The following is a 144,179-nucleotide window of genomic DNA, read 5'->3' as shown; positions in this document are numbered from 1 at the left end:
TTTAGAATCGCCAATCCACCTAACCTGCATGTCTTTGGATTGTGGGAGGAAACCGGAGCGCCCGGAGGAAACCCACGCAGACACGGGGAGAACATGCAAACTCCACGCAGGGAGGACCCGGGAAGCGAACCCGGGTCCCCAGGTCTCCCAACTGCGAGGCAGCAGCGCTATCCACTGCGCCACCGTGCCGCCCTTGAGATGGGTCATGATTTAAGTTATTAAATTATGAAAGAAATTAGTGCAGTGGATCCCAGATGTTAGTTTAAAATAAACTCTGAAACAAAAACATGAGGACATGATTGGATACTTGATAAGTGCAGATGTCACACTTCATGCAATGTACTACAGAGGCAAGAGATATATTTTACCAAGTAGTGTGGTGGAGGGCAGGACTTTAGGGACTTTTGAATATCAACTTGATGTTCTTTTTAGATAATCTAGGTGAATTTAATGGACAAGCCTGTTGGGCTGAACGATCTGTTCTTGTCAAAATGTTCTAATGAAATCAAAGTCAAAAGCAAAACAAACAGTAAAAAGCAGTAAATCAAAACTATTGTGCAGCAAGGCCTAACTAATATTTCAGACTTATTAAGCCAAAGCCAGGATGTCTCTTTCTGCAGCCTAAGTGCAAACAGTGATTAGTGCCTGAACACTTCAGTCTAATCTGGTGTGTTGTTAGGTTAGTAGGAAACTCAAGGATTTGTGCCTAGTGTGATGGTAGGAATTGTCTGTGAGTATGCCTTACACTGAACTACAATCCCCTCCAGTGTTCATGTCTGTCTTACACTTGATACAGTTTAGGACAGTCTGGCATTACCAATTATGCTTCGCTTTGGCACACAAGTTATTTGCTTAAGAAGCATCTAGACACTCTTAATTTCAGCTCAAGTGTCAGTTCTTTCCCCACAAGGCCTCTTTGAAATGCACCATCTAGGTCCCATCTGATAAGACTGATCAATCACAAACAAATTTACATCCAGCGATGTTTCCACAATGCACCATTTAAACACTTCGTTAGTGAACAAAGAGCCACAGCTCAATGATTGGCAACCAAGAAACCAAAGTCAAAACAAAAATTCATTCCTTTATAACTCATTACAAGCATTAGATCCCTCTGCTCTATGTGCTTAGTGCTCTCAACCTGGCAAGAATGCAACTCAAATGGCAGGACCCTTGTTGTGTAGGGTGTAAACATAACAGAGACTGGAGTGATCCCTTTAACTCCAAAGGACAACCTGAAACTGGACTGGAAGAGTGGATGGCGTCTATATCGAAGTTAGACAAAGGTGCCTCTAGTCCAGTCCTTGCTAAAGTAAAGCAAGGTGCAATAGCAAGTAACAGTAACAGTAAATAAACTCATGCACCCATCTTACTAAAGACGGGAGTCAATTGATCACTGACTATCCAGCAGGACCAACTGTTTTGCTGTCAATCAAGGAACACAGTATGTGAAATCTTGGAGGAAATTGCTTGCAGTACTGCCCTCAACTACAAGGTGCAGCCAAAGAGCTTTTGAACAAAGATCTAAAAAGTGTTAAAGAATGAAACAGCTTTCCTGGTATGAAGGAGAAAGTCGTCCAAGAAGGATTGGAACAAAGCATCAGCTGCACTGGGAGTCAAGAGCAAACAAACCATAAGTATATATACTTTGAACCCACAAACTATTAACTGCAACTTAATAGAAATAGGATAAAGCCAGCTAATGTATTCTGGTTATTGGTATCACTGTAACTGAGAGTAAGAAGGAAATTTCAGAGTAGCTTCTCAGACACAGAGGAGAGTTGGTGGTTTAGGGTAAATGAATGCAGTCTAGCTGTGAGAAAATCAATACCATCGTCATGGTGCAGACCCAAGAAACTTAATAATTAGCTAAAGAACTTATCCATCTTGACAATATTAACTGAAAGATCAGAATTCATAAGTTATGTGCCTTTTCTATAAATGCAATCAAACTGAGCTAGCATAAATCTATGCTTTGTGTTGTTTGTTATTGTCATCTATCTATACTAATTAATAAAAGGCAAAGCCCTCACTGACTCACTGACTGACTGACTGACTGACTGACTGACTGACTGACTGACTCATCACTAATTCTGCAACGTCCCGTGTAGGTGGAAGGCTGATATTTGGCAGGCTGATTCCTTACAGCTTACTTACAAAAGCTAGGCAGGTTTCATTTTGAAATTCAACGCGTAATGGTCATAACTGGAACCTCTTTTTTCACAATATACTGTAATGGACGGCAGCTCGATGGCCGTGGGAGGAGGAGTTGAGTGTCACGTCATCACGCCTCCCACGTAATCACGTGAAAAGACTGTGAACGCAGTAGGGAGAAATGAAGGAGGAGCCGCAAACAGCGAAGAACAAAAAATTCATTAAACAATTGAGAAGGGAGCGAAACAATAAGAAGCGAGCGAGTAAAGCATACTAGCATCTTCATAAGGGAAACAAAGCACGGTGTAAAACGTAAGTTTAAATTAAGTTTATAGAAACGCTCCCGCTGCGGATTGCAATAACATATTCGCGAGATAAAAGAACGCAGTAGGGAGAAATGAAGGATGAGCCGCAAACAGCGAAGAACAAAAAATTCATTAAACAATTGAGAAGGGAGCGAAACAATAAGAAGCGAGCGAGTGAAGCATACAAGCATCTTCATAAGGGAAAAAAGCACGGTGTAAAACGTAAGTTTAAATTAAGTTTATAGAAACGCTCCCGCTGCGGATTGCAATAACATATTCGCGAGATAAAAGTTTAATGAGAAGACACGAGGTATAAACGAACCACACGCCGTAGCGCAACGTTAGGGGCTTCACCTCTGGCGCTGATGTTCGAGATTCGATTCCCAAGAGCAGATGCAGTGAGTGTGTACGCCTGATGAGTCCAGAATTAGGGAGAAACACGTGTCGCATACTCTTTGCATTATTTGAAAGTAAACTATTAAAACCATTCTATGATTTGCTTCTCGCAACTGAAAGACGGCACATGGCGGATGTTAGCCGACTTGCTGACCGCAACGTTAGGGGCTTCAACTCTGGCGCCGCAAACAGCGAAGAACAAAAAATTCATTAAACAATTGAGAAGGTAGCGAAACAATAAGAAGCGAGCGAGTGAAGGATACAAGCATCTTCATAAGGGAAAAAAGCACGGTGTAAAACGTAAGTTTAAATTAAGTTTATAGAAACGCTCCCGCTGCGGATTGCAATAACATATTCGTGAGATAAAAGTTTAATGAGAAGACACGAGGTTTAAACGAACCACACGCCGTAGCGCAACGTTAGGGGCTTCACCTCTGGCGCTGTCGGTAGAGATTCGATTCCGGACAGGGGATGCAGTGAGTGTGTACGCCTGATGAGCCCAGAATTAGGGAGAAACACATGTCGCATACTCTTTGCATTATTTGAAAGTAAACTATTAAAACCATTCTATGATCTGCTTCTGGGAACAGAAAGAGGGCACGTGGCGGACGTAAGGCAGGTAACCACCCATACAATCAGATTGTGATTCAGAAAACGAATGCCATGAATGTAATTACCACGATCTACATACTGTCAAATAAACGAAACACACGCCGTAGCGCGACAGCTGTGAAAAGGGAGCTTCACAAAAAACAGATCCTTAACAAATTGTTATTGGTATATTTTCGATCCGTTTAAAAAGGTTTTCTTTTCTTCTTAATAAAAAATTAAAAGCAGTACTTCGCCGCAACGAAGCGCGAGAATTTGGCTATATATATCTGCTTCTCGCAATTAAAAGAGGGCATGTAGCGGATGTTAGACAACTTGATGACCATGCATAAGCGTTACCTGCCAGGTAACCACCCATACAATCAGATTGTGATTCAGACTAGGAATGCAATGAATGTAATTACCCCGATCTACATACAAGGCGAAAGTCTTGCAACATTCAGAGATGATGGTTTGGGATAAGTACACCATGGAACATAAAAGAGCTTATGAAGCCTTGAACCGAAAAAAGCAAGATCTCAGAGATCGTAAAAAAAAAAAAAAGGAGGTAATGTCGTTTTACTCGCTGTAGATTTTAGTCAAACATTACCAGTTATTCCACGAGGGAGACCAGCAGATGAACTCAACGCGTGTTTAAAATCCATGCTTCTCCCACGGTCGGTTATATGTCGCGTGTTCTTGGGTAGGTACACCAAAAAATGTATACATTTAAGCATGTAATGGGCAAAGAAAAAATGAGGTATACCCGAAGGCACTGCAGTAGTACTCAATGTAACTTTACTTCTTAAATGTTAATGTTTTACTGTTTAATAATTTATACGCTTCTTATATGTTGTTCAAATTCTTTTATCAAAATACCAGTGACAGCGCAATGCACGATAACATAGAGTGAATACACCATACGCATCCGCCCACGGCCACCCTGGTGTGCGCAGATAGGAGTTGATTCTACAATAAAATAAAATAAAGATAAAAAGAGTAATACAATCATCACCCATAAAGCGGATAGCAGACGTGACGTACTATATGTGTACCAGATTTCAAGTCAATAGGTGAAACGGTTTGCGAGCTACAGGTGATTTAAAATCCTGGACAGACAAACAAATAGCCATGGTAGCAAATTATAGAAGAAGATGTGCTTCTTATATATTACTTCATATTCTCATATGATAATGATGTTAATGTTGTTTATATTGATTTCTATGTTATTGTAAGTGCATGTATGTGTGTATATGTATGTTTGTATGTACATATATATATATAAAATATATGTGTATATGTACCCTAAGTTCTTGTCTATAAGCCGGACTCATGTATTAGCCGGAGACCAAAAATCATACGAATTTTGAAAATAAAATCGTATCATAGATAAGCCGGACTCATGGATAAGCCGAACGTACTATAACCTATAACTAATAGAAGGGAGGGAGGTCAGTGGTCTCACTCGCGCCCATTTAATTTCTTTAAGGGGGGAGAGAGTGTGAGATATTGCCGTCTCTCTCACTCCCCGCATGGCGCGGTTGGAGCGGCCGGAGCGCGTTCTTTCTGCTCTGGGCGTCGCCGAGTCAACACGAGCGCGTAGCGGTCATTTAAATTGTGATTTTATATGTAAGCATATTTAAATATATATCGCGGATTTCTGCGGACAATGGGTCTTTTAATTTCTGGTACATGCTTCCTCAGTTGGTTTGCCCAGTTGATTTCATACAAGGGACGCTATTGGCAGATGGCTGAGAAGCTAGATTGCTTACTTTTCTGTCAATCTTGCGCTATCTGTGATCCTGACGTATGGGGATTGAGCAGGGGGGCTGTTTGCACACCTAGACGATACGGACGCTCGTCTAAAAATTCTGAAAGATTATCTTCACGTTGCTATCTTTTGTAAAGCTGATTCCTGAAAAGACATGCTGCACAGTGCTTCGCATACTTAAAAGCTCGAAGGGCACGTATTGATTTTTGACTGAAAAACAAACTCTCCCTCTCTCTCTCTTTGTCTGCTCCTGACGGAGGGGGTGTGAGCTGCCGCCTTCAACAGCTTTGTGCCGCGGTGCTTCGCATACTTAAAAGCCAAACAGACATATTGATTTGTTTGCTTCACTCCTTTGAAGAGGAAGATATGTTTGCATTCTTTTAATTGTGAGACGGAACTGTCATCTCTGTCTTGTCATGGAGCACAGTTTAAACTTTTGAAAAAGAGACAAATGTTTGTTTGCAGTGTTTGAATAACGTTCCTGTCTCTCTACAACCTCCTGTGTTTCTGCGCAAATCTGTGACCCAAGCATGACATATAAAAATAACCATATAAACATATGGTTTCTACTTCGCGGATATTCTTATTTCGCGGGTGGCTCTGGAACGCAACCCCCGCGATGGATGTATAAGCCGGACTTATGTATAAGCCGATATTCTATTTTTTCATTTTCACAACTTTTTTCCTTAGATAAGCCGCGGCTTATTGACAAGAACTTAGGGTATATATAATATATGTATATATATATATGATATATCTGTATATGTGTGTGTATATATATATATATATATATAATATGTGTATATGTGTGTGTGTGTATATATATATATATATATATATATATATATATATATATATATATATATATATATATATATATATATATATATATATAATATGTGTGTGTGTATATATATGTGTATATGTGTATATATATATATGACAGCAACACTCATAACAATGACAACACAATTACATTGACAATCATGTTACGTTATTTTTAAAATGTTTCCTTTACTTTTTCATAACCTCTTTAACACACTACTTCTCCGCTGCGAAGCGCGGGTATTTTGCTAGTAATCTATATACAGTATCTATATACACATATACTTGCATATTTCAATCTTCTGTTATACTTATGTTATGAATAAATTGCATTATTTGGTTTATTGCAGAAAGCGTGTATGGGTTATTTGTTGAAAAATTGTTTATCATCCATGTCTGAACTGCAAACAGAGAAAGTGAAAGTTTTTTAATGTGGACTTTTACCCATTTATGAAGTTTGTTCATAAATTGTATAGATCTTTTTGTAGTTCTGGCATCTCAGCTGGAAAGTGAAATAGAGATCCTTCGCACGCACCCTACAACAGATCCCACTGTAGTGCAACTGCATAATAGAAAAGATTGGTTTGGAAAATACTGGAAAGAAGGCTACAGAGGTATTAAAAATAGAACTCTAGGTTGAAAATGCAGACAGTTCCTAATTGTTCCTTTCTGAATCCAAAATTTGTATATGTTGCAAAACATTCATATGTATGCACTGTGTAAGTGTCAGAGAGGAATTACAGGTATCTTGGCCAGACGAAAGGAAGGATTCTTATGGCTGCTGACTCTGGTTTATTTACTATTCTCATCCTCCTTGATCTGAGTGTGGCCTTTGATACTATTTATCATACCACTCTCCTTAATAGATTATCTTTGATTGGAATTACCCACACTCCACTTGATTGGTTCAGATCCTACCTCTCAGACCGCACTCAGTTCATTCAGTTTACCTGTTACCTCAGGTGTGCCCTGGGGCCCCTTCTTTTTATTATTTACCTTCTTCCCCTTGGCAATATCTTTTGTAAATATAACATTAACTAGCCATGTGCGCCCAACTACGTTGTGCGTGTTAAAGTTGTCTGTGAAGGGCTCCCTGTTTAAACGCGGCTGCCAGTCGTGAACTGGGCCCTTTGTCGCACAGCATTATGATTTTTTATAACCACAGTCTCGACAACGAAGCAGGTGTCGACGCCAGATCTAAACACAAAGCACGGTGTCGACGCCAGATCTAAACACAAAGAGTGTTATCGACAGTGTTTGTAAACAAAAGTAACAACCAAGGTGTTGTGTATTCAGCCAGTACAAACAGCACGTAATCTCCTTTAGTTCAATCCTCTTTAATCACCACACTCCAACCACTTCCAACGATCCTCCCCCTCACTTCCTATCCTCCTCCATCACTACTGCCCTCTACTGAACACAGCAGGATCACCACACAAGGCAGTGAATTCGTGGACAAACAAAGATCAAGATCCAAATGAAGATTATATATAAAGATTTTCACTTTTATGCTGATGACACCCAGCTCTACCTTGCTTGTAATCCCACCTCTTCTTTTCCACCATCTTCGTTTATTGACTGCATTGCTGAAATTAAATCCTGTTTTTTTATCAAATTTTCTTAAATTAAACAGTGACAAAACTGAGGCTCTCCTCATTGGTACAAGATCATCATTATCCAAAGCCGATAATCTTTCACTTGCTATTGATAACTCCTTTGTTTACCCATCACCTCAGGTCAAGGGTCTGGGTGTCATCCTTGACAGTACTCTATCTCTCCAATCTCACATTAATAACATCACCCGGTCTGCTTACTTCCACCTACGTAATATTAATCGCATCAACCCCTCCCTCACTCCCCATTCCACTGCCATTCTTATTCACAGTCTCATTACTTCTCATGTGGACTATTGCAATTCACTCCTCTTTGGTCTCTCTAATAAATCTCTCCATAAGCTTCAGCTAGTCCAGAATTCTGCTGCTCGCATCATTACACGAACCCCATCTATTCACCATACAGTTATATGGAAAAGTTTGGGAACCCCTCTTAATTCTTTGGATTTTTGTTTTTCATTGGCTGAGCTTTCAAAGTAGCAACTTCCTTTTAATATATGACATGCCTTATGGAAACAGTAGTATTTCAGCAGTGACATTAAGTTTATTGGATTAACAGAAAATATGCAATAGGCATCATAACAAAATTAGACAGGTGCATAAATTTGGGCACCCCAACAGAGATATTACATCAATACTTAGTTGAGCCTCCTTTTGCAAATAAAACAGCCTCTTGACGCCTCCTATAGCCTTTGATGAGTGTATGGATTCTAGATTGAGGTATTTTTGAACATTCTTCCATACAAAATCTCTCCAGTTCACTTAAATTTGATGGCTGCTGAGCATGGACAGCCTGCTTCAAATCATCCCATAGATTTTCGATGATATTCAAAGGCACTGTGACGGCCATTCCAGAACATTGTACTTCTCCCTATGCCTTTGTAGATTTTGAACTGTGTTTTGGGTCATTGTCTTGTTGGAATATCCAACTCCTGCGTAACTTCAACTTTGTGACTGATGCTTGAACATTATCCTGAACAATTTGTTAATATCGGGTTAAATTCTTCCAACCCTCGACTTTAATAAGGGCCCCAGTCCCTGAACTAGCCACACAGCCCCACAACATGATGGAACCTCCACCAAATTTGACAGTAGGTAGCAGGTGTTTTCTTAGAATGCAGTGTTCTTCTTCCGCCATGCAAAGTGCTTTTTGTTATGACCAGATAACTCAATTTTTGTCTCATCAGTCCAAAGCACTTTGTTCCAAAATGAATCTGGCTTGTCTAAATGAGCACTTTCATACAACAAGCGACTCTGTTTATGGCGTGAGTGCAGAAAGGGCTTCTTTCTCATCACCCTGCTATACAGATGTTCTTTGTGCAAATTGCGTTGAATTGTAGAACGATGTAGAGATACACCATTTGCAGCAAGATGTTCTTGCAGGTCTTTGGAGGTGATCTGTGGGTTGTCTGTAACCATTCCCACAATCCTGCGCATATGCTGCTCCTGTATTTTTCTTGGCCTGCCACACCTGGGTTTAACAGCAACTGTGCCTGTGGCCTTCCATTTCCTGATTACATTCCTTACAGTTGAAACTTACAGTTTAAACCTCTGAGATAGCTTTTTGTGGCCTTCCCCTAAACCATGATACCGAACAATCTTTGTTTTCAGATCTTTTGAGAGTTCCTTTGAGGATCCCATGCTGTCACTCTTCAGAGGAGAGTCAAAGGGAAGCACAACCATCAATTGACCACCTTAAAAACCTTTTCTCGTGATTGGACACACCTGTCTATGAAGTTCAAGGCTTAACGAGCTAATCCAATCAATTTGGTGTTGCAAGTAATCATCATTGAGCAGTTACATGCATTCAAATCAGCAAAATTACAAGGGTTCCCAAATTTTTGCACAGCCAGTTTCTCACATTTGATTTAATTATACAACTAAATACTGCTTCACTAAACACCTTTGTTCGGAAAACACCCCAGTACTCAGATGTTCCTAGGAAGTGAAAAACATACCACTGTTATCTTTTTTGTTGAAAGTAGAGTAAATTATTATGCAGACTGAGAGGGGTTCCCAAACTTTTTCATATAACCGTATTACCCCGGTCTTGCAGCAGCTTCATTGGCCCCTGATTAAGTTTCGAATTGATTTTAAAATTCTGCTGTTAACATTTAAGGTCATTCATAACCTCGCCCCTCCATATCTGTCCAACCTTCTTCATGTTGCCATTCCCTCCCGTAACCTTAGATCCTCTTCCTCCATCCATCTGACCATTCCTCTCGCCCGTCTAAGCACCATGGGGAGCAGAGCATTCATCCGTTCTGCTCCCATGCTCTAGAACTCACTGCCTATTGAGTTTAGATATATCGAATCATTTTCAACCTTCAAATGTAAACTTATAACCCATCTGTTTAAAATGGCTTTTTCACTATGATTACCGTGGCTTTGTTTGGTTTTAATTTTTATATTTTCTGTATTTTCTGATGTTTTAATTTGTTTATAATGTGTTTTTTAATTTATTTATTGTTTGTTCGGTGTCCTTGAGTTCTTAGAAAGGCGCTCTGTATAAATAAAATGTATTATTATCATTATTATTATTATTATTATTATTATTATTATTATTTATGCCAAGCCAGGAGACCATAATGGAAGGAGCAGGTGACGGGCTCACCAGAAGCAGATCATTCCCCCACATGACAGGTCCCTCGGAGCTGAATCCAATCAGGGCACCCACAGGGTGGCATGGAAATGCAGCTCTGTTGGGGTCTTTGTGGACCACCAAAGGATGCTGGTGCTGGTTTCTGTATAACTTGGAAATGCTCTAAAGAACCTTTGCCTGGAGACCGGAAGCAGTTCCTGGCTCTAGTTTAAATGAAGTGCGTTGCCTCACTTAAATTGAGTTAGAGTCGGGAGGCAGTGGGCAACACTCTTTTGGAGGAGGAAGGAGGAATCATAATTGTTTTATTTTGCTAGAGTTTATCTGAAAAGGCGTCTTACCAAATAAAGAATCATTTATTTGAACCTGGAATTGTGTTGGGTATTGCCATGTATGTGGTTTGGGGCTCAATGGCAGCCCTGGTGGTTACAACTGTAACAAAAAACATGCAAAACCAATAAAGATTTTCCATGAAATACTTAAAGAGCAACGTTCTTAGTGTCTGAATCTAAATCATACTCACTCAGCAATGTGAATTTTTTTAAACTCTTTGACCATCCATCCATATTTGCACAGTATTAATTACACCTTCTGGGGGCTACTTAAACCAAAAGAAGAAAGTGGATATTGGCTGCAACTAGCAGATCCAGAGTTACACAAACAGTAAAGGCTGAAGTCTGCTACACTCTGGATTAGTTTGTTAGCACAGTCCTGGAATTTGGCCATGAAGTAGATGTTGTTAGGGGATGTAATATGTTGCAAAAGATGACTCTGTGTAAGCTGTTTCCTGATGGGAAATTGTCATTATGCGTGGTATGATGTATGTTCTGAATAAGAGAATTATTGCTAGCAAGGGACGACTGTAAAAGCCATTGAAAGGGCTCAGCAATTTCTCAGGGAAGGTAAAGTGACTAAAACTGACAGGACCACCTCATGTTATGCTTTGCAGCAGAAAGGCGGGCACCAGAGGCCCATATATCGGAGTTGAGATAAGAATGTATGGTGACAAACTATCCTGGGGAATCAGAGATATGCTATAAAGGGGGGTTTATCCCTGGCACAAGTGTCTTTCCAATTTAAGTATTTATGGTATTGTTCTTTCTGTTTATGTTTTTAAAGATATTTTTGTCTTTCCCATTTTTATATTTTATTATTTTATAATAAGTATTTTGTGCATTTTTGTTATTTATTTAGTATGTATTTCCATTTAGTTAATATGTGTTGTATTTCTTGTTCTTTGTGTATTGAACCTAGGAGGTTGGCCCTCCTGATATTATAGCTGTGGGACAACCTCAAACCTGTATAAACCAGTAGAATACTCAGTACTAGTGCAGTTGTTGTGGCTGGGGTTCAGTTTCATATTTTTATGTTGTCTTTGTTAATTTTTGGCTTTTTTGTATGTATTAAGTTTATGTGTATTCATTTGCCATTGCTTGTATTATGTTTCAATGCCTCGGCTTTGTTCCATATGTTTTGTAGGTGATCTTCCAGAGAGCAGAGCTACCTGCCAATGACTGCCAGGAACTGCCCCCTGCCCTATAAATTGGAGGGACTCCCATAGTTCCTGGCAGTTTATTTCAAACATGCTTAGAAGTGATGAGTGTTGTAGTGATTTTTCTGTTCCTTGTGCTTGTTGTGATCTACTGGATTTTTTGACCTTTCGCTCTATATTTCAGCTGTTCTTGGTATTTCGTTTTGGGACTTGTTCGCTTTGACTGCTTTGTGATTCAGTCAAATCCTTTATGTCTTTTGTACTCTATGGAGCTTCAGTGTGAAAAATGAATCTTTTTTAAAAGATTTGGCGTTTACCCTTTCATCTAGCTGGGGTACAGCCCTCTAGTGTGCATTTTGGAAGTGTTTTTTGGGACTTACATGCATTGGGACTCCTAGACATAACAGTAATGACATTAATTTAAATTTTCATTCTTCACCTTTCTCTCTTATTTTTGGATTTCTGGATTTTAGGAATTTTTATTGGATTCTCTGGTTTTTAGACTTTTTGCTTTCATTTAAGGTACTGTTCTTTGAATCGTGGTCTTGGCTTTGGTTATTTTTATAGATGTCTCTTTTAGGCAACATTTTGCTCATGCTATTTTCTGTTTTTAAATTTCTTTTGTTTACATTTTGATTTATTATTGTTATTATAAGGTCCATTTTGTTGTTTGATACAGACGTTTACGGTTCATTCATTTCCATTGTTGTATTTTTCCAGTCTGGTCCATTTTGTTACTAGGCCTCATCTGAAATCTGGCAGCCTAGTTCTTGAAGTTAAGCAAATTTTGATTTTTTCTGAACTAACAAATGTTAACACAAAATAACGGAATAGCAAGTGTTGAGCAATATTCATCCATTTTCCAACCCGCTGAATCCGAACATAGGGTCACGGGGGTCTGCTGGAGCCAATCCCAGCCAACACAGGGCACAAGGCACGAACCAATCCTGGGCAGGGTGCCTACCCACAGCAGGACACACACAAACACACCCACACACCAAGCACACACTACGGCCAATTTAGAATCGCCAATCCACCTAACCTGCATGTCTTTGGACTGTGGGAGGAAACCGGAGCGCCCAGAGGAAACCCACACAGACACGGGGAGAACATGCAAACTCCACGCTGGGAGGACCCAGAAAATGAACCCGGGTCTCCTAACTGCGAGGCAGCAGCGCTACCACTGCGCCACCGTGCCGCCCCGAGTTGAGCAATAAGCTAATGTAAATGCCATCTTGGGGCAGTAAACTTTTATTTGAAACATTATGCAATGTTAGAATACATATGAATAAACCTCAATACAATTAAAAATAACGAGAATGTCTTATTTTTGCAAAATCTTGCAGTTATCTGGAGAACTGGATAGAACAACAAAGGTTTGGTTTCCAGACCTCTCCTCAACTGCACACCTGATTCAACTTAGTAAAGAAGTGATTAGCTAAACCAAATGTGCTACTGGTAAATTTTAACAGATCAATTGGTGAGTTAGTAACCACACATACTGGTGTCCATCGAAAACAGGTATGGCAAAGGCTAAGCTAACACATTTTGACAGAAATGAAATCAGAATCAGTGAGCAATGGCACACCGAATAGAATTTTCAAGATATGGTGGTGAAACTCTCGTAAGGAAATTTGAAGAAATTGGATATTAACATGTCCCATTCAAATGGATTTGTCAAGTTATCTACTCCAGTATATATATATATATATATATATATATATATATATATATATATATATATATATATATATATATTGAGGCCATAAACATGTCTGAATATTAAGGCACAAAAACATGCATTGCTAATGATAACTGGCTGACATGACATCAATGTGAGTTTTGACTATGACATCCACTTGGGGAGGAGTGGTGGCTCTGAGGCTAAGGATCTGTGCTGGTATCCCGAAGGTTGCCAGTTCAAATCCCTGTCACTGCCAAAAAAGATCCTACTCTGCTGGGCCCTTAACCTGTAATTGCTCCAGGGGCACTGTACAATGGCTTACCCTGCGCTCTGACCCCAAAGGGTATGCGAAAACTAACAAATTCCTAATACAAGAAATTGTATAAGGTGAAATAAAGATACATATCGAGACTCAGAGTATACTTGCAATTTGGGTACGTTTCTAGAAAAAGCCCTGCTAATTTCCTCATGACACCACATCACATTTCATGCTGTCATGAATTATGAATTGCACTTTTTAAATAGAGTATATCATTATATTTTGAAGGGCAGCATGGCGGCACAGTGGTAGCGCTGCTGCCTCACAGTAAGGAGACCTGGGTTCGCCTCCCTGTGTGGAGTTTGCATTTTCTCCCCGTGTCTGCATGGGTTTCCTCCATGTACTCCGGTTTCCTCCCACAGTCCAAAGACATGCAGGTAAGGTGCTTTGGCGATCCTTAATTGTGCTTGGTGTGTGTGTGTGTGTGTGTGTGCCCTGTGGTGGGCTGGCACCCTGCCCAGGGTTTGTTTCCTGCCTTGCGCCCTGTGTTGGCTAGAATTGGCTCCAGCAGAACCCTGTGACCCTGTGTTTGGATTCAGCGGGTTGGATAATGAATGGATGGAATATATTTTAATAAAGTCCATGTGTTATCTTACAAAAATGTAGCTGAATACTGTAATGAGAAAATCCGGTGTATGTTAACATTATTTCTATTAAATTTACACGCAAGTTTATACGTACACACATACCGGTAACAGCATTTGACGTAACCGATCCTGTGTGGGGTTGGTCAGCCCTAGGCCCCGCACACCCCTAAGGCCGCCTCTGCTGCTAAGTAACTTCATTTAATTGATTTGCTATTTAAGATTCAGAGCTTTAAATCAGGGTCAAGCAATGTTGGTTATTGGTCATAGTGGCAGCAATTTTTGTTCCAACCCAATTACTTTGTGAGAAGTAATTTATCGCTGATAAAGCACTTATTGCTGAAGTGACATTTTTCTGCTTCATTTTAATTGTCTTGCTGTTAAGAGTTTTAATTGTTTATTGTTTGTCTTAAACAGCTACTTTCACTGCTTTTACTTGCTCCTTTTTAGCAAGAAGATTTAAATGACAAAGGAATTAGCAGTTCTCCATCTAGCTTGTTTCCACTTACATCTGTGTGTATTCATTGTGCACTATTTGTTTTAATAAAGTACTAAGAAGGAAAGTGAAGAGAAAGTGAAGAACTGAAAATTACTTATCCGTTTTAGGCTTCAAATCATTTTGACATAATTAGAAAGGGAAAAAAAATGATTTAAGAAAGACCAGAAATTGAAGAGTTAAAATACTAACAAGTTGTAATATTAAATGAGACCTGTTATAGACAAAGATTATTTTCTGTTATCTTCCAATGTCTGACCTTACTGTTCGACTTGTACGTTCATCTCCTGGTCACTTTAAGACTCACAATAGCTTTTGTGCATCTAAGTGTAAACATAACACTAGAAAAACAAAGAGAAAATAGAATAAACGACTCAAAAAGGTGTCTGCATCTAAAGTAAAGAAATTAAAGGTTAATTTCTTAATAGACATAATGAAATCTAATAGAGTCATCTGGCATAAACAAACATGCTTTGACCATATGAAGAAGTCTTCAAAGAAATGGTCTTGTAGAGTGCTGCGCAGTTAAGAAACCATTACTGTGGAAAGGCAAGAAAGAAGCTGAAGATACTGCAGTAAGCAGGGGCCTTTAAACATGGCCTACCAACCAGTTTTAGTGAGTCGTATGGAGCAATGAGCCCAGATATGAAATATGGCTCATAAACATGCCAATACATCAAATGAAGTGTTGGTGAGAAATAAACTGATGTCTCTCTGCAAAACACAGGTCAGCTCTATCATTGTCTGAGAGTGCATTTTAGCTAATACTGTAGGGAAGCTGTACAAATTCCATGAACTGATGACTGCTGAGAAATATAAACAGTTTTTGATTCATGATTTTGTTCCTTTGGCGATGGCTCATTAGCAAAAATTCTACCCTACACTACAAACTCAATTAAGACCTGGAGCAGAAATCTGCAAATGAAGCACTAACAGTATTAGACTGGACACTACAGATCCCAAGCTCAGAATACTTGCAGCTGTGTAGGGTCACCGTGACAGAATAAAGAACAAAAACAGCCAAATGCGATAGTAGAGTTTTGGTATTCCTGCAGTAAGCCTTGAAGAAATGATCAAAAGACATACTCCAGAAGATTAAACATTATTCACTCAGTTTTGAATTCTAAAGGAGGACATCAAATATATTGGATTGTTTCATAAACACAAGACATTTTTGCTGTTTTTATTGCATCAATGTTTATCTGTGTTTGATGTAACCCTCTGTAGTGTTCTCACAAGCAAGCAAACAAATACTGCTGTGACGATGCAGGTCCGCTCCACGCTTCCATCGTCCTTACGGGAGCCCTGAACCCGACACCGTCGGTAATGTCACCGAGATGAACTGACATATGTGGACAATTCTCAAATTAAGCCAGGGGATATTTCCAAAAGTGCCAATGTGCTTTTATTAAAACAAACTGTTGTGTCAAAACAGAAAGGCAATGTTCCACAGTTTCAATAAATATTCCATAAAAACAGTACAAAGTGGGGATAAAAACATCAATAAATAAATCCTTTAAAATCAGAGGTTAAAAATGCAGTCTCCCTCTTCATGATCTCAGCACACCTCCTTCTCTCATTCTCCCCGGCTCACCCGTAACTCGCATAGCTGACGGAGACCCAACAGCAACAAGCTCCTTTCGGCCAACCTCCGTCTTGGCTGCCTTAAGGACATCACAGCCAGACCGTCCAAGGTTGGCTCTCCTCCCTTCTTCTTTTGAACTCATGTAGTCACTCCTTAGATCCCTCAGGAGGACACCTGCCTTGCTCACCCCACTCACCCGAACATTCAGTGGGGTGGACTAGCCCCTAGAGCACCACAGACAAACGCTCCTTTGCGGGGCCCCAGCTTGTGCTGTCTCCTCCTTACAGGTGGTTAAATCCTCCTGCTAAAACTGCCTTTTACTTTCTTTAACCTCTTTTTAACCTCTTTTTTCGTTCTCCTTTTCCTGGTGCCGACCCGTATATATACACATCCACCCACGCCTCCTTGGGCGCAGCACCTTAATCACATGCTGCAGGAAGCCAATGAAGCAATCGAGAACGATCGCACCCACATGTGCAGGTGCGACTCGCTCCAATTACCTCATTAACTCCCCGCAGTTTTGCAATCGTGGCCACGGAGAACGACACGGCTATACGAATTTAAAACCTGGCTATTTTTTTTGAAGCAGAGGACCCGCTATACCACAACTGCCTAGACAAGTAGAACAAAAAATCAATTTCTTGTGCGGCTGACATTTGTACAGTACTATATAGGGGATCAGCTATATATGGAGATAGAGCCAGATACTGGACAGGATACTGTACTTGTTTAGATTAAAGACTCTGAGATATAAGCCAGTGAGGAGTAACAGAGTGTCATTCATAACACTAATAATTCAAAATTCCCATTGTTCATCTGTGTAGCTCACTTTGCTCTTCTGTATGGCAGAATTGGAACAAATCTATCATGTTCAGCCATTACATCAAAGCCATATCCTTCTCTAAAGTCAAAACCTCTATTGTGCATACAGACACAGAAACAGACACTTTCATATACTTACTGTATATAGTCTCCTAAGAACTGTTACTGTAATTCTGACGTCTTCTGTGCCAAAAATTCAGGAGTTAGTAAAAAATGACCCATAAATCTAAAGTGAACAAGGAGCTGTGCCAGTGGTTATGAGACCTCATATTCTCTTCTAAAACAGGGGAGTTTATTTTAGTCGTCTCAGTTTGTCCAATCTGCCCCATATTCTGTCTAGTTTTGTCTTCTGCCACTTTTCTCACTTTAATGCTGACTGATTTTAAACAGGAATGGCGCCATTAGTTCCAGTTCCCTGTTCTGGGTTCTGCTTTATATCCATTTAAGCAGACTGTTTCAACATTGTCCACTTCTGAGTTACAAATGAAAAGTTCATGGGACTCTGATTGCTTGCAGACCTTGGCTCTCAGTCACTTCTGTTTTTGCACACTGCAGGAATAGCAAAGTGGTTTTTGTCATTCCAAAAAAATGGATATCTTTACAAAATCAGTTTGTTGGGAGTTTTTAGAGATAACATAAAAATCCAGCCAGTTAATGCAATTCAGGCTCTCAAGATGATAAAAATCTACCTTTGTAGTATCAGGTGCAAGGCAGGAAACAGGATGCAGCGATAGGCCATTACAGTGCCTTATCATACATACCCCCAAGATGTACAGTCCCTAATTTAACTAACCTGTTTAAGACGTTGGTGGAAAACACACACAGGCAGAAGCACAATGTGAACATTTCACACAGATAACACTTGGCCTGGGATTTGAACCTAGCGCACTGTGGCTGTGAGGTAGCAGCAGTAAGCATTGGACCACCACATCAGTTTTAGAGCATTTCCTCAATATTTGCTTATCAAAGTTCCTGATTGTAAGTGGCTATTGTTTACACTTATATAAAACATGCTAAAATCATAAATGGGAGCCAAATAAGAAAAAGGCAAAACCATCATTGCATCAAGCTGTATTTATTTATTGTGTTCAGAGAAGTTACAGTCAACTGAATCCTTGATAAAAACACATTTTATCCTGATGAAGCACCATGATGGCACACTGCTGCCTAAAAACTCGAAAGATCTGGGTTTAATTCCTGGATCAGTCACTGACTGTGTGTTTGAAAGATTTCTCTCTGTTTCTGCATATTTCTGTTTAAAACTGTGCATGTTAGGGTAATTTCCATCCATCAAGACATTTTCTGTGTCCACTTTTCCAAATTCAGGGAAACTGAGAATGCAGTCACAATGAAAAGTTTTCGCCTCTTTGGACGTTTTCACATTTGTTTGTTATATAGCATTGATTCACAGTAGACATAATTTGGCTTATTTGACATTGATTAAGGGAAAAAGACTCAAAGTGAAAAACAGATCTCTGGAAAGTTGTCTAAATTAATTATAAATATAAAACAAAAAATAATTGACTGCTCAAGATCTGTCAAGTTGCATGAGAATTCTGAGTGAACAGCCTTTCTCAAGTCCAGCTACAGGTTCTTAGTTGGACTGAGATCTGAACTCCTACATGGTCACTCCAGGACATTAACAATTTTTAAGGTATTCTTGTGTAGCTTTTGGTTATACTTGATGTTGTTGTCTTGCTGGAAAACAAATGTTTTCCCAGAATGTAAATTTCTTGTAGACTGCATCAGGTTTTGTTCCAGGATTTCGATATATGTTGCTGCATTCATTTTACCCTTACAGACCCTCCAGGGTCTGCAGCAGAGAAACAAAACAGCATGATGCTGTCAGCACCAGGCTTCACAGTGAGGATGGTGTGTTTTTGATAATGTGTGATATTTGGCTTATGCCAAACGTGGCATGTAGTCTGTGGTCTCATCAAACCATAGCGCCTTCTTCCATTTGAGTACAGAGTCTCCCATGTGCTTTCTGAAAACCCCTAGCTGAGATGCCATGTGTTTTATTTTTTAACAGTGTCTTTCTCTTTACTACTCTCCCATAAAACTGTCAGTGAAGCAACTGGACAGTAGTTTTTGTCCAATCTATTCATTGTAGTTTGTAACTCCTTCAGAGGTCTCTTGGTGGCCTCCATTACAAGTCCTCTTCCTGCATGATCCCACAGTGTTTGTGAATTTGCACTTGTGCCATATTCTTTCAATTTCTGAATTCCAAAGGATATTCAATCACATGAATATTTTTTGTGTCCATCCCCTGACTTGTCCTTTTCACTGAGTTGCTTGGAGTGTTGTTTGTTTTCATTGAGTAGGTTGTGCAGGTAAACCACACCACAAATTGGGCCTTTCCTTAAACTACAATCAACGGAAACTGTTTTGTATAAAGGTCAGTGTCACAGACTATCTAAAGATTCTGGATTACTATAGAAGTTATCTTATGTGTTTAGTAGTGCCATATGGTTGTTCTTAAATGGTAGCTTTATATTCTCAGCTCTTCTTTTCGGCTAGTATACTGGGCTTTGTTCTGTTTGGTAAAATTAACTTTGGCAATGACTCCTGCTTGTATTTAGACTGTGATTTTTGAATCACCCATGTCATGGGCCATGGTTCTTTTCTGTCACTTCTGCCTTGTTTGATCCCTGGCAGGACTTATTGCAACTCTGACCTTCCATCCATCAATCTTCAAATCTCTTCACCTAATTTCAGACAGACACGTTGAACGACTGAAACATTGTGAAAGACAGAGCCTACTGGCCAGTATCTTTTGCAGGGAAGTTTTAATGGCCAATGGTAAAAAGCTAAGCATTCATTTTTATTTTTTGATTATGACTTCTCTTTGTCTGTACTCAGTTTTCAATTCCACAATCACAGTTCTTTATTAACTATTTTATCTGAATTAACTTAGTCGCATAACAAGAGAGTTTCTTGTTCTGAAAAATGTGTTCAGGCTGTAAATTTCTGTTAATGATCTTCTCCATACTTCACTAAAATGAAATTAAGAACAGTAGAGAACTTTAAAATCTCACTCTGCAATGCTAATGGGCACCATTCCATGCAGCATTTTAGGCCTATGGGCACATTATAGTCAGTCTTCAAGCAAAAAGTAATTTGAAGTGTCACTGTGTATAGAAGCATGACAGGGAAAAGAGAATAAACAGAAAACTGAAAAATAAAGCATGAATTAAAATGAAACACATTAAATGTGTCTGAGGCCATGACACAGATAAGCTCCCCAAGGATGCAGTTTGGTCTATGAGGAAATTTAAAATAAGAAAAGATAAGGGACGGGTTCAGTTACTGGTCATGTAGATGAGTAAAATGTCTGGCTAAACTGACTCCATCTGCCATGTGAATATTATAAGAAAGAATTTGGTCTTAAACGTGAGAACAATAATAGCCCAGGACACTCCGTTCCACAGTTGCATGCACATAATTCACGTGAGGAAAGCCGAGCAGAAGGCAGTTCCTTCCAGTCATTCCAATAAGCATCTGAAATTCCCAGAATTACTCTTACAATGTAAAGATAATTACAAAGTGAATGAAATTGCATAAAATGTTACTATTCTTTATTTAATAGATGGCTTTATCCAAGGCAACTTATAAACAAAACTATGAGACAAATAACTTGACTGATTACAAAGTATAAAGTTGAAGATAATAAAGAACATTAACATTAACATTAACAAAAGGTTTTAAATCTCATATCTCATATATTACTTTAGAACATTAGAATCACTTTGACAAGAACAGGCCTCATTTACTCCCTATGGTACATGAAAGATTACAGTTCAAACTAACAAAAGTGGTTTCTTTATTATTTGACAAAGTGCAACTAGAGACTGTCAGAAGGAGAGCAGACAGAAATAAAGTCTGACATGTCCCAAGATGCACTGTAAAGAGATTTGTCTTTAAAAAAAATCCCTGACCATCAGTAGATTGCGAGCAGTTGACATGGTTGTGGGAAACCAGGTCTGATGTATTCTGGGTTAGGGATTGTCCCTGAAAATAAATTTTAAAAACATGCTGTGTGTTATAAATCACTTGGTGCCCACTACTGGGTTTTCCAGGAAATTTGCTTAAACTACTGTCTATCTTCCAATCCCACTTATCCTCAGCAGGGTTTTGGCAAAGCTGGAGCCTATCTAGCAAGCATTTGGCACAAACCCTGGACAAGGAAAAAGTCCATTGCAGGGTGAACACACACTCACACACAAACACACACTAGGGTCAATTTAGCAATGGCAATTCACCTGACATTGTGAGAGAATAATTTGGAGGTAACAGTCCCTAAGTATTTTGATTTGTGGTGCATCTGTTTTAGAAATGTCTAAAGGAGGCTAAGACATGACTTTGGATAAGTTATTTGGGTACAAACCAACAAACCAATCAAAGTAAATGTATGCATTAATCAGTACTGTTAAGTAAATTCAGTTCTTTATAAAATAGATCTCTGCCCTTATTCCTTTGATCATTCTGTAATAGACTACTGTGATGAATGCTCCCTCTTCAGCATTTGCTGAAGTGATAATTAAGGATACAATGAACAGGATTCATCCAACTTGGTTTCTGACTCAAAGAGGTTTTATCAAACCCTGTCCTAGCAGCAGATAAGTTTCTTTATTTAATTCATATATCGATTTCTTCCACAACCTGCATGTCTTTGGGACAACACCAGACCAAACCAACAAAGATTCAAGGGGAACATGCAGTATAAACTCTATTCAGGGAGCACCCATGGACATGAACCCCAGTCTCCTTGTTGTGAGCCAAGAGTGCTGGCACTATGCTACCATGCCACCCACACACAAACAGGAATTTTGAAAAATATCATTGTTATGTTTGTTTTAACTCTAAAAATGTGCTTCTGCCTTCTGTACTTTTAATCAGTGTTGGGGAACGTTCCTTTTAAAAGTAACTTAGTTACATTACTTACAAAAAAAGTAACCAAATTATTTTATAGAGTTATTGGGCCTTGCAAAGGACCAGTGTACCATCCAGCACATTTGTGTCTTAACCGTAATCACTGGCTACCTGTGATCATAAATTGGGATCATTAAACTCTCCCCTCAGCACTTGCAGAATTAAATGCATGTTGAAAACTTTTATTTGGTTGTTTTCACTTGATTGCACACTACGTATGTGCTTAACCTCTCCGTCAGCTGTCACCAGATGGCTGAAGTGCATGCATGCACGATGTTACACCAACAGATACAGACATCTTTGCAAAAATAGGCAGGCAAAATAACACAATTTTTTTTTGTTTGCCACTGCAGTAATAAACTTCTACAGTAATGTACATCTGTTTTTTACTTCAATAGAATAAGTATTGCATAAAGCTACTCATTATTTTAAAATATGATCTTACTACATAATGTAAAAATCAACCCCAACACTGCTCTTAACTAACTAGAACTGTTATGCATTGCTTACTAATTAAACGTTTTTCTTATACTTCATGGATGTTTCTTGTTGCTTTAGACCAGGGGTGTCGAACTCCGGTCCTGGAGGGCCGCAGTGGCTGCAGGTTTTCATTCTAACCATTAGTTAGTTAGTTAGTGATCAGTTCTTGCTGCTAATTAACTTCTTTTCCCTTTGTTTTAATTGACAGGAATCAGACCCCTTAGTTGTTTCTTTTTCCTTAATTAGCAGCCAAACAATAATATGACACGAAACAAGCCACCACATGGCCAGCTAACCTGTGCCCATCACACAATAGCTGAAAATAAAGAAAGGTGAAAGTCTCAATAAAACAGAAAATCAACAGTTTTGGAAATGTCTGCTGTGGCAGAATGAAAGCAGCAACAAGCTATGGAATTAAATGATGGGTTAAATTAACAGCAAGAATCAGCATCTCATTAAGAAACTGGTTGGAGTGAAATTGGTTGGAGTTTGAATCCCCAGTTTAACTGGTCATCTGTTGGCTCGTTTCATGTCTTATACCTGTTTGGCTGTCATTTAATGAAGAAAGGAATCAATGCAGGGGACTGAAGCTTTAAAAACAGGGCTAAAGAAAAGAAGTTAATTAGCAGTGAAAACTGGTCAATTATTACGAAAAGGGTTAGAATGAAAACCTGTTGCCACTGCGGCCCTCCAGGGCTGGAGATCGACACCCCTGCTTTAGACCTATTATAGTTTTTCACATTTACTTTTTCATTGAAATTAAATTATGCATTTTCCGATGCCATTTTATTTTCCCATGCATGCTATTATTTTGAGTCTATTATGGTTTGTTCTTGTTTAAACTTTACACAATTTTGGCATCAGCTTTTTTGATTAAAGTCATTTTTTTTGGTTGTATGTTTTTTGTGAATTTTCTGATGCCATTTCTGACTTCCCAGGTGCCACCATTTTGAGAATTAGTTGCTAAGGTGTTGCTATGCAACAACCTTCTGAAGTGCATGGTGCTCATGTCATCACCACAATGGGATAAAAGGTCCGCACCATGCACTTCCTTGACATCTCAGTTGCAAATAAAATCAATGTAATTCTCCCTGTCTAAAAAGGGCAGAATTAGATCCTGGAGTTTTAGCCAATTTTCGCCTGATTTCCCAACTGCCATTTCTGGCAAAAATATTAGAAAGAATTATTTATAATCAATTGGTCGATCACCTTAACTCCAATAATTAATTTGAGATCTTCCAGTCTGGCTTTAGGCATTATCATGGTGTTGAGACGGCCCTCCTTAAAGTATTCAATGACATCTCTATTATTACTGACTCAGGTGGCACTGCAGTCCTTGTCCTCCTGGACCTGACTGCTGCCTTTGACACTATTGACCACGAGATATTGCTGTTGTGGCTTGAACATCTTGTTGGGCTTAAAGGGGCTGCTCTTAACTGGTTCAGGTCATATCTAACTGGTAGACACTTTTCAGTGACTTTAAATTCCTCTTTTTCCTCTACTGCTTCTCTTAAATGTGGTGTTCCTCAGGAATCCATTTTGGGTCCTATTTTATTCTCTATATACCTTCACCCTATTGGAGCTATTTTTAGGAAATTTAACATTTCTTTTCACTGCTATGCTGGTGATACACAGGTTTATATTCCCGTCTGCAACTCTGCAATGAATCAACTGCACAGCTGTCTTTTTGACCTAAGATCCTGGATGACTAATAATTTTCTTGATCTAAATCAAAATAAAATGGAGGTGCTTATATTGGGTCCATCAGCTAAAGCCCCAATTGGTCTTGGACTTCTCGACTCTTTCTCTGTATTTTGCAAACCTCAAGTCTGCAATCTTGGTGTTATCTTTGACAGTAACCTCTCTTTTGAGAAACAGATTAATTCTGTATCAAGAGTTGCTTTTTCCAGCTTCGTCTTTTAGGTAAGATCAAGCCTTTTTTATCTTCTAGGGATCTTGAGAAAGCTACTCATGCTTTTATCTTTTCTCATCTTGATTACTGCAACTCACTGTATTCTGGGATTAGCAAATCCCTGATACACAGGCTACAGTTGGTCCAGAATGCTGCCGCTCACTTTCTGGTTGGGGCAAGAAAGTCTGATTCTATTCTCCAATATTAGCTTCTTTACACTGGCTGCCTGTCAGTTTTTGAATTGATATTAAAATCTTGTTGCTAGTTTTTAAATCTTTACATGGGCTTGCTCCTGCATATTTATCTGAATTATGTGCTTTACACCAGCCATCTAGAGTGCTTAGATCTTCTGGTCAGTTGTCTCTTGTTGTCCCTCGTACCAAGTGTAAAACTAAGGGGGACGGAGCATTTGCAGCTGCTGCTCCTTGCCTGTGGAACTCTTAACCTCATCACATAAAGGAGTCGTCCACAATTGAACTGTTTAAAATAAGATTAAAGACTCCTTTCTATTCACTTGCATTCAGTGACCTTCAGTAATACTAATGGTTTCCTCATCGTGATTATGTAATCTTACTTCTATTTATTATTCATTTTATTTATGTTCATTTATTGTATTTATATTTATGTTATTTATGTTAATTGTAAGTTTTTTTCTTCTTTTATTGTAAAGCACTTTGGCCACAGCATTCCTATGTTGTTTTACATGTGCTATATAAATAAATTAACATTGACATTGTGTTGTAGAATGTTTTCCTAGCTTCAACTTTGAGTTTTTGTTTAGAGATCTGGTCTGATGAAAGTATTTTTTTCTGTTTTTCGGATGTTTCATCTCCTGGTTGCCTCCCTTATTCAAACATTTGCCCATTTTTAAAAGCCAGCATAATAAAGTCACATTTACCACAGCATTGTTATGAGAAAACAACCAAAAATGTATGGCGTGTGATGTCACTGGAGCAATTCTATACAGATCAGTTTAGTTTATTTTGACTTAACAGTTTTCGATCTTTGGCAAATTATTTTAACAATGTTCTATGTCCTAGTCCCTAAAACAAATCCAAATTGCCTTCCTTTCATTCTAGGTAGTACAAGAACTGCAGTGCTGATTAGTGGCAGGATTTTTATTTTGATTCATGTGATGAAACAGCCATTTTAGTTTGTGATACTGAAGGAAAAGAAAAAAGAAGAGAAAAAAATGAAAAAGTGGTCTGCGAAATATATAACAGAGGAATGACCAACAGGGAAGGAGGAAAGGTGAGGCTGTGTGTTAAAATGGCATTGAGATTATAAGTAGATGAATAAGTGGGTGAAAAAGCAGAAAGGGAAGTAGAGAGGAAGCCAGACTAACAAGAAGGATGTTGAAGTCCCTTAGTCAAATGAGAAGGTCGGAGAATAATTAAAATGATGAAAGAAGGAAGTCGGGTTCATCAATAGACTTCTCGTGTGAAAAAAGAAAGCAATGATTTGCAAAGACTATCCAGCTGGAAGTGAAGGTTACTTTAACAAAAGGATATTCAAACAAGGGTTCAAACAGTGAGTGCAGATAACAAGAAATGCTAAATATCCAGTTAGGTCATAAAAGAAGACCAGTGCCATTCCTATATCCAGTGGCCTATGGAGTGTGAGAAAACCAGTATGAGGAAGAGATCACTGCTGGAGCTGCCAAGTTAGATGACGTGATCCAAGTTTCAGACAGAGATAAGAAATCAGGAGAAATGTGAAACATAAGCAGTGGTGAAGTTTGTTTTTTGGAAGGAGACCAACAGTTCCACAAAGATCTTGGGGGAAAAGGAGAGGATATATCAAATTAAAAGAAATATAGGGAGGAGGGCTTGGTAGCATGAGGAAATGACAAGAATGGGATGAGTACAGGAAGAGAAAGTCATTGTTGGGGGGGGAAAAAGTCAGAAATCCATAACACTAAATTTAACAATAGTCAGGTAGACACATTGTGATTCAGTTTGGGCCTTTGTTCCTGCTTTGCAGAAGTATCTCTAAAATATGGAACGTTAAAGAGAGTCTGGGATGCTCTTTGTTATTACAATTGTTCTCTCAGTGGAATCAAATATAACTTGAAGAATATGTTCAGTTTTGCTTGACTGTCTCTGTCTTTTGCTCTTCTGTCAAGACATGTATCTGTGAAGTGAAGTGCACATTCATGCAACCTGCTTGTGTTTTATCGGTTGACTCCAGTGCAGCTGCCTTGCAGTTCATGTGTGAAGTTGGAAAGTGTCTGCTGAGTTTAACAGAGGATGATATTTCATTTGTGGCTGAGTGATTTCTGATATTTATATGTAAATTGAGTTCTTAAAGCTTGGAAATGTGTGAAATCAAAAGAGGTTTTTAATACTTTGACTGCATGTGCTGTAGAGACTCGTGCTTCACATTGCCACTGTACCAATGCATCATATCCTTAGAGACTCAGTCTATCAGGCTGACATTATTACCCAGGAGCCACGGACTTAAAATTAAAGCCACAAGACCACTGGATAACAGTAAACCCTACTTTCTCAAATATTTGTCAAGTGCTACAAAACACCTCCTTTTTTTTTTTTTTGTTTTTCCACCTTATACAATTTCTTGTATTAGGAATTTGTTAGTTTTCGCATACCCCTTGGGGTCAGAGCACAGGGTCAGCCATTGTACAGAGTCCCTGGAGCAATTAGATGTTAAGGGTCTTGCTCAAGGGCCCAGCAGAGTAGGATCTCTTTTGGCAGTGACAGGGATTCGAACCGGGAAGCTTCTGGATACCAGCACAGATCCTTAGCCTCAGAGCCACCACTCTGCCCACTCTGCTTTGTATTAAATGCACCATATTAACTAATTGATCAAAGCAAATGTTTATTAAGTTCTGTAAAGTCAGCCATTTTCTAACCTGCTCAGTCCTGAGCAGAATTGCAGGAGTCTGCTGGAGCCTATAGCAGCTAGCATAGGGTGCAAGACAGGAACAAACCCTGGATAAGGTGCCAGTCAATTGCAGGGCAAGAGCTGTAAAGTGTATATTACATTGTGTTGGGGTCTGTTTGCAAAGAAAAGCACAATATCAAATAATTAATGTATCTGAATGTTTAGCATGTCTTAAAAAGTAAACTTTAGGATGTTTGTTATGAAAGGCACTATATTGAATCACTAATCACCACAATATTTATTATGTGCTATAAAATACATGACAAGCACTTTAAAATCTTATTTTACAGTCAGAAATGTATCTACGTTGGTTCCCTTGAGTATCCTTTTGGCTACAGCAGCAAATTTGCAAGACCAGAGTCACAAGATATGGGATATTTATAGATGAAACATGGAACACAAACTGGAGTGTAAAATGGAAGGATGGAAACAGGAAAATGCAACTGCACACAAGAATCCCCCTAGTGAATCTCACTAAACAAGAGTATCCTAATCGACATCCATCCTCAAACATCACCTTCTCCAAACAATGCTCTCCTTCCTACCTCCTACTTCCAGACACCAGATCCTTCTTTCTATTTTTCTTTCTTTCTCTGGCTTTCAATGAGATGTCCAGCAAAATGACACCTTTTATTGGCTAACTAAAAAGATTTCAATATTCAAGCTTTCAAGGCAACTTGGGCCCCTTCTTCAGGCAAGTTGTAATCAATCAATCACCTTTCTCAATTAATTACCTTTCTCTGGCTTTCTCTTCTGTCTTGCCAGGGGATCTCTTACTTTCACTCCACTTCCAGTTCCAAGCATGTCCTTAAAACCTTTGGAAGCACTTATGGTCATGTTCCCGTTGAGATGGGATGTAATTCTAGGATGGTGCTTGTGAAGAGTACAACAACTAGATTTAGGGTCCATTGAGAGTTTAGGAATTACCTGTGAGCAACACAGCTGCTGCTCCTCTATGAACTAGCTTATCTTCCATTATGTGGGTCTCCCAGCAATGTAAGGTAGCTTCAGGTGTTTGAAAGATGTCTCATGAAACGGTATTACCTTTTCTTCAGTTGCTTAGGGTGTTCCCAGCTTTGCTCCTTATGTCAGATTTTGCTGTTTGTTTGTTGGTCCTACCATACACTCCAGCACTGATATACAGTTTTTATAGACACTGACTGACTGTGGTGTTGATCCAACTCTGTAACCAGTTCTGAGGCTAAACTTTTGAAATGTTTTGCACCTAAAGTGTCAAATGTCCAATAATCACTGCCGGTGACTTTTGACTTGTGACCATTGTTTCTCTGCCAGGGCACTTTGTCTGTATTTAGTATATGCTATCAATATTTTTTAAGTTGTTTTGCTTGACACATGAAATACATTTTTCATATAGTTATTTCTTCATCCCTGTACATGTAAAGAATTTTGGGATGTTTGATCTGATTACCTTGAACTTTGAATAATTGATATAATTAGATGTTTAGTAGGGCCTATACAAATTTCAGCTCCTTGGGACCTGTTTTTCATTATAGTTTCTGTATTCAATAATTGACCTAACCAAATATTTATTATTTGGATATTTATCATGTTTATTATGATTATTTCAGTGTTTTGATGTTAAACAGACAGTGCATTTAATAATTTCTCTGCCCAAATATTTTTCATCTGTATATAAATAAAATCCAATGTCTGTCTGCCTATCTGCTTTTCATGAGAGAACTACTTAACGGATTTAGATCGTTTTTTTTCTATAATTTGCTTGAAAATTTAGCGATTTCTCTCATTGCACTATGTATCATAGTTCACTTGTGGTACCGAGTTATTTACACAAATCTGAGAGTTACACAGCAGACCGAGGGAAGGGGGGTGGGGCGTGTACCTTACCTTCATTTAACTAGCAACGAGAGAACTAGTTAACAGATTTAGATCGGGTTTTTTCTATAATTTGCTTAAACATTCCAGTTGATTTTGCGACTTCTCACATCTCGCTAAGAATTATAGTTCACTTGCGGGAGCGACATATTCGCTCTAATCCGAGACAAAAGCTGCAGGCCAAGGGGAGAGGGAAGCGTGACATCAGGAGTGGGGAGCCAGGCAGGGCCCTCCTCAGTACATGATAAAGCATTATATTCAATTCTTGATTTACCTAGATATTTATAAAATGCTATAAAGTAAATGAATACTTTATAAAAATTATTATTTTGAATAACTGATCTACCCAAATACTTATCATGTGTTACAAAGTGAATGTACAGCTCTTCATAGTCTTCTGTAAAAGATGATATATCCCATAATTGATCTCCACAAATATTTATTATTTTGCATGAACTTCAGATAAATAGTGTAAAGTTGGAATTCATTTACTGAAAATGCTCTATGTAAAATAATTGGTCTCTGTTCCATTTCACCACAGCCATTTAAAGTACTAAGCAGCCCACACATTTAAGATGATTTGCAACTCCTCAGGGGTTTCAATAGCTTTAGAGCCTCTCAAGTATTACAGTAAAAAGCTAATATCTGCCTGCTTTGTGCCAGATCATTTGACCAACAAGCCACCAGCTGCTATATAAAGGTTGCTTTTTTTTTGCCAGAAACAATGTGAAAGTTAACCAGCCAACTTGTGCCAACAGGCTGTCTCCTTTCTGCATCAATCTAAAACTGCCATTAGAAAAATTCCACCAATTAGTTCACATCTCCTCTCTCGTATTTTCAGGTAAGTTCTCATTGACCACCACAGGTGTTGGCCCAGCTCTCAGCCTCTTTTGGAAACATTGTTGCAAAGTCTGTTCCTGTATGAAGGAGAAGGCAGAAACACTTGTTCAGCTGACCTTTAGTGCAAACTCCTGCCATCACACCATATGCTTACCAACTGCAGGGCTTTGATCAACGGATCATTCATAGCACTCGACTAACACTTCAAAGACCATGACGTTCAAGGCCATGGGGAGGCTAACAAAATTAATTTTTGTTGAACTGAACACCACATGAGGTAAATACAGCCGTGTCAGGGGAATCTCGTAAACAGTGGGAGGTCGTGACTTCAGAAGGTCATGTGCAAAGTTTAGGAAGATAGTGATACTGCTGAGACAAACTGAACTGAGGAGGGTACTTCAAATCTAAGTATTTTAATTAGGGTCAAGTCTTGCCTTCTTCTACATTTACGGTACATATCAAAACAGAAGTATTCATAAAGAGGATGTTTTACTTTGCTAAAGATGTTTGTGTTGTACCCATAAGAACCAGATAATGAACCTAATTATACTTTGTAAGATTATGCTTTATTATTCTTTTCTATATGATTGCTGTTTTTGGTTGTTGATAGATATTTCTCTTACCTTTTAAACATTAAGGTAGCACATTTGTTTACAAGAAATTCCGTCCATCCATCCATGTTCTGAATCTGATTGCCCCAGTGCAGAGTTTCAAGGCTCCAGCCTATCCTGGGAGAATTGCAACACATGAAAAACCCTGAATGGGATATCAGTCCAGTACAATTTAAATCAATCTAGTAAACAGAACATGTCTTTGGATTGTGAAACTGGAGTAAGAGGGAAAAAAATCTATTTTTCAGCATGCGCTGGATTGATAAGGACTGACCCAGGGTTCTTGGTGCTGGGAGGCTAACCACTGCACCACTCTAATGCCTGTTAATATGAAAGTAAACTGAAGGGGACAAAGACCATGATGATAGTTCTGTACCAAAGGGAGCGCCTCCTGGTATTTTCACTGTCAACAGAGGTCAACTTATATAAACATAATTGGCCAAAACACACACAACAGAAGGGATGTGCAAAGTAAAGAAAGAGAGCAGTACAAAAACTCTTTTGCCCTTTTGTGCTCTCCTGCGCAAGTTGTTATCCTATCTTCTTAATATGGAGGCTTCCCCGTTTTCCCACCTCTTGAAACCAAAACTAAGAACTCCCTCTCATCTAAGACTCTCTCTGAACCCCTAGCCTAGTGTCAACCCTGGTAGTGAGCTCTTAGCCCTTTTCACCTTTTGATTCATAATTCAATCAAATAATGCTAAGAAGCAGCCATTAACCTTCATATTGGTGTTACTTAATATTCTTCCTCTGTGGCAACCAAAATAGCTATAGGTTTGATTGTGATTGGCCTACAATGGCATACAGATATGCACGAGCAATAGCAGTGTTGTCATGCTTACAGCTACTGAAGTGTGAGTGTCTTCCTGCATGGACTTTGAACAGCTCTGTCTCTGGGCTGTGTTACCCTGGTGCCATCATTGTGTCTAGTAATACATTGATCCATCTCAGTATACTAATGCACCCATTTTCTACACCTATTTATCAGGATAGGAGTGTAATTATTTTAAAAGCTAATCACCCAATTTGTGACAATTTCTAACCTTGCATAAATGTAGACACGGCGCAACCAAGTCAACAAAGACATAAAAATGGATGGTTGGATTAAAGGCAAAGGCAATCTACTCTTTAATATGTTAAATCCAATACCAGCTGGATTTTTGTAGTTTCTGAACTGACATAAACGTTATCTCTTCATGACAGTTATTTACTTTACATTAATCAGGTTTACATTTAGCCTCTAACATCGTAAAACAGGGACTGCAACAAAATGTATTCAAAATCCCCTATTTACAGAAAAAAAGACAATTTGTCATTTGCAAAAATGCATACAAATTCCTTCTAACTTGAAGGAAAAAAACATCTGTCATCATTTACATTCCACAGGGAAAAAGATTTTTAAACCATCAGTAAAGCATGTGAAATTGTGTGCCTTCTTCTAAAGTGTGCCTGCTCTATTAAGTGAGAAGAGAAAGTGAAGACCTGTCCTGGAATAACAACCTTCAAGTGGATCCTAATACAGAAGAAACCTATGGATATCAGATTAACCCTATGCACTTATACCAGCACCCATGGGGAAAGTAAGGTCTGAATTTTAAGAAACACCTCAATGGACTCCAAATACCAACCAAATGAAATGGGAAGAAAAGCAGTGAAATTCAAGATTGATGTACCGGTTCAGTAAAGACACTAGAGCTGGATCTACTCAGATAGTAAACAGAGCCCAGTGATCTGCTGTGCACCCCCACACCATGACAAGTCCAACCAATGAGTCAGAGCCCAATATGAATGATCCAAGCTGAACTCTGTATAGAAGGCCTTTCAGAAAGGCGTCGAAATAACAGGTGTTGCAAGCTTTCAGACTCAATCCCTTCATTAGGAGCAGCGGTAAAGTTAGAATTTAAGTGGCCAAAGAGAAGCACAGTTTTATTTTGGCTGTAAGAGGACACTGACAAAGCCTAAAACTTTATTTCATGGTTCAGGCAAGCGTGAAGAAATGAAAGGTTACCTCAGGTTCGCATGTATAGGAGTGGGAAGGGGGCCCGATTGTAATCTGTTTTTATTTCTGCTTCACCTGAACTCATTTTTGTTGCATTTTCTGGTTTTCACATTTAAATTCTTTATTTAGCATGGAGTCTGAAAATCTTGGTCTCCTTGGACTATTTAAACCCCAGGTTCCACATCATAGTTTTTAAAGAAAAACATTCATCTTCAAATAGTGTTTGGCATTGTAGATCAGAGAGGAACAAGAGCCAAGCAGAGAGCTGCTGTGTGCAGATTCTTTACATAACAACAAGATAAATACTCTGGGCTTCACTGATCTTTTAGATACAAACTGTGAGACAAAGTCTGTGCTGCCAAATTAGAGCCCAAGTGGAGTATAGCTAAGCCTCTAGGGACTGTACATACAGTTGTTTCTTAAAAAGGTTGAGGACACCTGCAGCTGGCAGTGAGATCTAGGGTTGTCAATTAAAAAATAATCATGTAGGAATAAATTAACGTTCCGCTCAGGCTTAAACTGCATAGGAGCTGAATGCAATCTGATTTTATGTTACCAACAGGGCTATCCTGTGGAGAGTATCCATATGGTGCAGCAGGTTGAACACACTTGATGACCTAGAGGTGCCATCTGTCTAGTAAGGACAGCTAGGAACTGATGCTCCTTGGATTATTAGAGACTAATTGGAGTGTGTACTGTAATTTTGGCAGTACTGAAGTAAAGGAGGGTGAATGGCTAACAGTCATATGACACATAGATCTACCAAAAATATATATTAATGATGAGGACAACAAAGTGCCTTTTTGTTTTTTCCTAAACTGGAATGGCCAGTTCAGCTGTAAAGAAAACAGTATTTGAAGCCCCAGTGACACTTCATTTTGCATTACTTAAAATCAGTTATGAAACGAATCACAGGGAACATCTCTCATATGCTGCTATGGTAAGAACATACAAATGTATGGTGTCTAGGTGACTTCTGAGTCAATATAGCCATAGAACATAAAGAAATAACTCATTTATTTCTAATACTATAATGACAAATCAGCCTGCATAGCAACAATATAATTAGTAACAACTCCTCACTTACACTGTTCTTATAATAGCTACTGAGGAGAATGGGATTCCATTCCAGTGACATTTGGGTCAATATAGCAAAAATAGAAACAGAAAACACCTCCCAGATATACCTTATTCAGTTTAGCTATAGTGCAAACAGAAAACACATTTTGTGACACCTCAGCCATTATACCTCAAAGAAATATAACAAATAGAGATAGCACACACACCTTGCCTGCTATGTATACATAGGAAACACTTGTCAGTTATACTTCGTTTAGTAGAGCCAAAGTGGAAATCAGAAAGACATCCCAGTTACACATCAGAAAGTAAAACCATAATGCGGATTTAAATACCTCCCAGTTATTCTACTATTTTTATGGCCGCAGTGTGACAATAGGAAATGCATCCCAGTGAAACATTAGCCACTTTAGTAAAAATGTTAATAGGAAACACCTTCATTTTGATGTTGCCACCAGTACAGCTACTGAAAGAATGGGAAATGCTTCCCTGAGACTCCTAAAAGGAAATTAATAATTTATGCTATACCTCTTCCAGTATAAATACAGTGTAAACAGCTCCCACATCTTAGTGATGTTCCACCTTCTATAGCTACAGATGAAATATAAAAATCTCCTTGACTATATCTGAGTTAGTACAGCAGTACTGAAACTTTTTCCAGTGACACATTAGCCAGTAAAGTTGTGAATCAGTTTTCCAACACTTCTTAATTAAACTGTAGGTAACCTAGCTTCAGTAGACAAACAAAGTGCATCCCACTGGCAAACCCACCACTAAAGCAAATAATTAAATAGGATACACTTCTCAGGTACTGTATACTGTAGAAATAATGGAAAGAAACCAATGTCAGAGATGCTCTGCTCTACATACCTGTACATACAAAGTAATGGCAAACACTGTCTGCTGAGTCTGGTGGGACACATCTTGCTCACTATCCTTACAGAACAGCCTCTTCATCACAGAAGCCACAGATGGAAGGGCACTTTTACAGACCTGGTTTGGAAACACTTTGCTGAGAGGACCAAAAACTGGTACAGAAATGTTAGGATAGGAAATGCATAGCAGTGACTCCTCACCTGGTACAGTGATTGTACACATCGGAAACACTCCTCAAATACATCACATTTAGTGGCTCCCTACCAGTAGAGTGTCTTTTTTTGGAAAAGGGAGACACTTCTTTGTGGTACCAGTGTTCTTGTATTTATAGGAAAAAGGGAAATGCTCCCAGTAATTATTACATCAGTACATACACAAGGAGAGAGAGAAAATAAGTAACACATCTCAATAGTGCCTTAGCCAATATAATTTAAGGGAAAAGCAAATACAGTGATGTGTCATCCAGTATAGCTACAGAAAAAATAAAAACACTTCTTAGTTACATGTCAGATCAAATAGCTATAGGGAAAACAGGAAACACAGGCAGATTTTTTTTTCCAGAAAGAGTAAACACTTCCTTGTAACATCTTTAAGCACAGAGATGTAGAAAACACGTCTTATTGCAGAAAGGAGGTATCACTATTTGACATTTCCTGTCATATAGCGTCAGACACATGAGCTTTTATGAGTGTTACATGGTTTCAGATTTGTCCAAAAAGGTTACAATGTTGAAGGCATTTGATTTGACACAGAATGTAACATAATTTCCTTTTTTCGTAGAATGGTGGAGGTCGTGCTGGAGGACGACTGACGTCAGAGGCGGATCTACTGTGAAACTATTGAAGCATAAGCTGCAGGGGCCCTAGAAGTGACTTTAGTCCACATTGCTTAAATTTGTGGGTGTCCACTGTATGAGAATTGTTTTCTAAAAATAATATTAATAATACAATGTAATTCAATATAAAATAATACTTAAAATAAAAGTGAAAAGGGTTTTAAAGTATCTTAAATACTAGTAGTAAACTAAAGCGTAATCAAATTAAGGATGTTTCTAACTAAATATATTTAACATAAAATAATTATAAATAATTTAAAGCACTATACTAAAATTTATATTAAAATTATTTATCTTAGGCTAGCCGTACCCAAAAGAATGAAAGCATATTTTGTTGCTTGTGGTCATTGCAAAGGAAAACAGTTCTGTAACTTTTTATTTGCATGAATAATCTTATAAACCCTTAAAATATACTAAACATATAATAATATTACAATAAATAATAACAATTTTACCTATGCTCAATTAAAATACAGTAGAAATTAAAAGGTAATAAAAATATCTTTTTGATAGATATAAACAGTAGATGGCATGTCAGAGCAAGAAAGGGGAGTTGATGAAAGGGCCATCACATTCATATTAGCATTGTGACTGCCTTTTCATCAAGACAACACTTGTGATATTAATCTAGACAAAAGTGTTCATAAAAATGAAACATTTTATCTACCCCTACTCAAAAATGTTATATTTAGAAAAGTAAGGTAAGTAAAAAAGGTGAAATAATGTTAGATTAGACTAAGCCTATTTTGTTTTTATGAACAGTGGTTACCCAGACCTCGTGGCCCCCCATTAGAGTTGAAGTTTCAGGGTCCCAAAATGTAGGCCCACCACTGACTGATGTCGCTTCCTGTCTCTTATCTCCAGCACCTCCCCTTCTGCCTTCCACCATTTAAAATTCTGGCCCAACTGGAAGGACATTGTCATTTGTGACCTGAACTCTGTCCAGAGCGGAGCTCTCTGAGATGGATCCTTTATTTCATTATGTACTATGTCACTAGCGATGGCATCATATCTCTTTTTTTTTTTGCACTGGACTTTAAACAGGGTTACCTCTGGTACCCTAACTCTTTATCATTTTTCAGAATTTTCATTTACAATAGCTATAATGTATATTAAAAGTAATTCACAGTTACAGTGCCTTTAAAAAGTATTCGGACGCATTCACTTTCTTCACATTGTGTAATGCTAGCCTTACGCTAAATTCATCAGACAACACTCAGTACCCCAGAATGACAAAGCAGAAATAGGATTTTAGGAATTTATACAAATTTATTAAAAAAAACCTGAAATATCACATCGACACAAGTATTCAGATCCTTTGCTATGACACTTGAAATTTCCCTCAGGTGCATCCCATTCTATTGATCATCATTCAAATGTTTCCACACCTTGTTTGAAGCTCACCTGTGGTCAGTTCATATGATTGGACATGATTAGGAAAGCCACACACCTGTCTAAGAAAGAACCCCTGAGCAAACACCAAACCATGATGTTGAATGGATTACCTGCAGAGTCAGTGTTTAGAGATAGGATTGCGCCAAGTCACAGATCTATGGAAGAATAAAAAAGAAAAATCTGCAGCATTGATGATTCCCAAGAGCACAGTGGCCCCCATACTCCTAAATGGAATAAGTTCACAACAATCATGGCGCTCCCTAGAGTTGACTGCCGGTGAAACTCTGCAATCAGGGGAAAGGGACTTGGTAATGGGGGTGACCAAAAATCCAACTTTCCTCCTGGCTGAGCTCCAGAGAACCTGTGTGGAAATGGGAGAAACTTCCAGAAGGACAACCACCACTGCAACACTCCACTAATTTGGGCTTAGTAGCAGGGTGTTCAGATGACACATGAAAGCCTGCTTGAGGTTTACAAGAAGGCTTTTAAAAGACTCTAAAACAATGAGAAACAACATCCTCTAGTCTGATGAATCTATGATTGAACTATTTGGCCCAGGGCTGTCTTAACTGCATCATAGGCCCCCAGGCAAAGTAGTGCATTGGGGCACCTGTTTTGATAGCAAAACAGAAACATACATAGGCATCAGAAACATCGTGGGCCCCTATGCTCCTGGCGCCCCCATGACAGTGCCCATTGTGTCCATACGTTAAGACGGCCCTGGTTTAGCCTCGTTTCTAATCGTCAAGTCTGGGAGAAACCAAGCACTACTCATCACCTTCACAATACTATTTCAGCATTGAAGCATGATGGTGGCAGCATCATGCGGTGGGTTTGTTTTTCAGCAGTGGAGAATTGGAAACTGGTCAGCATTGAGGGAAAGCTAAACTCAGCAAAGTACAGAGATATCCTTAGTGAGAACCTGCTTCAGAGAGTTCTGCACCTCAGACTGGGGTGAAACTTTACCTTCTAACAGGACAAAGCAAAGATAAGACAAGAGTGGCTTAGGATCAACTCTGTGAATGTTCTTGAACCCACAAACACCTCTGGAGAGACTTGAAAATAGGTGTCTCCATCTTCAGGCTGTAATTGTTCACAAAATTGCTTCAATAAAACAATGAGTAAAGGGTCTGAATATTGTGTCAATGGGATATTTCAGTGTTTTTTACTTTCTCGTATATGAAGTATACAGCCGGGAAAGTATTATCCAAAGATTCGATGTCAACATTTTGAAGAATCTCGACATTTTAGACTTCCCTGACTTTCTCGTATATGAAATACTAGCAAAATACCCGCGCTTCGCAGCGGAGAAGTAGTGTGTTAAAGAGGTTATGAAAAAGTAAAGGAAACATTTTAAAAATAACGTAACATGATTGTCAATGTAATTGTGTTGTCATTGTTATGAGTGTTGCTGTCATATATATATACATATACACATATACACACACATATACACACATATAGAGATATATTATATATACATATACACATATTTTTTATATATATATATATATATATATATATACACATACATACATACATACATACATATACACACATAGATGCACTTACAATAACATAGAAATCAATATAAACAACATTAACATCATTATCATATGAGAATATGAAGTAATATATAAGAAGCACATTTCATATAAATATAAATTATTAAACAGTAAAATCTTCTTCTATAATTTGCTACCGTGGCTTTTCGTTGGTCTGTCCAGGATTTTAAATCACCTGTAGCTTGCAAACCGTTTCACCTATTGACTTGAAATGTGGTACACATATAATACGTCACGTCCGCTATCCGCTTTATGGGTGATGATTGTATTACTCTTTTTATGTTTATTTTATTTTAGAATCAACTCCTATCTGCGCACACCAGGGCGGCCGTGGGCAGATGCGTATGGTGTATTCACTCCATGTTATCGTGCATTGCGCTGTCACTGGTATTTTGATAAAAGAATTTGAACAATATATAAGAAGCGTATAAATTATTAAACAGTAAAACATTAACATTTAAGAAGTAATGTTACATTGAGTACTACTGCAGTGCCTTCGGGTATACCTCATTTTTTCTTTGCCCATTACATGCTTAAATGTATACATTTTTTGGTGTACCTACCCGAGAACACGCGACATATAACCGACCGTGGGAGAAGCATGGATTTTAAACACGCGTTGAGTTCATCTGCTGGTCTCCCTCATGGAATAACTGTTAATGTTTGAGTAAAATCTACAGCGAGTAAAACGACATTACCTCCTTTTTTTTTTTACGATCTCTGAGATCTTGCTTTTTTCGGATCAAGGCTTCATAAGCTCTTTTATGTTCCATGGTGTACTTAATAAGTACTAATTATCCCAAACCATCATCTTTGAATGTTGCAAGACTTTCGCCTTGTATGTAGATCGGGGTAATTACATTCATTGCATTCCTAGTCTGAATCACAATCTGATTGTATGGGTGGTTACCTGGCACTGTAGGGTTGTCACCCGTCCTTTAAAATACGGAATCGTGCCGCGTTTGAGAATGAAATTGCGCGTCCCATTTTGAATCAATACTGGACGGGATTTATCCCGTATTTTTTTTATCATTTTTTTTTTAAAGCAGCGTCTCATGCAAATCATCCCACACGCATTTTATGAAGATGCCTCCTTTCCTACTTTTGATTGGGTAATACTTGATGTCATCGTTAGTTTGATTGGTGTTTTTAACTGTCCAGTGAGGAGGGCGTGTCTTTTAAGTACAGTCTGCAAAGTGTTGGCACTGAGATGTGGTGTCAGCGCCATAGTTGAAGCCCCTAACGTTGCGGTCAGCAAGTCGGCTAACATCCGCCATGTGCCATCTTTCAGTTGCGAGAAGCAGATCATAGAATGGTTGAAACTGTTGCCCCTAACGTTGCGCCACGGCGTGTGGTTCGTTTATACCTCGTGTGTTCTCATTAAACTTTTATCTCGCGAATATGTTATTGCAATCCGCAGCGGGAGCGTTTCTATAAACTTAATTTAAACTTACGTTTTACACCGTGCTTTCTTTCCCTTATGAACATGCTTGTATGCTTAACTCGCTCCGTTCTCAATTGTTTAATTAATTTTTTGCTCTTAGCTGTTCGCGGCTCTTCCTCTATTTCCCCCTACTTCGTTCTTTTATCTCGCGAATATGTTATTGCAATCCTTAACGGGAGTGTTTCAATAAACTGATTGAAAATAGTTTTGCATTTACCTTTTTAGTAAAAGGCGAGCTTTTAAGCCTGAGAAATCAGCCCGTAAATGCACACGTTTAATTGCACATGTGTTAATATGTATGGTTACACAGTATTAAAAGACAGTGAACAACGTCAGTTACCTTTGTTCCCGCGTTTGATAAAAGGTGAGCTTTTAAGCCTGAGAAATCACCCCGTAAATGCACACGTTTAATTGCACATGTGTTAATATGTATGCTTACACAGTATTAAAAGACAGTCAAAAATTAACGTCATTTACCTTCGTTCCCGCGTGTGACTCGTGCTGTAAATCTCTTCCTTGTTTTTAGTTCACGTGATTACGTAGGAGGCGTGATGACGCGATACGTGACTCCGCCTCCTCCATTACAGTGTATGGACAAAAAATATGTTCCAGTTATGACCATTACGCTTTGAATTTTGAAATGAAACCTGCCTAACTTTTGTAAGTAAGCTGTAAGGAATGAGCCTGCCAAATTTCAGCCTTCCACCTACACGGGAAGTTGGAGAATTAGTGATGAGTGAGTCAGTGAGTCAGTCAGTCAGTCAGTGAGGGCTTTGCCTTTTACTATTATAGATAGGGAAAGTTTTGGAATCCTTCAAAAATTCCATTTCAAGATTTTGATGAATCTCAACGTTTTAGACCTCCCTGGGTCCAAAAGTACTGTTTTTGGAATTATGTCTGTAAGTCTGTGTGTGTGTGTGTGTGTGTGTGTGTGTGTATGTAAACACGATATCTTGAGTACGCTTTCACTTAGGTCAACCAAATTTTGCATGCAAGTATTAGGTACAAAAAGTAGATATCTATCAACTTTTGGGCTATTTCCATTAACCAGAAGTGATACTTGACCTTACATTCATGGAGCTGCAGAGTCCGATTTATTCAGCTTTACTTTTATAATAAATGTTCAATATATTATTAATTTGATTTGATTTTTTGTTGATCGTTCTTTAATATACACAATATAAAAATATAATAATAGTTTGCGATTTACTCCTCAAATATCCATCCCAATATCTGAGTACACCAGAAAGTCTAGGGATGACCACTCCTGATTTTTATTTTTAAGAAATTTACAAAAGTTTATAAAATCTTGTTTATACTATTCTGGGGTATAGAGCTGTGGCTTGATGAGAAAAAAAATTAACTTATTTTAGCATAAGGTTGCAACAAAATGTGTAAAGAGTGAAGGGATCTGAATACTTTCTGAATGTCTCTATTAGTATACTATTGTAATGTATTTACATTTACACCTTGTGTGTATTTTATGCATGTATATAAAATACAGTATACACACAACACATTTTTTGTAAAGAGCAAACACTAACCATATGCAGGTATACACAGTATATCTACAAGAAGGAAAAGAAGGAAAAACTTCACAATTACTTTTCAGTTAGTATTTATAAATTGAAACTGAGAGACTTCACTGTCACGCTTCGGCCAGAAAAGCTACGGTGGAAATAGCACCTCAGTTAAACTTCAATCAGATTTGCCTGACTAGCTTTTCTAATAAATAGATCAGAGATCACCACTGGCTGTCTCTTCAGTTGAATCATTTCATAAGACAATAAAATATGAAGTGAATCAGCAGACAAAACTGTTTCCAAGACAGTAACAAAAGAGATGAAATATCACCTTTTGTAAAGTTGTCCAGACAAAGGAATGTGCAAACATTTAAAATGTGGAGATGAATTGACGCATATTTTGGAGGAGAATTCCCATTTTGTCACAGTAAGACAATAGCCAGACTACATGTGGAAGTGTCAAAAAGCATGAAATGTATAAAGGAGTCATATCTTAGTAGTACTTTCATTGTGAATATGTAAGAATGTGGTGCCTGGACCCAAAACTGATCAGGGAACCAATCAAATGCTCATCCCAGTACACGTCCTGAAGAGATGGCTCTCCTGCAATCATTCTAATAAGGGCAGAGTGAATTGGTCTTCCTGCACTACCCATACATTTTTTGCTGATGGTAATGCAAGTTTGCAGAGACATAGACATAGACAAATGAAGACTACGGTAAATAATAGTAAGAATGAATAAAGTGAAATGAGGGCCATAGGCAGTATATGCCACCACAGGGTAGACTTATTCTGTCCTTCAACTCTTTAAATAGAGAAACACCGAGAGGCCTGAAGGTCAACTCAGATGTGAAAGCATCTTATGCATGTGTGTGGCAGATATGCAGCAGTACTGGAACAAGATGTTTTTTTAATACCCCCCCCCCACCTCACAACCCCAATCCCCCCCCCCTCCCAGTTTTACTGAGTCTAAGAGTACACTTGTTGACACTATTTAGAAATACTGTACATTCCTGTTTAAGGGGGTTGCGATGGGCAGCGCTGACAGCTGGGTGCCTGCTGACACCATAAACCTTCTGGCATGGACTCACAGTCTACTTTGTTGCCAGTTTCCACATAGACCCTTACTGAAATTTCAAGGGCCTTTTTCCTAGTAGCATTTACATATGCATTCTTCCAAAGCAAAACGTGGTAGCATGATGTAACTTTGAAAATGTCAATATGTCACTGTGGGTAGTGAATGACAGCACAAGGAAATGGCGAAAGCTCTTAAATGTTGGGAAGAAAGTTGATTGAACATGGCTGTTTGAAAGCCTTAGCATGCAGCAGATTTTCCTCATTCGGACAATATTTACTTTTGTTCTAAAGTAGCACAGGGGCAAACCTAGTATTTCTGGGGGAGCCATACAGGGTGCATCCTTACAACATGCCAGAACCACCTCATGATCCAGAGGAACAGCAACTCTATTCGGAGGCTCTCCCAAACTGCTAAGCTTCTCATCCTATCATGGACTGTCAGTATAGGAAAGTGATAATGACTGCTATTGTGCAATTGGAAGATCTCTTAACCTGTAATTCTTTCCATCTTATGCAAAACATCAAAGAATGAGTCAACATTGGCAATTAAGCTTTAGCGACTAGGCTAAATAGACATTTATACACATACCCCTAAATGGATTTTCCATGTTTTGGGCAGTGGTGCTGCGTCACTGAATAAACAACTTAAGTTTCAAACTCCTTCATCTGCATAAAGATTCCCTGAGTTACGTATACCAAGTGCTATATTTCACGCTATATCATGTGTGCATACATGTTTTGAAGCACTAGGGAGTGTTGCAGCACCCCAAATCCCAGAAACAACTGCACAGACACAGGTTCAGATTCCAATAAAGAGATTTATTGCCACAAATACCTTAATGTATTGCAAAAGACTCTTCCCTTTTCCATTCCACCCAAGTAAGCTTCATCAAACTACTCTCCCGATTCTGACCTCTGGGTGAAACAAATCAGCCTCCTTTATACCAGAACCAGGACTACTTCTGGCATGATCACATTGCATCCAGGAAGCATTTCAGGGTCTGGATCAGTGCTTCCCAAACTCAGTCCTGGGGACCCACTGTGGCTGCAGGTTTTTGTTCCAACCACATTCCTAATCAGTGACAACACTTGATAGCACTGATGACATTTAATTAGCTGGATTGTTTTTTCTTTTATTCGACATTCAGAAAAGCACAGTAGCATGATTTTTATATTTATAAGACATTTATAAATAGTTCTGCTTTTGCTATAGATTTAAATGCTTAACTCTCTTTTATTGATTGCATTATACTTTGCCCTTTCTCTGTGCAGTTTTTCCCCCTTCGTTGTATCTTAATAATGACAATTTCAAACGAGCAGATCAGACACCCAGGCAAGCAACACACTACATAATCAAAGGCTGCAACTGCTTTAGAGTCAGACCCACTAATTAGTAAATAATGGATTAATTAAACAATTAGAACACCTTGAACAGTAGAATGAAAATCAAGATGAAAATACTGTTAAAAAGAAAAAAAAAAAACATTATTCCTATATAACTGCTTGGTAATTTCTATATTGTTCCCTAAACACAAAACTTGGGAAATATCAGTTCACTTAATTAGCCCAGGAGTTCAATTAAAAACAGAAGCTGGTTGGAACAAAAACCTGCAGCCACAGGTAGTCCCCAGGACCGAGTTTGGTAAACACTTGTCTGGAGGAACCTCCCTGTGAAAGGAGAGTTTGCCTCCAGCAGCTCCCCCTAGTGGCACCTGAGGACCCCAACAGGACTGCACACCAAAATTACAACTCCCATGCAGCCCTAAAATTGGCCAAATGAGATGCAAGCCAGAGGGCTGTCGCCACCCAGTGCACTGGGAAAGCAAATAACTCTGGGAAGCAGCCTCCCCAGACCATCCATTATAACCGCCTCCCAACCGGGAAAGGTACAACTAACCAACCTGGCCAGGAAAATGACCTTCGCGGATTATGTTTTTGTGATTCTTAAAATGTAAAAAACAACATTATGAGCTGTGTTAAGCTTAATATATATAACATTATGAGTTTTAGGACTTGATAATACAAGAAAAAAAATGCAAACCCTCTACAAAGCCTGAACAGTGTCTGAACTCAGATTTAAGTCCTGAACCTAATTAGGCAGATAACGGATGACTACCGTGCGTATACAGCCATGCTCAATGCTAGAGCTGACTTAGTTGGCAGCTAAACTCAGCAGAAGTAGTCATGAAAGAGGACTAAAGACTTTTAAAATAACCCTACATTCATGGGCACGATTATCTGACAATGCAGAGAAATGAAAGAAAGAAAGAAAGAAAGAAAGAAAGAAAGAAAGAAAGAAAGAAAGAAAGAAAGAAAGAAAGAAAGAAAGAAAGAAAGAAAGAAAGAAAGAAAAAGACAAAGTGTCAGTGGGCTTGATATTCAAAAAGATACTTTCTTCATCTGGGAAAACAAAAACAAAAAGTTTCAAAAAAATCCACCTTTTTAAATAAAAAATAAAACTGCCAATGTGTTAAAATACTTGGAATGTTAAGGACTTTTAGTAGATTATTCATAAGTAACTGACTTTTATATGAAAGCTGGCTCTATAGTATGCTATGTTTTTACGTTTATACAGTCGTTATTGTACATAGCCCATGGAATCATTACTTGACTGTGCTAAATGTCATGCAACACATTGCCACTCTGTGAGTAGAAATGTAATGTAAAGCTGCAGCCTCAGCATAGGAGAGAGATAGAGAGAGAGGTTAGGAGTATGTGCTGATACAGCACATTGCCGCACCCACCACATGACAAATCACCTCAAGATCCCAGATTAGGGCCCAAGTGCAGCCAGGCAACGGGTGACACCTCAGCACCACACTAGTTCAGATGGAATGGAACAATGCAAACAGTTTTTTATGGTGGCTGGAGTGCCATTTCTGCCACCAACACCCATGTTTTTTCCTTCATGAGAGGTGAGTAAAAGTTATTTCACCACTAAACAAATTAAAAACCATTCCTTTGACAACACCTGGTGATAGTAGCACAGTTGTATCGTTGTGTCTTTTTTTTTCTCACTCTCCTTTTTTAGCGTGAGAATACCTTTAGTTATTTTCCACCCATGTAACAAAGTAGACTTGGCTCTGTGTTTATCCTGGACTGGTTTTGCACAACTATATTGTGTGTGTGTTTGTGTTATGTCATTTTCTCCTTTTCTTTTGGTGGGATGCTGGTAAAGTTGCTTGAATTATAGGACTACATGAAACCAATCATAGGCTCAGTTCTTCAAAAAGTGTGTCTGTTTTTGTTATTTTATTGTGAATGATGTATCCGGCAATTGTAAAGTTTTTGTAAGCTGTTTCTGTAACTTCATGGAAATTGTTGCAGTCTGATAGTTATGCCTCAGGTGTCTGTATAATATTTGAATGCTTAATGTATGAAATCTGTTGCTTTTAATTTCCCTAGTATAAAATTATGTTGAGAAATTATTAAAGCTAATTTAATTAATTCAGTCTTCTAAGTTTTTACCGGTTTATACGTACGGACAAATAAGCAAAGGTTCACTATATAGTATTGATAATGTGCTTTTGATGATAGTTCAAGAGTGAATAACTTTTCTGTGGTCTACACTTGCCCACGTAATTGTTTCCATCCTGGTACAAATGTAGTAAGAGGCCAATCCAAGGACCTCCTGAATCTGCATTTGTTCCTATGGCTCTGGCTACTTTTCCACTGCAGACACATTATTGTTCTCTGTTGTGATACTCCTTTGACTTACACAGTGGCCCAGGAATGATACTTCTCGCCTGAGAAGATGTTATTTAGAGGGATGAAATTTAAGGAAGCCCACAAAGAGCTTTTCAAGAACCTTCCTCCAAGGATACTCCAGAGGTTCCTGGAATGTCTTGTTGTATAATAGTGAATCATCTAAGTAAGACAAGGCATTGAATACCAGACATACCTTCCAACACCTTATCCTTCAACCATTTGAATATGGCTGGGAACTTGCAAAGGCCAAAAGGCATGAGCTGGAACTGCCAGAGCAACATCCCAGTGGAAAATGCAGTCTTAGGCCAGGTTTCAGGTGTCAGTGGCACGTGCCAGTATCCACTTCGCAAGTCTAGTGAGGAAAATCAGGCTGACCCTGCCACAAGATCCATGGACTCATCAATTCAAGGTAATGTAGAGGAGTCCTTAATGGTTATGGTATTTAACTGGTGCTAATCAATACAAAAGTGCCAGATTCCATCCTTATTGGCTACAAGAACCACAGGGGATACCCAAGAAGACTCTGATTGTTCAATAATCGCAGCATACTTTATCTCATGCAAAATGTTCTCAGCTGCTGTTTGCCTGTCCAGGGGCACTGTTTGGTGGGAGAAGCATCCTCAATATTGATGCCATGTTGCACAAGGAGAGTCTGGCAGATGTCACCTGTGGAAGGAGCAAAAAGATCCCTAAAGTCGTACAGCATCTGCCAGAGTTGAGGTTGTTGCATGTGTGTTAGCCACTTCTTGTTGGCTTTCCAAATAGTGCAGACAACCTCTGCTGTTGATGCTTATTGTATGGTGTTAGTGGGGATAGGTGCAAGTTCGTTCTGGCAAGTTACTGCAGATGGTGCCTGTTGGCTTTGCTGGTGCCCTAGCAAAGGAAGTGTCCTGTATCATTGAAGGTACAGAGTTCCATCTAAAGGTCTATTTGGACATCTGCTGACTGTAGGAAATTAAGTCCCAAGATACAGAGGTCTTTAATTTCAAACACCCGTATGTCCAGCACCTATTGATTCTCAGCAATATGAATATCTACTTGTACTTTGCCTAACATGGGGTCTGTCTATTTGTAGTCATCATCTATCTAGTGGAAGTGGCTGTGCACAAGACGTCTACATCCAACATATCAGGACAGACAATGGATGCAGTGGACTATGCATCCACCAGCTCCTTGTAAACATGGCCTTCAATGTAAACTGGAATGTAACTGTAATCTCCCTCCACCAGCCAACCAACTGGGGCTGTTTCTGGGGTCAATGTTGTCCTTTTTCACTCCAGTCCCTTTCCATTTTCTGGCAAGGTGCTAACTTGGGTATCCTCTTATTTAACTCTGCTGGGACAGTCACAGTGCATGTGTTTAGGTTGTCCACAATACCAGCAAATGGGTGGGCGCATGTGAAGAATCTCTAGGTGGGAGTCACTGGGGCCACAGCCTCATGGCCTTGTTCAACATTAATGGCCTTAGCTTGCTGAAAAGCTGCTGGCCTCTTTCCATTGGTTGCCCCTGCTGATATTTCATGCCTCCTGCATTGCAGACAAAGTTTATTCTGAGGTTTCTTGAATAGCAAAATGGATCTGTTGCTGGAGACATGGTGGGTTCAAACCCTGCAGAAATGCTTCCTTAGCCAATGCTGCCTGCATTGATTGGTCAAAATGGGGATAACCCTGTTGCACCAGAGGGTGCACATCTGCAGCAAATGCCCCCAGTGCCTCAGATGCCCTGCAAACCCTTTGCTCTAGCTGTTGCCATATTACAGTGACGGCTTCCACATGGCCAAAATGCCACTCCAAAGCTGTTTCTAGTGTATGGATGTTTAACAGTTCTTCTTCTAGTACATCCATCAGCATCATCAATGCATTACCACCAAATGCTACAATGAGCTACACAGCTTTCTCCTCCACACTCCACCCCTTCTTCTTGGCAATCATGCAGAAAAGGGTGTGGTACACATTCCAGGATCTAGTTCCATCATATTTGTCAATATTAAACAAAGTTCCACCCACCTGGTGTGTCTTTATTCCAACACGCCTAGACACTACGTTTCTATCCATGCACAATACTCAAGTGAGCTGAAAGTTCTGTGAAGCCACGGTGCCTTGAGTCAAAACACGCTTATCCACTCCATAATCCTTCGACCAGCCATATATATTCACTAAATTCAGAAAGCCCTGTTGAAATTTCAGATCACGCCAACACACTGTATGTAACACTGGAGTTCTTTAGTTACTATCGCACCATCTAGCCCCAGATTAAAATGAACACTTCCTACAGCAATAGCCCATACTGCATATTTTTAGCCTCATAAGTCAGAACTGCTCTGATAGAGGGTGTAAGTTGCCCTCATGTTTCACGTTGGCTGGAAACATGCCTTGACTTCTGTAGTCCTCCTCAATGAAAGCTACCCAAAACTTGGATGTGGCACAAATGCCACTTTAAATTCACTCATGACTGTACTTTGACTGCTGCTTCATTTCATCTCCATGCTGACATGACTCTGGCCATCTAATAAGCAGATCCCACTCCTAACACCAATGTGATGATCTGTTGAATATGCTACACAGGAGCAGCTTTTCTGGGGGAGTCCACAGGTGCAGACTGGCTTTTTATTGTGAGTGTTGCAATATATAAACGATACCCTAGCTATCCGATAGCTATAGCATATCTAAACAATACACTATCCGTTGTCTGGGTCATTAGGAAACTCTAAAATAATAAAACAGGTATGCCTTCGGCCTGCCTGCCTCTTTCCTGCTCTTCAACTGCACACTCTGTTCTCACTCTGATTCTGTCTTATTGCCTAACTCGTATATTTCATGATCACCAACCACACACTTCTCATTTGGCACAAAAGCACTGTCATTTATCTCTGAGCCCTGTCACTCAGCTCTCTGTAGGAAGGTGCCCTGTGCCCTTACCAAAATTGCTTTCTCCTAGACTCCACCCCAGCCCTGTTTCCCATTCCCCACAGCCCATGCAGCAGTGAGACACTTCACAATATAGTGTGTGTGTTTCAGTATTCAGTGTATGTGTTTCATTACACAGAATCTACATTTTATATGCAGTGTATGAGTTTCACTATGAAGTGCATTAAGGTTAAAGCAAATCACTTCAACAGAAAAACAAGTTCAGTGTGGTGCACCTTACAGGAAAAATCATGTCCAACATGTATCTGAAAAACGTACGGCGGTCAGTGTGAAAACAAAAGAAAAAACAACTGACAATACTGGTTCAATAAAATGAATGGTAGCAGAGAACTGTGGTGGAAGAGAGTTGGCTTTCCAGTTAGTAGCACCTCACTTTAAACATTATCTAAAGAGAGACTGTAAATGCTAGATGAAAAAAATAAAAGACAAAAAAATATATAAAATATTACATCTTCCATTAGCTGGTACGTTGGAGAAAATTAGCTCATTTTAATGTATTGGCATGGGACCGCAAACAGGGCATGCCTAAAACTTTTTCTTTCCCTGTCACATTTTATTTTCAATGTTTATAATATTTGTGTTTGTAATTTTAATAACAAGAAATTAAAAAAAAAGAGTGAGAAGAGACATTCAGTCCATCAAAATCATTTGGTCAGCTAGTAGCCAAGATGTCCAAATATCTCATCCAGACATTTTTTTTTTGTTTTTTTTAAGCCATCAGGGTCTCTGCTTTAACTACATGACTTGGTTGTTTGCTGCAGATTCCCACGACCCTTTGTGTGAAGAAGTGCCACCAACTCCGAGTTGTTCCTCTTGATGAGATGCTATCAAAGATCGACCAGTACTGAGCGTCTCCCTGCAAATTGGGGAAGCGCTGCTCAAAATACTGCATGATTTTTCTTATTAGTGCTCTTATTTTTAAAAGATTCACAGTTACAAAATACATATTGAGTAGCAGCGTATGTTTTTATAGAAGTGGAATATGATATGAAATTATTGTAAATTGATGGAGACTGCTCTGGTAGTTATTTCCTAAAAAGAGCATAAAGTATCTCTCAAAATGAGTTAGTAGTATTTGTCAAATTATAAAATCAACAGATGACTGTTTTTTTATAGCTTTTTTTACAATACATGAAGAAAAATATGTATATCTAATAATCTTTGTTTTGATTTAGTTCAAAATATACAAATAACAAGAAACCTCTAGGGCAATTTTGTACAGCAAATCTGTGCTCCCTGAATTCTGTTTTCTAAACAGCTAATTAGCCTTCTGATTAAGAAGAGACTTCAACGGAAAGCTAGAGACACATTGGATTGAAGCGAGCTTTCCTGTGTAATGCCAGTCACTACAAATAGCACTATTTTCCATTAAATCCTAACCCGTGTTTGATTTGTTTTTTATTGGTGCTCATTGTAAGAAATTAAATGTTCAGCCACAGAGTCTTAGTACTGGAGCCAGCTATAACAAAGTTAATATAAAGTTAAAGCCTAAAAATATGAAATACTCATCCAAAACAGTTACACGTGATCCACATCATCAGACAATGCCAGTTATAGTCAAGAACTGAACAAATTTCATGATGCAGCACCAATATTGCCCCAATATAAGCAGTCAAACCGAAGAACAGCATCTCAACTCCATTTCAATGTCAACAAGTCATTTGGAAGACAGTTTGGGCTTGGCTCAGAAGAGCTTTGGCAAACCTTGCTAGTGATAATCCAAACCACAGCCAATGGTCGCATCTCGTACCAGTGACAGACTTCAAATTGATTAGTTTTAGCACAAGCCAGTGGCAAAAACCTTCCATGCAATGAATGAAATTCATGTCAATTTTATCACACCTTTCCTTAAAAGCACACACTTTCTGAATTGTTAGAAACAATGGTAGAGATAGCCAAAGTATTCTGCAAGTGCCATTAAGCTGTTCAACACAAGACCAAAGTCAATGAACCATGCCACATCTGTGTCAATGTCAGCTTCCCTAAAAAAGAGAGAGATCAACGACCACCACTGATCCCAATGCTGTGCTGCTGACAATGGCTTCATTTATCCGATGGGACTAACATGCACAAATGTTTAACTGCGGTTTCCGCCTGTTAAGCAAAAATATGCAATGAATGACATGTTGGCTATATTTTCTTAATATGTTCAAGCATTTGTGTTCTTTCCAGCAATGGACAGCTGCAGATTGGGCACAGTTGTAAACTTATGGTGTTCATATATTTTCCATAATGCTATAAAAGCAGAAATGTATTAAAATCCCTTCTCCCCTTGCCCATCCTTCACTATTTGTATTCTACTTTCTTGTCTCCAGTGCTAACTAATCTGTAACTACCATGATCAGAGCCGGCCCTAGACAATTTCGGGCCCGAAGCAAACTGATACCTGCAGTCAGGAGGTCCGGGGCACAGCTCCAGCCGCGAAACGATTTCCTGCATTCTGAGCTGCATCTACAACCATCACTTTTTGACGATTTCCGTTTGACACTGACAACCGTAACCGTAACATACTGACAGGAGCCAAATTTGCAGGCTGTCAGCGCAGACTGTCGTACAAGGCCCTGAGTGAAGGGTATGAGTGATGGAGGTCGGAGTGGGCCCGCATAAATGTCTTTAGTGACGATACATTAACAGATAAAGCTACACTTTAGCCAGCTTTTGCTGTTTCCACCAGGCAGCACGTGGAGGTAAGTAGCTAGGCCAAGCACTTTTTTTTTTGCTTTTTATATTTTTTATATATTTTTTTTATTTTATGAAGATGAGATCCACATTATTTTGTTTTTACATTTTTCAAACTGTGGAAATTCAGCAAGGCCTAACTACTATCTACAAGACGTTCTTTCTAACAAAGTGGAAATATATTGATATAAAGGAAAGTGATGGCTTTACGAAGAGAAGGGCCCCTTTTATGCTCTGTCGAGAATGCAGTGCGGCGGAGCGGCCCTGACTGAAGCGTAAGTGGCCGCCTACTGAGGACAGAGACACAGATGAGGCATGGAGGCGGCAACAGGTGCGCGGGCCTGAGTGAAGCGTAATGAAGATTGGAGTGCCGAGTGTAGATGTCCACGTGGAGTAATTAGGTGATGGAATATGTTGCCCGTGAATTATATATATAAAAAAATTAGTAATAGAGGTTGGAGTGAAGGAGTCTGTTGCTCCATTGGGCCCTCCGCAGCAGCGTCGCATCACAGGAAAAAAAAAAAAACCTTGGGCGCAGTGGGCCACCTCCAGCTGTGGGCCCAAAGCGGTCGCTTCGTTCGTTCGCCTAAGGCAGGCTCTGCCATGATAGGAGGAGATTATTGGCGAAGCTCACCACACTCAAAACATGACACAGGTGGGAAAATGTTACTAAACTGGTCCTTTTACTACGTAAACTCCATTCAAGGTAGGACACACAAAATAGAGAGCTCAGAGAACAAAATAATTTGAGCTAAAGCAGCAAGATCTGTAGGCCTAATTCACATTGTAAACCTTTGTCAATCCAGTGAGGTGGCTACCCCAGTTGTCTACTAAAGTATCATGCCAGCGCTCCTCTCTTCACTTTGTTTTTCTCCCTATCTGATTTTGCAGTCAAATGGCCTTTTGCATGGAAACGTCCATAAATCTCCTACTTGGATCATGTCTGGTCCAACCCTTCAATTGCTTTTGGGCTCAGGATGGCCTTGTGTTTTCACCAGAGACACCAAGTCAGCACTCCCTCTAGTGGTGTATAATGGCTTTAGAAGGCAAAACTCAGCCATCCACACTACCAGAATGACAACACAGTGCCATACATATGTGCCCACTAGCGACTAGGATATTATACCACCTCTAGCATGTCCTCCTTACCTTTATGGAGGGGGTTAGACACACCTGCCAGACGCTGGGTCATCTGCACCCTTGAATGCCAGATCAGCATTACATTCTTCTCTCCAGGTTGCTTCTCTATTGTTCTTGCTCTTGTGTTCAATGCTACACAACTCACGCACAGGACAGAAATACGGACCCTGTATTTCTATGCTGGTATTTGTAGGCCCACCTTCTATTGTCAGAATGACTCTTCTGATTGCAAGGTGATTGCAGGACATATCCCTGATATCCATGAAGCACACATATTGTGACTGAGATTGACGCAAAAATTCAATAGAGAAAGTGATATGAGTGCCCATTTTCTCTTTGTGTTACCAGGATCTGCAAGGTTGTAATACTACACACTGATCTGTGTGTTTATAAACTAAAATGAATTAGAGAAATGTTTTATGCCATTCTAAAATGTTAATTTTTCATATCTGCTGATCCTTTACCTGAAGCTTCTTTCACATAAGCAATTTGCATTTTCTAGTTGTTGCTTTAGGCATATGCAGTGTTCTTTGAAGGGTTGCAATGTCATTGAGTTTGTCTGTGGGGTCATAACAGGTTGTGAAAATGTCTGCTTGGTTATGTGTATGATAATAAATGTGCAGGATGAATCAGAATTAGAAAAGGAGCGCTAGACCTGCTTATACTAGAATACTTTGGCAGTCAATACCTGCAAGTAGATTGCATAAGCCTAAATCTCATCTCTTGGTCATCCTTCTGATCAGATGTGAGCACTTTTTTTTCATAAGTTTCTATTTTTGCCAAAAGAACCGAATTATGCATGATTGAGAATGATTTGTTATGTTATGTTTAAAACATGCCCAAAACAGCCAGAACAACAATGCTTTCATACAATCAATAAATACATTTAATGCCTGACAAATAAAATGTTTGTCAGTGCCTTTTCCCACTATGGCTAATTCTTTTTTTGCAACAATTTCATGGATTTGCTTTATTCATCTGTTAATATAGTAAACCTCACAATTAAATAAAAAAAGGTCTTCCAGCACCCTCTAGCGACAGACATTTGACTTTATCCCAAAGTTTCTTAAGCGTAGATGACTATATATATTTAACCTTTCTGCTCTCCCAGCTGGCCTTTCACCGTTCCAATAAATGACTGGACATTCACTGGAATTGGAAAATGGAATTAGTGAGCCATGAATGAAGACTTGCCAATCAATAAAAATGCGTTCCTGAACTACTAAATCACGAAATAAACTTGTTATGTCTTGTTGTAAGCATCGCAGGCTGCGTTCAGACTACCTCATTTTCATTTAATAATGGAGTTTATAAATGAAAACGATATCCATCCACACTGGACTTTTCGCATGATTTAACAAAACAAATCCATGTCCATGTTGAAATAGGCAAAAACACATATGACGTGGACCTTCGCATACACTGGGCATGCATACGTGGGGAAAAAACTCCCAGAAGGGACTGTGTAGTGAAAAATTCAGAGCCCCGTGAAAATCCGATTACCTTGTGTTTTATGCACTTTCACGTACAGGACTCTTCACAACATACAGAAAAAGACAAAAGTTATCCACAGTGAAGTCCCCATGTGTTACATCAATTAGAGTTAAAAGAGATCTTTTTGAACTGGCGGTGGTCATCTTGTCTTTAAATAAAAACACCTAAAATGTTAAACCGATACTTTAAAAAAAAAAAAAAGTGATCAGCTCTATGTTAATTCACAAGAGGATTGATTATAAGCCGTTTACAGCACTCGGAGTACATCTTGGACCAAGCAACATTTGTAAAACTATGAATAAATGTAGGCGGACCTGCGTATGTCAATAGCTTCAGCTTGCTGCACTGTGCTTTTGTGTCTCTCTGTCCTGCGATATTGTGAGCTTACACCCCATTCTACACCCATCCACTTCATTAAGCGTCCTATTATTAATTTGGCTGTGGAATGTGCTTCTCCTTAGTGTACAAATTAAGTTTAAGTGATAAAGAATAATAAGAGGCTATCTGAGTTATTTACAATCTGATTTTATGGAGCTCTGAGTTTTTCATTAGAACAGTAACCCCGCCAGCTAATGAATTTATCGCAAAAACTGTAGACACTGGTAAATTGTTTGCCTTTTGCTTATGGAAGCGGCTTTCGTAATGTACAAAACACAATGGAATGGCTACAGCTAAAGAGCGCAACAAGCAGCTTGGAAAACAACTCTTCTATGCCCGGCCTGCTATACAGAAATCATTTTTCTTTCGTGACCAATCAGTGAATGAGATGTTGTAATGAGCAGAATCCAATCGGAGTGGGGCCACGAAATAAGAACGAACCAACCAGAGCGCGATCGCGAGTATCGTTCTCAGTCAAATCCGTTGTTTCCTGTCCCCATTACTGTGGAGTCTTTGTTATCGGGGTTTGGAATTGCTGGGCTAGTGTAGACTAAAGAAGAAAACGGACATATCTCATTTGTTAAACGAAAATGTGGTAGTAGGAATAGGGTTGCAGAGGGTTTCTTTGCTTAATATTCAAAACCTTTTCTTTAGGTTTTTGGGAATCAAACAGATAAGGCCCATGAACCTTAGTTTTATGTCTCATCTGCTGTACCTGGGGACCTGCAGGTTTTTGTTCTAATCAGTTTCACAATCAGCAGAGGCGTAGCTAGGGTTTTCTGCGCCAGGGGACAATTGAAGATTTCGCTCCCCCTCCTGTTTGCCAAAATGCAATGGGGAAGGGAAAGAATTTTTTTAAAAAATGTATTTAAAATAATAGTATTTTAAGAAAAAAAATCATATTTTTATTTTAGTTTCAAATTTTTAAATATTTTAATTTTTCAAAGCACTTTTATGCGTATATTTTCAAGGTTTCGCTAAATTTATAAAGATAGAACGAAGTAAAATAATTAAGACAACAATGGAAGTTCGAAAATATAATTATTCTAAAATATTATTTAAATATAACATTGCAAAAACTTAAACATTACATTGGATATAATAATATAATAATCTGCAAATGAAGTTAGTATAAAGTTAAAAAAAAATAGTTGATGTATAATGCTTTAAATGTAATTATTAACTTCAAAGATAAATTTTCCTAGCCTTTGCTGCGGCACAATTATCGATTAGTTCATCAAAATGTATGCTGTCGGTAACCTCTCGCTCCACACTCAGCAAAGCCAAAGCTGACAATCTTTCCTGTGCCATGGATGATCTCAGGTAGGACAAGATAAGTTTTAATTTACTGAAAGATCTTTCACAACTGGCGATGGAGGTTCTAACAGTCAGTAAAATCTGAAAACCAACTCTCAGATTTGGAAATACATGTTCCCCATACTGTACAATAAAGCGAAGCAGGTCCTCTGGTGTCGAAAGCTTAACATCAGCTCTTGTCTTGAGTAGCATTCGGCAGTCCATTATTTCAGTATACATCTCCAAGCCATATCTGTATCGTTAAAGTTTCCTGTGAAAATGCAACTCTAAATAAAAAGTCTCCGAAAATGATAACGCTACCTCGTGTTCTTTAAAATCTAAATCCGTCATTAGATTTTGTAAGAAAAAATTCGTTTCCCGCATTTAAAAATGATTTTAAAGAAAGTATATAGCAAATTATAAAGCAAAATAATTATATATTTATAAAAACTGCATTACTTACAATTTATTCGTAAGAAAATATGATGGGGAAACGTCTAGACGTTTGCAGCCATCTACTAGAATACTTCACCACAGCCCAATCAATTTTCTATCAAACACATAAACACAAATCACTTGGCACACAGAAATGGCGTTTGCCTCATGTCAGTCGCGCGACCTGTTTAATAACGTCAAAAATGTTTCTGGGTGGGAGTCAAGAATGTTAGAGTAGTGGAGGGTATAAATTATTGTCTGTTGGGTATGTTTTTTTATTTATTTTTTAGTGCATTTAAAAATGGAAAACAGTTAACTCTAAAATTTCGTAACATCAATTTGGCGCCCCCTGGATGCTGCGCCCGGGGACAGATGTCCCACCTTGCCCCCCCCCCCAAAGCTACGCCACTGACAATCAGTGGGTTATATACCTCACATTGATTTAATTTAATTGGTCCTTTTGCTTCTCTTATTCTGCATTCACAAAAGAACAGCAGAGTGATTTTTACATTTAGAAGACATTTCAAAATATTTAAATGTTTTGCTTCAGTTTTAAATGCGTAACTTTCTATTATTATTTACATTTTATTTTTCCCCATTTTCTATGCAGTTTGTTTCCTTACTTGTATCTTAATAATGACAATAATGACAAAAGAATGCTGAAAGGCTGCAACTACGTCAGCGTCAGACCTACTACTGTAGTCAATCAATCTATCTAGTGCATAATAAAACCGTAAAATCTGTTTGCCGAGTCCCTCTGAGCTATCTGATTGGTCAGTTTGACTTTGGTGACACAACAAAAGAGGAGGAGTAAAGGCGCCTGCTAAAAGAGTTGCATTCAAAAATAGAAAGTACTGTATAAAACCAGACAGGAGGCGAGGAAGGCACCTCAAAAATAGTGACAGAGTCTAAAAAGAAGGCTTTACAGGAAGGAAGCTCTGGTTAAGAGAGGTTCACACGTGTAAATACAGAGGAAAGACACTGAAGGTACACATAGAGCAAATATTCCTAAATGATTCTACTACATGCCTTTGACAGGTAGAGAAACTAATAGATTAAATAACCAGAACACCTGGAAAGGCAAAATGAAAATCATGATGATGATGAAAATTTTAAAAAACTATTTAAAAAAAATTGTTTCAATTTAACATTGTTACATTCTAATAAAAAAATCTACAACGACTTTAGAACACAGAAAACAGGAAATAACAGCTTGCTTAATTAGGCTATGGGTCCAATTAAAAAGTTAATTGGAACAAAAACCTGCAGTGACATGGGGTTCCCAGAATTGAGTAAGAGAACCACTGAATTAGGCTGACAAGCTGCGACCAGTATGGCCAGGGATGTTTAAAATGATCCGGGCTAGAATGACAATACATATATTGATTTACTAGAAATCGTGAGGAGATGTTGTTGGCTCCCAAACTGACATTACGGTTGCTCTTTTTAGCCAGGACTGTAACAGCAGTTTAACACTTTTTAACCCTATAAAATAACCAAATATACTTGTACACCACCAGAGGTCAGTGAAGCTCACTGTTTTGCTCCTCATTTCTTTGAATAGGTTTCTAACGTAATGAATTATGTTAGGAAACTATTATTTTGGTATGTTTTGTATGTGTTCTGTTAGGCTGCTGTATAAAGATATGCATGCACCGGTTAATTTAGTAGTTCAAATGTGTAAGCAATGCAGTTAACAAGGTCATTCTTTCATCCTTTGTCTCCAGGTGAAGGTGAGTAAAATATACCTGACTAAGCGTCCCCCGCGGCTACACCCGCATAGTAGTGAAACAGGACAAACTTTAAAAATCAATAAACAAGCAGGTATCGCTAGCTAAAGCGTGAGTGAGGAGGGCCCTGCACGGCTCCCTACTCCTGACATTATGCTTCCCCCTCCCCTCGGCCTGCAGCCTTTCTCTCAGAATAGCGCAAATATATCACTTCTGCAAGCAAACTATGATTCTTGGCGCGATGAGAGAAGTCACAAAATCCACCGGAATGTTCAGGCAAAATATAGAAAAATCCCGATTTAAATCCGTTAAGTAGTTCTCTCGTTCACTAGCTAAGCAGAGGTAAGGTGCGCCTCAAAGCCAGTGTGTGAGTGAGGATGACCCCGCCACCCTCCCCTTGGTCCACTGCGACTCTCTCAGATGTGCGCAAATAAATCGGTACCGCAAGTGAACTGTGATTCTTGGCGCGATGAGAGAAATCGCAATATCAACTGGAATGTTCAAGCAAATTATAGAAATAAACCCAATCTAAATCCTTACTTCTCTCTTGAAAAGCGGATGGACAGACAGAGAGATGTTGGATTTTATATATACTGTATCTGTAGAGACAATTTTGTTAAAATATAAAAAATATATATTATCTGCTCCCAGTCGCTCTACTTTGCCTTAGACTCACCCATAAACTTGCCTTTTGCTTCATCTTCCTTTCTTTCTTTTTCTCAGGCCATGCCTATCATTGAGTGGGAACACAAAGGGTTCATCTGGTACTGATTTGACTTAATTACTTTTATTTAAGTATGTTTTGAGTACAGTATTATCACATTTTGAATTTTGTTTTTTCCAGCCTTAATGCTCTTATGTTTATATCCATCCATCCATCCATTTTCCAACCCGCTGAATCCGAACACAGGGTCACGGGGGTCTGCTGGAGCCAATCCCAGCCAACACAGGGCACAAGGCAGGGAACCAATCCTGGGCAGGGTGCCAACCCACCGCAGATGTTTATATCCCTTTTCTTTTCTTTATACACCTTTCACTTTACCTGTGAAGGGCTGGCACCCCGTCCAGAAATGGCTCCTGCCTTGTACCTCTGTTACATTATTTTACTTCAGCTTTATTCTTTTGTTTTTGTTTTTTTTCTTTCTTTTTCTTATGCATCCTTTATAGTTTATAGCAGCCTATTTCTTTATCTGTTTTTGTACTTAATTTGATATTTAATTTAGCTCATCCCCTTCAATTTTCAAACCCTTATTAGCAAACCCAACATCAATTGTATGCTGCCTGTTGACTTAATGGTTCAAGTCCCTTAGCTTTCTTTCCCTATATTCTTACCCTGCAGGGATGCATGGAGCGATCAGCCATAAAGGAGAAGATCATTTATTAGTGGTTGCTATGGGTGTGATGCATTTTACTAAGACTGACAGATATTTGTTGATATTTCATATCAGATCATGTAGGTAAGAGGCAGTTCTGGTGAGCAATTGTATAAAGTACTGAACAGCCATACTCAAGTAAAAGTAGAGATACCTTACTGAAAAGTGTGTCAAGTACAAATAAAACTTGCTAATGACAAAACTACTCATGTATAAGTTTTAAAGTATCTGATATGATTTGTAGTCAGGTATTACCAAATATTGGATGTCTCCCTATTTTATATCCATCCATTTTCAGAAGCTGCTTATGCAGAGTAGGGCTGTTAGGCAGATGGGACCTGTCCCAGCATGCACCAGGCCTAAGAGGGTAACAAGTTCTGGACAAGGCCTCTGCCCACTGCAAGGTGTACACACACACTCACACATTAGGAGTCAATTTAGCATCACCAATCCACCAAACCCAAATATCATTGGAGTGTAGGAGGAAACCCATATGGACACAAGCAAAATATGCAAACCTCATGGAGGGAGCACCCAGGACGTGAATCCTGATCTTCTTGTATTTGTTGTTTATATATAGTCAAAACACGCCCTTACAAATGTGAAATAATTCAGATTACTTTCTTTTTTTTGTGTGATTTGTATTATGATCACTAAAGTGAGCCAGCTTGAAGTTCTGACATTCAGCTTGAACAGACTTCTTAATGATTGCATCTTAGCTCATATTTTATCACTGCTATCATCACTGGTCTGTTGTCATTAGGTGACAAGAAGGTGCCTTCTTAAAAACAGGAACAATAGAGGATGTCTTCCAAAGCAGAGACACTTTCTGAAGTCTTTGGGGCAGTCTGAAGGGATGTCAGAGGACACCACAAAGATGGTCAGCACAGGCCTTAAGAACTCAAGGACTGACTCCATCTGGTTCTGCAGCTTTTCCTCGGGGAAGCTTCCTCAGTTGTCTCCTCACGTGGTCCTCAGTTGGACAGCTCATACTGATGGTTGGAGATGAGCTCATCAATGGCCATTCCAGTTGATGTGGCAGGAGTTGTTGATGTAGTAGGGATGGTGTGGACAGACTGGCCATTGGAAGAAGGGAGCAGTGGGAGTATTTCTACTTCGTTACTAGACTCGTGGTGAGGCTCACTTAGTTTAAGTGTTTAATTTGGTTATCATGTTGATTGTTTAATTTTATTTTGCCATGTCTTTAAGTCATATGCTACTGTAGTTGCAGGATTTTTTTCATTGTTATTGTTAATGATTTTATGAAAAATGTCTTTAATTTGATATGTTCTTAAGAAATGTAATGGTTTAGCTCAACAGGTAGAAATACCTAATAAACAAGAATACCTCCTTCAGATATTTAAAATATTAAAATGCATGCTAAAATGTATAAGTTTAAAGTCTGCATATACTCAATTATAATGGACATTTGTCATTTTTCACCTTCTGATAAAGGTCCATAGAACAGTGGATCCCTAGTAAAGGTTTATAAACCAAAAACAACACGATAATAGCAACCACTGACCTTGAAATAGTCTTTAACAATACTCCACATGCTTATGTTTGAAATTTGTCTGAGATTGGCTCTTAGAGGGTTAGAATCACCAGTAAAGAAAATATTGAAAACATTATTATATTTGTGACCAGCAACCTCAAAATAGAATAAAACAACAGTAACCACATTTATGTTACTGATCCCCACTTCTTCTAAGTTTTGTGAACAGTAGTAACTTTGACCACTTGAATCCCATTAGACAGTGGGGTCGATTGATGTACACAACTTCAAGTCCTTCTGATCATTTTTCCTGAAGACACCTGTTGGTTTTTCTTTTTATCATAAAGGAGTCATTTCCTGCACAGAATATGGTATAAAAAATGAGGGCTTTCAAGTATAGATTGCCAAAACAGGAGTACAAAAAAGCTGAAGTGACTTCAAAGCAGACATCAGTATCTCTTATGAACACAATATAACTTATAAGCAAAAATGTTACATTGATCTTCTTGTTATTCCAAATTGCAGGACTATTTCCTATAAATCAGAAATGAAAAAAAGCTCCATATTAGCCTACAGTGCCTTTCAAAAAGTAGTTGAAAACCAGACTCCTCAAATACATTGCTGTTTAATGTTTTGCTTAAATAAAAGTATTACTGAAGTCCTTTGCTGCTGAATCTTCAATACCAATTTCAATTCCTAAACTTGAGCAGTGAGTGTTGTCAGTAGTGAGTTGTTGATTGGGCCCAAATGAAATTGTTGAAGTTTAAAATGTGCTTGACAAGTTGGTGTGCATGCTTTCAAGTAATGCTACTAACAGAACAACAATTGTATCTATCAGACAGGGCTGGATAATATCAGTCCATCTATTTTCCAACATACCGATCCAGATCAGATCACACAGAGTTGGTGCCTACCCCACAAACATTATATGTAATATGGGAGCTAAGCCTGGCTTTGTACTTAATAAATTAACATCCTGACCACTTACAATTTTCTAATTACTGATTTGTCAGCAAACTTTTAAATCTATCCACCCAACTGTGAATGTCTGAAATAAAAGCTAAAAGTGTCTAAAATTCATTTCAGTGCTGTTCATGATAAGCAAATCATGCATGCAGAGCACAGTGCTTTATGGAGATACTCTAGTTCTGCTGGAGAAATTTCAGCTACTCTGCATTAGAACAGAGAGTTTAGTGTACCCATTGCAATGCATCTCATTCTGTAACTGTAAAGCATTCATTTCACTCTGCTGCCTAGTCTTTTTTCTTGTTTTCTTTTCTTGATTTGGTATTAAATTATAACACATTTCCCACGCATGTCTAATAATGTTCACTTTGATTTTGATGGCACATTGAAAGTGGCAAGCATTCTTCTACTAACCTCAGGTTTTCTCCAGATATGAAGCTTTGTCTGCAGAAATTGCTCTCCACTTATTTGATTCATGTTGGCACCAATGCTGCTGTGTGGCAGCAGTCACAGCAAGTCGCAATTCTAAATACATTGTCATTCATCAATGATAAGCTAAACTATACAGAAACACAGGAAGTGTTTAACTCTATCAGGGCTGATGTCGACTTTTGTCAAAAGGAGGAGTTGACAATGGTAATCAACTGTAAACTGTGACAAAACCAACCATTACATTTTAGTTGGACTCTCATTGCTAGAAGGAAAGTTAGATTCATTGGTTTGACCGAGATTCCCTGCACTCTCGTGAGTAGCAAGGTGCACACAATGGCAAAAATGGCACTGACATCTGGCGAGAGATCAAAGCAAATGTGTAAAGCAAAATACTCTGTGGACAATGTTTTGCCTATTATCTCTGAACTGGACTATAACTTGTCAGACTCAGTATTTGATACAAGTGATCGAAAACAAATGTGAGGTTCCAGCTTCAGCTGATCGGTCCCCAGCTAGTTGTGGTACTGACAATGTTCTCCAGGGAGGACTGCCACTTAACAATGATAAGATTGTAATGCACTGCAACCGTGACCGCTGCTGCTGTCCCAGCCACGTGTAGAGAGCCTGGCAGCAAGCCTGCTGCACATTCTTGGCAAACTGGCAGCCACAGCATGCAGTAACAGCCATATTTTGTTGTTTTCTGAGTGAAACCATTGTTTTTTGGAAAAAAATATTCAGCCCTCAAAGAGTTAAAGTTATTTCAATACTAAAAATATGTAAAAGTCTTTAAAATGCTCTGAAATGCTTTGAGTTTTACACAAAGCTTAACAGAGTCAGTACACAAACAGGCTCACCCACAGAGCATTGCCATTGATTGATATCTTAAGGTGAGCAGGTCTACACAGATTGACACTTGCACGATTTGACATAACTACTTACATTTTTAGTTATTATCACCATGTGCATAAAATTATTAATGTATTAGTTCTTTTGTATTTTCATATACTGTGTTTCACTTATTTTATACATTTGTACAAATACAGTAGTAATTTAAATCAAGTTCAGGCCTATTTAAAGCAGCATAGAACACTGTACTATAATAGGGTCATGACCAAAATGATCCCATGAGGGAAAGTCACCTAAATAAAAAAAAAAAAAAACAGATACAGTTTTGAATCTGCCATGTTCATACCACTGTCAGGAAGCACTCGGCAGCCTGCAACCTGAAGAGTAAGAATGGAAAATAAAGACTGAGATAAGAAGACATAGAACAATATATTGAAAGTGCATGTGGAACGTCAGCAAGAATAAATAGTAAGAGCGTGACTGGACCGGGAGTGATTTCATGGAACAATTTGGAGTCTTATAAGACATGCAAGCTGACAGGAAATTAGGGACAGGAAAATAAAAGAGCCCTGACAACCACTGTCATAATAAGAGCCTTCACTGTACACATTAGAATGAAAAGCACTCATATCAGAAGGATTAAAAAATGAGCTGTCAGCATCACTAAGCTGTGTCTGTTTGAAGTTGTAGGGTTGAAAACAAGAGAGTCTTGTTGAAGAAGGTCATAGAAAGAAGGCCAACAGTCCTCACCAGTTGTTCTGATATGAGCCAAGTGACTGGACAGAATCAGCACTGGTTAAGGGATAATCAAGGAACACGCAGGTTGCAGTCAAGTTTTGATCAAGCAACAGGAGACAATCAATAGTCAAATAGTGGTCAAGTGATAGACAAGGGACAGATAGCTTATAGTCAGGTCCTGGCAGAGTGATATTAAAAAAGATTTCATTGAAAGTCATGTGCTGGCCAAGTGACAGATATATGGCAAGCCAAATTAACATTTAGAGATAACTGAAAATATATTTTTAATACCTGGACATGCACTTTAGGTAGCCCAATTTGAAATAAATATATCCGAAAAAGCATCTATTTCAAGATATCAGAAATCTGGGAACACCCAGATAAACAGACAAGTGACCCAACTGGGCATGTGCATAACACCTTCCCTGGTTGGGATAAAAGAAGACATGGAAGGATCATCTTTGAGGGGTGTTTATTCCCCCTAGGCACTAGATGGTAGCAGCCTTCCATATCAGCACCCATTTGGGAACCAGCAAGGGATGCTGGTTACACTCCGGCAGCAGAGCCCTCCTGGGGTCTGTGGGTACCACAAGATAGTGCTGCAGGGAGAGGTGCTCCCTACTGTATTGGACTTCCGTATGACCCAGAAGTACTTCCAACAGGCAGCAGCCCTGGCACTGGATGTACTCCTGCATTCCCTTGTCCAGGAGAGTTGGAGCTGGGAGGAAGGAAAGCAACACTCGACTGTAGGAAGGGCAGTGCGGTGGAGTGAGGAGAGGTGATTGTGGGGAGATAACGTGTGCATGGTGCTTTTTGGAGGAACTTGTACAATAAACATCCATTTACTTGAACCCGGGACTGTTTTATGTGTTTGTATTGAGGTTTGGGGCTCACTGGCGCCCCTGTTTCCATCACTAAATATATATATAAACTGTCTCAAAAAATTAAAGGAACACTTTTTAATCAGAGTATAGCATCAAGTCAATGAAACTTCTGGGATATTGATCTTGTCAGTTAAGTAGCAGAGGGGGTTGTTAATCAGTTTCATCTGATTTGGTGTTAATGAAATTAACAAAAAGGTACACTAGAGGGGCAACAATGAGACGACCCACAAAACAGGAATGGTTTAACAGGTGGAAGCATTTGGTTTAACATTTTTCCCACCTCATCTTTTCGTACTGTTTTTTCACTAGTTTTGCATTTGGTAACAGTCAGTGTCACTACTGGTAGCATGAGGCGATACCTGGACCCTACAGAGGTTGCACAGGTAGTCCAACTTCTCCAGGATGGCACATCAATATGTGCCATTGCCAGAAGGTTTGCTGTGTCTCCCAGCACAGTCTCAAGGGCATGGTGGATATTCCAGGAGACAGACAGTTACTCTAGGAGAGTTGGACAAGGCCGTAGAAGGTCCTTAACCCATCAGCAGAACCGGTATCTGCTCCTTTGGGCAAGGAGGAACAGGATGAGCACTGCCAGAGCCTATAAAATGACCTCCAGCAGGACACTGGTGTGAATGTCTCTGACCAAACAATCAGAAACAGACTTTATGATGGTGGCCTGAGGGCCCGACGTCCCCTAGTGGGCCCTGTGGAGGACGATTGGCATTCGCTGTAGAATACCAGAATTGGCAGGTCCACCACTGGCGCCCTGTGCTTTTCACAAATGAGAGCAGGTTCACCCTGAGCACATGTGACAGACGTGAAAGGGTCTGGAGAAGCCGTGGAGAACGTTATGCTTCATGTAACATCCTTCAGCATGACCAGTTTGATGGTGGATCAGTGATGGTTTGGGGAGGCATATCCATGGAGGGGGACGCACAGACCTCTATAGGCTAGACAATGGCACCTTGACTGCCATTAGGTATCGGAATGAAATCCTTGGACCCATTGTCAGACCCTATGCTGGTGCAGTGGGTCCTGGGTTCCTCCTGGTGCATGACAATGCCCAGCTTCATGTGGCGAGAGTGTGCAGGCAGTTCCTGGAGGATAAAGGAATTAATACCATTGACTGGCCCCCACACTCACCTGACCTAAATCCAATAGAACACCTCTGGGACATTATGTTTGGGACCATCTGACGCTGCCAGGTTGCACCTCCGACTCTCCAGGAGATCAATGATGCCCTGGTCCAGATCTGAGAGGAGATCCCCCAGAACACCATCCGTTGTCTCATTAGAAGCATGCCCCGATGTTGTCAGGCATGCATACAAGCATGTGGAGCCCATACAAACTACTGAGTACGATTTTGAGTTGCTGCAATGAAATTTCTGCATAATGGACTAGCCTGCCGCATCATTTTTTCACTTTGATTTTCGGGGTGTCTTTGAATTCAGCCCTCTGTAGGTTGATAATTTTCATTTCCATTAAACAATGTGGCATCCTTTTGTTCCTAACACATTACTCATTCCAAATCAGTACAGATATCCAGCAGGATTTTTTTCCCATTGAGATCTGATGTGCTTTCAAAGTGTTCCTTTAATTTTTTAGCAATATATAACAGTCTATATATTTTTCTTCTTATCTCATATTTGTATAGATTTTGAGTTATAACTGCATCAGAATTATGACAATTGAAAATGAGAGGACAGGGGCACTAAATGCAAAAGAGAATCAGCTATTTCAGTTTCCTTTCCACCTATGAAATCATTAGCAGGTAACTGCTTGAATAAACATGGCATTTCAAAATAAGTGACACAGCATAATGTCAGGTTCTACAAAATGTAATCATGTATTTCTTAAATTCTATAGAAGGTAAATATTAATGTGTTAATTTGTAGTGGCATAATAAAGATCTAATGCAGTAAATATGAATATGCCTAATTTAGATAGGAGTTCCAATTAACTGAAATAAAAATCTGCACAGGCTACAACCCTTCAAGTACAGAGATGTGTAGCTGGGACTTGTGCTTTGGCAAAGGAGATTGTCAAACACCACCAAGCATGGAGAGCCACGAAGGAGAGAAAGTGACAGGTATCACTTGGGGTAGGTGGAGAAACAGCAGGACTTCCTACTGTGCTGTCAGATACATGGTATAGAGAGGGACCCAAAGTTCCACAGGCTGATAAGTACAGATTCAGATATCCTACAACTTAACAACTATGGCTGCATAATCATTTTCTCAGGAGATACAAGATATAATGGAAAAATGCATGTCTCCATGACAGAGAGTGAAGTTCAAAATCATGCCATACACTATAAAAATATATTTAAAAACCACATGCTTTAAACATATTGTATATACCTGCATAAAAGCAAAGATTTATTATGTATAAAATATTTTAAATATGCACATATTTTAAATTCACAGTTTACTTTAATCTTAATATAAATCTCTATTTATTGTGCTCATATTTATCCACTATCTTGTTTTAATAGTGCTGAATCTTTGACTTCCACAATGTCACAGCATATGTGCACTTACCATGCCAATAAAGTTGAGTTGGAGGAGTGTTGCTGGTCAGTTTTTAACCAACTGACAAGTCACATGAAACGTGACATTTACAGTGCACATTTACTCCCATTCAGTTCCATACCAGGATAGTCTGGTAGATTTATGCCACAACAATTCCAGTTCCATTTTGACCATTACTCGTTCTATACCTGGTGCTCATTTGAGGTCTAGGAGCCTCATGTATAAAACGTTACTTAGATTCCATACTAAAACTTTGATCTCATTAGAAATGCAAAAACAGCATATGTACGAAAAAGATTTGATTTATAAAACCATACATAAACCAGGTCACACTACAAGTTCCTTTATAAATCTCAAATCAACTTAAAGTTTGCACACATAGTGCTTGTAGCCACTCCCTATCACCACTGACCTGTAACCATGTATGGCTTTAAAAAAATGCTCTTTTTTGAATATTCATGACCTAAATACCATATAAATTTGGCCATGTTTCTGAGTGATATTTTTACTTTCAAACTGTAAGAGAACAAAAAGGGAATTTCAGTGAATGCGAACTTAAGGTGTTACTGACATTTGAAGGAGTTTAAGAGTGGTCAGGGGCATGCGCTCCATCCCCCTAAAGGATGCCCTATGTTGTTAAAATAAGTCTCATATAAAGAATATTTTATCCTATATGTTAATCAACAAGCACAATGATGCAGTGGTGCCACTGCTGTCTCATAGTGAGAAGTCTGGGGGTTGCGTCCTGGGTGGTCTTTGTGTGGATTCTGCATGTGTGTCATTACTCTGGATTCCTCGCACAGTCCAAAAAATGCAGAATAGGTGAATTGACGATGCTAAATCATCCCATTAATCTGTATGCGTGCATGATTGCATGGTTGTCCCTGCCTGTACGCATTGCTTGCTAGTATAGGCTTCAGCTGTCCCTACCTTGGATAAGTGGATTTAGAGGATGGATGGATAGTAACAAATACTATAATCTATCTTGCCCAAAGCAATTTTCACTTACACATCACCAATCCTTAAAAAAGACAGAGAAATCTGTGTACAGTTTCAATTACTGGTTAGTTCACTCTTTCGTGTGTAGCTTAAGAGAGGTTATTTCAACTTGAATAGATTGTCTACAATATTTTCCTCTTTTGCACACCCAAAAGATTCTCCTGATGCCAAACAGAACCTCATTAGTTAGCAAGAGCGATTAAACTATAGCTCAGTTTATACCTGCCTGTAAAAACAGTGGTGTGATGGTCTGAGCAAATCTCCATTACATGTCACTCATAGCCCTGTTGCAAAATGTTAATAAAATTTGACATCTGTCTCTTTAATGAAGCAAATAAATAACAGAAAATGCTCTAACTTAAAAATCAATCAAGTTGCACCTTAATGCTAAGCTATGTGATGATTTTCAAATTTCTTAAAATAAGAAAGTGCTAATTTTGCCACAATTAACATACATAGACAAACAAACATAAAATTCAATGTTCTGCATCATTTTAATATAATTGTCCTTGTGCTCTTTGTCATGATGGTGGCTAACTTATAAGCCGATTTAGACTCCCTCTTGGTGTGGTATGCTGAACTGGAGCTTACATTACAGAGTCCATCACACAGTAATCACGTGATCCCTATTCCATTACAGGTTTAGAACAACTGGGTTTAGAAAGTGGATGGATGGATGGACGGACATCAGAATAAGATTGACGTGTCATTGAAATACACAATTAACAGATTCTCTGTCCATTTCATTGTCTTGCCACCTAACTCGCTAAAATGGCAAAACCAAAAATGTCAGTGTAAGATTTATGGCTGGTTGAAGCTTTCCATAACTTTCTTACAATTTTCCCACCAAGTGTTGTGTTTTATAAATCCTGACTTTGCATAAGAAATAGCTTATGCGTGTTTCCCATTATAAGTAAGTTTTATACATGAGGCCCCAGGTGTTTTGTAGGGAGGCTAATAATTATCTCTGTCAACATCACAGACTGAACTAATCCATACACAGTAATGAAACTGCCTAAAAAAGGAGACTGAAAGTCTTTCTTTATGAGATGTAACAATGCTAGCCGTCAGAAAGCCAGACCAGATAAAAATGAATTGAAGAAAGTAAAATCAGAGGTGTTATGTTACATAGAATTGGTGTAAGTCCAATGGCTGTGTGACTGAAAAGAGGCCATTGTTTGTTCACCACAGCCTCATATCACTTCCTCTATTACAAATAAAAGCTCAACAAACATCACAATGCTCCCTTAACTAAAGTTTACAGTATATATATATATTATATATATATATATATATATATATATATATATATATATATATATATATATATATAAAACATCTAGCTGGTTGACAGAGAAGTCATCATTGACAGTTGACCACTCATGAAAAACTGAATATAAATAAAGTTCAACCAGATCTATCAGATAAATAAGAGTATAAGAAAAGAAAAATGTGCTCAACAAAATTTCAAGGGGTGACATAAATCACCCATAAGGCTCAGGGTGCAGGAGTGTCTAGTTACAAGTTTTAACCGTAGAGCCAAATGATGTTTGGAACTAGCGATCAATCCCATGTAAATTCCAGTGAATACCAGGACAGCTATGAGATGTGAGTGTACATGTTACTAGAGCAAGACACAAGTAGCTGACACATTTGGAACATTTACCACTTTAAAAGTGACCATAATTTTTGGCCTAAACCATTCAGAATGAAATAGACTAGAATCTTGTGTGCAATTAAGTGTGCAATTAAAAAAAATCAGATATCTGTTCATTCAAAACTACTTGATCATTCACTTGGCAAATGTGCTAGTTAAGTGGTAAGGTACTCGTAAAGACAGTCCATTTCAGTCAGTCAGACCTGAATTAGTCCAACACTGAAAGTGCTCACATCATTATGTCCATCCTCACTTAACCCCAGGCAAGTGTTTTGCTGGATAATATGTTAAAAAGCAAAACTCGGCAAATTCTAGTCCCTCTCTTCTTGAGGCATGGCATGCCCATGTCTGATCTGAGCTCTCTTCATTGACTTCATTTTTCACCTCTGCTGTAGCCTTGTGTCATCAGAAACAGTTGTGTCCATCTTGAGTGTCTGAACATTGCTAAAGAAGAAGTGTGCCTTCTCCTCATCTGGCAGAAAACTGGAGTAAATTTCTCCTAGTCGAGTGCAAATTAAGCTTTCTGCCTGTTTGTCCTCAAGAGCAGCAGCCAGGGCCAGCTGGAAGTAACCTGAAGCATCAAAGGCATCCTAGAAGACAACAATAAGATCAAAATGATTAAAGCAGTTTTTTTCTCTTTACTGGAGAAACTAAAGGCTATGTCACATTATGTGACTATAACATCAATTTTCAGTTGTAGCCTTCATTTAGTGAGTAAGAGGCAATTGGTGGTGTGCCATCTTGAATTGGTCACCTAATGTGACATGCCCAACGACTTAGTCAAACTAGTCCACGACTTGCACCGGTTTGTCTTTACTTGTAGGGGAAGGCGGTGTGTGCATGTGAGCTGACAACTAATGTATGGTCATCTGGATGTACAAAGGATTTAATGTAGCAATGAGGAATAAGGAACAAGTGTGTTTTGGATCTCACAAACAGAAGAGAAGCACATCTGTCTGATGTCTTGTGTTTTACATAACACAACAGAATAGAAAAAAAATGGCAGAGATTGTGACTAAACTCTCCATAATTGTTAACCCTTCGTACTGCGCCGGCTACATCAGGTAGCATATTATTGTCAGTAAGGAGACCTGAGTTAACTTCTCGGGTCCTCCCTGCATGGAGTTTGCACGTTCTCCCCGTGTCTGCGAGGGTTTCCTCCAGGTGCTCCGGTTTCTTCCCACAGTCCAAAGACATGCAGGTTAGGTGTATTGGCGATCCTAAATTGTCCCTAGTTTGTGCTTGGTGTGTGGGTGTGTGTGTGCCTGTGGTGGGCTGGCACCCTGCCCGGGGTTTGTTCCTGCCTTGCACCCTGCGTTGGCTGGGATTGGCTCCAGCAGACCCCCGTGACCCTGTGTTAGGATATAGCAGGTTGGAAAATGACTGACTGACAAAAAGGGACAAGTGTGAGCATGCTGGATGGTTGGTACATGATTGCTACACGTGGCATGCCCGGGATTATCAGTCATACAGGGTGACGCATAAAGATCTCCCACATTTTGAGGGAGAACTGTGTGGGCTGTAGTGGGGGTAGAGAGGTGGGGTTGGTCTTATTCGGTAGGTTAGGCTGTACCGTTTTCAGCACCCATCATAAGTTGGACCGGTGAACATCGGGGCTTTGTTGTTCAAGTGTATTATGAAAACAACCATTCTGTGTACACGCTTCACGCTCAGTTGAAGTGCATCTGTACCAGATCGGAAAATGATTTTCCTATGGATTTCTAACCTTCGGGCAACTGGGTCCACACTGAAAAGAACTTCACCTGGCAGATCTAGAACAGAACATGGGCGGTTTCAACAGGATGGGGCCACAGCTCACACAGCACAATGTTCGCTCTGAGTGTTGAAAGAAATGTTCTCTGGGCATTTGATCTCTTTAAAGGAAGACGTGGGATGGCCGGCACAGTCACTAGATTTAAGCCCATGTGACTTTTTCCTTTGGGGACACCTAAAGGAAAAGGTTTTCAAACATCATCTTCAATCTCTTGAGGATATGAAGGAAAGGATCAGACAGGAAATCAATACCATTCCACCTGAGATGACCCGGAGAGTGATGGAGAACTTATGGGAATGTCTTCAGCAATGTATTTCCAACAACGGCCACCATTTGTCTGATATGACTTTTAAAACCCATTATAACAAAACTGTTTTTATGTACTTTTCAGAATTTTCACAATTTTTTTTAGATAGCTTCGTTCATTTTTTATACCCCTTCAAAATGTGGGAGATCTTTATGCCCCACCCTGTATAAATTAACATGGTTCAACAAGGAGATAAGCTACAGCAGTTGGCAAATCTGACATACCCCATCACCTGAAGTCACGTAATTGTAACATCAGCTTTAGAGAGATGAGAGTGGGGTCATTGGCTCAAGAATATTTTTCAAAATGATAAGGGCAACCACTTGAGAAAAACAGTACAGTCCCCATTAATGTTTTAATTATTCTATAAATGGAAAAAGCACATCAAAGTCAATACTGTATACAAACATTTGGCAGTATTTATACTGAGATTGTGAAAACAATGTAATCAAGAAGTTTCTGTCAATTCTACAATGAATTCTGTGACTTGTTTTCCTCTGCAATCAAAAAATAAGCCAAAATGCTGCCACCTACCTTCAGTTTGTGCAAAGTCAGCTGTCCCAGCTTGTAGTAGACTTTAGCAAAATAGCTGGCCTGGTCCGCTTTATTTAAAAGCAAGGGGGTGAAGGAGAGGGCCTTCAAATAATAATTTTCTGCTAGTTCATACTGCTCTAATGAGAAGTGCACTGAAGCTAGCCGATGAAGGGATGAACGTTCCTTCAGTTGATCTCCTGAAAGAATGCAAAGGAAACAGATAGAGTGTCAAACACCAGTTTTGTTCCAACAAAATAAGTGCCTCATCCATACTAGAATTGTACCAAGAAAGTAGGATAGCTCCAAAAAGTCCTTCATTCAAAACAAATGACCTCTAAGTTTGTTACTTGTTGAAATGATCACAAATGATATTTAACTGTTCTAGGTTATAATTAATTTCTTACTCCTTAATAACTATAACTAGCTAAAATAACACACATGCTATATATTGTGACAGGGTCTCAGGCTGGTAGAGAGAGAAAAAGCAGTTTTGGAACTAGGATTACTGAAAAATGGTTTAGTCAAACTCATAGTAGGAAAAGAAGAAGCCACACCAGTGGTGACAAAGCTGTTCTAAGTATGTGTGTGTGTAAGTGGAGCAGTGTGTCCTGTAGGTCTGATCAGTGCCCTGGAAAAGTAATATAAAAGAGAGCTGTGGCCTGGGTGTATGCCTAGGGGATATGTGACCCAGCAGCCATCAAGGGTGCCCAGTTGTCTGGCTGACAGGTGGTTAAAGTGGAAACGTAGAACTTTGGATGGATTCTCCCAAGCCATCAATCCAAGCAGGAGCACAGGGCACCAATGTGGTTTGTGCCAGATAACTGTGAATTGAAAGCCACTCCATTGTATGGGAAATGATGCCAGCCTGTTAGCAAGGCCCAAGGAGGCTGTAAGATTTTACTTTTGATTTATTAATTTGGTATTTTATGTTAATACTTTTGCCCACCACACTTTTTTGTTTATCTTTGCATAATAAATACCCTTAGTACTGTAATTCTTCAGGTATCTTTGCCTGATGTTGGAGATGTACAAGAGCACCAACTACTGTCACAATAAAATGGGACAGGAAGTGCCAGGTCAGAAAACCACCCAGCACACAGGTGACGAAAGATACAAAAATGTGATGTGTTTATGGAATAAACCTATTAGGGTGATTAGGGTGATATTAAGGAAGAACACTTAAAATAAAAAAAAATGTTGCCTCTCTGGCACCCCTGTTACTCTGGTAGGGTTGTTTGTCCACTTAGTACAATGCTGACCTGCACCCTTTCTCATCTCCTCACTCTCTCTGTTCCCCCAGATCCTAGTCTCTCTTGCTTCCTACCTCAAGATTCACCAACTTTTATCTAGTCATAAGGCCAGTCAATTGTGCCTACTGCTAGGGCACCTACCTTCTAGAGCCCAGGGAGTGGTGATGACATTTCCCAGTCGACTTTGCAATTGCAAAATATGAAACTCACTAGAAAGAATTTTCTGGGAGTTTAAAATGGAAAATAAGGAATATTTCCCCTTGAAGACTCATTCACTCTTACATGTTTACCTTTCTTCTTTTCCATTTCTGCTTAATGCAGATAATCGCCTGCACACAATGAAATCTATGTATGCATCTCTCTCTACAAAACATGCAGAGAGCAGTCCATTTATACAGATGTGTTGTTCTGTGTATTTTCAACATGAAGACCCACCAAAATGCACCACAATGCACCCCAAAGAAAACCTAACTACATGGAAAGCTTCTTGCCCCTCCACCTCCCATGCTTTTACCTGCCAATTTCCTGCAGATGAGTTTGATTTTATGTCCGCTCCATGCCTGGTGGAGTTTTGTGTTACTGATAAATCTTTATGACTGAGATCACCAAGATTGAACACTTAGAATAACAACACAGCTGAACACAATGTCTGCGACGTGATAGTTCAGTGATCTTTTTTTCACTAGAGAACTTTATTTAAATACTAAATGACAGGCAGATGCGTGCAAAATGAATACATGTAAATACTTCCATACAGAGAGGTGACATTCCACGTCCCAAGAGCCAGCTTCTGTAGCCGAGGATCGGATCGCCAAGGTCCCCGCTTTCGGCCACCACCCAACTCACACTGCACCCGACCTCCTTGGCCCCTCCCATAGGTGGTGAGCCCATGGGAAGGGGGACCCACGTTGCCTCTTTGGGCTGTGCCCGGCCGAGCCCCATGGGTGCAGGCCCGGCCACCAGGTGCTCGCCATCGAGCCCCACCTCCAGGCCTGGCTCCAGAGTGGGGCCCCGGTGACCCGCGTCCGGGCAAGGGAAAACGCCGTCCAAAATTGTTTTTCATCATAGGAGGTTTTGTTTAACCGCTCTTTGTCTCATCCCTCACCTAGGACCAGTTTGCCGGCAGTAAGTCGGACCCGTTTCCAGTGAGAGTTGGACTCCGCCAGGGCTGCCCTTTGTCACCGATTCTGTTCATAACTTTTATGGACAGAATTTCTAGGCGCAGCCAGGGTGTTGAGGGGGGTCCGGTTTGGTGGGCTCAGGATTGGGTCACTGCTTTTTGCAGATGATGTTGTCCTGTTTGCTTCATCAGGCCGTGATCTTCAGCTCTCTCTGGATCGGTTCGCAGCCGAGTGTGAAGCGGCTGGGATGAGAATCAGCACCTCCAAATCCGAGACCATGGTCCTCAGCCGGAAAAGGGTGGAGTGCCCTCTCAGAGTTGGTAGCGAGATCCTGCCCCAAGTGGAGGAGTTCAAGTATCTCGGGGTCTTGTTCACGAGTGAGGGAAGAATGGAGCGTGAGATCGACAGGCGGATCGGTGCGGCATCCGCAGTAATGCGGGCGCTGCATCGGTCTGTCGTGGTGAAAAAGGAGCTGAGCCGCAAGGCGAAGCTCTCAATTTACCAGTCGATCTATGTTCCTACCCTCACCTGTGGTCATGAGCTATGGGTAGTGACCGAAAGAACGAGATCGCGAATACAAGCGGCTGAAATGAGTTTCCTCCGCAGGGTGTCTGGGCTTTCCCTTAAAGATAGGGTGAGAAGCTCAGTCATCCGGGAGGGGCTCAGAGTAGAACCGCTGCTCCTCCGCATCGAGATGAGTCAGATGAGGTGGCTCAGGCATCTGATCAGGATGCCTCCTGGACGCCTCCCTGGTGAGGTGTTCCGGGCACGTCTAACCGGGAGGAGGCCCCGGGGAAGACCCAGGACACGTTGGAGGGACTATGTCTCTCGACTGGCCTGGGAACGCCTTGGGATTCTCCCGGAAGAGCTAGAAGAAGTGGCCAGGGAGAGGGAAGTCTGGGCATCTCTGCTCAAGCTGCTGCCCCCCGCGACCCGACCTCGGATAAGCGGGAGACAATGGATGGATGGACTTCCATACAGAACTAAACATCTTGTGTTGATGGCATGAATTTCACTGGTTTTTGCAAATGAAAACAGGGAGTTTTGCAGCAAATTCAGTTTCATGCAAATCATTTCAAACATCAATACCATGGAAGAAATTACAAACTTCAACCCAAGCAATTTCTCACAAGAATCATGTCTGTGCCCATGCCTAATAGCTTCCAGTTGGGGGCATTACTGCCTCTAGTGTTCGCTGTTTTTCAACACTGGCAGCTACTTGACATCTCCTACTGTCTGTATGCTTCTTGCTTTTGCTAGATGTCATTTGTAGGACATAATTCTGACCTGTTTTGAGTCATTCTAGTGGCATGTGAGAATATATAGTTAGGTATACATGTATAAATAGAAAAAAAGCATAAAAATGCACTTAAAAACATTTTGGATCTTTATAGCCAAAAGTAATTATTAGATGAAATAAACACTTTATTGGACAATGCAAGTTTAGAAAATGCATAGGTTGATAAAAGGTGATTTAAAAAGTCAGGTAACCCCAGAACTCCCTCAATATTTGCACAAAATACTAGATAATGTGTGGAATTCATGATAGGGTAGTCTGCTGAAACATTCAAAGAAAGCAAAGCCGACTTCAGATATAAACCTCACTCTTTTCGGTTTGCACATCATGATGGCACAGTGCTGTCTCCCTTGAATCATGACCCTATCACTGTCACTGTTTGGGTGAAGTTTGCATACACAATTCCCCCTCCCAAATCTGTGTATTTATCTCTGTTTTATGTTTTTCTATGATATGGAGGTTAACTTAATTGGCGACTTTAAACTGTCCCTATATGTGAATGCTATACTCTGTATACATCATGCCATACTTATGGCGACACTTAGTACCCTACATTATATTCTTCCAGTCCATTTATTACAACTTAGAATTTTACCACAGCCTTAGAATGGTTTTGCGATTATTAAATTGTCTTCTGACTACATTGCTAAGTTTGCTGTTATTTGCTTTTTATTTGAGTACTCTTTGTCAATCTAGTGCTTATGATTCTTTGCTTGTAATTTCTTTTTCCTTCTTTTTTTGATCTTTAATTGAATTTATTAAAAGCATATAGCATTCCATACAATCAAGTCAAAGTTAACAAAACTAAATTCAAATCAACTCCCACCCATGAGAAAGAGAGGATGGCCAACAGCCAGAGTAAAACTATTGAGAGTAGTAAAGAGAGAAAGGAGTCTTTTCCCCCAATATAAATGTTTATTCTAAAATATTATTTATTAGGTCCTGCCAGGTCTTTAAAAACTTTTGAACAGATCCTCTAAGTGAGAATTAGATTTTTTCCAATTTCAAATAGTATATACTGTAACATCAGTTACCCACTGTATTTTTCTTAAAAGAGGTGGGTTAGGATTCTTCCAGTTGAGCAAGACATGTTTATGTGCCATTTCTTTTCCCTTCTTAGCAGTGACCTATGCAAAGGCATTTTTGTCAGCCATTAACAATTCACAACTATTTTTTCTTTTATGTTTTTTTATACTAGTTAATTTCCTGACATTTGGTTGTCCAGCTCTGCCTCTGTATCCATCTACACTTCACATAATCAAGTCCTTTTTCAAGTAACAGAGCTAGTGGCTCACATCCCACCTGTTTATTCGAACTCCTTGTCTACCTAATATACAGAACAGAATAGTGACTGTGAAAACAGACATGAAGAAATGGCGTAGGTAATGGTAAATGACAGTAAATACAATATGTATTAATGAAAATCACAAGGGGTTGGAGGCCTTTTTAGGAGGCAGCAGTATTCACAAAAATTATGTTCAAACATAGAAGTATCTCATCAGTGACTGTGCACATTTGTGGGTTCACCACGGTCTCATGCCAACCTCATTTCCAGGGTCTCATATCTAGCAAAACCACTATCATATATGCAATTGTCTGCATTGTTCCATGAAGCTTATTCATATGACCCCTACAAAAAGAATACAAAAAATCCAATGGGAGAGCAAATGTTCTCCGGTGAGGTGGGAAGGTGAATGCTGTTGTGAAATGAAAGAAATGCTGCCTACATTTGCTGTTCTGCTGAGCAGTGCCTGCAGCCAGAATGGATTGTTTTGTGTGAATAATGGTAACAGAATAGTTGTATATTGATTCTTTTTTCTGCATGCTACTTAAATGTCTTTTATATCTGAAGCATTCTGCAATATACTGTGAATCAGAACAAATTGTCTCAAAGAGATTTATAAAGTTGCATTTGATTGTGGGATATTTCAGGCATTATCAAATATAATTACCTTACATTACACGATTACAAGTATTTTCTGCTCATTTTAGATGGTAGCAAAAATTATTCTTTTTTCATTCAGTTGTAAGTGAATCATAAGTGCTGCTAGGTTAGCTGAGGAAAACATAGTGCCTGTAGTGTATGCCATCTAAGGTTAAGCTGCTTATTTACCTGTAAATGAGCCAAGTCTCACTGCCAGGTTAGCATGTGGCAAGGCCTCCACAAACTGCTTCATAGCTACATGAAGGTCAACGAGTTTGTTGACCAAGCGAAGTTCTGTGTCGAGATTTCCCATGCTTCTTGCTAGGCAGATAGCACCATCCTGATGATTTAAATGAGTAAGAGTTATAAGAAGACATATTCATGCATCATTTTAAATCAAAGAAGGTACAACCTGGTCAAAGCCAAATACCTTATAAAAGTTGATTGCCATTTGCCAGTTTCTGTCCCCTTCATAGAAAACATCTCCTGCTTCCTCATAAATCCTCAAGATGAAATGTGCATTTTTAGTTTTCTGAGCAATTTGAACAGCTGCCTTTATGATTAAAACATTAGTTACATTTGTATTATTAATGCATATTTGGAAATTGTGATTCAATGAGCATTGTGTGAAGCTCTAATTTCTTAAAAGTGCCTCTCCTTACCTGCAGATACATTTCCACCAGCTCATCCTCTCCCATCATGTAGTAAGTCTTTCCTGCCCGGAGCCATGCCTTGGCCTCCTTGTCTTTCATCCCAAGATCAATAGAGATTCTTAGGCTCTGCTTGGTATAATCCAGAGAAGTTGTGTACATCCTATAATAAAAGCACAACTTTGTAGTGCAGCAGCAATGAGCCACCAATATGATGCTGTATGTAGAAATGTTAGTCAAAATGTCAAAATTGTACTGCTTATGACAATACAAGATGACTCCTCTTAGAGAAAAGCAATACATACCCCCCAGTCACACACGCCTCCCACGTTTGACTTTAACAATCCAAAGCTTACTGTAATGTAATACCACACACAGTATACCATGCTGTCGCCCTAGTAATGTCTACAGTGGTGCACGACCACCCTCACACCAACAAATGATATATGGAAGCACTGCAGAACTATTTCTTGTAGTATGAGACCACACTGGTTCTGTCAGTAAAAATACAAAATCATCATAGCATCATGTGTACAATGAAAGATCACCATAGCAGGGTCTATGTTAAGAGGTGCAATGCCTCAGTTAGAGCATTTCCCTGCCCTGATAATACCCATATGACCTTTTCATTGACACCTCAGATACCTAATAAGGATATGTGGGCAGATACACTGTGTTTTGTTAGAAAATTAATTTGGAAATGGTTAAAAAAGACTGCTTAGTGAAATTTCTTCAAGAAATGAGGGACCGATTGATTGATGGAGGTTAAGTAGTTTTCCATTCATAACCGTTCAGGGATATCAGGGATATTTTGTTAAATTTCACTCAAGTAGGAAACAGTGCAATTGCAGAAATGAAAGGAAGTTAACATTGACATCCTTGTCATGTAAATGAAACATTCATAAAGGAAAAGGACATGTTCATCTGGTGCTTTAAGTTCTATAATGGCTGGTGTGAGGTTAGAGTTTTTGTTTTGGTTTCCTATAGTGTTTCATTTATTACTTTCATAATTTTTATCCATCCATCCATCCATCCTCTTCCGCTTATCCGAAGTCAGGTCACGGGCGCAGCAGCTTGAGCAGAGATACCCAGACTTCCTTCTCCCCGGCCACTTCTTCTAGCTCTCCCGGGAGAATCCCAAGGTGTTCCCAGGCGAACCGGGAGACATAGTCCCTCCAGCGTGTCCTGGGTCTTCCCCGGGGCCTCCTCCCGGTTGGACGTGCCCAAAACACCTCACCAGGGAGGCGTCCAGCAGGCATCCTGATCAGATGCCTGAGCCACCTCATCTGACTCCTCTCGATGCGATTCAACATAACCTCCTATGATGAATAAAAAATTTGGATGGCGTTTTCCCTCGCCTGGACGTGGGTCACCGGGGCCCCCCTCTGGAGCCAGGCCTGGAGCTGGGGCTCGGAGGCGAGTGCCTGGTGGCCGGGCTTGCACCCATGGGGCTCGGCCGGGCACAGCCCGAAGAGGCAATGTGGGTCCCCCTTCCCATGGGCTCACAACCTATTGGAGGAGCCAAGGAGGTCGGGTGCAGTGTGAGTTGGGTGGTGGCCGAAGGCAGGGACCTTGGCGATCCGATCCTCGGCTACAGAAGCTGGCTAATTTTTATTTTAAAGCTAAATTTAAATATGCATAATATTAATATATTTTGTATTACAGGGGATGAAGTTGATGAGACCCTGTACGTGTTTTGTGTTACAGAGAATTAAACAGATGCGTTAGACAGAACCTTTCACTTAAATCACAGTGCCAATGGCTACCCAGGATAGAGGCTACGCTTGCTATGTAGTCTAAGAAAAGTTAAAATTTAAAAGGAAAACACAGTATAGCCTTCAGAGAAGCATCCTGACAAAGGATCACCCCTGGACAGAAAAAATAAAGTAGTAGAGATTCATGAAACACAAAGGGAATTTGAGAATTATCAGGCATCCACGATATTACACAAAAAAAAAAATCAGAAGGCTCTATTTGTGAGAAGAAAAAGGAAACCATTAATAAAGCTAAGGATACTTTCAAAACACTCACACTTAACTTAATGAAAGTAGCTAAATAAATGAAGGACTTATAGCAGAGCCTACAAGGACTTACATTTCTTACCTGGCCTTATGTGGCTAAATGTAGATGCCTGCCTACAGTAACTAGCCATTAATGAGCACAACTATTCTGTCACAGAAAGAATTTAAGTGGATTTTTATGAAGGATGTTGTACGAAGAAGAGTTGAAAATGTCAAAAAGGGTTTGAGGCCTCCAATACTAACTGTAAAGGAGGTCAGAAACTTAATTCACCAGCCCTGAAGATACTCACCCCAGACCAACTTGCCCCAGACAACTTCCTGTAGGCTTTGGTCTGGTTAGGGCCAAAGTGGAGAAGGCTGGCTTAACAATTCAAAGTATAAAGAAAGTTCCCAAAATACATATCAAAAAGCCCAACAGGAGAGGGAATTGGCATAAACCTGGTAGGGAGAAAGGCAACAAAGAATCTTAATAAATAAAGACTTAATAATAAAAATTGAAAATAAAACGGAAAATGTTCAACAGAGCAAACAGAAGAATTTGTCCAAAAAGACAATCCTCAGCAAACAAGTTCCAATATGTGAAACAAAAATCCAGAAACCAGAAGGAAAATAACAAGAAAGGCAATTCTTGCACACAACTCTAATACAACTCAATGAGCTGCTACTGAATTTCTCCTCCTCACAGCCTTTAATAGCCAGAAGGAGAGCCTAGTAGTAGTGACATTAGGGTGGCCCCACCTCCTGGGGCTCCACCCAGAAAGAACAAGGAATATAAGAACATTGTAAGTGGTATTACAGTTTTTCTCAGTTGCTCAGATACATTTCTCAAAATAATCACTCCATTTTGAAAATGGTACCACAGAATGTGACAACATTAATGCAGTTGACCATAGCACTATTTTTCATCTCATTGTATTTATACAAGATTCAAATGCTAAAGCACATTTTGCAAGACAGAAAACACAACCATCATTTCATAGATGCAGTTCTTATTTGAGCATGATATGATGGTCAAAGCTGATTGTATGTTTGTCACTTGGTTATGTACAATTTACACTCACATTGGCACATTTGCTTGTTGTATAAATATTCTATGCAAAATCCTATGCAGGGTGCTGAAGAGGCATGCAGTGTCAACTAAACTGTTATACAAGGCTGTGTGTTTTGCAGAAGGCGGTGGAGATTGAGGTAAATAACACCCTACACTTTGTGTATGTGGATACAACTGGATTCAGCCTGAATAAATCAGGTGACATGGCAGTACCATCATAGGCCATCCACAATGGGTGTGCCAGAGCAGCGACGTGGTAGTATAACAATGTGCGTATCAATATTATAAAATGGTGTTATCCACCATGTTCCTGCCATTTGGGCCCTACAACAAACAGCATTTTACTGACTTCTTGAATGGCCTATGCAATGTCCTCTTTTTTGAGATTAACAGAGTAATGGTGAGGCCTGACATACCAATATTATGTTTCACCAGGTCAATGTAGTGATAGAGTAGTTTGTTGGCCACCAGCAAATCTTGATGAAGATTCTGACGCTCTAATCACCTTTTTCAACACAACTAAGGAATTTGTTTCAGCACAGAGGTATAAAGTGTAAAGTATGTAGCCATGTTAGTCCCATAAACAAATGTTCTTACAGGAGCCAATTAATGCTGCGTGTTAAGGGATCATAGTTGAGGATTTCCAAGGGTGGCTGAATCATACCAGAAGGTTTCTCCTTGGTACCTTGCAAGGTAACTGATATGATGTTGATGAAATCTTGAACTTAACAGAGAGGATAGAATTGATGGACAACAGAATATTTTAGCCTTGGTGATTTCAGTATTTGTGTTTCAGATATTTTTTTCCAGTCTATACTGTGTTTTGTTTTTGTTGCAAACCTAAAATGTATATTTACAGTTTTACACAATTTATGAGACACAAAATCTGTAACCACAGACACAATTTTTAAAGCCTGGCACAACAAAGTTAAGTCTGCAAAAACACAATTTCCTGCTTAACACTCTGTTTTCAAATCTAGAATACACTTTTGGGAAGACACTACACACAAATATTAGCTTTATACGTATACTTCACCTCTAAGATCATTTGTTAACAAATTAGTAAAGACTGCTATTCAGAATGGAGCACACTATATTGATAATTAACTCCACATTGTTCCCACAGGTGAAACAATCATAGCTTCCAGATAGCTGAGCAATGCTGAAGCACATATACGAGGGGTACCCAAAAATAACCGGAATTGAAAAAAAAAAACAGTTTTAATAATTTTTACTTACTGAAACTTTAGTTTCCTTCAACGTACTCTCCATGTGAATGCACTTGTCCCAACGGTTTTACCACCGCTGGAAATATTTTTGGAATTGCTGAAGAAGAATGTTGTCCAATGCCTGCAGCGATTTTTATTTGACTTCCTCCATGGTACAAAAACGCTTTCCTTTGAGTTCATTTTTCATATGTGGGAACAAGATCAGGTGAGTAGGGAAGGTGGCAAGAACTCCAAGACACACAAGTCAATTCAGAAATCTCTTCATCAGTCCGTTGACAATCATTGTAAATTGCATTGCATTCCTAATTGTGGGAGGCCAGATCTTGATTGGTCTTCAAGTGACATTTCCCCTCATTTGAAACAGGAAAACCATTCGTAGACCTGTGTTTTACTTAAAGCTTCCTCTTTAAAAGCAGTTTCAAGAATCACTACAGTTTCAGCAGCTGTTTTCCCTAAGAGAAAACAAAATTTAATGCAGACTCACTGTCCTTTATGATTACCCACCACAACAATCGCAGAACACATTTAATAAGCACCAAAAAAAACAACACCGAATACCTTACGAACAATACAGAGCAATGGCACTTGACAGACTGAATATTCTACACCTAGCAGTAAAATTTGAAAATAAGTCTAGATTGCATGCCAGGTACAGATTCCGGTTATTTTTGGGTTCCCCCTCATATAAGCATAGTTGAGCATACAAGCCCTTGGCAGCAGTGGAAGACAATGCTTCATTGAGACAGAAGGATATGAGAATAGGCAGAGGTCGAGACTAAGGATGAAGGCGATGAAGAGGTCAAGAACAAAGACAAAGAAGTGTGATCTCAGACAAGATCAGGGCCACCTTGTCTGACCATGTTATGAACCATTGTTTGATTTGGCTGGGCTGAGAGTGCAACAAGACTTAGACGGATATTTGGAAATGAAAACACATACATTATCATTTGTACGCTGAATACATTAGTGTAGAAATATAAATACATATGTGTGCATTGATTTGCCAGTTCATTACACCATATTGTGCTGTAACATACATAATCTATATTCTGGCTATATGGTAATGCACTATACAGCAATTAGCCCATTTGCAAGTGTTGTTTTGCAGAACTGTGGGATGATAAGGAAACATAGGAAGGCACAAATTCTTCACACCTGAAGCGGAACCTGTTTTGCAAACATGGTTGTTACCAACAATAGTATTCAATTGCTGGAAAAACAACATAAAATAGCATCCAACAAAGCAATATTCAATAACATTCACCAAGTTAGTCTGTCTACACTGAATCATGTCTAACAGCACAACCATTTGAGGATGAAGCAGCTGTAAAGGGTACACTTTGAATGAAAATCTGTGAGAGTCAAAGGAGCGTGTAATGAATATGTGCAAGTAAGCTAACCACTACAATACAACATATGATAGTGCTAATACACGCATATATTTTTATTTCGATGTATGTGACCTTTTGCTGTGCACTGTTCTGCAGTTTAGTGGCACTGACTCATCTAGCTCTACCAATATACAGTATATTTGTTGTAAGTAATTTGCTGTTGTCTTTTTCTGTCTAACTTGGAGAGTGATACTGCTGCCATTCATAATATATTTTTATGGATTAGGCTGGCTTCAGCCTGGCTAACATAAGGTGACAAGTCAGGAGCATCACTGGCCTTTATGCTTTTGTGAAGGTCAATGGACATTGTGAGGTAAACATCACCATGTGTGCTACAATTAGTCCGAATAGTATCCTTTATCACCATGCCACTCTTGAACCCTACAGCATTTACCATTATGAGGGATGGCCGGCCAAATATTCCTGTCCACACCTCCAGATGGAGCCCTCCCAACAACATGGAAGTTCCCCAAATTCCAGCAGGGCCTTATGGACATTGTAGTTTTTATAAACAACCCTGCTGGATACCATGGGGACCACCAGGAGCCGCTGTAGGGAGGCTTGAGGAGTGCTACGTGCCCTATAACCCGGAAGTGCGTCCTCATCACATGATCGAAAGGAACGACGTGCTTCCAGGTTGAAGAAAAGGACTTTTAATCTGAGCCGGAAGTGATGAGGACTCATGGATTGCAGGGCTGGATCCACTTCCGGGTCAGAGACTATAAAGGACTATGGGAAACCCCAGACGAGTGAGCTGAGCTGGGTGGAAGGGTGGCAACGCATCTGTGAGAAGAGGATTGGTGATTGTATTGTATGAGTAGTGTGGGGTGGAGGGTGCTTTGTGCACGTTATTATTATAAAATAAATAATAATTGTAATTTTACCTGGTGTTTGGAGTGGTACCTGAGGGTTCAAGAGGTCGATAGGGGCCTCTACTGCTACACCATGTACATTCCTGGGCACGCTACATGGCATACGTATTCCACCTGTCCATAGAAAGAACCCAGAGCAGACAACATTTGTTATCCTCTTGGATAACATCAGGTTCAATTGAGCCACTGCAGTACACAATTCGGTCATTGACCATCCCCAATTTATTTTTCAGTTTCCCCCACTGTGCTCCTCACTTACTTAATCCACTCAAAGGATTCTTTTTGACATGACAATGGAGGCTTTATGACTGCCAACTTTATGAGTGTTTGGCTCTTCTTCAGGTAACAGCAGAAGCATGTGGTGATGTTAATGTTGTGTCAGCCGAGGGTTGGATTAATCACTCCTGGTGATACTTCCCTCATTGTATAGCTAATGAAAATGTCTATTGTGACTTTGATGGTGATGTGGCAGGACAATGTTGGACCTTGATTTTTTTCTTTCTTTATTATCTTTTAAGCCATATCTCTAACTGACTTGCATCTTCAGATATTTAGTATTTTTCTATTCCTGTTCCTTTGGTGTGTGTAATGCACTGCAGTATTGTAGGAAATACTACTGCAAATAAGTTTATTGTTTTTTTATTTTATTTTCTCTCTTGACAATGAAACAACAAAAGAGCAAAAAGTAAGTACATTTTGTTGTGTTTTTCTAATAAGCACATGTTTGTATAGGTTGTTCTACCAAAGGTCTAGTAATGTGATGTGTGTGTTTGTGTGCTACTTTTGGTGAAGAAATCAGTTTTCAGGAACTTTTCTAGCAGTACATCATTTTGACACAGTTTTGATGTATTTTTAAACATTGTTTCTGTGATTCTCCTTTCTGTTTTTCAAAAACAATATATATTGCAGGAAATGGGCCTAAACCCCTTATAAAAACTGGATTACAATTTCCCACTTGCTTTTTATTTCCACTGTACTCAGATATATGAATACTGTTACACTACAACATTTTTGCATTTGGGTGTGTTGAACAGTATTTTTAATTCTCGGAACACTACAGCACATGTCTGATTGTGCTTCAGTGTCCACACAATGAACAAAGAGTGCTATCCATTTGGAAACACTATAATGGTGACTGACTGACTTTGTGCACTTTGGAATATACTGTAGTGCAGGGGTCCCCAGCTCCGGTCCTGGAGGCACCAATGGCTGCAGGTTTTCATTCTAACCCTTTTCTTAATTAGTGATCTGTTTTTGCTCCTAATTAACTTCTTTTGATTTAATTTTATTTGACTTGATCTTGAAGACTCAAACCCCTTAATTGTTTATTTTTCTTTAATTAGCAGCCAAACAATAATGAGATACAAAATTAACTAAAACACGACCAACAAAACATAACCAACATTGTCGATCATACAATATCTGAAAATAAAGAAAGGCGATGGTCTCAGGAATGCTGATCTGCTCAGGTCCCAAAAACATTTTGCAAGTGCTCTTAGAAAAGATAAAATCAACAATTTTGGAAAAGTCTGTTATTGCACAATGACAGCAGCAACAAGCCATGGAATTAAAGAACGGGTTTAATTAACAACAGGACTCTGCGCCTAATTAAGCAACTGGTTGGAGTGAAATTGGTTGGAGTTTCATGTCCTGATTTAGCTGGTCTTCTGTTGGCTCACTCATTTCACACTTCATTTCTATTTGGGTGCCATTCAAGGAAATAAATGAAGCACTTCAGAGGGACAATGAGGAAATTCAAGGGAACAAATCTTAAAAAAACAAGTCAATTAAAATTAATTCAAAAGAATTTAATTAGCAAAAAAAAAAATAGGTCACTAATTAAGAAAAAGGTTAGAATGACAACCTGCAGCCACTGGGGCCCTCCAGGTCTGGAGTTGGGGACCCCTGCTGTAGGTTTGAGTGCTTTACAAGGTACTTTGAACAGGTGATATAGTATTATGGGAACTGCTTTTACTGTTCATTTAAGATTTTGAGAATGAGAAATGGGGTCTAAACGATTGAGAAAAACTTGCAATACATTGGCTCTCACTGATCAGGTTGCAAACTACTTTTGGTACAAAATGAGGCAGATGGGATCTGGAGAGGCTTCACGTTGGATAATAATTAAGAAAAGTTTTACATCAGAGGTAAGACATTGCTCAGGAAGATGTTTTTCAGTGAGATTTTATCAACTGTAGCAGTGCAAATTGGAGGGAGGCCTTGTTCTATGATATTTTAGCCAAACCCAACCAAATGAGAGGTTAAGACAGGGGTGTAATATATTGCTCTACTTTCTCCTTTGTATTATTAAGATGTAGCCTCTGTCAGAACGCCTCAAATCCTGTTTATAAGGTATTATAGTATATAACTTCTCCCCACCTACCCTTCTATATCTATAACCTCAGGCCATTAGGTATAGTAAAAGACAAGCAGGAGTTAAATTACAATTTAAACAATGTATTATTGGTAATATTCATAAATAATAACAATATGCAAAGTATATTTGAATATTGGCAACCATACAACCTGATTAAATGTTTATGTGTAGTTTCAGGCGGCACACAGACTTGTTAGTTACTTAAAAATGTCTCTAGTTCATTTGTGGTCAGCGTTCAGCCACATGTCTGTTCAATATGGCTGCCGAGCTGTGTTCTCCATTGTGTTGTCCTTTCAGTTCATCAGTTTCGTAAGAGATGCTTCTTCATCAGATGTTAGTAAGAGAGAGAGAGTGTGAGGTTAAGCAAGTCAATTTATAGATTCTCTGTCCAACCCCTAGAGCCAATAGGACGTCATGGTACTTAAAAGCTTTTGATACAAGCCAATTCCAAACAGCCATACTTCAGACCAATGGGGGAATAGAAACTCTTAACACCTGCCACCCCCCAAGACCATATTTTAAGGTAAATCTTCTTTGGCTTTCTTGCGGGGATTGAAAGACTTTAGCAGTGAAACACTTGCCAAGCTGGTTTAAGGCACTCACCCCCCCAACTCTGTCGTAAAATTCAAAGGGGGGGTGGAGTTGTAAACATGAATGCTTCTCACATAATGTAACACTAATATTACATTGCTTTGCCTAAGTTACAAATAAAGACATACAAAATATTTATCAACTTATATGCAAAATCTCACATCACGCCACAGTGGCTGTAGGTTTTCATTCCAGCCAATTGCTTAATTAGAAACCAATCCCTGCCAATCTAAAACATTATTTCATTTTACAGCTTGTTAGTCTGAAATATAATGTTTTTATATCTTAGATTTTTTTTCCTTTCCAAGGATATCATCTAAATGATGTGAAGCGTAAAACACATAATTTTCAGTCTGTCACATTTTCTTTTAAGTGTTTTATTTACCAAATAGTGCATAATGATTCCACACAAGTGTAAATGGTAACAGGTTAGATGGAGAACTGATGGTTCCTTTGTCATTTGCATCTTATTATTATAAGGAGCCATTAAAAATAGTGAATTCAGCTGTTTAACACTGAAATAAGCAATTGGGGGGGGGGGGGGGGCTTAACAAGTGAGAGCACTAAAATGAAACAGAAAAATGTCACTTGAGCAATAAGTGCTTCATCAGCAATAATTGATCTCTCAGAAACAGAACAAAAATTTGTATCCACTGCAGCCTTCCAGGACCAATACTGCCCACTCCTGGTTTAAAACTATTAAGGTTAACTGAGGCATTGTCAAAGGTGTTGACTTTTCCTTTGTGGCCAATAGCAAGCCTTTCAGGTTCTCCCTGAACGTGTGCTATTTGAGCAAAGAAAACATAAAAATAGCATTCTCAAACCCACTTAATTTAATTCATGGTCATGGCGAGCCGGATTGTACCCCAGCATCATTGCAATGTGAGGCAGACACCAACCCTGAATAAAGTGCCTGTCTATCTCAAGGACAACTCGCATACTGTACCCACCCACATAGGGCTAGTTTAAAATCACCACTTATCCTAACATGATCATATTGTGGGGAGTGGGAGGAAAACCAGAATAATCAGACAAAAAAAACGAAAGCTACATACACAAAGGGAAATCTTGTGAGTCCCACACAGACAACAACCAACATTCTGTTCTAGGTGGGTGTATCCATGAGGCAGCCCATCATTACATCTGCCAATATGAGGAGAGTGTTACAAATAAATATATGGTTGTCTATCACTGTTTTAATTTTTTCCCTACATTTTGCATTTGTGTTGCATCTGATGATGTGACTATGACAAGCACCATGTAAGTATCAGTATTGTGTGTTCAAAGAAGGCCTGGCTGACACAGATGGCTGACTAAGTGATGACTAAGTGGTGTTTAGTTTTATCCATTGAGTGTTACAGGTATCTTGATGGCATTCTCTTCTGCTTGGAGCTTAAGGGATGAATACATGGATGAATGTGCGATATTCACAAAGCCAGTCCTGAAATGGATTAAGTTGTACTGAGAATAAAAAGTTTTATCATGTTTTACAATTTATACTTGGAAGGTCTCAGTCTTTTGTAAGTTATAGTTTTTGAGCGGATCATCTGGAATAACAATTGTAAGACATATTAAAACCCAAACTGCAAGTGGAAGACAAACGTGCTTACTTTTCATCATGCAGTGACAGGTACAACTCACTCAGGATATCCAACAGTGACCCCTCAAGCTGTTTACTCTTCAGCTGCTGGGACAAAGTGAGACAGTGCTCATAGTAGAGGATGCAGCAGCTGTGGTTTGGCAGGACCCGTTCATAAAAACAGCTCAGAGCCTGAGCAGCCAGTAGTTGACCTACAGGGAGCAGTACATGAGATGGTTAGTTGGCATTTATGCATTTACTGATAAGAAAAAAAGTGCAAATTAAGGGCACCCAGCTACCCCCTCAAGCTCAGTGGTTCTTATCTCTGGGCTTTTTCAGTAACTTTCTTTCATTGCAATCATTCACTAAATAAACTTCTCCATTGTTTAAAAATTACACTATTATGACTTAGACGTTTACTTAATTGATTTTGAATGATAACCAGCAAACCACTTACAATAAGCAGATACAAGATAAAAAGATCTGCCCAACACTGTTGTCTTCTGAGAAAGGCTACCGTACATGAGATTTTTATTTTAGTCGGTTGCTTTGAGGTCCAGTCCAGTTCATGCTGTCTCTCAGGAGGTTACATGCTTTGCCTGTCCTTGTGTGAGTTTCTGCTCACAGTCCATGCTGTTTGGTTGATAGGCAGCTTACAAGCAAAATCATCAAGCTGTAAGAAGATCCCATCTTTATGAAGTGAAGGTGCATCATACTTAACTCAGCACAACATTCCCCAAGACTCAAGTTGCTAATTCAGCCCATTTTCATATGGGTTATGTATATTTTTAACAATTAACATTTTTCTTCCAAAGTGCTCTTTTTTCCTAAAACATGTTAAACATTTACTGCAAATGGTTTATCAAGATTTTAATAATTGTTATATTTGCATAAAGTTTTTAATGTCAGTTGCTTTTGAAAAAAATCAAAAGTCTGCTTTTGACCAGTGCCCATCTGTCATGACAGTGGGCTTTCAAAAATAAAGAAGGAAAAATGAGGCAGCATCTTGTGCTACTGGTGTTCAAGATAAGGAATGAGAATCAGTACCCAAGAGGGTAACCAGACAGATTTGCCACTTCCGGATAACTCATCCACCTTGGATGTTGCATATTGATATTTGCTAATTTCCTGTGTGTTAAATGTTTGAACAACAGAAAACATCATTAAATTCAAACTTCTCCTTTTACAAAGAAAAAAATTAAAATATCAACTTTATAATATCACCCACTGAAAGGAGCAGAGTGTGTTAATAGATGCAACACTTTAATGGTTTCTTTTAATGTCCACTACAACCCAAAAACATTTTCTTAGATCAATCCTGTGTAGTGAAATAGTGAAAACAATAAAGCAATGTGCATGATTGTGCATTTTAGTGTGTCTTCATGTGGAAAATATGCATTGTGATACATTTTTAAAAAATGCAATGCACCCTTCCATGAGAGGCATAAATAGCATTGATGTTAGCGGCCTGTGACAGACCACCTGCATTATACAGCTGAAGAAAAGAACACAAGTAAACACCAAAGTGTGAACAAGGCTTTTGGAAAACAACATATTCCTTATCTTCCATCCCATAAAAAACTTTAAAGCCTCCAAAAACTATTTTTAGTTGGTTTTGTGTGCCTGAAAAATGAATGTTAGTGTCAGTTTTTGTGAAACTATATGAGAATCAAAACTTGCTTGTTTCACTCGTCTCTGGTTCAAGCCTTGCAGATCATGCTACTGGGACAGGTTTGAATTCACTTCTACCCTGTGCTGATTGACTGAATGAATGAATGAATGGCAGCATAATTGTCCATTGATTATTGCTCCAGTATGTGCCTGGTTTCAAATCCAGTGTCTACTTGCAGGTCTGTGCAGTGTTTGCATGTTCTCTCTTTGTCTGTATGTTTTTTCTTCTGTGGGTTTTCCTCCCACATTTTCAAAGACACTTTGGCTTAGTGTGAATGTGGGTGTGAGCATGAGATAGTTGTCTTGCACCCAGTGCTCCCAGTATAGGCTCTGGCCTACTGCGGCTCTAACTTGAATTAAGCATGCTTTAAAAATTTTAAGTTATGAATGAATGAATGAAATGAAAACGCTTGTACCAGGATGTTCTATTTCTGAAACTGTCTGTGATCAGCGAGCAGAGACACTTCAACAGTCCCTTTTGATGCCATTCTCTGATGGCCACTAATTTTATTTTAGACTGACTTTGACCAATATAAACCCAGTATGTTCAAAATTCAGTGTGTCCAGAAGAATGAGATAAGGAACTTTATTTGGTTCTGAAATGAGTAATATCTAGATAAGATGTGCCAGATACTTTTTTTGAGTACAAATCTATAAAGGTACCCCCTTACAAGAGGGCAGGTCATTATATGGGATACCACTGTCATGAAACATCCCCTGGGGAACCACATGGATGATCAATTTGTACCATTTTGAAACCAACTGCCTCTCTGATGAGGCAAACAATAGACAGGTTTGGAAGGAGAGGGAGGGGGGAAGCCAAACCTTTGGAAGTCACTCTCAAACAGACCTCTTATCCCACTGTACCTTGACCTGCAGGTTGAGGAGTTGACTCCATTGCCATCTGTGGGCACTCATACAAATTTGATGGGTGTGATTCTCATTTTGAGAGTGAGGCAAACACACTGCATTTTGAAACCCTATGCCCTGCGTTGTCTCTTTGTCACTAAAACCCCATCTGCCACTCCTGTTAGATCCCCCCTCACCATTTCCACTCCCTTGGTTTCCCTCTTTACTTACTCTGCATGTTTTTAGCAGCCATTGCCATCAGCAAACCAATCTCATAGCATAACCTTGCATCCTCTGGCCTTTGTGAGTCTACATAGCATGTGGCCAGCCAAAGACACACCTGCACATGCTCAGCATCAGTCCCACTGTCCAGAAGTCCAGCAAACAGTCTTAGTGCCTCAAGCAGGTATTTTTCTGCCAGGGTGTAGGCCTTGATGGCCAGGGTGAGGCAGCCAAGGTTGGCCAGTGCCAGGGCTTGATTCCTCTTGTTTCCTGTCTCCTGTGCATTTCTCATTGCCCAGTGAAAGTTTCTGGCAGCTCCCTGGACATCATTTTCTTCACTCAGGCAGATAGCCAGCAGGTTATGTACCACCCCCTGTTGTGTGGGACCATCAGTCTCATGTAGCCACTCAAGCAGCTGCCTGAGCATTTCTTTGGCAAGGTCCCTCTGCCCATTGAGGATGTGCAGCCAGGCCAGCAGCACTGCAGCTCTGAAGGCTTCCTCTTCATTTATTTGTCTGCTAGTGACCATTGCAGCCTCAGCATATCGGACTGCTTCCCCAAATGCCTTGTACTGTTGGAAAATACTGACCAGACAAAGACACAGGTCTCGCTCTGCTTTAATGTCTCCATTTAGCTTGGCCACGTCAAGGGCTTCTTTAAGATACAGTGTGACCTGCGCATGCAGGGGCGCCTCATCAGCAGCACCATGGCCATACAGGCGGAAATTGTTTTTAATAAAAAGCTCCACCTTGTGAAGGGCGGCCTCCGGTGAAGCAGCTTGAGCTGGTACTAGCCTAAGCGATGCCAAGGCCAGATGTGGCAGGTACTTTTTGGAGTATAATTTACAAAGCATCCAGTTGAGGTCCATGGGAGCCACAGCTCTGTGAGTAGACAGACTGATGGAAAGAAACTGCAGGCGCTCCACAAATGGCAGAGCTTCATCATTCTTGTGTAGTTTTAAAAAGAGTACAGAGGCCAGGAAGCAGCAGCGGGCTTCCAGATGTGTGTCCTTGCTCATGATGGCTTTCCTCAAGACAAGCTTCAGAACCTCAAACTCATGCACTGAGCTAAAGAGGTGCTGCGGCATGCACACCAGCAGTGTGTTGGCTTTCTCTAAGATGCACTCTAACTTCTCTGGGTTTTTCTGTTTCAGATAGATGGCAGCCAGATTTACATACAAGGCACTTAATAGAAAGGGGTCAGCAAATCCACTGACTGATACAGCCAAGGATTCCTCAAAGTAAACCCTAGCCTGGGAAAACTTCAGCTTTTTGGCACATAGTCTACCCAGCAGAAAGCAGATCCTCCTGAGCGCCCAGAGCATCCTACTCCTTCTTGCCCACTCACGGGCACATTCCAAATACTGAACAAGGTCCTCTTCTTCTGAAAAACCATAAAATGTGGACTTCAGGAAGGAGAAGGAGAGGTCATATAAGGTGAGGAATGGCACAACAAATGTGTCCTGGTTGAGGTAATTGAGCAACGGATCAAATGCCTCCAAGTTCTCCACATCCCAAGTGTTTAGGTCCACCAAGAATCTTGGGTCATCTTCGGGGGTGTCCATTTCTTGAAAAGTGTCTTCCAAACAGAAGGGTAGGTATGCGCTACCTGTTAAGCTGCAAGGGGATGCTTCTTTAGAAGGGTCATCACGAAGGCCATTTTGGAGTTTTTCAGAAGGAGATCGTCCCAGAACTCTTTGTGAGTCTCTGTCTTCTGGAAAAGAGAAAATGTGATTATTAGCTATTAATATTCATATTCTAATCTATCTAGTGCAGGTGGGGCTATGGTATTGGGGGAGTTAGGCCAGAGCCGATCTGGACAGAAATGGGCACAAGTCACAAAACAATCCTGAATGGGATGCCAGTAGGACTCACTCACAAACACCTGTATTCAACCATACTGGGCAATATAGAGTCACCATGTAAAAGCATGTACATCTTCAAAATTCAGAAATTAAACCATTAGAGGAACATGAAAACTCTGCCCAGACTATATCCAGACAAAGACTCTAGTTGTGTGAGATAGCAGTTGTAGTCACTATGCCAATAGAGTGTAATTAGCCATTATCAGAGCATCTTAATAACTGCAGCTCCATTGGTTAAAGGTCCATAGATTTATTCATAAAGGGGACAACTGATCATTGATAGGGCTACAATACTAGCAGAACAGATATTTAAGCCAGGTTTGTTGATTTCTCAAATTTCTTTCAAATTAAAATGTTTCTGTGGAATGGACTAAGACATTTGTGCATAACTCTGTGTAAATGAAGAATTGTTCTGCATTCTCATCTGTACTCTGCAGCACTAACAACCTTACCAGTACATGTAAAAATCCAGAGGTCCTAAATCTATTTAGTGCATTTATAAAGAAAATATTTTATAGAATCCCATGCTCAAAAACCCTCACAAATTTTTGAAAGGCAACAACAAGAAAAAGTGCACAAAAACAGAGTACTGGACTGATTACATTTAGGTATAAAAGCAGCATGCATTGTTTGAAAATGTTTGTTTCAAATTTGCATTTTTTCACTTTTCTGTTACTGATGAACTCATTTTATAAATGTGAAACCCTTTACTGAGTGGCATAATGCTTAGTGCTGCTGCCTCCCAGCTCCAGAATCTATGATTCAAATCCCAGATTGGTCTCTGTCTATGTTGAGGCTGTACATTCTTCCTGTATCTCTGCCACTTTTTCTTTGGACGTTCATTCACTTGGTGACCATAAACTGTTCTATGATGACTGGATTGGTGTTTGTTCTGAGAGTTTTAAATTTCCGGGATTGGGCTACTAACACCCTAATATTGGATGGATTCCCACCCCACTTTTCTGAGTGATGGATATTAATGGTAGTTTGAAACAGTAGGATTAGAGATCTATTTCAACACACACAACAGAGGGAGGTGTTTTCTCCATAACATCATAAGCAAGGACAAATAAATTCTTTGTGGAGTATTTTTGGCAACTCATCCCTTGATTTATAAACAGCTTTTTACAATGATGACCCCTACAGAGCTTGAACATAAATCTATCATAGTAGGCCTCCCTAAGAGCAGCTTGGTTAACAGTGAAGTCTTTGAAAAAAGATACCAGATGTACCTCTGTCTTCACAATCTTTGGTTGTGCCCAGCTTGTGTCCCTGAAAAGCTTAAAGACTGTAATGCAGAGAGAATGCTTGAAGTAACAGAATAATTTCTTAAATTCATAAAGAGGAACTACTGTTAAGGTAGAACCAATATTTCTGTGTGCACACTGAGTTTCTCACCTGGCTTTGGTTTGTTCTTCACATCTGGAAATTCACAACCAGCAAGCCTGTCTGAAGGAGAAAGAAAAAAGAAGCATTAGGCAAGTTATTTCATTAGCGGGATACGATAAGTAAGACTGTTAAACCTGGGATTTCTTTATACCTGATCAATATACAGTAAGTCATCATCTCATAGTAAAAATAGAACTCCACCACATTAAAATATTTTAGTATTTAATTTATCAAAACCATTGGAGTAGTGAGACCAGCTATGTTATATGGGTTGGAGACGGTGGCACTGACCCAAAAGCAGGAGACAGAGCTGGAGGTGACAGAGTTAAAGATGCTAAGATTCGCACTGGGTGTGACGAGGATGGATAGGATTAGAAATGAGTACATTAGAGGGTCAGCTCAAGTTGGACGGTTGGGAGACAAAGTCAGAGAGGCGAGATTGCATTGGTTTGGACATGTGCAGAGGAAAGATGCTGAATATATTGGGAGAAGGATGCTAAGGATAGAGCTGCCAGGCAAGAGAAAAAGTGGAAGGCCTAAGAGAAGATTTATGGATGTGGTGAGAGAGGACATGCAGGTGATGGGTGTAACAGAACAAGATGCAGAGGACAGAAAGATATGGAAGAAGATGATCCACTGTGGCAACCCCTAACGGGAGCAGCCGAAAGAAGAAGAAGATTGGGAAAGTTGGGGACTACGCAAAGAAAAACAGCTTCATTTTGATAATGAGTCCTTACCTAAACCAAAGTACCTGGACTGAACTCATGAGGACATTGGCCAGGCTAATATTATTATTTATCTTTTCTCTGTTATAGCTTGGATGCTATAAAAAGTATTAATATAAAAAAGTTCCTTGGATAAATGCACTATATATTTATATGTACAGCATATGTATCTATGAAAAGGGAAAAAAATGTCTATTTCCAAAATAAAAATGCACACCTGCCTTTCCCCAACCCCACAGTTTTTGAGTGTAATTTTACACTCTATTTTAAATATACTGTAGTGTTAGAAGACTTCTCAACAGAAGTGCACATTATAAGAATGTATTAAAGTGAAATGAAATTAGCTTTCTCAGAATCATCTAAATAATGAATGTTGAATATACTGTAGCCACTTTATCACTTTTACATAACTGAAATGAGATAGATAGATAGATAGATAGATAGATAGATAGATAGATAGATAGATAGATAGATAGATAGATAGATAGATAGATAGATAGATAGATAGATAGATAGATAGATAGATAGATAGTCAAAATTAACTGATTGCTTTGTCTGCACAATAGAGAGCCATGTGAAAAGCATGTGCTGCCCTCTTGTGGTACTCCAAAGGTACATTGGATTGACTCCAAACTGTTGATAGCAATAGTAAGATTAAATGTCTGCCTACAACATAAGCTTACATGTTCAACATTACTGTCTGGTAAAGTAAAAATACAAAAACAACTTGCTGTCAACTATAAAATAAATATATCCTCACATGATCATTTCATAGGAAATGTAACGCTATATTGGTCAGTCTGGAGCTCTGCTTCTGTACACATGAAAGACGGCCCAAAGCCATTTTTAGATCTTCAGTGCATCACCTGCTTCCTCACTTGCATAGGCAGGTTGAATAAACATATCCCCAGATAACACACATTAGGAAACAAATATTGATCAGCTTTCACTACAGTACCATCATAATGCACTACCCAATACTAAACATTGTTCAGGATGTACTAAGCACTGACAGTGTCAGCTAACTTTTTGTTATTTGTAGATGAATTTTTCAAAGTTATGCACATAGACCAGAGTACTATCCTTTCAAATATTATTAGCTATAAAAAGAAATCATTTAATTCTTACTCAATCTGTAAACTGTGCTGATGTCACTTTTTAAAAGCTCGCCGAGGAGACTCTGGCAGCCTCGTCCATCACTAGGATCAGACAAGGTCAGTGATTTCATCTCATCTTCACTCACAAACAGTAACCAAGCATCCCTGTAGATGAAGGAAATAAAACAAGATGCACACATATGAGGTCTGTGTGAATTAATCTGCACTCAGGTAAAGCCTGTGTGGCATCAAAGGTAATATCAGGGCTGGCATAACAAAAGGTACCAACAGGTTAGTAGTTTGATGGGCCCTTGGTTCCTCCACCTTCCTTGGTGCCAATTAATATAAAGGTAAGTTCAAAGAGCAAATACATAAAACTGGAGATTAGAAGTCAGAGGTGCAAATACAAGCAATTTAGTTACACAAAAACAAATGACCAGAGAAACTTCTACTTTGGAACACATCATATAATTGGGATGATCCCCCTAAAGCCCGGTGTTCTCAAAACCCTACCAGCCTTTGACTTACAGAGGTCGCACATGCACTGGCTCCACCTGCTTTTTCTGGACAAAGCCTCTTTTCCCAGTTGAGATGTTTTTGCCCACAAACCAGTCGAGGCTGGATAGCAGAAATCCCATAACCTCAATGCGATCACCTCTTTTGAAACTGAGTTCGTCAGTCTCCAGTGTCTTGCTGTCCACCAAAGCAATGCAGCTGCCAGTGCCTGAAAGATGGAAATTAGCGGGATAGTGTACAGTATAGTGTATAGTATAGCGGGATAGTGTACAGTATAGTGACATACACACCAGAATTGGGTAAGTTTTGATTTAGATTTACAGAGTGGAGATCATGTGAGAAATATAAAACAAGCATAGAGACAGAGAGACAAATAAATGTTCCCACTCCAGCAGCATCTCTTTCAATAGTCCACAACTTCTGTTATGTTTCACAGTAATGGAATTTTAAAACCTCACCTCAAATGATCTGCTACAAGGGTATCTGGTTTTCTACTAAATACCAAAACCCTGTGTACCATCAAAAACTTTATAAAGCAATTATAAAACAACTTCTGTCGACATAATATTCACTTCCTAAATGTCTGGTAATGTTGAGCAATACCCCAAGATGAAAGTCCTGGTACATGTGTCCTCCTAAACTCCTTAAAGCTTGGGAAATATTCTTCTGAAACAGATCTCTCTGACTGTGCTTCTCAGCTTTACCTCTTAACACTGGCTTGTGTTGTGCCCAAATCTCATGTCCTCCCTCAGAACTACATTATTTAATAGTAGTATCACTGCCCAATGAGCCTAGAAGTCTACACAAATGAAAAAGAAACCAAATCAAGACAGCTTACCAATGGAAGTTGGAAAACGGTGGTTGTCAGGAGGTGGACATCCAGCATTACCAGGGTAAGTCTTGAGGAACCATCTAGAAAAACAAAAATTGAGCAGATTTTACCATTGGTCTAGCTAAACCACAAACATCTTGAACATGACTGCATGGCTGATGAACAACCTTTCTTTTATAAAGCATCATAGTGAAAACATTCCAAAGCATTTTACACATACAGTGAGAGACATTATTTGAAAGCACCACGTAATGAGGTTCCTACCAAACTGGATCTATTCTTGGCACTCATTATGGCTCCTTCCTAAAATCGGTTCAAACCCCAGAGCCTAAACTCGAAGTACAGATGTACAGTACAAAGAATGTAATTAGCTGAACAAAACAAGATAGACAATGTACACCCGGCATAGCATTCAGGTGCATTCAGGAACTTGGTTAACTGTTCTGATGGTTGGAGTATTACATTTTCTTTTATTTACTTAATCAAAAAGAGATATATTAATATTTTTGTTACTTTTGTAACATTGAATTATATTAAAAAATCTTCTTCTTCTTTTGGCTGCTCCCGTTAAGGGTTGCCATAGCAGATCATCTTTTTCTATAACTTTCTGTCCTCTGCATCTTGCTCTGTTACATCATCACCTGCATGTCCTCTCTCACCACATCCATAAACCTTCGCTTAGGCCTTCCTCTTTTTCTCTTCCCTGACAGCTCTATCCTTAGCATCCTTCTCCCAATATACCCAGCATCTCTCCTCTGCACATGTCCAAACCAATGCAATCTTGCCACTCTGACTTTGTCTCCCAACCGTCCAACCTGAGTCATAATAAAATGAAATGACATGTATTAGCAGAGGGGTGGCACGGTGGTGCAGTGGTAGCGCTGCTGCCTTGCAGTTAGGAGACCCGGGTTCGCTTCCCGGGTCCTCCCTGCGTGGAGTTTGCATGTTCTCCCCGTGTCTGCGTGGGTTTCCTCCGGGTGCTCCGGTTTCCTCCCACAGTCCAAAGACATGCCGGTTAGGTGGATTGGCGATTCTAAATTGGCCCTAGTGCGTGCTTGGTGCGTGGGTGTGTTTGTGTGTGTTCTGCGGTGGGTTGGCACCCTGCCCGGGATTGGTTCCTGCCTTGTGCCCTGTGTTGTCTGGGATTGGCTCTAGCAGACCCCCGTGACCCTGTGTTCGGATTCAGCGGGTTGGAAAATGGATGGATGGATGGATGGATGTATTAGTAGAGTGCATAAAATAAATTTTTAATAGCATATTACAATATCATGTGGTTAAAAACTCACAGACTTATGATGGCTGAAATAGCTTTCATAGACACCAGACTCCAACTCATGTAATATAAAAATTGCATCAATTGATGGCTTATTGTTATTTGCTGGTTGTGGATGGTCAATGGCTAATTGTAGATCATATTTCATAAGCATAATATTTTTCAGATAAGTACCCAATAAATATATAAAATATAAGTTGAAATCTGTCTGTTTTCTTGACAGAGCATGCATGAATCTTTCTTCCCATACTGGAGATTTGTTTTGCCATCAGTAGTGGCTGTTAGACATAGAAAAGAGGAAAATACAGCATATGAGGGTAAATCAAAAATTAGAGGTGATTTGAAAATTACACAGTAACAGCAATGGACAGCAATCCAACATGTTTGTGATGGCTTATGGGTAGTTGAAGCCAAGGTCAAATGGACATGGACGCTGTTCCTGGGTTTCTCTTTGTTTTTTGGTTGTTAAAACTTTTCATGCTTTATTGTAAAGACATATTATTTTCCTGGATGACTTTAATTTTGAATTGAATTGAAATTAACTGAATTTTGACTTTATTGCCAGGCAACATAGTAGCTAGGAATTTCTCTTGGTGTTAACATCCTTGCACAAAACAAAAAAAATTGCAATTAACAGCACAATATGCAATACATGACACCACCCAAACATTATATTTGCGGTTGTAGAGAATGATAATTCATTGCTCAAAAACACAAATGCAAAACGTAATTTGACAATGCCGACTTGAACTCATGCCCAGTAATAAATCATGTAAGCCAAGTGTAATTTTCAGATTAGGAAGAAACAAACATGAATCAAAGACTGTATTTGGCCAGAGTTTGTGTACTGTTACTAAGTGGTTGTCTGAGCCTATAGAAATAAATCAAAAACTAAATATGATCATCAAGACTTTGTATGGCTGGTTATCGACTTCTGCTTTCGACCCTTTAACTATGATTTTGTTTTGTGTTTTGTTTTCAATGTATTGGTTGGAATGACCTTTTTGGCATTGGATCTTGGCTGTTTCATGACTATGCTTCATCTCCAGATTACTTGTCACCTAAATCTCCTCCTTCTATATAACAGCAGAACACCAAAATCAATCACAGGTCACCCTTAGCTCTAATTTTTCAGATAGTTAGGTCTCTTGATGAGTTAAGGCATTAGGAATTAGTTTTCTTTGTTTTCAGTCCAAAGCAGGAGGTGCTAAGGGGAAATCCAAGCTCATATGTAATCCAATGCAACATGTTGACAGGTCATGTGACTTGTTTGGTGTCATGTGATAAGCCAGTGTGGCTCGTCAGACTACCTTCTCAGGCACTATGCCAAACTTGACCTGATACAATATATGTACTATGTACATGTACCAGAGAACTGCAGTCACATATCAACAATAATTGCTTGTTGTGTGCAATCCAGACTGTGTCAGCCATCTTTGCTAGGTTCTGCTGTGTTGGTTTAGCCAGTCTTATAAATAGTTAGGCTTTTAAGAACTAATGAACAATAAATTAGCAAAATCCATCCATCCACTTTTTAACGTTCAGCCCCATAAAAGGTAAACATTGTCCCAGCAATGCTCCACACAAGGTTGCACACGGTCCACCTTGGGACATAATGACACACATATGCACACCAAATTAGAATTACCAGTTTAACTAACTGCACCTCTAGAGGATGTGCGATAAGACCAAAGTACCCAGAAAAACGTATATGGACACCATTTGAACATGTTAACCTAGTGACCTGACCAAGCTAGGTATTGATCTTGGTTTTCCTAGAGCTGTGAGAAAGGTGTGCTACTGCTAATCATATTGTTCTTATACTGCCCAAGAGAAAAATTCAAAATGTTGAATTAATTGACTTATGTAAGGGGGGATATGATGGAAATAAAGGTTCAAATTATTGATTCCACCAGGTTCCAGTTAGTACTCTGTAAATTCAAATTAAATTGATGATGGTATGTTTGAGTGTGCCTTGTGATAGACTGTCACACTACCAAGGGTTGCAGTGAGCTCAAAGATACAAGGATAGGCTTTGACCTCCTGCTGCCCTGAACTGGATTAATCAGGTTTAATGATTATAGATGGCTTCAGTGTGCACCTGCTCAGATGGCATTTATTAATTCCCTGCTAGATGGAGCCATCCTCATGCACGAGTGGCGAAACACTGATTAGACAGTCTAAATGGCCCAAAGTGCACTAAAATGAGGAAATCAAACACTGACAGGAAGGTTAGTCACCCCATGAGTATGGAAGTCTTGTGGCCAAACAGGTGACCATCTCTAACCAATAGAAGCATTGCAGTTTGATATTCTGATATAAAAAGGAGGACACTGAACACAAACAGTGAATAGAATTAATTTAGTGGTGACTAAGAGTAACCTGTAACCAGGAGGCAGGCAGAGCGCTTTGACATCACTGAATCTCTTGCTCAGGCTTTTGGAAAAGATTTATTTGACTCAAAACAGACAAACCTGTTTACCATACAACCAACCATCTTTAATCCTGCTACATGATCCAGTCCAGAATCCGAAAGTGTAGCAGTCATATTAAACAAACTGAAATGTGAAACTGATTTTTGTCTATGTAGTGGTGCAATCATACTTGTGATTTCCTTTGTTAGAATGCAAAGAGTTTGGTTTCCATTCCTGGCAGCATCACTAATGGAAACAGGCTAAAAGCATGTGATTTTCTCCTCGTATGGAGTGCTGATTTGAAAGCAGGGGTCTAGTGCCTGACATAACAAGGGCACCTCAAGCTTTCCAGCAAACTCTTTGAAGGATTGGTGGAATGCTACCATCTCCAAGGCATATGAGCCAAAGAAATGCTTTCTTTACATTATCAGAGTAAGTATGTAATATTTGGTTTTGTTGTCTAGTGTCTAAGTCATTGGATAAAACCACATGGCTGCTGATTCAAATCTAAACACTGATTTGCTGTGTGACCCTGAGTCAGTGTGCAAGGGTGTTGGCTGCACAAATATGGAAATAATTGTGCCATATTTAAGCTGATGAGTAAAGCATGTCAGATAAAAGTGTCTGTTAAATAACTAGAAGAATGTAGAAGTTCAATCAGTTTCAGAACTTTCCTCAGTGAAGAGTCACAGAGATATAGCCAACCTGGCAGCACTTGGTACAAAATGGAAATAGTTCTAGAGAAGGTGCCAGTCTATCATAGCACACATTCTCACTCATTCAAAGAGATTATCCGATCAATCTAACTTGTACAAGTCAGAGTACACAGAGGAATATCCACACAGACTTTGGAAGAACATGCAAGCGTCACAAAGACAGTGAACAGATCTGCATTTGAACTCAGTCTCCTTGACTTTTGAGCATGACTATCTATTTTGCCCTCCAAAGTTAACAAGGAATTGTCATTAGTAGTTTTAAAGAGTGGTATTTTGAAGCAGGTGACACTATCAGGGTAAGTAATGACAAGTAGACAAAACAATAAAAAGACATCCCTGGCACCTTGGCACTCACTGGTAGAAGGGGTAGGAGAGCGGCTGCACGGCCTCCACAGGTACCAGGCCACAGCGCCCAGTAGAAAGCACCATGCCCTCCCACTGGCTCTGAAGTCCAATGTTCCTCACCAACATCAGATCATTCTTCCTGGTGCTGAAGTCTTCATCACCCAGGCCTGAAGTATTGACCAGAGCTTTAGCATAGAAGCTTCCTGAATAGAGAAGAAGGTGAAATGTGGCATTCCAATCCATACAACATAATCCAGAGAAAAGTAGAAAATATTTTAAAAAATGGACAGCCACTCCCATGTTGGAACTTGTCTGTTTTAGGCTCCAGGGGGCACATTGTTGACTACGGTAAGTTTTTCAACTAGTCTTGGACATTATTATTACCAGGTTATTCAACAAGGATTCCATTACTCTACATATCACCAGTGGGTACCTTTCTATACCAGTTAATGGAAAACCAGGGCTGTACAGAAATTGATTCAAAGTTCATCCCTTGAAAGCTGAATAAAGTCTGTACACAATGTCATGAACACAAACGTTACTTTGGGTGGTAAGGTGGTACTGCTACAGAAATAGTTATGAGAGTGGACAAGGTGAAGCCCAAAGAGGTTTACTATCTTTTTTATCTTTTTATATGTTATATTCTTCCTTTATTATAGTGCTTCCCTGAATTTGCTTTAACTCCCTTCTTCTTTCCCTTCCTCTCTGCTATCCCTCATTTCCTTATTATTGCTCCTATCTTTCCTATATCATCTTGACTGTTTGTGAGCTGCACACTGCCTCACATTTTTTCTTCACATGGTGTGTCCACTGCTTTTTCTTTTTTGTTTTCATCTTACCTTCTCTTATTCAGCATTGCTCTATCTCAGTTTCTTTTTCTGTTGTGTCTTCTCACCTCATTTTTCACCTTTTTGTTTGTTTTTCTCAGAATGTACCAGCTTTTGCTTCCCTTTCTTCTCTCCTCTTATACTTTACCGCTTCTCTTCCATTCATTGTTCACTCAAATTTCCCCTCAAATTTTGTTTTTTTTTTTGTTTCTCAATTCTACCTTCTCTGTGCTTCTTCTCCAGATTTCTTACCCCATTTATAAACTCTGTTGAAATCCACAACACTTAAAACTTGTGATTTGTAATATTAGAAAGATGTTATTTAGAGGTAACATGAACTATATTGACAACTGGTAAAGAGACATCATTTTTGGAGGTTAGGTTTATTATAATTTATTTTGAAATATTTGTTAATATAAATATTTTTGTCAAAATCTTTTCTTTTAGTATTTAATTTCTTTTCATTGAATATTTTTCTCTTCCTTAATTATTCTATAAGTTTACGAGTTTTTTTATTAATGTCATTATTCTTTCTTATCTTCTCAGCCTAAGGGGGTGGAGCCCCCTTAAGTTTCAGCTGTGGGACTATCCTCAGTCCTGTATAAGGCCTGTGTTACTTCAATACCTTGGCTGAAACATTGTTTTTTTATACTTATCTCATTCAGCAAAAATCTTTGGATCCTCTTTGCTCTTCTGGATTTTTAAGTTCTCTTTTTTGATTCATGGACTTTTAGACTATTGCTCTTGTCTTCAGATTTTTATTTTTGGATTAAGCATTTGGTGTGTCTTCAATTTTGGATTGCTGTTTTGATGCACTGCGGTGGGTTGGCACCCTGCCCGGGATTGGTTCCTGCCTTGTGCCCTGTGTTGGCTGGGATTGGCTCCAGCAGACCCCCGTGACCCTGTGTTCGGATTCAGCGGGTTTGAAAATGGATGGATGGATGGATGTTTTGATGCAACCATCTTCGTTGCTGTTTGTTCATTTTTTTAAATTCTTTTTAAATAAACTGTATTATTATTCTCAGAATAAGGGTTGTAATGTTTTCTGATTCCATGCTCTCTTAAATGTTTTTATTAGGCCCCAGGATTTTTAAATGTGTAGGCCTTGATGCCTACATGAAATATTTAGGCTTTGTTGTTTTTCTAAACTCTATCTCAAAACAGTCATTGAATGAAACGCTCAAAAGGTCCAATCACTAAAGTGTTTTGGGTGTCCCCTGCAGCTTCACCTAACACTAAGGAAAATGACAAATGGTAGGGTAGGGCAGAGCAAAAACGGGCTCAGGGACAGGCAAATGTTCTGAATACTGCAAGACAAGAAAAGCATATGCAGCACCAAATCAAAGTGAGAAACCAAAAGTCTTGGTCAAGAATCAAACCAAAGTTTTTATGAATAACCATTAAAAATTAACTCTTACTACTAAATTGAAACACTTTCATAAATGATACCAATACACCAATAATGTTCTTGCTACACCTTCATTTTAAATAGGAAAAACAAAATGACAAAACACATAACAATATCTGATTAGTAACAATGCACATCACTGGCATGAACACCATCATACAATATCCTTCAAAATAAGCACAAGATGGTGGCATCTAGAAAAATGGCACTAAGGTGGCCTTATAGTCATAACAATAACAAAGTTTACAGGAATACAGAAACAATCCATAAACTCACAGAAAGTGAGATCTTAAAACTCTAATAGCAACACCTCCTTACTCTCATCTCTGTAGATTTTTCTTATCTGTCTTTTATTTCTAGTCTTCTTTTTCACAAAGCTATCCTTCACTTTCTTTTCTCTGAATTCTCACCTCTGTCCTGACCTTACTATTTTTATATTCCCTTTATCCCTTTTTGAGTGCGTCTCCTCTTCATTTTCCCCTGCTTTCACTCAACTTTGTTTTTTGCACACTTTTTCCATCTCTACTCCTCCTTGCTCTTGATGCTTTCACTCTCATTTTGTCCCTTTCTGTGCTTTTCTTAGGATGCTCTCATTTCTTCTCTTAATACAGCCTCCATTTTGGAGGCAGTCCCAAGCCAGGATAAATGGGGATCTGGCCGTAAAAATCACACTGAAACCTATCAAACATCGATCCCACAAAGAAGTGGGAAAAGAGGAAGAGGAAGAAGAGCTCTTGTTTCTTCTTTTCTACCTCTTCTACATCTCTTTCCTTTTCCATTCAGCATTTTCTCATTTCATTATGTATTTTTTCTTTTCTAATTCCTCTCTTAATTCCTTGATATCTTCTCTTTATTTTCCTCTCATCCTGTAAGACTCCAGGTGGATGCTTTTCCTAAGCCTCATAGGGAAGCTTACTAAGTTTATAGGGATGAGCAGAAGAAAAAAGTAAGATGAGCAGAGAATCCAAACTTAGAAGCAGTTCTGTCTTTCAAATGAGCAAAATCATGATCCAAGAAATTGAAGTACAACAAAAAAATCAAGAGTCAGGAACTACAAGATCTGAACAGCAGAAGTAATGCATGCATGATGGTTGTATTTGTTAGAGTAGAGTACGGTGGTGTATTTAACAAGCACAGCAGTGCCCTAATGATGGTAAATGCTTAACTCATGGGACTACTTTGTAGCTATTGTTGCATCATGATAATGGCAGCGCAAAACAATAGTGCCCTGTAAACAAAAAATGGCCAAGAAAATAGTACAAAATACTTCCTAATAACTGAAAATAATTTCAATTATGATAAAAATATCAAATTGAGACCTAATATTAGCCATAGTGGGATATAATGAGTAGGGAAAAAAGGCTTAATTAAGTGTTCAAAATGAAACATTGTCATGCTAATGAAGTGTCTCACCTTCCTGCAGGAGTAACCCAAGGTAGATTGTGGCAAGATGCTCCTCACTAGCAGAAACACAGATCTTCACATCATTGATGAGAGTGGTGTCCAACCAGAACGTCTGGTCAAAGAGAAAGTTCTCCAGAGAGTGTGCCACATGACCTAGTAAAGACGTGAAGGTGGAGAAAGTCAGTCCTGAACTGTGCTGCCCCTACTAAGTAATAATCATGGTTAATGTCACATCTAGAAAGGGATGTGCTGATCACTGTAAGGTTGGGAGGCAGATTACTTGGGAGACACTCAAGCATTCCAAGTGGTCAGAGGTATATAATTGCAGAAGAATGTGAGCAGCTCTTACTGGGATTCTGCAATATAACTTTAATATTTTTAGGATAACCCAGGGGAGCAAATAGTCAAGTAAGGTTTAACAAAAATAATTAGCTAAATAACACAACAAATGGGTATACGCACTGGACTCACCAGTTGGTTTATCAGGTATCACTGAGTTTTGTTTCAGTTTAGACTAGTACATTGGTGTCACTCTCCTTGCCAGCAAGTAGATGATGGGGTTTCTGGATTCACCTCTGCTAATTCAAACTTAGTACCTGCCTCAAGGATGCCAGTAGAAGCCTTTGTGCTATACATGCGTTCATGTTTGATTACATTTATAGGTAATGTGCCCAATTAAAAGTGTGTCTTTGACTGCCACAGGCTTCTGAAATTGTTGTATTGCTACTGTTCCTGAAACAGCAGCCTGCTAATCATCTATTAGCTGAATCGGCAAGGCAGTTGTAATAATCCCTGAATCCCTGAATTAAGGAACCAGGTTCACATTAAAACCTAACAAGGCTCATCTCTCACTTACATTAAACGTGGATCTCATGCTGACACTGCTGCTGTAGACCAGAAACACCAAGTAATGCAGTGCTCAGGTTAGATTAATCTTTTCAGTTCAAGGATATGAAGATTAAGAAGTGGCATGGTTAAGTATTCATAAGGAATTAGTATGGGAATGCTGAATAATACTTTAAAATGAATTCTTCAGCAACAACATGGGGATACAAATGGGACCTTAATAGAGGTTACTTTTTTGTAGAAACATTATAAAGTTTGTCTTCTCACAAATTACTATAGAGTATTAAGTTACCAAGTAGTGCACTACATAGTAGGATTTTGGGGATCCTCAAAATGTGACTTGATGTTATTTTGAAAAAATTAGGTGAGTAGGATTGATAATCTTGTCAGCCTCTTTTCAAATAAGTTTTTCTAATCATCCAAGCTAAAGAAGGCAATCTATAGGGTTGACAAATGTTATGTTCCATTATATGCTTCCCATTCACGATTTTGTTCTTTGCTGGTCATTGAATAACATTTTCCATGTCCTTAAAGAAGACAGAATAAATTTTAAAAAAAGAATCCTTTTCTAACCACATCACAAACACACTGTCTATAACAGGGGTTCTCAACCTGTGACCCATCTCATTTAAACATGCTGCCAAACAAACTTCAGGACGTTACTGACATGCACACAAAAATAATTTGCATTGGTCTTCTGCACGTTTATGTTGAGCAAATCTTCTAAAATTATATTATATGTAAAGGCTGTTAAGCCTCTTGCAGTTTGTATGCATGTAAAATAGGTTATTAAAAAATTTTATGAAGCCTCGTGACTTCTCATAATTGTATGTTTTTTTCTTATATGCAGTGACTAGGAAATGGAAAATGAAGACAAGTAGTAGTTGGGGTGCCCAAAAAGGGAAAAATAATGGCACTCAAGAGATGGTGCATTCTGTATTCAGGAGTCAGAAAATTAAAAGATGAAGTGAGCTGTTGGCACAATAATTGTTAGCAGTATAAAGAAGGCTATTTAGTTTGCTACCATTTTTTCTAATATTTACTGATACAGGCAACATTATTTGCATAGTAAGCACAATTTCTCTGCAAAATGCTTAATCATTCACATTTTCCAGCACATCTCAAGTGCAGTAGCCTCACTCTTCCATCATTCACCTGGATCATGACTATAAAGAATGAATTTCCTCTCAACAGCATCAGAAAGCTCACTAATGACATATAAGCATTTGTTAAGTATTTTATTTAAAATAAAAGTAAATTGTAAAAATAAAAAATAAATAAGTAAATTGTAGAGGCTATTTTAATTATTAATTAAACAAACAGGGTTTCAGAGGGTTCGATTTGTTCTTACTAACAGTAAAAAGGTGTTCCATTTCCTTGTTGTTTTAATGTTCTCCTTCACTGGTGTATTTTTTATAAAGATTTAATCTAATAATTATTAAGTAAATATTGATGTCATCATCAGTGAAAAATATATGTTTTGTTTTATGTGTTAGAGAAAAGCCAAGCAAAATGACACCTTTTATTGGCTAAATAAAAAGATTACAATATGCAAGCTTTCGAGGCAACTCAGGCCCCTTCTTCAGGCAAAATGTAATACAGAGACTGGAGATCCCTATGTTTATATACACACTCTAGGACAAGAAACAACATTGGTAAATCTTTAAATGAGAAATTTTAAATGTAAAAAATTAATAGATTCATTCAGGCTAGGGTTAATTTAACAAGAGAGAGAAGAACAATGTATGATCTTTGGATAAGATAACTGTCCAACAAAGTCTTTTGAAGTTTATAATGAGTTTTTTCAAAACAATGTAGATCTGTAGACAGGTTGTCTGTCATTCTGAGAGATGTAAACAATCCTCATATCTGGCCATAAAACTCTTGTCTCTATTCAAGCCATGTTGTAATGTATTAAATTTTAGTATGACATGTCATGTTTTTTTCTTACTGTGTGGCCCACTTAGCGTGTTGACAACTGGAGCTAAAAGCTTCACCTCTAGGCTTATGGGTGATTGGCTGGCTGTACTGTTGACACTGGATAAAATTTTTCAATGTTGTTCTTTCATGCAGGGACATTGAAGTGAGAATTGGCTGGGAGTAATGCTGATGCTATGGCATCACTCTACAAAAAATCCACATGTCAATGTAATTTGTGGAGAATGGATAGGGTTTCTTGTGCATTTGCAAACCCCTACAGATAGTCAGAGATATGAGCCAGAAAGAGAGTTCAAAGGTGAAGTCACTTTACCAAGAGCTAGGTGGCTAGAAAATTTCCAGATTTCCTCCACTGTCTTAAAGGTTATCACAAAGCAATCTCTTTCAGTGTGAATGGAGACCAGCCTGGCTGAGAGGTCCTGCAAGCCAGAGAAACACAGTGGATTAGTTTGCTTACCTTAAATTGGTTATACCTCAATATTTACATACTGTATGTCTTTCAAGACTTGAATGTGTAATTTGTATTCCACTGGGTGGGTGAAAAATTCTTTAAGTAGAGCAAGCAGCAAGACCACCCAAAGGCTAAAGTGATTAACTTGGAGCCCAAAGATTATAGGTTTAATCTCACTTTTAGACAGGTTACAAGTTAGTCATTAATGCCACCATAGAGTTAGTGCATAATACAAGCAAAGATCCTAGCAGATCACCTTGAATAGCTCAGCCACCTGCTGGCTGCTGCTTTCTGAAATCCTCAGTTGGGTCCGTGCTGCCTCCTGCAGAACTGCATCCCGCTGCTGTGTTGAGTGCCTCACCACTGAAAACACCAATATCACGTCTGGGGATGAAAAATAACATGCACATTCTCCTTTAGTATCTCTCTATCAAAGCATTTTGACTAATCAGTGAATGTTCCAAAAGAAATGTTGGAAAAATTCATCCTAGCAAGTGTGAGAAATCCACACGAACCAGTATCTTCTACAGCACACTATTGTAGGTTCAAAAACACTGTGACTATTACACGATATACTGTATGCTCAATATCTGAATCAAGCATCCAACTCAAAATCCAACAATCATTTGATCTAAACACTTTGTCAGTGCCTGTTTTTATCTTGACAATCAATCAGGTTAACTTAAGGAGCAGAATGAAAAGTTCATAACCTTAGCCAAACATACATTTTGGATGATTAAATTATATACCCTATAGTGACTGATGTTTAAAGTTTATGATATTTTGTTTCAGCTTCCTTTCATATTTTTGCTTCCATAAGACCCTCTCCCTAAAATGAAAGGGTGAGAGTACCTGTCGAGAAAGTTTCTCCCACAGCAAGTCCAATAGTTTCTCCATCTGAACTATCTTCCTCAAGACGTATAGCGTTCTCACAGAGACGTTGCTTCACAAGACTCTCCAGATCCTCTGAAAAACATTGTTAAACATTCTCAGCTCTAGTAAAGTCTGTCAGGGGAATCTTAAAGCATCATATGACTCAGATTAAACAAGGGCCTGTATTCACCCTGTTCATGTGTACTTGAAGTGCATGAAAAATGATACCATATAAGTAATAAGTAAATAAGTAAGTAATAAGTAAATACTTTATTGCAGGAATTTCATTTGGTGGAGCTCACATAAACACTACATTAATACAAACATACAGCATAAAAAACAGTAATTATTATTCCCCAACATCCCCGACACAAACAATTTAACACAAATGTGCTCAGTTAAGAAGCAGAGGGGGTTGTTAATCAGTTGCAGCTGCTTTGATGTTAATGACATTAACAACAGGTGCACTAGAGGGGCAACAATGAGATGACCCACAAAACAGGAATGGTTTAACAGGTGGAGGCCACTGACATTTTTCCCTCCTCATCTTTTCGTACTGTTTTTTTACTAATTTTGCATTTGTCCATGGTCAGTGTCAGACTGGTAGCATGAGGTGATACCTGGAACCTACAGAGATGGCACAGGTAGTCCAACTTCTCCAGGATGGCACATCAATATGTGCTAATGCCAGAAGGTTTGCTGTGTCTCCCAGCACAGTCTCAAGGGCATGGAGGAGATTCCAGGAGATAGACAGTTACTCTAGGAGAGCTGGACAGGGCCAAACATGACCGGTTTGGTGGTAGGTCAGTGATGGTCTGGGGAGGCATATCCATGGAGGATTGCACAGACCTCTACAGGCTAGTCAACGGCACCTTGACTGCCATTAGGTATTGGGATGAAATCCTTGGACCCATTGTCAGACCCTATGCTGGTGCAGTGGGTCCTGGGTTCCTCCTGGTGTATGACAATGCCCGGCCTCATGTGGTGAGAGTATGCAGGCTGTTCCTGGAGGATGAAGAGATTGATACCATTGACTGGCCCCTACACTCGCCTGACCTAAATCCAATAGAACACCTCTGGGACATTATGTTTCGGTCCATCTGACGCCACCAGGTTGTACCTCAGACAGTCCAGGAGCTCAGTGATGACCCGTTCCATATCTGGGAGGCGATCCCCCAGGACACCATCCGTCGTCTCATTAGGAGCATCGTATGAGCACGTGGGGCCATACAAACTACTGAGTACAATTTGGAGCTGCAGCAATGAAATTTCAATAAAATGGACTAGCCTGCCGCATAATTTTTTCACTTTGATTTTCAGGGTGTCTTTGAATTCAGCCCTCTGCAGATTGATAATTTTCATTTCCATCAAACAATCTGGCATCCCTTCATTCCTAACAAATTACACAGTCCATATCAGTAGAGATATCCTCCATTTATAACTTCCAAGGTGAAGAATTTATTATTAATTTTGTTTTTGATAAGTATTTTCATCAAATTAGGTGCACTTAGTTTTGATTGACAAGTCATCAACCAGACAGGGAAGTGAATAAAGGTGTTTGTTCAAAAAGTGTTTTAACAAAAGTGAAATTGTGTGATGAGTTGGATATGGTCTTTAGCCTTCTGTCTGATAAAGTAGATTGAATCCACAGTAGGGAGATGGTAAACAGTCCTTGTAGAATAGATGCACGCCACTCTCTAGCTGCTTTTGTTCTTGACAGAGAGACTGCCACAGCAAAACAAGACAAAGACAGTCAAAAACCTTTCACTAATAGACTGGTAGAAAGCAATTCTTGTATCCTATAAACAACCACTGAGATTTCTTGACCATAACAGATTGGTTAACCCCCAAGTTTCAGTGCTAGAAATGATGGCGTGTAAGACCTTGAAATTCTCCCCTACTTATCCCATCCAGGCTTTTAATGTATAAAGGTGAGAGTAAGTCCACTACCAGATTTTTAAAGCATGAATTTTGCTAGCAATATTATATACAAAACTAAAGAATTATTGATCTGGGCTTACTCTAACATTTTTTGTGAACAGCTGGTGTCACTCTCAATGCTCAAATGTTTTAAGGGTATGTACTCCTGAAAGGGTTAGCCATGATAAATACATCTAAGGGGAGGAACCAGACAAAGAACAACCCATAAGGTCTAATTCCCTTTAAATCAAAGAGAACCTTGCTCTGAACAAGGAAACTCACTCCTATATCCAGGCCTTACAGTGGTGCTCACCAACAAGACAACTAGGGGCTGGGTGACCTATGTAGTCTCCAGTCAGGTTTAGAAAAATGAAAAAAAAAGTGACATCTTCATGTGGCCTCACTGTTCCAGGAAGAAGGGTAAAGTTAGTACAGCGATAGTTATGAGTGAAAGGACAGCACTACATTTGAAAACTCCACTAAAGAAGCGAATGTGATCTTCTTCCTTTTTGTGGAAAAGAAGCAAGTAGTATGATGCTCCTGTTTTAAAAGAAATCACAGAATCCTGGTTCAAAAAGAAAAGGTATATATGTAGAAACTGATGTTTTCAGTTGTTTGCTGGTATTGGGCTTATCAGCACAATAGTTACTACTCTTACAGCTGGTCATGCAGTGTACATTTTGTGTCATACAGTGTGTGTAGTCTGTGTGTTCTTTCCATGTTATTGTGGCTTGTTCTTTTCAGTTCTAAACTTGAGGTGTTTCCATTTCAATTTGGGAAATTCATACAGCATGTGTTTACATGACTCTCAGTGTACTTAACATTTAAAACTAATTTGCTGTAATTTGTTTGACAATGATGATGTCAGAGGTATCACAATATTCTGATGTCAGTCATGACAGACCATATATAAGCATCCCATTGGTGGAGCTTTTGTAATGTGAAAGGTGCATGAAATTGCATGTTTCTCTGTTTCACATTATCTTTTAGGTAAATTACTGTTTATGTTAGAGAGGTTTGCACACATATGATAAAGGAAAATATTGGTATGGCTTCACACAAACTTTTCAAGCACCCAAGGTAGTGACTGAAATAACATAACTGTCAATACAAGAAACCAAAATGAGGTTCATGTGTAGGGTTGCGGAGCACTCTGTAATAAGTTAAGAAATTGTGCAATAAGGAATTGCCATGAAATAGAACTTCTGCTTCTTTGGATTGAGTGTAGCCAGTCCAGGTGGTTTGGGCATATGGTTAGTAAGCCATTATGCTCTTCTCATAGTAGGTGCTTCAGGCATGCTGCACTGAGAAGATGCAAGTCACACTGAAGGGATTTCCATACATCTCTGGATTATCCTAAGAGTATTTAAGTATTCCATGAGAAGTTCTGGAGGCAAAATGGCTGTCTTGTTCACTCAAATTAGTCTTTTCTACAGTGACTCTCACCAGAAAAAATGGATTGACTACACTGTTATTTATAGATGGCTTTCTGAGAGCTCTCACTATGAAAGAAGTTTGTGAAATATAAAATAAAGTTGCAGTTAATTTTGGCAAAATATAGAATGCATATTAGCTAAGAAAAGCCATATCTTCTTATATAATACACTACTGTGGTTGTTCGTTTGTCTGTCCAGGATTTTAAATCAAGTACAGCTCGCAAACCGTTTGAACTATTAACCTGAAATTTGGTACACATATACTACGTGACTTCTACTATCCGCTTTTGGTTGATGATGACCTCCAAGGTTATTCCTCTTTTTATTTTTATTTTATTTTATTGTAGAATCAACTCTCGGCAGCAGTCAGAAGGGCAGCCGTGCGGCGCATGAGTACAGACACCGTTCTCATCAACGTCACCGTCCCCTACCTCTTCATATCTTAAATCATTCTTGAGGCAGATTGAAGACTTAAGTGCCAGCTTAAGTGAACAATTAAGGAAAACATACTAAGTAATTGCAACACAAACACTGACTTAATCAGCTTTAACACGAAAAGATGCTGACAAAAGAAGAGAAGAAGTGGGCCGCTAGGGTGGAGAAAAGAAGAGCTGCTCATGGAAGCAGCAAGCACATCAACCTCTGAGCAAACTAATGTTAAAAGTACAGAGAAAGAGGATGAAAACTATAAATGTTCAAGTCAAGTGTATTCACTGCACACTACAGTGCAGTGCGCCATTACTGGTGTAATTATAAAAAACATATGTAACATTTTTACATGGTGTTTTAAGTAGTACTTAAGTAAGGGAAGGTTCTGTATTAGGTAAAAATTGATCAAATGATTCATTGTATTGCCTTTGTCTGATGTGAATACTAAATGCTGAATAATAGCACTCCCTCTGAAATGTGTTTTATGCAAATACTGGGACATAGTCAAATGGCCGGGGGCACAGTAATTAAATCTATTGCCTCTTAATATCTCTTTTTGTGGGGAGTTTGCTGGTTCACCCCTGCAGGAAGTTGGAGCATGTGACATAAAAAAATTACAACTACATCAGCAATAAACTGCTCTTCTTCTACAGAAAAAAAGAGTTTCTTTTATTGTGTGAGGCCTATTTAACTTTAGAATAAGATGGACTTTCTTCCCAAAATCGCAGCTGTTGAAAGCCTTCCAGCAGTCAATCAAATAAACATCCAACCAGTTTTCTGTCATCATAGTTCATTGGAATTATTTTAAAAATTCCTATGACGCGTGCAATACGTTCATAGGCATGTTTGGTCTTAGACTGATGCTAATGTTATGGTAAATCTTTTTGGGTATTTTTCTGGAATTGTTGCTGCGTTTCAAAGCACGAAAATTCCAAAAAGATGCCAAAACACTTCCAGTAACATCCACTAGAGTATATCCACTAGATATACTATATAGATATACAATCCCCAGCTAGAAAAAACAGGCAAACACAGAAACTTTATAAAAATAAGGGTTACTGTCCAGTGGTACTGTGAAGTTCCAAAGAGCACAATGGCAAAGAGTTGTCTAAAACACAAGGCAAGCTAAGCAAAGTGACAAATCACAAAGCCAAAGAATGGTCAGAAATAGGTTAAAAAAAGGTCAGGATTTATGAAGAAAACACCAAAAAATCATAAAAGCACAGTAAAGCACAAGAACTCAACAAAACCTCCTAGTGCGTTTAAAATGAACTACCGGGAACTATGGAGGACCCTCTGATTTTAAATATGGTGGGCAGTTCCTGGCAGTGATTGGCAGGTGGCCCCATCTCTTGGGGGACCACCCACAAAACACCTAGAACATAACCTGGGCGGCTTATATCCAATGACACAATCAAAAACAAAGATTAATGCAAACAATCAGTAAAAGTAATATTAACATAAATGAAAAACAAACAAAAATGAACAAAACAGATGTAAAACGTAAATTGGAACCCTAGTCTGTGGGAGACCCTAAGTGAAACACAATAATTATACCTCAGTAAAATCTTCCTGTAATCATACTTACTAATAATTCAGAAGCCAGGTCTGCTTTCACAACGTTGAACTGTGGGTTTTATGACATTTGAAGTGTCAGCAACTCCCTCTCCCCGTGCCCAGCACCCCCCAATCAATACTTCTTAGCAGAAAATGAAAATAGGTGCTAACACTTTGAAAATTTTTTGGCCACACATTGTCCCATTGGATGAGCTTTAATCTGTGAATAACTTTAGCTTTTCATTATAAGTTTCAAATGTATAAAAAAGAAAAAAAAAGTTTTTCTTCTGAAATGCTTATCAGTGCATTTCAAGTAGTCTCTATTTTGTAGTTTTTATATCTTCGTTCTGTTTTGCTACACTATAGAATTTTGAGTTTGCTAGTAATAAATTGTCACTTATAATTATTATAATCTACTAGTCATTTAGCCCGTTACAATAACGGGCGCTAGAACAGTAGTGCATAAACATTAGTAGGAACAGTCTATATTAAATGGCAAGGGACTTTGACCTCATTCTCTTTGTTGGTCGTATTTTTCTTTCCTTCAGCCTTTCTTTTGTTGATGTTTACTTGCTGAGCTGACCGTTCTTCGTGGGCTGCCGCCGTGTATTGTGTGTCTTTAATTTTCTGTGACAGTAATACTGTCTTGTATGTCCACTGGCTTGTACGTCCGTAATATACCTTTAATTTTCTCTGGCGGTAATACAGGTGTGCGCGTCGGTAATATGCCTTTAATCTCCTCTGACAGTAATACTGGCTTGTATGTGGCTGTAATATGTGTCACTGTATTGTGTACCTTTAATTTCCTCTCGCAGTAATACTGGTTTGTATTTCCGTAAAACGCCTGTAACTTTCTGTGACAGTAATATCGCGCATCACACCGTGCCCAGCGCATGCGCACTTCACTAGAAGACACACACACACACACGGTATCCGTCAATAAGGGCGCGCACATAAAGGCGACCTTCAAAAGGGTGACCTCAATTGGGCGCGGCGAATAAAAACGCACATAAATAAAAGCGATCTACAAAAGGATGACCTCAATTGAGCACCAAATAACTGCGCGCATAAATAAAGGAGTGCTTCAAAAGGGTGACGTCAATTGGGCGCAGCGAATAAAGGCAAACGCAACAAAATTACAGAAAATTTATTAGATAAAGGCAATGATTGAACGTATAAAAAGGTGAAAGCAAGAATATTAAAACATCCAATTAATTAATGCATGAACTTCTAACGAACTACTTCTAACGAACTAAAAAGCTCTCTATATTTCGTTGTTTTCAAAATTACAGAAAATTAGATTAAGGCAATGACTGAATGTATAAAAAGGTGAAAGCAAGTTACACTTGAAGCTGTAGATTATGTGCAATGCCACGTAGATATTCGAGATGCGGTCTATTAGCATAATCAAGAACAATTAATTTAATTCGCTCCGAAGGTCATCCTTTTGAAGCGCTCCTTTATTTACGCGCACCTTTCTTCGGCGCTCAATTGAGGTCGTCCTTTTGAAGATCACTTTTATTTATGTGCGCTTTTATTCTCCGCGCCCAATTGACGTCGCCCTTTTGAAGGTCGCCTTTTTGTGCGCGCCCTTATTGAATAGAACCCACACACACGGACACCTGGACGCACAAAGGGATTTTATTAAAGAGGATTATTATTATACGCCTGCTAGCACTGTAATTAATGCTGGGAAGGTATGGCTGCTTTTACTGACGACACACGCTGAAACTCGACTTCTGAGGTTTATATTCTTAATATTCATATTTGGTGATCATTCTTTAATAGCGAAGCTTTGAAATAAGTGTAACACACGTTAAGTTGAGCTGCCTACCTTCTGAGGTTTTATTCTGAAACACACACTAAGGAATGGCAATTAGTCTCTGAGATTACATATGAAATATTATTTTTTTGGTATGCTGCATTAATGCCCATGGGGAAATTCTCTTTTTCCTATATCCCGACTTTCTCAGAGTTTTGGGGGCCAGAGAGCAGGGTCAGCTATTTGTACAGCACCCCTGGAGCAATTGCAGGTTAAGGGCCTTGCTCAAGGACCCAACAGAGTGGTATTCCTTTTGTCACTGTTGGGATTTGAACCAGCAAGCTTTGAGTTAGCAGCCCAGATCCTTCAGCCACAGAGCCACCACTCCAGTAGTAACTATTAATGACTATTAATCATGTTTATGTTGCTTTCAAGTGGTATATAAACTAAAGCTTTGCAAACAATTGTAAAGCCAATCAAACTCAAATGATATAGTAATTTATAACTTATGTAGCAGATAAAGATAACGTTAGTCTTTTGACTAAACTTAATAAATTGGATTCCATTGTCGGCTAGAGGTGTGTGGCTCTAGTGAAACTGTGTGAGTTAAAACTTTACATCTTTCTAAACTTATGGCCAGGTAAAAATGTCTGCATCCCACCCTGTGCAAGAGTGGATTCAAACCCAAAGTCAGTCAGCATCACTAAATCAGATCAGCATGAGCGAGTGTCACCGTGAAGGTTCTGCAGCTCCCTGTGATGGACAAGAGAGCCCTGGAAATAAAAGGATGATAAACATAATTGCACTACATCAAACAGATCAATACTGACTTACTTATATAATGTTGAGTATCAACTAACTTATGTAATATTCTTTGTTAAATGTTTGATGGGAAGGATTGATTATTAAAACCATTTTATAAAAATCAGGCAGTAAATTATATATGATGACAATAAGTGCTAAAAAGGCATTGTATCATTTTTTAAGATTGTAACATATTTTAAAATATGCAGACTACAGCTTTGGTAACTACAATAAGAATTGGCTGATTTATACATTTGTTTTCTTCTGTAACTTAACTACATTTGTAAGGTGCTTTGTAACTGAGTACACATAATTGTGAATTTGTTCATTCTCACTTGGCTCTTTAGAATTTTTTTTTTTTTCGCTGCTTTGAAAATGTGTGGAATAGCAAAAGTAAAATATGGTGGATGTCCATCCATGTGTCCATTTCTTAGCCCAGTTCTTTAGTGTAGGTTTGCAGGGGTCCAGTGCCAATGACAGGTGCACTGGATGGAAGGTGGAAACCAGTTCAGTCTACTTAAAGGGTCTCTTAAACACGGTCACACTCAGTCATATTTAGCCAATTTAGAGTTACCAAGTAACATAAAAGGCACGCCTATCAGACGATAATGGAAAACTTTACATATATTTGTTGAATAAATTCAAGGTAAGCACATATGTTAAAAAGTAGTATCTTTTCTATTTTTACATCAATGGGAGATAATACAAGTGTTTCATTGTTATGACATTTGGACGCCATTAGAGAGCAGTATGGTGTAAAGGAGGTGACTCTGCTCTACAGAGGGACTTCCAGAGGAGCTTGCTATTATTTTTATTATCATTTAGGACAGATATGTCCACAGGAAAGAGGGAGAAAAAAGCAACAAGATAGCCTTTTGTATTGTATCAATCTTTACAGAGAAGGAAGGCTTTTGTTTGCACAACAATAGACAGGGTGTTGCACCAGTGTTTGTGTGTATAGAAAACAACTCAAAATGCATACATGAAAAAATGCCACAAAAAATACCCATAGCTAGAAATAATCAGCCCAGAAACTGAGAAGGCATCTCCTTTTGTGGGCCTCTGGCCTGATAGATTTGTGAAGAGTTGTGTGTGCTTTCCTTTGCTTCTCCCTGCTTAGAAATGATCTATCCATCTACTATCAGATCTGCTTCATCCAGTTCAGTGGCATAGGAATTTTAAATGAAGTTAAGGAAAAAGAAATGTCAAACAGCACAAGCTTTAATGCCTATGTGGGCAGCACTGTACACAGTAAGAATTGTGACATTTTTTAAAAATGTTTAAATAAGCCTTGTTTTTTTCACTTTTTCTTTCTGCTTAAAAAATAAGGAGTAATTCAGGACTGCTTTGTGTGATGCTGTTGTCCCTGCTGCCAACTGGTGGATTCATAGAAATTTATTCAGCTGGCATGAAAATTAGCCGACTGTTCACAGTTACAGCGAGTGTATTAGCACATTTGTCTTCAATGCAAATAGTAGTCTTAGGCTCACCCAAGGTGGTGGGCTGTGAATTGTAAATCATTTCCTGATCGTTTAACATTAAGAGAGACATGCTCTCCACCAGGATGTTGTCATCTTCATGGACCCTCTCACATCTGCTAGATTAAAATGTGCATCGGGCACCCTGTGGCTCAAAGTTCAAAGCTTACCCTCAGCCAGAGAAACACATTTTCTCAGTTTCTCAATTTTCAATTTCACTAATGAGTTTGCACAAACTGCAGTATCTTTTACTTTAGGGATGAAAGACGCCTTCATGTTTAGTCTAGTTAGCCTCTGCTACCTGTCATTGCCCCAGTGCTGGAGTCCGGGAGCAGCCATACATATCTGTACTTGGGAAATACTCCAGACATCAAGGCTGAAATTTTCTTGTGCTTTCATCTTTCAGTATTTGTGTACATTTAGGGAGCACAGCTAATTAACACGGTGGACATACCCAAGCTCATGCCGTATCTGTGCAAGAAGCCTTCATCTGCTCCGTAAGGTGGCTCTGTCAGGCTGAGCTTCTCCGCACCTGAAGGAAGAAAATGAAAAATGAAAGGTCAAGGTGTGCAGTTGCAATGCTTGGACATTAGCTAATGATCTCTGAAACGGAGGCCCAAGCATCTGTCTCCTGTAAATAATCTTGAGAGAAAGTGCATAGTTAATCAGCTCTCTGTTACTGAAAGGTCATGATCTGAATTACAAATGGAATGATGGGAGTGCCCAGAGCTTGTTGTAAATGCAGCCAATTTTTGTATGTCAGTAGCATCTCTGTTAAACAGTTAGGGCAGAAGTGACTAAAGTGTGCCAGAAATGAAAGCAATATAACTCCAATCCATTCTTAGACCAGTATATTAGGGAGTCTAGTTTTAACCCAGAACAGAATGCCAGTACAGTGCAGGGCACTCTCACACACATGCCCATAATGATAACAAAACATTCTCAATAACTCTTAATCCAGATCAGGTTTGCAAGAATTGAAGCCTGTTTGCAAGAAATGATGCCTAACATGCATGTATTTGGGATACAAGAAAAAAATAAGAGTTCCCAAAGAAAAACTCACACAGATATTTGGGAGAATGCACAGACTTCACAGAGGAAGGCATTTTTAGGATTTTTGCCATCTATTTTCCATCAATCTACCTGATGCAGCATTCAGACCCAAGACAACAAATTAATGAAGCAATAGCACTAACCTCTGGACCATTCCTCACTCTTTCGATAACTTAACCAAAAAAAAGGAGGTTGGATGACAATTGAGTCTTGTTCTGGGGAATTGCTTATGTACGAATTCAGAAGGCACAAAATGAGAAAAAGTGAAGGAAATTATCATTTTTAGTCATTTATTGCATACTAGCTGTCCCATGTGACTTTGCAAGCACAGTAGTGAAACAGGACATTGAGGAAGACCCGGCTCCCTACTCCTGACGTCACGCTTCCCCTTCCCCTCGGCCTGCAGTCTCTGTCTCAGATTAGCGCAAATATATTGCTCCTACAAGCAAACTATGATTCTTAGCACGATAACAGAAGTCGCAAAATCAACTAGAATGTTCAAGCAAATTATAGACAAAACCCGATCTAACTCCATTAAGTAGTTCTCTCGTTTGCTAGCTAAGTGGAAGTAAGGTACACACCCCGATGCTGCTGCGTGAGTGATGAGTTTCCCGCACCCCTCTCCTAGGCCCGCTGCATGTCTCTCAGAGTCATACAAATAAATCGGTACCGCAAGCAAGCTATGATACATAGCGCAATGAGAGAAGTCGCAAAATCAACCAGAATGTTGATGAAGCAAATTATAGAAAAAAATCCGATCTAAATCTATTAAGTAGTTCTCTCATGAAAAGCAGACAGACAGACATACAGACAGAGAGACATTGAATTTTATATGTACAGAGATAGGATTTTTCAAGGAATGTGTTGTGGCACCCGGACGGGGTTCACGCCCGGCCAGGACGCCCAGGAAGACAGGAGGAGGGCTCATTCCTCATCCAGAACGCGAGGGGGTGTCCGCCCTGGTTGTATTGGGGGCCACAGGTACAGAGCTTGGAAGCTCTACCCTATAGGGGCCCGTGGCCACCGCCAGGGGGTGCCCTGATGCCTTGGGGACCCTGGACCCCAGCACTTCTGCAACACCCGGAAGTGCTGGGGGGAAGAGAAGAAGGGACACCCGGGTACACATCCGACACTTCCGCCTCACGGGAGTACCGGTGGAAGATTGCCGGGGAGCACCTGGAGCACATCCGGGTGTGTATAAAAGGGGCCGCCTCCCTCCAGTCATTGACAAGAGTCGGGAGGAAGAAAGATGATGTCGGGAGGACGGCAAGGAGGCGGCCTGAAGAGAGAAGAGGCATTGTTGAGAGGCCAGGACTTTGGGGTCTTTGGGGTCTGTGAGCACGATAGGATTGTATATAATACTGTAAATAAACGCGTGTTGGGTGACATGAACGTGTCTGCCTGTCTGTGTCCGAGCCAGTTCCCACAACACATGCAACAAAGAAAATATGCTTCGAAATGATTGACCTGGAAAGTGAAGAGGATGCTTCTCTTTCAGGAACTTTTGCCATCTCTCTTCTGTCTATCCATCCATCCATTCATCCATCCATCCATTCAACCAACCATTCTTTTTCCAACCTGCCTGTCAGGTTCACATTCTCAGGGAGTTGGTGTCTGTCCTAAAAGCAATGGCCACAAGTCAGAGACTTGGCTGCATTTGGCAGCTGTCTTATTCCATTCAGTAGTGAAGATGTGAGCGTGCCTGCCTATGGTCCGTCAATCCTGTAAGCGGAATTTTGAAGATGTAAACATCACTGTTGTCTTGACTGGTCTAGGAGAATCTGCCTGTGGAATGGATACTTTGGTTCAATGATGCTCTTGAGACAGTGCTGACTAATAAAGGTGTACAATACAATAAGAATGTAATCAATTATTCAAAATATATTAATAAACCTTAACATAAGAATACAAGAGCTAAACAAAGTAAAAATAAATCAGCCACAAGATCTTCTAAATGCATCACTGACATTTTAGAGATCTGTTTATCCCTTTATCTCTATCCCTTCATCAGGGGTGTCAAACTCAGCTCTTGAATGGCCACAGTGGCTGCACGTTTTCATTTCAATTACTTTCTTATTTACAAACCAATTACTGCTACAAACTGAACATCCTTCTTTTGCCATAATTTTAATTGTCCTGCCTTTGGCCATTACAAACTCTTAATCGTTTCTTTTTTCCTTAACCAGCTGCTAATCAATAATAAGAGGCAAAGCACATTAACAGAAGACTAACTCATCTGCCTCAAATTGAGCTTCTGGAAAGCCATCATTTTTAGTCCAGCTAATGTATTCCTTAAAAGCCAGTTGTCTTGGTTCTGAATGGCTTTTTATTTATTTTTTGGCTTGTTACTGTTCCCATAGTGCTGCACCAGATGTTTAAAACATTTTTTTTTCTGAGAAAACCATCAAATTGTTTGTGGAGTAGAATAGCTCGGTATTATCTGAGATTTTGTTCTTTTCTTTTCAAATATTTTATTGAAGCAGACAGTGTATGATGGACACACAAGTGCAAATGAGATCAAGTTATCTGGTCGTGTTAGCTCACTGTGTGTGTCATTATATTTTGTCTACTGGAAAAGGACAAAAGAATAATTAAGGGTTTAGAATCTTAGAAAGTATGTCAGCTAAAATTAGGGTGAATTCAATTAGCAGCAGTAATTTGTTAATACCCCGTGACCCTGTGTTCGGATTCAGCGGGTTGGACAATGGATGGATGGAATTTGTTAATAATTAGGAAAGTAGCTGGAATGGAACCATGCAGCCACTGTAGCACTCCAGGATCTGACTTTGACTCCCCTGATCTAGGACCATGTGCAAATGCAATCAACCTGGGAAACAACCGCATCATCCAGACAAGTCTGAAAAAATACATTCCTGGGATGGTTAACGCAGCCTGTGTGTGTGAAATGGGTTTGCCTCCTCACTACAACCACATAAGATTAGATTTCTGAATCAATAGCAACTGTAATCAAAGCTGAAGGAGTTTTCTTTCAGTCTTGAAATGATATATGCAGTGGTGTCTCTCCTATTGTGCTTGAGAACCAAAGTAAAGAAATTTTAAATACCTCCTGGCTAGAGACCAGCACTTGGTTGTGTTCAGTACATTGACTGGAAATTAAAGTGTTAAACACCATTGTCAGCCACAGTGTTTATTAAAGGAGTTTTGAAAAATTAACAAATCATCTTTTAAACTCTGAAACAACATAAACTGATTTCTGTCAGACATGGTAGAAGGACAATCATAAAAAGTATTGTTATAATAATGATTACAATGTTGTTGATTATTTTTTATTTTATTATTATTAACTGATCAGTTCACTGAATACACATAGCCTGCTTTTTGACTGGTCAGTCCCTTCTGCTGACCAACACTGTATAGTACACCAGTTCAGACTACCGCACCCATACTGGGTCAGTTTATGGTCATCAGTTAGTATTACCTGCGCATATCTGGGATGAGGATACAAATCTGAATGTCCAGAAAGAAACACTTAAAGATACAAATAAACTGTAAACTCCACGAAAACAATGACCAAGCTGGAAGAGCAACTGTCATTATTATTAAGCCATCCACATCCATTTTTTATGCCTGGTTCAGGAGCAGTAGGTAATCCCAAGTGCAACTGATCCAAACCAGGAAACAATCCTAGATAAGATACTACTCCATTATTAGTAATAAATTAATAAATAAACAGAAAATAGATAAACAGCATGATAATCACCATCATATTCATTATTCTTTTGCTCATCTCCCCTTTTATCTGTGAAGATTAAAGCCAGGCAATATTCCACAAATAACATCAATAGCAACAACAACAATAATAATAATAGTAATAATAATTAGTACTATTATTATTATTGTTATTATTATTACTGTGCCCCCTGCTCGCTTTGCTCACCCACCCTCTCAACAACCCATCACCCCCCCAACCACACCGAGGCACGCAAAGCACCAGCCACTTCGCGTCTCTGCCGCTTGTGTTGTGAGGAGGGGAGTCTGAACGCACGCTAAGGAGATGTGGTCGGATCAGCTGCTGACATGCTGCTGCTGCTGTCAAGTTGTGCGTTCTGCTTGTCGCGCTGCGTGTCGGTCATTTACAAGCCTGTACAGTACCTGTCCTTTTGTGTCACTGCCTTGTCTCGCGGGATGTTAAAGTGTCTTCCGAGAAGATCACATCTCGAACCAAGATTTTTTTAGGCATCCCATAATTATAATAATAATAATACAAAAAGAAGAAGAAGAATATAAATATTATAATCCATAAATTTGTAAACTCATTTTTTCTTATGAAAAAATGCAAAGAGCTATGCCCAATTCCAGTACTCAAAGGCCCATTGAATGACTCAGTACTTAAGAATATTAAACAAAAAATTAATAATAATGATCAAGGAAAGCATGGTGATGCAGTGGTTAGTGCTGTAGCTTCATGGATCCAGCATTTTGGGCTCAAAACCTGAGTTTGGTCTTTGTCTATGCTGAGTTTGCATGTTCTCCCTACGTCTTTGTGGGTTTTCAATAAAAATGTTCATGTTATACTACCTGGTGTTTCTAAATTAGCTAAGTGTGTGTGTGTGTGTGTGTTTGTGTGTGTGTGTGTGTGTTTGTGTGTGTGTGTGTGTGTGCATGTGTGCGTGTGTTTGTGTGTGCATGTACAAGTGGGTTCTAGCTAGATCATTCCTCAAATGTAATGCTGCCACGATAGGTTCTACATTCCCATGACCCTGAACTAGATTATAGTAAGTGAGGTTCAGAATGTTTTGCTATAACAATCCATCCATTTGTTTATTTTTTAACCCACTTACATAGCTCAGGGGCCGGTGCCTAACCATTAACCCTGGGCACAAAGTCAAAACCAACCTCTAGGGACCTAGGGCTCTAGTCCATGATGTTGTAATAATAATACAATCATTTTTTTAAAACTCTTTTTTGTTTTTACATTGTCACTAAGGGAAAGCACCTGTCCTGGATGTCCACACACAAGGCAGTATACAGCCCCTGGGTGCTCTTTATTATTATTATTACTGTATTATTAATATTAATATTATTATTGTTGTTGTTAACAGTAATAAATGATTTATTTTTCTTGAACTTGCATAGGTTCACATCAAGCAAAATCTCTGATCAGGAGTCCGTCCCTGGATAAAATGCCAGTCTATATGCAACAGTAATAATAATAATAATAATAATAATAATAATAATAATAATATGCAATATATAACAACTTTTTTTGCTGCAGACAAAAGGAGTTGGAATGGAAGGCAATGTATTACTGCTGGAATCATAACAATCATCATTTTTAATGAATGTTCTGAGCTCGTTTTTGCCTAAGGACCAAGCCAGTACTCAGCCTTGGATGAGATGCCAGTCCACTGATAATAAAAAAAATAATAATGATAGTAATGCACTCATTTCTAATATTTGCTTTTACTGGTGTAGGTCATACAAGAAAACAATAAAAATAATACTTCAAGTTTAACTTTTGCATGAGGAATAAATGTTTGACTATTTAAACATCAGCAGTGATTTAATATATTATGTTTCCTCATTTAGACAAGTACAATGAAATAAAACATCCAAATTCATTTAACATAAGTTTAACTTCACATCTACTGGCATGAAGCAGTGCTACAGCGTAGTATCTCTTAAGCCAATATATCTTTGAACTCCAGACCTAAAGAGCTTAACCCCAAAAGGCTCAATACACAATTCTCCATACCATCTGCCCATCCCATGCATCAGTACTAAAATGCTTTGGTCTGGTCTTTCTTCCTCAACTTTGTCTGTCTATCTTGCTAATCTATTTAGCCAACCAACCTGCAAGCCAGATGCTCCGTAGTAGCGGGAGGGTACAGCAGAAAGCCATGTGCCAGTGTACCACAGACCCTGAATATCTGCTCTGTTCCAAGCGGCACCACAGAATGCAAGCAGTCTCCCAGTGTAGGACGCTCTAAACACACGGTCTGTTGTGACAATCATTACTTGCATGCCTGACATATTTGCACTTTTTTGTTTTGTTTTGTCTTTTCAAAGCAGTACAAGAGAGAGAGAGAGATAGAGAGCAACTGTGTGTAAGAGAGGCAGTATTACTGGCTTGGACATAAGTAGAAAAACTTGCCTCTTCAACCTCACAATACGAAGACAGTCAGCTGTTTTTGTTCAAAGGAAGCAGAGTCTACATTGCTCTTACTTGAAAGTCTGCTCATCCTCTAGAAAAGGAGAGTCCCGATGGTTAGTCTGCCAGAGTACATCTCCATCAATCCTACTGATCCTCTAATAACTTTTGTAACGTGTTACCCTAAAATCACTTTGTTTTCTTTTACCACCATCTGACAGCCCAATAAACAAAGGCCCACTTTCACTTGGAGAAGTGCAGCACTAAAAGGTGGATGAATTGGATTACCACGTGTGCTTGGGCTGGCTCAGATCAAATGTCCTTCCACCAAGACCGCTCCTCAGAGACTGCTCCTGCACCTGGACTGAGGTCTTATTGTTTCTAAAGAAGCAATAAAGTTAGGAAAAACATACAACAACAGCTGTTAAAAATCACATATACATCCATGGACACAGGAAAGTGTGTCTTCTCTGTCTATGGCAGCATGGAGACAGAGTATGAATCAAAACCATAATAAACAAAAAACTGGTGAGTTCCCTAACTGGCACTCTATCCAGGTTCTCTCGGGGTCTTAAGGAGGCCTCTGCCACTGTGGCTCTCTCTTTAATGCTCACATGTCACTGTCTGACTGTTCACCTGCTCACATACTTCCTTTTGAAACATCACGCTATACTAAAAACTCAGGCATGAGACTGTAAAGCACAAAGTTTCACATTTATTCTTTCTGCCAAGTTTAATTTAGTCTGGTAATGCTCTAGTGGAAGAGGTATGGTTCCCAATTGCTCTAAACTGCACCTGCACGGCTCCTTCAAAGGGTGCTAAGAGTGAAGGGTTCTGTATTACAGACTCCATACCTGCACCTTCCAGCAAACCATGAGTCCTCCTGTGAGCCAAATAAACTCCAGGCACTGCTTTCATAAATGCAGTAATAATTAGTAATGCATGGTAATAATTAATCTTTATTGCATCTTTAAAAACCATTGAGAGAATGTTAGCTATGAAAAGCCCAAAGTCACAGACTAAATTCCCAGAAGTGACTCGCTTGGTGACCCTGGGAAGGTCACAATAAGCTCTAAATTGCAGAAATAAACAAAACAGTTGTATTATGCACTTTGGCATACTAGATAATGCATTATGATCTTTGGTGTTGTGTTACAGCCAGGGTTTTTTCCCTGGCTTGTACTTATTTTCTGTGTCATGGATGTTTTTGTTCACTTAAAATGATTATTTTTCATGTTTTGTGTTATTTCTTTTGTATGTGTTTGGTTTATGTTAGTTGTCTCTTTAAATGTGCTGTAAGTTTCTGTATTTTGTGGGTGGAGCCCCAGGAGGCAGGGCCACCCTGACATCACTGTTGCTGGGTCCTCCTTCTGGCTTTATATTCAATAAGCACCAAGTTTGTATTAGATGCCTGTCAATATTATGTTTTCTTTTTTTGACTACTGGTTTCTTGGATTTTCAGTTGTACTTGTTAACTTTTGATTGCTTTTTGGGTAAATCCTATTTTGTTATATGGTGGAGTGGTGGCTCTGAGGTAGGGATCCATCCATCCATCCATCCATTTTCCAACCCGCTGAATCCGAACACAGGGTCACGGGGATCTGCTGGAGCCAATCCCAGCCAACACAGGGAGCAAGGCAGGGAACCAATCCTGGGCAGGGCGCCAACCCACCGCAGGACACACACACACACCCACCCACACCAAGCACACACTAGGGCCAATTTAGAATCGCCAATCCACCTAACCTTCATGTCTTTGGACTGTGGGAGGAAACCGGAGCGCCCGGAGGAAACCCACGCAGACATGAGGAGAACATGCAAACTCCACGCAGGGAGGACCCGGGAAGCGAACCTGGGTCTCCTAACTGCGAGGCAGCAGCACTACCACTGTGCCACCGTGCCGCCCGAGGTAGGGATCTGCACTGGTAATTGGAAGGTTGCCGGTTCAAATCCTGTAAACGCCCAAAGTTGACTGTACTCCATTGGGCCACTGAGCAAGGCCTTTAACCTGCAATTTCTTCGTCCTGGGTATAACGTTAATCTGCATCCAACCTTGCAGGCAGGCTATCCAACCTGCAGGGAAAAACCTGGGGGTTGCTGGCAGAATTGGCACTCCAGCCCCCCCATAAAAAATAACCTCATACTGCTCCATTCCATTTGAACTATGGTGCTGAGGTGTCACCCATTGCATGGCTGCACTTGGGTCCTAATCTGGGTATCCTGAGTTGATTTGTCATGTGGTGGGTGCGGTAATGTGCTGTATCAGTGCATGATCCTCACCTCTCTCTCCTCTTTTTTGTCCTGTTTGTGCCTTTTTGTTCCATTTTCTCTCTTCTTGATTTTTGTTAATATATACTTCATTAATAAAGTTTTTTGTTGCTCAAAATGTCTACAAGTCAGAAAATTACACATATTTGTTGTATTTTGAACTTTTAAAGCCAGCTTCTTTTTTTGGACCTGTGTAGGACAAAGCCAGATGGCAGTAGTTACAGGACTAGCTGAACTGGGGTGTCTCTTCTGGGCTGGCCAGTGAAGGCCCTGGCCTGCTTTCATGGCTCTTCCCTTTTCACTATATCTGTGATGCAACACTTAGATTATGAAATCACTTTGGATAAATATTATCATTTAAGTAAATTAATTTAATAAAAGCTAGTTTGAAATCCTGCTGCCTCGCAGTTAGGAGACCTGGGTTTGCTTCCCGGGTCCTCCCTGAATGGAGTTTGCATGTCCGCCCCGTGTCTGCGTGGGTTTCCTCCGGGTACTCGGGTTTACTCCCACATCCAGGTTAGGTGCATTGGCAATTCTAAATTGTCTCTAGTGTGTGCTTGGTGTGTGGGTGTGTGTGTGTGTGTGTGCGCCCTGCCCAGGGTTTGTTTCCTGCCTTGTGCCCTGTGTTGGCTGGGATTGGCTCCAGCAGACCCCCGTGACCCTGTAGTTAGGATATAGCCGGTTGGATAATGAATGAATGGATGGATAGTTTGAAATCTTTCTGTACTTCCTTAGCATAGTCACTGGAGGCCACCAGCATCACTAAAAAGACTTTCCTTCACATTTCCTAAAAGGTTATGGTGATGTTTAAAAAACAGCCAGTTTTATTTGACTGATTTATTAAAAAGTGCTTCACAAAGCACTTATTATCTCAATCACTCATTCTTTTTTAGAAGGTAAGTAAAAGATAAGTTAAGTGGTGCTTCTCACTTTTATTAGGGACAGGAAAATATTCTACTTTTAACTCGCAGACATAGTTTTTATGAGACTGATCTGAAGATAAGACAATCAATCAATCAACTTAACTTTAAGTGCAAAAATCACCATGCAGCATGGCCCCAATACCCTGTACAAATTAAAAGAATACATGGGACAAGATATAAAATAAGCAAATAAAAACAGAAATTAAAATAAAACAATATCAATGTTGAAGGAATAATATCTAGTAAAATTAAAATGAAATGAACATTTAAACATTAAAAGTTGAGGTATGTCAACAAAGGAATAATATAAGGAGGAAAATTTCAAGGATGATAGACCTGACTGAATTCTAAGGCACATTGTAATGAAAGGTAGGTTTTTAGTCTTGATTTAAAAGTATTGCTTGAGTGTGTTTTCCTTACACATAATGGCATGTCATTCCAAAGATAAGGCGCACAAGTAGGCAAATGCTCTTTGACCAACTGATTTATATATAACTGAGGTAATGACCAAAAGATGAGCATTTGAGTACATACTGGAGTGTATGGCATAATTATCTTAGCTAAGTAAGGAGGTGCAACTCCATGCAAGGCCTTATAAGTTAAAAGAACAACTTTAAAATCAGCTCCTGCTTGTACTGGTAACCAGTGAGGAGAAGCTAGAATGGATGTTATAAGTTCAATATGTTTTGTTTTTGTCAAGATTCTAACTGTAGCATTCCAAACAAGCTGAAGACCTCTAGTAGCACAACTAACAAGACCAGAGAAAAATGTGCATTACAATAATCAACTGCAGAAAAAACAAATTCATGTGTTAATGTTTCAACATCATGCAGAGGTGGAAGAGATCAGATTCTTGTAATATTACTAAGATGAAAAAATGCTGTCTTGGTAATAGCCTTGATTTGAGACTGAAGTGTAAGATGACTACTGAAAATTACTCCAAGATTTTTAATGGTTGAACTTTCACAGATAGAACAGCCATTAATATTAAGAATCAAGCTCTCATACGAATGTCCATATTTGGATGGTCTAACAACCAATAATTTTGTTTTACCAGCAATTAAGAGCAGAAAGCTCATACTCATATCCGTTTATTCAATTTCTGACAGACATGCCTCTAAATTTAGCAGTTGGGAAAGATCATTTGGCTTTACAGGTATATATAGCCTCATGGTGAAAAAGTCAAAAACATGGCAATTGTGAGCACAGGCAATCAAAGTTGAGATGTGAGGCAAAAATCAAATTCACAAGGTTTGGAAAACAAGATTGTTACTAGGGAAAAAGCAAAACTACACACAACGACAAAGGTAAAAAGGTGACCTTTTTAGCAATCATGAATTAGCACAACAGTCCCAAATTATGTAACCACACACACAGCAACTGTGATGGCATCCCGGACAACAGTTACACAGGACAGTAGTGGAAAGGAGTATAAATAGAATATCAATAAACAGAGGAGCAAAAAATAAATAATCTGCTGTCTCAAAATAGGATATTAAAATGGCTGCATGTTAAAGAAAATCAAGGAGACTAGCATGAGGCTTCTAAGTTAAAAGCTGAATTTAGAAGACAATGAACCAGAGCCTCAACCCGGGTTCAGATGTGGCAGAGATGGGATCACAGGTGCCAGAAGGGAGGGTACTGCAAAAGCAGCCATTGGTCAAAAACGTATTACAGACAAGTTCACAGATACATTTACCCATTTATGCATTGGTTATGAAACAAACCTAATCCAGTCTGTCAAGTAAGGCAGGAATCAGCACGGGACACATAAAACATAAGCCTGCCAAAAACATTAAAATTGACACTAAAAACAATTAAAAAGCATTTAGCCACATTTGTAGAGACCAATAAAGGATGTGTGCTGGCCCATCCACAGTTATCCAAAACCTTTTTAAGATAGGTATCACTTTCTGTTTAGAATTTAAGTTATAATAAATAATAATTCATAATAATGCTGTGGACTATAGATTGCTATTTTCTTTTCATTTACCTGTGTGACCTTTGATTTTCTCCCTATGTCTGTGTGAACTCTTCTGTGAGAACTCGGGTTTTCCTCTCACATCCCAAAGAAATGAACATAAGAGTTATTGCTAAGTGTAAAAAGATCACTGATACAGCATAGCCTGACAACAGAATTCAGGAAAGAAAATAATGAATAGAGCAGCAGCAACCATTCTCTTTAAGTCTAAATTAAGAAGTTTCATAAATGGAAAGATGGGGACTAAATAATAAATGAAAAAAATGTTATTCCACTGTGCGAACCACACGCACATAAGTGACTTACAGTATATTGCTTTAAAAATATACATTAATGTAACCATCAATTAAATGCTGGTTGGTCCATTTGACTTCAAAATTGGTCAACACAAAAGGCTGCAGGGTTCAGAATAGAGAAACGCTGCCGTAAAGTCACAAAGGCACAATTTCAAATAAAAGCCATCACACCAGTGACACATACCAGTGAAGTTAGAATTCCACGTATTGACACACCTTATGTAAAATTCATGAGGACATCAGAGGACACTTACACAGTCTAATGCATGCCTGGAGTTTAAAAGTTGAAAACATTTAATTACAGCCTTTGACTTTACTTCCACTAGGGGTCACCAAAAGCACAGTTTTAATCTGAAAAGCCACCCAAAGGGTTCAGACACACTTAATTCCCTTTTAATACATTCCTTTATGTTACAATATCCATTGATTCATCAGATTTAGTGGCATAACATGCATGTTACATCATTCAAATGACAAACGCTAAATTTTGAAGAACTTGAATAATTACATCAACACATACAGCTTACCTCACAACTGGCTCACATGGAAAAAGCTTTATCACAATCCTAAATCACTATATGATGTGTAATTATTTTATTGTATAAGTTATATAGATTCTTTGTAAGGCACCGTGTTTTCTCAAAAAAACCAAAATGAATTAAAACCACTGCCCGTATGAGTGGGTATGGGGGTGTGTGTCTGTGTGCCCTGCAATGGTCTGGGGTCCTGTCCAGGTTTGATTGAAACCAGGGCACCACCCACAACCACAATGATTATTTATTAATCATATAATCTATTTATGTATGTTTATTTTTTGATTATTTAATTAATAACTGATTAATCTAGAAAAAATTTGTATCAATCAGCTTATCCACTGCTGATTTCTTTATTACTTCAAAAAGAAACCAAGTAATGTTAATGAGGAAGTAAGTAAGAACAAGGCTAATGTGACAGCATTTATAACCACCCCAAGGCTACGTAGTGAGTTGGTCCTACACAGTCAGCTTTAAACACTTACCCTAATTCTTAGGCACAAACATGTGTTTCCTGAACTTTCAGAGGTCAAAACCTATGCTTGCTTAGCTTTTGAAAATGAATTTGAGTTTGATCATAAAGTTGCTGCTGTCAAACAACTAGCTATTACAATTCTCTCTAATGGTTCTCCATTTCTTTCTTCTGGATCTTCTTGCAGACCACTTTCATAGAGATACACAGAGAACCTTTAACAAAAGCAGCACAGTGATGAAGCAGAAAGACGGTAGCTTCGAAGGCATGAAGAATATTACTTTAGATCAACAAGTCAAACTATTCACCTTTCTACTCCACAGATAGTACAAGCCTAGGTTCCAAATCCAGGAGGTTACAAGGAGGGCACACTGCAAACTCGTTCTATTTACAGGGAAGCTTTACCTGTATACTTAACAGCTGTCTCTGGAAGATCTTCTGCTTCTCATCTGGACTCTCAAGTTTTATGGTGTATTCTTTCAGGTCTGAGAATGCTATGTTTTGTAACATTTCTTAATTATTATGCTTGCCTTCTGACTCTTGAATTCTTCAGCTGGACCCCTGAGGTCTCAAAACTCTTCTAACATCCATATTCCTCAGCTGCACATTTTACCTCCATATTTCTCAAGTGGATTCTTCATCTTCTATATTTCTCACTTATGCTCATATTCCTTAGCTGCACCTTTGAAATTCCATATTCCACAGGCTCAGCTTCACTTTGTGATGTTCTTTTTGCTCAGATAAACCTGTTAACTCCCATATTCTGCAGAAGAATCCTTTATCTCCCATATTTCTTAGCTGCGCCTTCAGCCACTTATACTTCTCCAGTGCACTTTTTATGTTCACTTTTCTACAAAAATATTCTTTAACTTCAATTTCCTTAGCTGTACCATCTGAAGCCTATACCTCACATATCCCTCAAGCTGGACTCTTACTACTTCTGTTGATTTTTAATCCTTATCCTTCAGCCTTCCATCCATTTATCCCACCATCCTTCTGTAACTGGAATAGCCTGTCACACTCACCAGAAACCTGCCATCACTTCATCCTAGAGAACATAATCACACGCACATATAATCCTACCAGGCTATTTCAGAGATGCCAAAATGAATTAAACATGTATGTCATTGGGATTCAAGAGCAAACAAAGGATCTGGAGAAAATGACAAAGACAGGAAAGAACACATGTAGCTCTTACATTCAATTTCCGCATTTTGTTTGCAAAAATAAAGAATGGAGGCTGCATTCTAGTCAGGTTGTATAGCAGGCATACCGGTTTCATTATCTGCAGCAATCTCTGGTGAACTCATATCTAACACAGAGTTGTTAAAGTGTCAGAGCAAATTAGCATAATTAAGAGACTAGCCATCATTCATCTTAAAAGTTTTCATCACTCACCTCCTTCTGTGTGTCTTGCTGGTTTTATTCACAAGGGACAGTCGGCTCCTAACCTACCAACTTTTTCAATTGGCCCTTGGAGCCCTAGACAGAAGGACGTGTTGGCTGAGGCTGGCTTGCCAGTAAATGTGAGCCAATCTCTCCGGACACACTGAAGGAATGTCTTCAGTCTTATCTGTTCCCTGGACTGGTTTCTTGACAATGAAAAGCACTTAGCAGGTTGTGAAATAAAATCTTAACACAGAAAAATGCCAGAAATGTAGGATCTTAGAGTCAATGGGTGCATATAACGTAAGAGAGAGCCTGTAGCAATGAATCTGCTAAGATAGCAAAAATGAAAGCAGCAAGAGGATTTGAAAAGAGGCCAATGGCAACAAGCACAGGGGTTTAAGGGGACTCCCTGATCTTCACTTCCTTTTTTCTCATATTTCACTCCAACACTCTGGGACTCAGGCCATTTTTTATCAAAAACTCTATCTGCTTTTCTCCTGCAGTTGCAAAAGGCACTGAATATAATCGGGCGCAGAGAGACGTTATTGGATACAAGCTGATGTCCTCAGTTTTCTCGTGGCTGAGTTATTTATTGTAACAGAAACAAAGCTCTTTTGTATCACACCTTCACTCCATCTTGGGAAACTCACAGTGACTATGTGAAGCATTACAGGTGATACTTAACCAAATACAGGAAGCTCACACAGATCCTACAAACCATATACAATGTCCTCCTTTCCCAATAGAAGCACTCCGCCATAAGAGTGTTCAAAAGTGACTCTCTCCAGAATCCTCAATCATCAGTGCTTCTCTAAATAATACAGACATCACAAAAGATGCTGAATCAGTCCTGACCAGAGCCAAGGTTCTGCTCTCTGCTAGTCAACTTTCCTGATACAGTACCAACAGCATCTTGGTGCATTCACTGCTACTGACATGCTTCTGCACATTCTTTTAAAGTACAATAATGAGATAAGTTAGCCAGTTTACAAAGCTCAGCTTTTCCCTTGTTTCTCCTATTAGGACCCTGCTAGAAACTGGTGTGCATCCTGGACAATGTGGGCTGATCTCAAAGTGACATGCGCTTCAGAGATTCCTTTTTTTATCGCACTAATACTGGAAAGTAGAAGCAAATAGGAACGTCTGTATACAATGGAGAATCAAAAAGTAAAGGCAGCTTACCCTTTGATACCAGTAACTGTGAGCAGATGAACAAAACAGTTACATCACTCCTCCACATTGTCTCCCTGCAGGACAATGCACTTCTTGTACCATTCCACTAAATTCTTCATTCCTTGAGAGAAGAAACTTTTCAGCTGTTCCTATGTACCAGTATGCACCGTTTCCTTAACCTCATCAACAGTAATGAACGTTATTGCGTAGTGCCTCATCACGTGAACCGAAGATGTGATAGTCGCATGGTGCTAGATCAGAGCTATAAGGGGGATGTGGAAGACATTCAAACTGCAGCTGTTGCTTGTCTCCATCGTTTCATGGAGATGTATGTTTTCATGGAGCAACATGTTCTTGACACTATTCCTCTTCTTTTGTTGCAAAATGCAGGCTTCACTTTCAGGTTTCACTCCCTCTGCCTAAAGAAATCTCACTACTGTGTGTTGTTCAACAATGGTCTAATCCCACAGCTGAGCATCCATGTTCATTTGACTTTGGCTTCAACTAGCCTAATGACAGAGCACTGCACTGTGTACATTCATACTACCCATATGCCATTGCGACCGCATTGCATTGCATCAGCTTCTGTCTGTTGCGGTTACCATGTAATATTCAAATTGCCTTTAGTTTTTGATTTGGCCTCATATTTACACTTTATACATAAACAATAGGAAGGCCTACAGTGCTTTAGTAATTGCATTAAATATTTAACCTGGAAAGCAGTAAAGTCTTCCACCATTTGCATTCATAGTATAGCAAAAAGAAATCAAAACCACTGCATTCCATGAATAATGTGGAAATATTATAATGCTTTGTTAAGTCATTACATTTGTTGATAAAATGATTGACGAGAAAGCCTTCATTATCCAAGTCACTGTGGTACACTTATAAACTAATGACAATGTAGTCTTCTTCTGATCTCTTTATGAACTGCATTTGCTGCATTTCACCAACTAGGACAAAAATAAAATCTCATTCTTTTATATTTCGTTTAAGTCACTGCATTAGACACATCCCACCATCTCTTTGTGTGTGGAGAATCAAAGCCTACACTGGACTTAAACAACAACCAACCATGGAGCAGATGGCACTCCATCTTAGGACACAGTATTATACACAAACACTAACTCACTGACACAAGACCAACTGAAGACTGGTTAACCTAAACCTCACTCAGTGAAGATCCAAAAATACAAAGGAAAACTGAAAACTTGATAATCAAAGCTGTGAAATGGAACCACTTATCTAATTAAGTCAGTAAAAAATGTTTTTTTGGAATTCCAATTTTAGATACCAACATAAAATAACACCTTGTTTTTGTATTGCTTTGTGTATCACACTCACTTACAGTGGTGAAGTGGAACCAAAAACTTTTTTTTACTGACTTAATTAGATTTGCATACAGCAAAAGCAGTATAGTCTAATTTCAGTAAGATCCTCTTAGTCACTGTGTTAGATACCAATTTTACAATAGTAATATGCTCTTGTTTTGATTACTATATTAGACCATGAAACACTTGGACTTCCAGTTTTTGACGAAAGATGATTCATGTGAACCATAGGTCTCTCTGGCCAGGGTGTAGCTACATCTCTCATACCTTAGCAGCGTGTATGACTGTCTATTATGTTTGGGGAGTATGACTTGAATTTATGATGAAAACAATCAGTCAGCCTGTACAATGTGCTTCATTGTAAGCAGTTGTCGCTGTGGTTCTTTCCCTGTCAGCCACAGCTTTCCAGCCATGCCACTGCCTGCCATGAGATGGAACTGAAGCTCAATTATATGTCTGAGGTAACCTGTACCTTTAATTTGTTGGACACGTTTTGAATAAGCCCAAGTCATAAGACTAAGATCAAGTGTCAAGAGCCATGGTTTGGTACTTTTTGTGTGACAGACAGATAACCCTTAGTATTTTATATATACTATTTTCTAAGCCCGCTTATTCCTAAGCAGGGTTGTGGGGGCAGAAGCCTATCCCACCAAGCATAGGGAGCAAGGCAGGCACAAGCCCCTGGACACGGCATCAGTCCATCACAGAGTGAACACAATCACCCACACACAACACAAACTAGGGCCAATTTATTGTCGCCAGTCCACAGAAACCACATGTCTTTGGACTGTGGAAAGAAAAAGGAGCATGCAAGCATGGAGAAAACATGTAGACTCCATGCTAGGAGGACCCACGTTGTGAACTCTTGATATTACGAGGTAGCAGTGTCTCCACTGTGCCACCCATTTTATATATATTGTTGCACAATTTGGGATAACAATATAGTTGTATTTCAGTTGTTGTGTTAGATACAATTTGGGAGTTTGGCTGGGTGGCACAGTCTACAGAGGTTGGTGCTGCTACCTCACAGATCCATTTTCCTGTGTCTGAATCCCATTCAAACAGGGAATTGCTGTCTGTGTGGAGTTTGTTAGCCACCCACCATCACCCCATGTCTTCACAGGTTTTTTTCTGGCTCAACTGTTGTTATTACACAAGATTTAATTTTTACATCCCAAAAATATGCAGTTTACTTCAATTAACAATTCTAATTCGTTCCCATTTGATTGTGGTGGCATGCATGAGTGGGCCCTGAAATTGACTGGCAGTCCAGTCAGGGCTGCTTCTTGCCTTACATGCAGTGCAGATGGGATCAGTTCTAGCACAAAGAGTGACCCTGACCTGCGCTACACAAGACTGATCATTTTTTGTTATATTATAACAATGTAGTCTTAGGTACACATTGTAAATTGACAATACAGTTATTGTGTTAGGTGTATTATCTGGAATGGCAATATAATGTCTTTTAGATGTTGTGTATTCACAAATCGGAATAACAACACTCTTCTTTTTGTCATTGCATTAAATACACCAACCACAACAACAATTCAGTCCTGTTTTATTATGTATATTATATGAACACTCTGAAAATAGAAATGAAGAATGGATAGATGGATGGATTCCAAGTGCAATCTCAAGTGACCACTAAGGTAGATTCACAGATTATAGCGGCAGTACACCTTTTTGTAATTAATGCAACATAAGAACCTCCAACTGGAAAAGCAGGTGATGGATTATACACCAATGGATTATACACCAAAACTAAAATAACAATAAGTCTTATCCTGTTATTGTTTTCTTTTAGCATCAGCTGCAATAACAATAAAATGTTTTTAATTTGATACACTGTAACTGACACATACAAACTGGACTAACAATAAAGTTGTTGTTAGTTTCTCAAACTGCATAATATGGAATGATGCTAGCCTTATTATAATGTTTGCATAATCCACGGCCCTAAACTTAAATTATGCTGATTTACAAGATGGATGGACGGATGGACGGATGGATGAATGGAAGGATGGATGGATGGATCAGTGAATGGATGGATGGATCTATTCATTCCACAGCTCTATACTGATGGTTAGTAAATTAATTGATGCACAAATTTTAAAAAGGGCAAGGTTTTCTACTTTAAGTCATTGCACTAGTGAAGTGTGAGTAAGTCTTCAATGTCTCGTTGTTGTAGTCCACTCACTATATTTTACAAGTAGGTCAGCCACAGTGCAAGCTTCCATTCTTCCCTAGTGTAAATTAGTGCTGAGCCACACAGTCCATCGGTTCCAGCAGGCACACAATCCACAGCGGCTCGGTGGCAACACTGGTATGTTCCTGCTTACTTCAGGCTTTTATGACACAATATAAATAGCTCACTTAGCTCATGGGCCTATGGGCAACACTCCCAGTTCTCTATGGAAGCCATTTCCTGGGAACATTTCCTTTTAAATGCACAGGATGGGAAGGTAATGGATTGACACATAGTGATTTGTACCGGACAAGATAAAAAGCACTGTTTATACCAAACAGATTACTTGTGGTACGCCCTGCCTCCCTGTGCTGGCAGTCCCTTTGCTTTTTAGAGGAGTCTCCTTCACTTTTGCCCTCTGAGTTTCTTCTGAATTCTCATGCTGAGTACAAGTGGCTCTGATATCTTTTTAAGAACCATCTGTCTCACATTCAGCACTTCAGTCTTTTTCTAATATAACTCTGCCCCCTCCTGCCTCAGTTATTTTTCCTCTGACAGTCTACACTTAATGTCATACATTTCCATTTTCTAAGGCGTTATAAGACACACACATAAGTCCTGTGGTGCTTTAAGCTGACCTTTGTCCCTTTCTTTGCATGATCAGATATGAATTCCATTACAGAATTTTAATTTCATTTTCACATTATAGAAAAGCTTTTTTTTTTTTTACCTGTGCCTTCATGTCTTCACATACTGTGGCATTCCCAAATCTCCTTTTTCTGTTGCTGGTTAAACATAAACTTCAAAATGATCCCGGAGAAACATTCTGCATGAGACTCTCTCTAGTCCAATGACTCCGAGAACTGACAGGGGCAGACTCCACAAGGAGGCAAAGCTTCTGGGTAGAGAGAACTGGCACTGATCTGTCGAGAGGTGTTGGGAGGGGGTATGGCTTAGAAATGATCAATGGCCAGGCTGGGACTGTATGCGGGAGCCTGCAGCATTCATGCTACAGGGACACACAAATTATTCTAAAAAAAAAAAAACATATGGGAGATTTTGTCCCTTGGGTCAAAAATTGAGCAGTCACATGATTCAGTCCTGTACCGCCATGACACACACTGTCCTCTGAAGCATAACTAACCTACCTCACAGATACAAGGGGTGTCAATTGTGGCAAAGTGCACCTATATGTTAGATGTTGTCACCTGGTCTTGAACTTAATACAGAAGACTGTTGATTACAAATACTTGAACCAGAAACTTCTAGAGCCTCATTTAATTTAAAAATAAGTGGTATGCCTTATTGGTACACTCACTAACGTAGGCACAGGAAATCACTGGAAGAGCTTGAAGGTGAGATGACATGACTCCCACATTCAGGAAGATGTGCTGACTGCATTGAATGGGAATATGGGGTCCTGACTCAGTGATACCTAGTGACCCACGGGACAAAGTGTTCAAAGTCTATAGTACACTAACTGTGCAAAACATAAAATTGTTTGGTTCAGACATACAGGGGTAGAGGAGTGAGATATTCTGGCTTACAGTCACACATGGGATCAATCATTATTTAAGTGGGGGGCTGTGTTTTTGAAGGGTCCTGACTTGTAAACACACAAGGAAACACTAGATACTTTACAGTTACATAAGGTAGGGTCCACTAGCTAATTTTAAGCAAAATATGGTCTCCAATGCCAGGACGCTACTAGCTTATATTGGAGACCCCATACTCAGACTCAGAGAGGAACAGTAGGAGTCATTAATTATGTAATGGAAACAATGTATATGCTCGTAGGCAGAGGACCTGCCTCAAAAAAATAACACAGAAGTGTGATTTGCTCCAGGATCTTACAGCTATCAACCCCATTTCCTGATTCACTATGGTAGCTGCTTGTCATATTTCTGCCCTGGCTAAGATACAAGTTTTGCAAATGTAGCGCATGTCAAAGTCCCTTTATGCACTGACACGGGGAATGTTTTCTCTTCCTCATCAGTTTATCCAGTTTCTCATCCTTCTGCATTTAGTTGGCTTTCCAGATAAACAGGGAGAACAGGAAAAGAGCTTTGAAAAACAAGCGATGATCTTTCCTTCCACCCTACCTCACAATTTTAGCTGAACAACTGAAAACTCAACCCGTGCTGCTGCAGCCTTGTTTCACCAGCCTTTTAAACATCAGGGGTACAAATGCAGTGCTAACTGGACACTTGCCCATTCCAATAAAGACACACATTACATTTCCTGGCAGCATTTCTTTAAAGCCCAGCATCCTTTCACCTAGCTGCTAAATGTCTCAAGTCTCTGCAGACATCAGCCACTGCCCAGCCTGACCAACTTTTTAAATGGACACTTACTTATCTCTCGCTCTTCTTCCTGAGTTCCTTGTCCAGCTGCCTGAGTCCCCGTGTGTGTGCTGCTCCCACTCTCCTTTGAGCTTTCTCTAAAGCCTCTTGAAGGAAACTATAGAGGGGAAGAGGTCTGTTTTGTGCCATGCGCATCGTCTCGGGCCAGTGCACTGGCTGAAAGGCTCCCAACTGGAAGCTGAGTGCATTCCCATTGTTCCACACATCCCTCAATTGTTGAGCTTCCTCTCAGACTCCTAGGCTCCTGACGGCAGGCCCACAGAGGTCAGGCCTCTCTGCCAAGTACAACTTTACTAGCATTTCTCCAGAGACGAGAACAGGACCTGATAGCTGCATTACAATGTCCATTAAAATTATAAGAATATACTTAAAAAATGTAAAAGAACAAAGGCTATTCAGGCTTGCGTAGCTCATTAATTCATTATCAACTAATGTATCCAAAACCATGAACATCCCCAAAGTAATTTTTTTAACTGCATCTTGTTAAACAGCCTACAGTTATATGTTTGAAGAATTATCTTGAAACAAATGAAATTTAACTCCTGTTAAAACTGGTAAATCTCAAAAAAAGCTAAGTACAGAGTGGGAACAACACTCCCCACCAGAAAGTTACGAGACTGAGACAACACCCAGTTTAACAGCAAAATATCCAGTATAGATAGATAGATAGATAGATAGATAGATAGATAGATAGATAGATAGATAGATAGATAGATAGATAGATAGATAGATAGATAGATAGATAGATAGATAGATAGATAGATAGATAGATAGATAGATAGATAGATAGATCCTGACTGTAATCGAATATAACATATAGT

At 39.2% G+C, this 144,179-nt stretch overlaps 1 protein-coding gene across 7 annotated transcripts; it reads right to left on the bottom strand.

Moving 5' to 3' along the window:
* Positions 1-68,993: 68,993 nt before the first annotated feature.
* On the bottom strand, positions 68,994-143,489 carry sh3tc2 (SH3 domain and tetratricopeptide repeats 2). 7 transcript variants are annotated; one of them, XM_028812717.2, is made up of 18 exons: positions 143,350-143,489; positions 121,734-121,811; positions 111,873-111,986; positions 111,277-111,404; positions 110,883-110,988; positions 107,795-107,938; positions 104,157-104,349; positions 99,405-99,478; positions 98,579-98,774; positions 98,082-98,215; positions 96,238-96,288; positions 92,985-94,688; positions 90,265-90,445; positions 79,135-79,285; positions 78,903-79,025; positions 78,662-78,812; positions 72,881-73,077; positions 68,994-70,855 (listed from the first exon to the last, which is right to left on the bottom strand). In XM_028812717.2, exons 2-18 carry the CDS (start codon positions 121,741-121,743, stop codon positions 70,646-70,648), a joined length of 3,867 nt encoding a protein of 1,288 aa, XP_028668550.1. In that variant the 5' UTR covers positions 121,744-121,811; positions 143,350-143,489; the 3' UTR covers positions 68,994-70,645. The 7 variants fall into 7 exon arrangements, 6 of the variants coding, with proteins under 6 accessions (XP_028668550.1, XP_051789707.1, XP_028668547.1 ...); XM_051933747.1 differs by lacking the exon at positions 143,350-143,489 and adding an exon at positions 141,726-141,873; XM_028812714.2 differs by lacking the exon at positions 143,350-143,489 and adding an exon at positions 136,316-136,527.
* Positions 143,490-144,179: the final 690 nt, after the last annotated feature.

The sequence above is a fragment of the Erpetoichthys calabaricus genome, chromosome 11 (assembly GCF_900747795.2).
Source record: "Erpetoichthys calabaricus chromosome 11, fErpCal1.3, whole genome shotgun sequence".
In the NCBI taxonomy this organism is placed as follows: domain Eukaryota; kingdom Metazoa; phylum Chordata; class Cladistia; order Polypteriformes; family Polypteridae; genus Erpetoichthys; species Erpetoichthys calabaricus.
This window is presented reverse-complemented; position numbering and strand designations above follow the sequence as displayed.

Excerpts from the sequence above, each read along its gene's own strand:
- sh3tc2 (XM_051933746.1), bottom strand. The coding sequence starts at position 128,195 with ATGGCTTTCTGCTGTACCCTCCCGCTACTACGGAGCATCTGGCTTGCA. Across the intron at positions 110,989-111,276 it reads AGGTGGCTGAGCTATTCAAG|GACCTCTCAGCCAGGCTGGT; the intron begins GTGATCTGCTAG and ends TCTGGCTTGCAG. Across the intron at positions 104,350-107,794 it reads TGGGTTACTCCTGCAGGAAG|GAAGCTTCTATGCTAAAGCT; the intron begins GTGAGACACTTC and ends TTCTCTATTCAG.